This window comes from Lycorma delicatula, chromosome 1, assembly GCF_047948215.1.
Source record: "Lycorma delicatula isolate Av1 chromosome 1, ASM4794821v1, whole genome shotgun sequence".
Taxonomy (NCBI): Eukaryota; Metazoa; Arthropoda; class Insecta; order Hemiptera; family Fulgoridae; genus Lycorma; species Lycorma delicatula.
This window is the reverse complement of record NC_134455.1, coordinates 388,431,367-388,575,545: the sequence shown is the minus strand read 5'-3', so window position 1 is coordinate 388,575,545 and position 144,179 is coordinate 388,431,367. Positions and strand designations below refer to the sequence as shown.

General features: G+C 31.8%; 2 long non-coding RNA genes across 2 annotated transcripts; one reads left to right on the top strand and one right to left on the bottom strand.

The window, feature by feature from the left end:
- The first annotated feature begins 61,139 nt into the window (after window positions 1-61,139).
- On the top strand, window positions 61,140-121,341 carry LOC142318466 (uncharacterized). Its single transcript, XR_012754929.1, has 4 exons — window positions 61,140-61,329; window positions 118,541-118,692; window positions 120,208-120,335; window positions 121,148-121,341. It is a non-coding gene; the product is annotated as an uncharacterized LOC142318466 (long non-coding RNA).
- On the bottom strand, window positions 115,466-133,230 carry LOC142318467 (uncharacterized). The gene is made up of 3 exons (XR_012754930.1): window positions 133,035-133,230; window positions 122,932-123,076; window positions 115,466-115,552 (listed from the first exon to the last, which is right to left on the bottom strand). It is a non-coding gene; the product is annotated as an uncharacterized LOC142318467 (long non-coding RNA).
- Between the last annotated feature and the right edge of the window lie 10,949 nt (window positions 133,231-144,179).

Sequence of the window (144,179 nt, the reverse complement as noted above, 5' to 3'; positions counted from 1 at the left end):
AAAAAATAACCCTCGTATAATAATCGATGAAATTCTTTTCTTAAAACAGACAAAATTTTGGCTTTGTACATAAGATTTATCGTTAACATTACTTAATACTGGAACGTTATAATATAATAACATGCTAACGTACATTTTGTTGTCATTTTCTGTTGGATATATTTTCAAACAAAATTCAAGAAAATTAGTACAACAGAAAAATAATATAGATTTCTACATACCAGAACCATATGTCAAACTCAGAAGGTAGCAGTTTCTAGGCTTCTTTTGATTTTTTCTGACAAATTTTTGTAGATATATTTTAATTTTAAATAAAAATAAAATTATAAAAACGTTAAAATAAAATAATTAAAACTTTTCTTATACGTTAAAATTGAAAGATTTAAGAAAGCAATTTTTATCTCTAGTGTGTTTCTTTTGAAATCGGTTTCATTATTATTTTTCTTAAGTTTGTTTTATTTTGTTTTCGGCCACTCGACCGATCTATTAACAGTAAATAATGCGTTACTTTGACATTCTGATCTGACCTTCTAATTTCACCATTTTTATAGATTAACAACACAAAATTTGGCTTTGACTTTATAAACAAATCAAATTTATAAAATCCAGGACTTCCCTGCAGTCGAAATGTCCCGGAAATCAACACATATATCACGTTGGCTACAGTATTTTTGTAATGAAAATTATTTTTGTATAAATTAATTTCTACTAACCAACAATTTAAAAAGTATAAATCCTAGTAATTTCGGAGCTGTAACTCCATCTTCAGGTATGTTAATTTAAATTCAAATAATCCATAATCAAAATTATTATAGTCGGTCGTCAAGAATAAAATTAATTCGTGCGTCAATATGATAGTAACATCATGTTTGTAAGATGTTTCTGATTGATTATTATATATTAAAGCTATCAAATAGGATACAAAATTATAGACCAAGATATATATATATATATATATATATATATATATATATATATATATATATGAGAACAATTTAAGAAAAATGATAGAAAAGTATCATAACGAAGAGAAGTACTAAAGAATGACAAAGATAATCATAGGCTGTTAACAGTATAAAAAAATTAAAATATCTTTTTTCAGGGTCTTTTACAGAAAATATAATATAATTAAACAGGAAATTCTAATATTTACGTAAAAATTAAGAAAAAACGTAGTAAATAATATAAAAACAAATATATTACTGACCTTATAATAGCTAGTGGATGTTGATATACAGGCATCATAACATTTCTAATATAATTTCTAAAGAAATGTCCGAGGTCCCCCTTGGACCTCGGTGGTCCCCCTCGGTGTGTAAATATATCAATTCCATACCAGACTGCAATATCCTCATCTGAATTATTACATTGTAATAAAGCAATCGTTAAGATGAGTTAAATTACATTCTTTAAAAAACATATCTGAAAAAAAAAGATTATAATTCAGTTTGTTTGTAATATATTGTGAATTATAAGATTTAACACGCGCATTGTAATTATGCAATATTAAGGAGGTTTTTTTGTAGAAATTTTGTTAAAAAGACGGAATAATCCTCTGTTGAACTGAAGCATAATTAAATAAAATTTTTATCCTGATCGATTCATAACAACACATTATATAGATGATTTCATAAACGGTACTCGTATACTATTCCGTGTAAAAAGAAAAGGAACTGTGTCAGCCTTTGCCGGATGAATCGTAGAAAGCCAAGGTAAAACCATCCAGATTAGCGTCACAAAATAACCGTTTACATGTATTTATATTTTAAGTTTATTAATAAGAAAGTGGAGATTGAAATTCCTGGGTCGTGTGTACAGAATGGACGAACAACGACTAAATAAACAGATTTTCATTAAAATCTGTGAACAAAAGAGCGACTTTGGGACCTACAACGATGAAAAAAGAATTACAGAACTTAGGGATCCGTGAACAGGAAACGAAAGATAGAAAGCTAATCTGACAAAAAATACGTAAAATTGAGTTAAAAATGTGCGATGAAGGAAAAGACATACGAAAGTGAAACGGTCAAAAAAAATAAATGCCAAACATATATAAAGAACAAAAGAATGTTGAAGGAAATGAAAAAGAAAGCGGAAGAAATGACATTTGTGTGGTTTGTAGTCGGCCTAAATGCAAAAAATAAAAACATGAAATAATGTTATGGTATTTTAATGGAGATACAAAGTATAAAAAATAACTAACAATTTAGAAGGCATAATGAAAATTATTTTACTGCATATTTACGTACATATTAATAATAAGCTGAATAAGGTGCAGAAAATTCAGATTTTAAACATTTTCAATTATTATTTAGAATTTCATTTTCAGAAATAATATTATGTGTTAGTAAAACAAAATCTTTTAATTCTATTTAAAATAAATTGTCGGGAGAAGTTTTTAAACGATTTGGTAATCTATTAAAAATCGCAACAGAAGCATAAGGCCCTTTGCCGTAAGCCAAAGTATTGCGCTGAATTACATGAAACCGGTTCTAATATCGGCTATAGATCTGATTACGAGATCATGGATACCGTCGTTCTTTGGTGGTTGGGTTTCAATTAACACCGATCTCAGGAGCGGCTGACCAGAGACTTTAAAGACTTTAGTTCATTTACATTTATACACGTCATCCTCATTCATCCTCTGAAGTAATATTTGACGGTGGTTCTGGAGGGTAAACAGAAAAAGAAAGAAGTTCTTTATCGGCATTAACCGGTCGGGGTCTAGTGGTGAACTTATCATAGTGAATCATTTGATTTCGAAGTCAAGAGTTCTACGATTCAAACCCTAGTAAAGGCAGTTAGTTACTTTTATACGGATTTGAATACTAGATTGTGGATACCGTGTTCTTTGATGGTTGGGTTTCATTTAAACACACATCTCAGGAATAGTTGATGTGAGACTGTACAAGACTACACTTCATTTACATTCATACATATCATCCTCTGAAGTAATACCTTACAGTAGTTCCAGAAGCTAAACAGAAAAAGAGAGTTCTATTATCAGATTTGATAGCATGGATATTGTTATTTTTTTAAAAAGGGACTATTTTTGGAAAAGAATGCACATTCATAAATATAAACTCAAGGATAACTAAAAATATTTCATTTTCTAAATATCAATCTACACGATTCATATTTATCGTCGCCAAACAATTTTCTAACAGCCTATTTATGCATTTTGAAAATTTGTTTTAACTTTTTAGGGAAACCGTAAAGAGGTTTACTATACTTTAAAATTCAATATACATAAGTATAGTACATATTTAATAATTGTCAAGCGTAAAGTTTTATAAAATACTTCATACGTGTTTACTTTGCCGTTTTTAATAAGTTATCAAACGATTTAAAAAATCTTAGCGCCGATTTATTTAAAATACAGACGGTTCAAACAGCGACACAATCTCACGGAAGAATGTTTTATTCTTTAGTTGCAAGTTTAATCAGGTAAAACGGGTTACAAAATGCAGCAGAATATATTCGTCGCCTCCCGATACATTAGATGTGCCAGTTACGCCCAGACCCAGAACGCCTTCACAGAAAAGTAGTTCTCCATCAAGCGGCAGAATCAAGAGACAGGGAATGCGATAGACGCAGCCAAAAGCGCTCGACCGAAAACGGTAGCATCAGAAAAGTCGATCGACGTGCAAGCTTTATATTCTGTTAGTGCCAAGAAATCTGTGCTACGTCTATCTAACCGTTTTGATCTTTTTTGGTAACGCCCGCACGGCATCGAGCAAGCGTTTAAAGATGCGTTCACGCAGAATTGCTGTCGTTCACGAGTTGTTACCTGAAGACACTGGTAAAGGTGTAGCTTTCTGTCAGCGGTTCACGTCATAACTCGGACGGGGATGAATTGGACGATCGGTTTCGATCCGACGAGGCACGGTTCCAGCAATACGGAACTACCATGAACGCACAGAATTCACGCATCTCGCGTACGGAAATCCACATCGGTGCACAAGTCTCCTCTCCGCGGACAAAAAATGGGAGTTTCGCGTGCAATATCAGCAGTCGAAACTTCATACATTCTTTCCGGCACTGTGAACTATGAGCGCTACATACAGACAGAGCAACAATTTGTAAACACTATACCTGCAGACCGGATAGATTACACGTGGTTTTAATAGGACAATGCTACGGCTCATATAGCCGACTTTCTTGTATCGGTGTTTTCGTGGACAATAGATTTCGAAGGGATTGTGGCCCCCTCGGTCTCCTGATTTATCCTTTCCTGACTTTTTCTTGTGGGGGGATACCTTAAGGATGCCGCTTACAAAACTCATCCTCACACCGTTCCTGAATAGCAGAGCGAAATTAAACGATGTGTCGCGAAACACATCGTTTAAAACGATGTTTTAAACGAAAAATATCTATTTTTCGAAGCGAATGAATTATCAACCCCTCGAATTACAAAACGGTTTATTTCAGTATATTTTTCTTCAATCTAATGTTTTAAGTAGATTTCAAAAGATAGCTACGTATTGTAATGGATACAATGATTTGATTTCAGGAAAATTTCGACATATCTTGGCGTTTCACAGCCTCAGACCCCAAAACCAGCGTCAACTCAAAAGTTTATAATTTTTTTTTTTTGTCTTCAGTCATTTGACTGGTTTGTAGCAGCTCTCCAAGACTCCCTATCTAAGTGCTAGTCATTTCATTTCAGTATACCCTCTACATCCTACATCCCTAACAATTTATTTTACATATTCCAAACGTGGCCTGCCTACACAATTTTTTCCTTCTACCTGTCCTTCCAATATTAAAGCGACTATTCCAGGATGCCTTAGTATGTGGCCTATAAGTCTGTCTCTTCTTTTAATATATATATATATATATATATATATATTTTAATTTCTTGGGAACACGATAACTGCCGTAATTTTTCAAATTGTTCCTTAAAAATAACCCGTCAGAAAATCTCGGTCTAGTTCGTTAACGGCCAAAATCGGATCATGGGACTGGAAATGGGGGAGGGCCTTTCGAAAAAACAAAATATCGCTGTAACTGTCTTATTAAGTAAAATATCGAAAAGTTTTTACTATTCTTTGGATAAGGATTTTTTTTTAAACTTATCTAAGTAAAGCTTTATGATATTATTTAATTTTATATTATTTTAATTTTTTGCTGATGCCTTTCCCTCAAAAATTATTGCATACCAGCGCGAAGCCGACTAAACTATAGCTGATATTCAGCCCTGAAATTAGTCTTTTTACTCTGTTCATCGCATCGAACGGTTATATCGTGTCATAATAAACGTAAAGAAATCAACTTTATATGTTATCACTTATATATCTTGCACGACTTGTATAACACAGAAGTCACAGATCAGGAATTTATAATGTAATAACTTGTTCAAACGCTTCTTCATTCTGTTTAGCGCTGGTAAAGAAGCAATCGATGAAAGACACGATGATATCGTCGTTTCCAACTTGTAATTCTGTGTTTTGTAATTCATTTTTTGTGAGCAAGCGAACAGTGAAACTAAAATCGGTAGATGATAATCTCATGTTCATACTAATATTATGAGCGCGACATGACGCCAGAAAATCAGAGAGAAGTGAGCCGTACAGATTCAGATGATATTATTGAACTGAAAAACGATTGTCGCAACATTTTGGGAACAAAAGAATCTACTAACAGAATTGATGGAGCTTGGGACTGCAGCGATATCAGAATCTTATTATGAATTGAAGGATGCTAAACAAATCAAACGGCGCAGGCTGCTCTCGATGGCTGTTATTCGTCTGAATCAAAATGCATAATCTTACCCTGTAGGCCACTTAAAGACTTTAGTTGTCGGTTCAAGTTGGAGATTTTTATTGTCCGGACATGCTTGAGTACCTTAAGATAAAGATTTGTCTGTTAATCGGTATAATGAACTAACAAGGTGCTCAGAAATGGACGGGTGGTGGATTTCAAAATTCATTTCTACAAAAGTCGGTGTTGCGGTGCAACAAGACTCTCGGGTCCACCCGAGAGTGGAAAGCGACTAGACGAAAGTTTAGGGCAGATATGTTTGTAAGATATAGCGATCCAAATAACAAAATATTTAGACAACGTTTTTTTTTTTTTTATTACCAGAAATCATGAACATGCTACATTTGTCTATACATTGAGGAGAAAGGACTTTTCACGATAGCTTTAGATTTTTACTAAAGTAAAACTTGCCGGTTTTTATCCGTTTGTCCTAACATCGCATAAGAAGAGCCGAACAATTTTTTGTAATTAAGAATTGCATTAAACCCGATTGAAGTTTAGATATTTATTTTAAAACACGATAGATAATCGCAGTCGATACGATAATTTTTTTTAATTTCTAATTGCTTAAGAAGAAATTGTAGTTTGAAAAAAGTCAATAAAATATTTATAGACATTTATATATGTCCATTTGCTCATTTGCCGTAAACAAAGGATCGAATGCGACAAGATACGAGATACAAGTCCCGCAAAACGGCATTGCCGTTCTCAAGAAAAAAGCATTTCACGCCGGGCATAATAAGGAAAGCGAGGGCTGAAACGATTACCCGTTGTCTTCTACCCAGAGTAGGCCACCCCACTAAAGCGCAGGAAATCTTTCACCTGTACAAGCGACACCTTCACTCTGTTCAACACTGGGACCGGTCGCGTATGTAAATCAATATTCTTAATGAAAGCGAAAGCAATTTTATCTCTTGCATCTGTTGTGCTTTATATGCATCACCGCATTGTGATTGCGACAGATTATGTAATTAAACAACTTCTGCTAGGTCACAGATAACGAATCGCAAAACGTACCTCAGAGTCGCGAACAGTAACATCATGCGATGCATCGACTCCATGTACGAAATTTAAACCGTCACTTGACCTAAACATTCTCCCATCTAACAGCCAATCGTCAGTCACCAGATGCGTAACAACAGAAGAGTTTTTGTAAAGTTTTCATATATAGCTCTATCCTTTTTCACAAATAAGTCACACTGATATCTATGACTAGATGTCTAACAGAAATTAAATTTTAAATAATCTCAAAACTGTAACCGATTTGTATAACAAAAACAGTTTACCTCATTTTGTTCTAAGTTAGTAACCCACCGGGTCGGTCTAGTGGTGAACGAGTCTTCCCAAATCAGCTTATTTGGAAGTCAAGAGTTCCAGCGTTCAAGTCTTAGTAAAGTCAGTTACTGTTATACGGATTTAAATACTAGATCGTGGATATCGGTGTTCTTTGGCGGTTGGGTTTTTTCAATTAACCACACATCTCGGAAATAGCCGAATTGAGACTGTACAAGAATGCACTTCATTGAAACTCATAAGCAGCATCCTCATTCATCCTCCGAAGTATTATCTAAACGGTAATTACCGGATGCTAAACGGGAAAAAGAAAGTTAAAATGTCCTAAATAAGTAATCGTTTTCTGTATGTCTGTCCAAATACGAATCTGAACTAGAATAGTTAAGAGAACTTCCGAGAATTAATTATAATTTAGATTTGTCAAATGAAAATCCCAAAGGGTGTAGAATAAAGTTGCTCGCTTCCTTAGGTTTCTGGCCTCGCAGAGGATGGCTAAAGGAGTTTGTTGCTCTAATAGACAGAGTGAAATTCGGATGGCTAGGGGCCGGTTTGGGCGTTTACTTCACCAAGGTAGGCGTTTTGGCATCGAGCCACCGTTAGTTTAGTTATTCGTCTTCAATACAGAAGTAGAATAAGTTAGAAATTCGGTGATGGAGCTAAAGTGCGGGAGGGTGAAGGTTTCCTCGTTCCCAAAAACGAATCAGAACAGAGTAAGTTAGTGTTTGTTTCGTGTTAAGATTTCATAATTGTCTTTGACAGACTGAGATGGATTTGGATATATGTTGAACAAAACTGTCGTTGTTGCAATAATCATTTATTAAAGAAGTATAAGAATAAAAATTTAGATGTTTCTAGTAAACTCGAATGAAATCTTATATATTAGATAACGATGTCTAGTTTGAAACTGAGTTATGGAAACGGTTATTTTGTTACCTTCGGTCACAAAATAACCATTTTCCTGTTATATAATCAAAATTTCCCATAACTCAGTTAGGCGCGTGGATCACGCTTCCGCGAAACGGTTATTTAATTAGTTGACAGCTACAAATAAGAGTAGATGAGCAAAAATTTGGAAAAGCCAGTAACGAAAGGGATAGTAAAGTTGAATTAAAACACTGGAAATGTCTGCCCAGGAATTCGCATCGATGGTATCCCGACAGAGGCCAAACTAATACTGTGATACGTAATCAAAGTCAGAGGGTCTATAAGACGATCTCCGGTAAAGCCCATCAGGACTAGGAACGTAAGGGGTGTTATGGCGTCCGGGATCTTCCTCTACGAGGGTCAGGATGTACGTGAATGTATTTATGTATTTTCAACTTTTTCGAATGATAATAATTTTCGTCCATAATCCCTAATAAGAAAGTCGAGGAAATGGACTTTTACATTACGGTTTTACGTTACGGGTTTTTATCTTACTGAAAAATAAAACTTTTGTTTTATATGAATAAATATATTTGAGTCGACTACAAAAACCGTCTCACTGGCCTGTTACTTATGAAGATAGAAATAATTAATTTTGTATTATATTTTCAGAACGGATAGCTTTTTTTTAAAGTAACAATGCAAAAAGGAAAAGCTTAAGATTGTATTGTAAATATTAATTATGACAGTCGTGTAATCATTGACTTTTTTCTTAGAGAAAGTAATTTACTCGGCGTTTTAAAATATCACTGCACGAATAATAAACGGTTAAAACTTGTGATTATCTCGATTTAAGTTACTACTTAAAAAATTATGAAGTTATCCAAATAAATTTAAAATTAAGCAGTTTAGGTCGTAAAAAATACGTACTTACAGAACCATTTAGATCGTTTCAAATCATATAATTCACAACAAATATCGGTACAAATACACAGACATGTTTACATGTATATTAGGTACGACACAAAAATTTGATTGTAACTAGTTTTCTGTGAAAATATGAATTATCCTACTGTTATTTTTTACCGCTCTTATATTAACTCGCTCTTCGACTATACGTGAAATTCACGGTACGGAACCTTCCGATCGAATTTTGAAGCCCTTCCGCTTAACCATTCGCTCTGTAATTTTTCATACAGGTTTGCTCCTGATAATGACATATTTTAACAATATTTACAAGTCTCTAAGACGCCCCTAAGTTGCTAACTGAAAAAAAAATGCCTCTCGAACTTACGCAACCTCGTTTACATGCATATTTTCTTAGTGAAAGAATTTCGTGTTTAATTTATCCATTAAACCTGAATAATTCGTAACATGATATTGTCGTTTCAATCGATTAGATTGAATGAACGTATTTTTTCTACCGCCGAGAAAAAAAATTCAAATTTCATATAATCGCTCAAACCTGTGCGCTAGTGCAGCTGTAAAGTATAAACTTATGAAGACTAAGAAATAGAAATTAAAAAATATGTAAAAACAACTTTTTTAAAAAACAGTGTTATATTAAATGAACTAAAACATAGAAATTAAAAAAAAAATTAAACACATTACTCTTAAATTAAACGTGCTAAAAGGTAAAAAATCATTTTAGGACGATATCTCAGAATGGATTTGACAACAAGCTTTGATGATATGTAAGATTATGTGAAAGTCATAGCTTCAAGTTAAAAATTTGATGTTTTTGTCAATTTTTTCATACGCGTGATGAATGGCCCAAAGAGTGGGGTGCCCATGTTAAAGTACAAATCTTTGCATTATTAAGTAGTATACTAATTATTATAGTTTTTTTTTTTTTTAAATTAATATTGGTACCAATTTTAGGCAATTTTAAAAATGCTCAATACAAAAATCTATTTCAGTTAGATTTTATTTATCCTAGCTTTAAATTATTTACATTTTGTTACTAATAATAATATTTTACGTTCAATAAAATTTTTAACTAAAAAGAAATTATTCAGGATTATTATATATATATATATATATATATATATATATATATATATATATATATATATATTTTTTAATTAAAAAATTTCAGAGTATATGCATCCAGTTTAAACAGATCGAACCTCAAGTCCCATGCAAATACAATACAAGGAGAGAACGGCGTATAATAGGTATGTGAAATCAATAAAACCAGGCGTAAATGGAAATTCTTTGGAAATAACTAAAACCAACAATATATAATGAATAAAGAATAAAAATTTAATAACGATAATACTTGCCCGGTACTTGTACTTGTATTGTACAGTTTTACTTTATTCTAATTTACTTGTTAAGTTTGATATCGCTAAATAACAATCCTTCAATTCAATAGCAAACAATATATGGAACACTGAGGAAGTTATTTAAAGTGCAGAGTTTTAAATCTGTTTATTTACACCGATCACAACGAATGTGGACAGTTTTAAATTTGTTAATCGTATTTGATGCGTAACAACACATCAACTGTTCATTAATTATTTAAGAAAAATACTTAAAAATTGGCTTAATTTACAAACAGCAAATTTTGATCCTGACGAGCCATCTTGAAAACTTGTTTAGAATTGCAGATTCAATGACAAATATTGATAATTTTCTCAAATTTATTTTGATTAGGGTTTTGAAAAAGAATTTTTATTTTTATTATTAGAAACGAGTTGTTTTTAAAATCACTGAAACTTCGAGGTTTATGTAAGCTTCCGAAAAACAACGACAAATATTTAAATATATATACTTTTTCTTTTTAAGAAAGAACGAGTATAAACAGCTACGGTCATTAGCCCGGTGAAAATCGATAGCGTATGAAAAGTTACCGTAGCTGACCGGGATTCGAACCCAGAACCATCTCGCTATTTAAATATTGTTCTATTAAATTACGTGAAAAAAAGATTAATATGGCTCAATCTTTTAGTTAATTTTAATGAAAATATATTTGCAAATATACCGAACTAGATATTACATTTTATTATAAATTTAGATTTTTTTTAGATATAATTAACATAGCACAGTTCAAGAGAATTAATCTAAGTTATTTCAATTATGTCCATTTTATACACATCTTTTAATGGACTTCAGAAACCTATCGTACATACATTGCATTTTTTTTCTTTCACCTCTGGGACCACCGCTAGGTATTGCTTCAGAAGATGAGATGAATAATTTGTAGCGTGTGAAAATGCCATGTCTGACCGAGATTCGAACCCGGGACCTCCGGATGAAAGGCCGAGGACTACCTCTCGCGATACGGAGGCCGGCAAAAATTGAACTATTTAGATATCTCTATATGTTCTGCGAATATCTCGTCTGAAGCGTAGTAAAATAATCCTAAAATAAGATAGAGGCTGCCGATGCAACTTTTAGTATCTTTCGTAATTTTTTTAGGTTCAGTTCAAAATCATATTAAACTGCTATTCAAAAAATGAATTTTTCGATTATAAGCAGGCATTTTCAACAAAGTAAAAAATAAAAATAAAAAATGTACGTTTTTATTATTTATATACATAACGTTTTACATCCTCTGTATGTCCCGAAAGAGAAGTAATATTACATCGTATAAGTTAAACGAAATTTTAAGTTATCTCATTATATTAAACTACTAAATTTACTACGGGGTTTAACATTTAGGTCGCGTAAATGTTAGATACGGCGTTAAACTGATATTATGATTTTAAATGAAGGTATCGCAAGTTAAGAAAGGACGGAGTATGAAATTTTCCTATAGAAGTCGGGATGATGAGAGAGAAGAGAATGATGTAACGTGTGCGAAACAGAAAGATAGAGTGAGTGAGGAACAGGCATGAGACACGACTAAAATTAATGGAAGTAATGTTGCAGAATACTATAAAGTTATTGTAACTTCGTCTAGCCGAATAGCCGGACATGTCTTCCTGCCAACGATTCTCCATTACATCCAGCTAACTCAGCGATATACACGTGTTAACCTGTATATGTACCGACTTGTACATATGAATACACAAGTGGTATTGCAGTTGAATGTGCGTTTGTTCACACAATTATCTACAAGATAAAATTAAACGAAAGAAAGAACGAAATAGTAAGATTTGTGGAAGAAATTTACGTAAAAACTTATAGGCGTAAAATATTATAATATATTACTACGTTAATAATGAATCAAAATATTTGCATATATGTACAGTATAATAGAAGTTACAGAAACAATTAAGTTGCTATACTTAACGGCAATCGGATAAAGCTTACAAATTAGCATCTGAATAGTAAAGTTTTAAATAATACCAACATTTTAACTGATTTGTTAAGTAGTAAAATATTAGACTTATTCAACCGTACAAAGTACCAAGTTACCATAAATACAACCAAATTAATCTTAAAATTTACAGTTTTTTTTTTTTTTTGTTTTATTCTTAACTGATTATTTTTAAAATTTTTTTATTCAATTTAATTTTGATTAGTGAAATGAGTTAAATTAACATACATTACCTGAAGAGTTAAACTGTTGAGTTAATGCCAAGTAGTAATTGATTACATTCAGCCTTACAATTTGTGTCTATAGAAAATTACATTATTTCCAACGTTTATAAAACTTAATATTTTATATATTAAATTTTTAAAAAATAAACGAAACTAAACAATTTTCGACATCAACAACAACACACGTAAAACGAGAAAATACATTAAACTCTATTACATATTAAACATTACAAAAATTAAATCAGAAACACGTAACACTACACGCACGTCTCATTGTTTAATTCAACAGTATAATAAGAATCCGGTAGACAGCGCGCTTTCAGTCATTCCCCACCCCGTCGTTGTTCAGTCTAATGTTACGTTTTGTTCATAGACAACACATGATACCTACCTAACTTTTGTAACAAGTAACTAACTGTTCTTTGTAGTTGTATAACCGCACGTCAAGCAAATAAAATACGAATTACTTTGTTTTAACATTACTCCATCAGTTTGATGTTCATCTTTATATTAGTAAAAAAAAAAAAAATAAATGCCATAAATGAATTCGTAAAATAAATATAGTACATTAAATAATACTAGTGACATGTGCAAACATGTTAAGTTTAAGTGAGAGTTGTAATAAAGCTTTAATTTCTCTTTTTATATATATGTATATATCTACATAAAAGCGCAGGATGTAATCTTAAAGAAATAGAAAAATATATTAACTGCGTTCATGGCTTATTTGTTACCGTAGGAATACAAATGAAGGTTTATATAGTGTAATCACCCCTTAGTAAGACAATAACCGAAACATATAGTTACTATATTAAACGACTTAAGAATAATAAATTCTATATTTTTATTTATAACAATCGGTTCATACGATAATGAAAAAAATTTAATTTGTCTTTCACTACTCCTCAAAATCGTAATTAATGGCCCAAGTTTTTAATACGTGACCTGCAGATGAATTTCACAAAACTCTAACGCCAAAACCTTTTCGTTAATTTTTTATTTGAAGTACTGTCCATCGTCAGCTGTTTTATAATTATTGAATACTTCATGTAGAATTTGAATTTGTAGTTTCTACAAATTACAATTTCTACATGAAATATTTTTATATCAGGTGACATAATTAAATGAAACTTGTACTATTTTGGTCGGATAATATATAAACGAAATACAATTCCCAAAAATAGAATAGTTTTTTCTTGCGATACCCATAGGGTTGGTCTAGTGGTGAATGCGTCTTCCCAAGTCAGCTGATTTAATAACTATTGAATTTAATAATAATTAATTTTTTTCGGATAAATAATTATTTTTATTATATAATTTTTATAGGTATATAAAAAATTTAAAGCTTTTATAAAGAGATGATTCAATTGAAATCAAAAGGAGTTATTTTTAGTCGCCTACAGAAATATATGACTTTTAATTAACTTTTAAAAAAAGAAAGTTTGCCGTAAAAAAAATGTAACGTTTAACACAACTGTTATAATTATTATAGGCTTATATATATATATAGGGAATTTCCCACTGGGATTTCCTATTAAATTGCATATATAGATTTTTAAAAGTACATAAAATTTTATTTCATTATTAACTTTTTTTAAATTTTATTATTGACTTATTATTTATTGTTATTTTTTTTACAATCAGAGGTTAATAATTATTAAAAAATCAATATATTTAAATTGAAAGTAAAAGGAGATGAAGTCTGATTCGAACCGATATGCCTTCCTCTTGTAAGATCCAAATATTTCATTAATTAAAATTTTATTAAGCTATAACTCTGGAACCGATAAAAATAAGTACCGCTTATGATACATCGTTGAAAAGCTCTCGACGAAGGCTTACTTCGATTAAGAAAAAGTGAAAAATACTTATTTTTGATCGGTTCCAGAGTTATAGCCAAATAAAATTTTAATTAATGAAATATTTGGCGAGGGGGCGGAAAATCGCAATTTTTTTCGTTTTTAGGCCACATCTCTTGAACGGAGGGTCAAAACCTATGAAAAAAATCACATCGGCTAAAAAAGCTTAGATCGCCTTTAAACGCGTATATCCGACGTCTGGCGAAATTTTCGTTTGCGCGATCGACCGCAGACTCGGTGTGGTGAAAGTAGAGATCGGAAATTGGACTTAGCCCGTATCGGGAATACGAGTGCTGTTATCCCTTCCCTATCGGGGCTCGCTTGTCTGTATCGAGTTTGGTCCGAATCGGTTTGTCCGATCGCGAGTAAATGGGTTTTTTAATTTTTTTGAAATTGTATAACCTTTTTTTCGGACGAACCCTAAGGTTTACGCAATAATGTTACGGACAAATGTTTTTGGGCTTGCAAAAAGAAAATTTTTGGTTTTTTGTTTGATCGCGATCGGACGAGCGGTTGTCTAGATACGCGTTTCCGACCGTATTCGGGCAGGGGCCCGATTGTGGGGGGGATAATTTTGTTACCGATCGGAAGCCGAGTCGAATCGGAACGGCAGATTTTTTCACGTGTCGATAGGCCTAACGGTTGCCGAGTTATTGGCGGTGAATAATCGGCAAAAAAGCTCCCTTAGCCTAGAAAAACGCCCTTACCGCGTCGAAGCGATTTTTCCAAAATCGTTGTCGTCACAGTTAAAAAGTCGAAAAAAACCCAAAAAATACTAGATTTTCTGCTGAATTTTTTGACGGCAGGCACGTTTTTGTCGCGCGACGAGGGTTCGGGCAGTTAAGTTTTGAAAAACGGCCTTAAGGGCTGATTTATAAAAAAAATCGTAAACGAACGAACCGAGCGTCAGAGTAAGAAAAGGAAGCTACCCAGTAGGTAAAGTCGACTCGGAAATCCGATTTTTCAACTATAAATAGATTATCTCTAACCGTTATCGGTATAGAACAGTGCCGTTAACTGAACCGAAACCGATAGTAGGATCGAGTTGAAAATACGGTAGACTGTTGAAAGCGATCGGTCGGCCGGTTTTTCGGAAATTAAAGTACGAAATCCGATTTCACGTTGTCTCAGGCGAAATGCAAACTTACAGCGTTTCCGTATACCCGACTAAAAACGAGATTCGCCCAAGATAGGGTCAGGAATGATGAACTAAAAAAGAATTCTCAGCCGGCAAGACAGAATGCCTCGCTCTGTCCCTGTCTCTCGCTCTCTCAGAGAGAGAGAGAGCAAGTGTGTGTGTGTGTGTGTTGTGTTGTGTTGTGTGTGTACTTTAAATAGTCAATTGTCAATGTCTCTCTCTCACACTTTCTCGCTCTCTCTCTCTATCTGTGTCTATGCGTGCGCGTGTATGTGTATGTACACTATATATATATATATATATATATATATATATAGTGTACATATGTACTCTGTTGTCATATTCACTCTCTCTCTCTCTCTCTCTCTCTCTGTGTTTGTGTGCGCGCGTATTTCTATTGTAAATATGCTTACTGTAAACTAAGTAATCGGGAGTGTATGCGTTGGTGTGAGGTTGATGGATGTTGCCGGGCTAGACGCACATTTTTACTCTGTTATTATTGGCGTGGAGGGGATAACGTGATGCGCATTGCTGCTCTGCGCACCTCGCTGCAGACCGCTTAGCAACCGCAGCCGCTAACAACGCCTCTCCTTGTAATCTCCAGCTGTTCCATTGAAACGGCTTTTCTATAATTACCACCCTTTTCTGTTAATGTAATAAGATTAAATAATATTTAAATTAAATTATCATAATTCCCTATACGTATTCTACAGTATCTTATGATAATAAATAAATAAAAATATACATATAATCCTCATTCATCCTCTGAAGGTAATTACCGGAGGCTAAAACACGAAAAAGAAAGTATACATAATAACATATGTTTTGCATCAAAAATTACAGTTTATTATATATATATACTAGGACATCATCAGTCGTAATAAAATAAATATGTAAAAATAATAAATAAATAAAAACAGCATTATTTTATGTGAAATTGCAAAACCGGCAACGAGTTAAGTGTAATCTAAGATACTGAAGAGCGAATCTCTGTTATCATCGGCTTAATTTTTTATCGAATTTCCTATTCTGATTAGAAAGGTACTGAAGGAATTTGTGAGGGCGGTGTATAGTAACGCTTTACCGGACTATGACGGATGATAATTAGAGAAAACAAATTTAATTGACACACACACACACACAGTGTTAAGATTGTCGAATTATACTAATAAATTTCATTTTTCTCCCGCGCAACTTATATACAACATTTTTCACCAAGCACAGTGTGTAGTTGCTGTAGCCGAATGGTCTAAGTCGTCAGTCAACCCTATCTCACCAGAACATTGTTCGATACTTACTTGGTGAACTCTTTTTTTTTTTTCACTTTAAAATCATTTATTTTTTTAATTCAAACCAGCAGCTGCTCATCAGCGGTAACAAACTTTGAATTAATTATTATAAATAATATTTAAAACGAAAATATTACCCAAGTTGACGCCCCTGCGGAATTACAAACTCCCGCCAAGGGAATAGGGAATTTCCAACTGGTGATTTCCTAATAAATTACATATTTACATTTTTACGTTTTTAAAAGTACATAAAATTTTTTTCATTAATTTTTTTTTTTTAATTTTATTATCGACTTATTATTTATTGTTATTTTTTTACAATCAGAGGTTAATAATTATTAATAAATCAATATATTTAAATTTAAAAAAAAGGAGATGACGTCTGATTCGAACCGATATGCCTTCCTCTTGTAAGATCCAAATATTTTATTGAGTTATAACTCTGGAACCGATAAAAATAAGTACCGCTTATTATATATCGTCGAAAAGCTCTCAACGACGGCTTACTGCGATTAAGAAAAAGTCAAAAATACTTTTTGATCGGTTCCAATGTTATAGCCAAATAAAATATTAATTAATGAAATATTTGGATCTTACAAGGGGAAGGCACCTAGGTTCGAATCAGACTCAAAAAAAAATTATTAATAAAATAAAATTTGATGTACTTTTCAATTTAAAAAAAAGGATATATGTAATTTAATAGGCGTACAAGGAAGTCATGTGGTGTCCACATCAGATTTCTTAATTAAGTATTTCCAGCTGATTTGTTTATTATAATATATTTATTTATTTATTATAATAAATAAATAAAAATATATGGAAGTAAAACTTGGACGATCGGAGTATCTGAGAAGAAAAGATTAGAAGCTTTTCAAATGCGGTGCTATAGGAGAATGTTAAAAATCAGACGGGTGGATAAAGTGACAAATGAAGAGGTATTGCGGCAAATAGATGAAGAAAGAAGCGTTTCGAAAAATATAGTTAAAAGAAGAGACAGACTTATAGGCCACATACTAAGGCATCCTGGAATAGTCGCTTTAATATTGGAAGGACAGGTAGAAGGGAAAAATTGTGTAGGCAGGCCACGTTTGGAATATGTAAAACAAATTGTTAGGGATGTAGGATGTAGAGGGTATACTGAAATGAAACGACTAGCACTAGATAGGGAATCTTGGAGAGCTGCATCAAACCAGTCAATTGTCTGAAGACAAAAAAAAGAGAGTTCAAGTCGTTGTGCCGAATTCTTTTTACGCTACTTTGGAATAAATGAAGGGAGGCAGAACGCAAACATTATTTTTCTTTAAAAATCGTCAGGATTCCGCGGCTTAATCGTAATATATAAATAATTCTATCGATTAAATAACAAAGATAATAGATTCGCACCTACTAATACTTATTATAATTTTAACGATAAAATCAAACGTTTTCATATTTTATTTAAAAATTCAATATCCCAAATTAAATACGATAATTTTTACTTAAAAATTAAATATCTAATATTTTACTTCAAAATCTAATACAATTTGTTACACCACCCGCAAATAAAATTCTATTTGTCACGTTATTAATCGCTTTCAAATCTTTAAAACTTCTTTCGTTCAATCATCCTGCGAGTACGTAACCCACAAATTTAATTTTCAACTTTAAACGTACATTTTCCTATTTACGTTTCCAAAATTATTACCGTTAAGTAACGACGCTCAGATATATATACATATATAAAATAAATAAATAATAAATATATCTCAGAAATATATGTAAGACCTAATGGCTCTTTCAGTCATAACCTTTATGAATTATGTATTAATCGGCCAACAATTTTCTGAAACTTGAAATTATACGGTCAAAAATCATTTATTCTTCTTTTTTATAATTATCTGTTTTGTAAATCTCTCCGTTCTCAAACAAAGAAAGATCTGTAAGTGTCGTAGGTGACTACGTTTTGAGAATCTTAATACATTGAGAATGCAATTGTATAGTTTAGTTACAATTAAAGGGAATAAGAACGATGGCGTATATCATCATATCTACTCACAAATATTTGTAAAGTAACTTTTAAGTAACTCTTTAAATAAACAGTTTTTATTTAAAAACTAAATATCTCTAATTTAAACAAAAAATGGAATACCCGATATAATTTATTTAAAAATTAAATTCCCCGAATATTGTTTTTTATATTCGTATAAAGAATTTTATATGAAACCTCATTAATATTATCCGATTTTATTATACATTTAGAATATTATTAAAACGTTTACTGATATAAATTTAATATATAAATCGTTGTCTTTTTTTTTATCGTTTTCAGGCAAAGTAAGTTTTTTTAATATTCAAATATGAGTAAATGTAATACAGCGGCTGAAATTTTTACTACAGTATTAGCAATGGGTAACAGATTATTGATAAATGAGAAAACACCATTAAGGGGAAAAATTCTGTTAATATCGGCAATTATTTCATTATTTTGACGGAAGTTCCGTCAGCCTTCAAAAAAAGGGTTATAGTCATGATACCAAAGAAATCAGGAGCAGATAAATGTGAAGAATACCGAACAATTAGTTTAACTAGTCGTGCATCAAAATTCTTTAACTATAATTCTGTACAGAAGAATTGAGAGGAGAGTGGAAGAAGTGTTAACATAAGACCGATTTGGTTTCACGAAAAGTATAGGGACAAAGGAAGATATTTGAGACCTCAGATTAATAGTAGAAGGAAGATTAAAGAAAAAAAACAGACATACTTGGCATTTATAGACCTAGAAAAGGCATTCGATAACGTAGACTGGAATAAAATGTTCAGCGTTTTAAAAAAATTACGGTTCAAATACAGAGATAGAAGAACAATTGCTAACATTTACAGGAACCAAACAGCAACAGTAATAATCGAAGAACACAAGAAAGAAGTCGTAATAAGAAAGGGAATTCGACAAGGATGTTCCCTATCTCCGTTACTTTTTAATCTTTACATAGAACTAACAGTTAATGATGTTAAAGAACAATTTAGATCCGGAGTAACAGTACAAGGTGAAAATATAAAGATGCTACGATTTGCTGATGATAGTAATTCTAGCTCAGAATAAAAAGGATTTACAAGAAACAATGAACGGCACGGATGAAGTCCTACGCATGAACTATCGCGTGAAAATAAACAAGAACAAAACGAAAGTAATGAAATGTAGCAGAAATAACGAAGATGGACAACTGAATGTGAAAATAGGAGGAGAAAAGATTACGGAGGTAGAAGAATTTTGTTATTTGGGAAGTAGAATTACTAAAGATGGACGAAGCAGGAGCGACATAAAATGCCGAATAGTAAACGAGCCTTCAGTCAGAAATATAATTTGTTTACATTAAAAGTCAGGAAAGGACTTTTGAAAGTAACTGTTTGGAGTGTCGCTTTATATGGAAGTGAAACTTGGACGATCGGAGTATCTGAGAAGAAAATATTAGAAGCTTATGAAATGCGGTACTATAGGAGAATGTTAAAAATCAGGTGAGTGGATAAAGTGACAAATGAAGAGGTGTTGCGGCAAATCGAAGAAGAAAGAAGCATTTGGAAAAATATAGCTAAAATAAGAGACAGACTTATAGGCCACATATTAAGGCGTCCTGGAATAGTCGCCATAATATTGGAGGGACAGGTAGAACGAAAAAATTGTGCAGGCAGGCAACGTTTGGAGTATGTAAAACAAATTGTTAGGGATTTCGGATGTAGGGGGTATACCGAAATGAAACAACTAGTTCTAGATACGGAATGTCGGACAGCTGCATCAAACCAGTCAAATGACTGAAGGCAAAAAAAAATGCATTATTTTGTAGTATTATCAGTATTTATGTATATCGGAACGATTCAAAATACAGGCAAGCAATATTTGAAGATACTGTAACACTTTCCATAAATTCATTATTGTCGCACGATTTCATTTTTATGACAAATAAATGTAAAACAATAATCGGTTTAACGAAACGTTCTGCGTTTAAAAAATATAAATATATGACTGCGGCATAAGTAAGTCTTTACATTGAGTCACCGATTTCAGAAAATATTTCACGCAACGGTGAACCGGTTTTCTCATTCTGCAGCGAAGAATTCTGGCAATCTTGCTTAGATCCGCAATTTCGCTTCAGCTTTCAGTTGGTCACTCGTGATGGTGTTAACGTTTTGAATGTTATGTAATTAAGAAAATAAACTGTAAACTTAGTATTAGTACTTATACTTAAACAAATGTATTTTAAACGTAACCTAAACGGATTGTAATTAAACTTAACACGTGTATTTTAAACTGTAATTAAACGTTTTACGTTATCTCAAGCTTTTTGTTATATTAATAACGAACGTAAACCGCGGATCTTATTCCATATTACCAATTTACTAACATTTTTTGGTGACCCCGACGTGATACTTTTAAACGTTCAGTTTGATTATCAGTGACAATTAAACGTGACTATTGTAAAAAAAGGTCTTTTAAACTTAATTAATCCTGATAAGTGAATTAATTAAACAATATATTAAGCGTTAAACAAATCGAGTGAATTAGCGATTACTAAACGAAAGCTTCATCGTATGCAGCGAAACCTTATATTATGGAGCGATTTACAAATATTTTGTGACAAACTTATGACTGTGAGTATTGTACATTATTTTATTAAACATTTTAACACCGTAAACTTTAACGATCTACCAATTTAAACTAGCAATTATGCATATGAGATCGGCTGAAACCATCTGTATCGACTTTTAATACGCACGCATGAGATGGTCGTTTCAACATTTTACACGAGTGTCTTCCTGATTCGTCTGTGTCTTTTAGCGTCAACAACAGTTTCCTCGTTGGGATTCAGATATCATCTTTCCACAACGTATCCTTTATACTTTAGCTTTTAGTATTGTTAATAAACAGTTACACATTACCTTGTGGATCGAACATTAATAAAAATAAACTTTTTATATAACGATATTTACAACTAGTTAAACATATTTTCAGTAAATGTTCAGTTCGATTTCATTCTTATGTTTTGATTTTGTTAGAATTTAAATTCAAGGTTATGATCGAATCTTGTTATTACAGGCTATAGTAAATTTATTTTGCACTATCGTAGAGCTTATCGTATGTGTATTTTTAAAATAAGTTGTTTGGGTTTGTTTTCGATAACATTTTCTCTCGGCGCCAGCTTGTCTGACTGTTGCGTCATTTTTAATAGTGTCAGCGTATTTCTATCACGCGTTAATTATTGTTGTTTAATCTATGAAATTTGAGTTCTTGTATTTTTTTCTTTATAACGATAACGAATATTATTTATTATTTTATATTCCACTATTTAAAGTTAATTTGCTTATGTGTCTGAATTTTATCAAATTATTGATTAATTATTTGACTACTTTAAATTAGGACGATCTGCACGGACGCTGAATACGAAATTGAAGAAAACGATTTGGCATCTTTCGAAGATAATTACTATGAAATCGAATCTAAAATTAACAACGCATTACAGAAAACGTCTCTGGCTCTTACCACGACTAGTAATACTTGAGATGATAATTTGCACGATCTTCTTTCTTCATTCTGGAAAACCGAAGAGATTTCAAATAACGATGACAAATCCCTTGCCGAACAAGCATGCGACCAACACTATATATCAAACGTAAAACGCCAGACAGACGGCAAATTCGTTGTAAAATTACCTTTTTCGGATGATCCCACGAAATCATTAGGAAGGTCCAAGGAATATGCCGTTAAACGTTTTTTTATATCTTTGGTGGTCGGATTTAAATTAACCGCACATCTCGGGAACGGTCGAACTGAGACTGTTCCGAGACTACACTTCATTTACACGTTCATACATGTCATCCTCATTACCTTACGGTGGTTCCGAAGGCTAAACAGTAAAAGAGAGAGAGGTCGACCGTTCCTGAGATATGTGATTAATTGAAACCCAACCGCCAAAGGAAACTAGAATCCACGATCTATATAGTATTTAAAACTATATAAAAGTAACCTTTACTGTGATTTGAAACTTAGAATTTTCGACTTAGATATCAGCTGATTTGCCGTGACGAGTTCACCGCTACACCGATCCGGTGGGTCGATTCAAAGACGACATGCTAATATATAACAGTGTATTTGGTTAAATGAAGAAGACATAGGGAAATCGCTTCATTCGTTATCTTTATTAAGCCTGGCACGGGATGCTTATTATTTAAGAACGGTCATTTCATTTTTGTAGTATGCTTACGATTATTACAGTTACGACTTCTAACGTATGTGCAAGTAAAGCTTTTCCTTCGACTTCAGACTGTCTATCTGTATTCTATTTGTTCAAAACCAGAATATATACTTGCAAGTTGCAAAGAAAAAATGCAGTAATAATATTAATTATATAATAATAATAATTATTATGCGTTTCATATACGTATTCATATACGTTGCTCATTTGGTTGTAATTTTTATTTTATTATGTTTTTGAATTTGTATATATTTATATTGTATTAATTTCATTATATCTACCGATGATAATAGTTTAATAATCTGTTAAAAATCGATAATCCCTCCGACTATAAATATTATTTGATTACGTTTACCGTTCCCTGAGGTACAAATAGAGCTTAAAATGATTGCACTGCAAAATTTTCTAGCGATGCCAACTATTCGCCGGCTTTTTTATTACTTCCTTGTATGAAGTAAAGGACGTATTGTAATCGTGAAAAATGCGGTTTTCAGATTTCAACGGAAATATCCATTTTGGTCAACCGTGAAACCATTTTGAGTACGAATGTATGTACGTATGTAAGTACAAACATACCTCGTGTAACTTAAAAACGATTAGCCTTAGCGTGTTAAAATTTTGGATTTAGGACTGTTGTAACATGCAGTTGTGCTCCAATCCTTTTGATTGCAATCGACTTGACCCAAAAAAAGCGCAAAACGCAAGCAATTTGGATTTTGGACTTTTTCTTAACTGCAGTAATAACTGCTCATCGGGAGCTTTTCAAGGATATGTCATAAGTGGTACTTATGATATTTTTTAGCAAAATATTTCATTTTAGTTAATGAAATATTTTGATCTTACAAGGGTAATACACATCGGTTCGAATTTGACTTCGTTCCTTTTTTAACTTTTCTTTTTTAATTCAGATATATTCTTTTATTAATAATTATTAACAAAAGATTATTAGGAAAAAGATGTTTACAATAAATAATAATTCATTGTATAACAAAAAGCAATGTTCACAACACACGACAGAGAATACCACGCCCAACGCACACAGACAGCAGACTGGCGACCGCTGATGACGACATTCTTACACAGCGCAGAACAATAATAATAACCAACTTGGATTGATAAGCCCAGTCCTAATGCGAAATCAGCCAACACTGTGGTTTCTCTTAATAGTAAGTAATATTTTTAACTATTTCTCATACATTTATATAAAACAAAAAAAAATAGAATGCTTAAAAAAGCCTTTTTTTTACTTCAGTGCTGTAATATTGTAAAGAAATATTTTTTATTACGAGTATATTGTAATATACTCACGGGAAAATAATTTTATACAAAAATGTTTTACGTATTTTTTTGTTTGTTTTAAAAATTTAATAAAGTTTCTTACATTTCCAAATGTACACAAGGGGTTGTTTTTATTTATGTTGTAAAAAATAAGGTGACTTTACCAGCCATATGGTGACTCAACCGTAATTTTCCATCGGATTGTCTTTGATTAGAGGGATATTACTTCAAATTACATTCAACGTAACGTCACCATTTCTTATCTGTTAAATACACACACACAAATATATATATATATATAATATATATATATATATAGTACAGTATGTGGTTTTATTTATTTGTAACTGCTAATATAAAAAAAATGTTCAATACTACAAAAAAGGTAAAATATATTTTATAGGTATCCCGCTTTAACAAAAGCGGGATACAAAAGCGGGGTTTGCTATATTTTAAAAAAGGGCGTTATACATTATTTATATTTATTTTTTAGCCTGAGCGTGTAGTTTACATTCCTTTTTTTTTTTAAAATTACGTGCTTCTGGCATACATTAGTACATAGATAACAGGAAAGTCAGCCGGTAATAAAAGATCCCGCTAAATCTCTCTCGGCTAATCCAAGAAAATGAAAAAAAATATATATATATAAAAAGACAATATATCGAGTAATATAAAACGTTTTATATTACCCGACCGGGGGAAAAATATCACACAGACAAATCCCAAATATACGTGTGTTCATCGCATTATAAATTTTTGCGCAGTTTTTACTAATACGATAGTAAAATATGTGCCTGAATCTTAAAGATGTTACTAGGTAAACGTAAATTTGAAGATAAAAAATTACGAACCAATAATTCAGTTTATTTTCAAATTAAAAAAATCCGAATCGACGTTGTATAACTTTCTCGGCATCTTCATCGACAGCGTTTTATTTCAAATACGCTATTGCGTATTTACATATTAATGGCTGTTATTTATTCTTAAACTCGGTCTTTCTACCGTTTAAAAATGTTAGAAAGATTAGAAAAGACCGAATGACAAATTTTGAAGCAGGAGAAAACCTACGATGTAAAACGGAAATGGAAAAATGGAACTTGGCAAAGCAAGCAAACTTGAGTTTTTACAGACTACGTCGATGAAAAAGTAGCAAAAGAAATCTTTCATTTTAAATGTCGGATGAGCAACATAAAAAACCAATCGATCCGGATCGAAATACAGTCGTTCGTGTTAACTTTAACACCGCTACTGTTAGCGTCACTATTGGCGGGTACGTTACCGCTCTCGTCTATTATCTTCAGTGGTAAACTGTTAAAACGCCTTATTCGATCGAGGAAAGCGTTGCTATAGTGAAAATTTATGTGCGTTTTAGATCCTAAGCGGTCCCATGTTCAAAATCTAAATTTTTAAAGTACAAAAAAATGTTATTTCACTAATAACTTCTGATTTTTTCATATATACATTTTTTTAAATTTAACTGTTGTGTTGACCGTTTATCCTTTTTTGCTCTCTATTCAATACTTGTTGATTTATGTATATCTTGTAAAGGACTTTGCGTGAATTTTTAGCAAGCGTGCTTTCTAGAAATGTTTTTTTATAAATGAAACAGTATAACAAAAAAAATAATAAATATATATATATATAATAAAATATGACTTAGAAAATTACAATTTTTCAACTTTATTTCATAATTTAATTTTTATTAAATATTTGTTAATACCAAATCCTCGCCCGGAAGACCACAAACGCATGTAAAGTCATTAGAGCTAGGATGGACCGTATGAAATGAAATGAAATGAAAACAACCGTATTCCGCGCCAGACGGGATTCTTCACTCTAATGAATGTGTAAAAAAACTGAATCGCAGGCCCAGCGCTAATAGAAACTAGGGCGTGGCACTAGCTGGCTCAAACTAGAAACGGAATAATATTAAAAACATAATCTTTAATTTAAAAAAAAAAATATGTTTTTCTTAACACACACATATATATATATATAAAGGTTTTTTTTTAATATATATATAAAGGTTCCAAATTTAAATTACACACACACACACACACACACACACACACACACACACACACATATATATATATATATATATATATATATATATATATATAGAAAGATAACTGAGCTTCCATTATAAATTATCTTTGCAGTAAACGAGGCAGTAAAATGAACCGTGACTTTGTGCACATATAGTTTTAAAAGAGGTTACGTATAACATCGTTGCCAATGTTCTCTTAATACAGAAAAAAGTATCCTTCTTCTACCTTTTAACTTTTCCTAAAATATTTTTTTTTTTACCTAACTTTAGGTACTGTTCAAACCGTCTATCTCTCCCTAAAAGTATTCTTAATGTAAAGGTATATGATAATATTGCATAGGCAAATAAATGTAACCAAAAATTAATTTTGAATTTACAATTTTTACCGTCACGTTTAGATAATTACATGTTACTTACGATTTGTAAAGTAAATCTTAATGCGACTTCCGGTTTATAGATAAGTTACTTAGTATGGAATATCAAGATTTAAGAATATTTATATGAAAGTTTAACGCGTTTATTTTTTATTAAAAATAATAACAGATACTTTAGGTGGAAAACCAGAAACAATATTTGAAGAAATCTGGGTTACTGAGAAAATACCAGACGCCTGGAAAAATGCTCTGAGACATCGGCTTCATAAAAACGGCGATAAGGCAGATGTGAATAACTACACAGGGATTTCTCTTCTTTCAATACCGTTCAAAATTCTAAGCAAAGTTCTATTAAGCGGAATTAAAGTGATCCGTGAAAATTAATTAGTAGAATATCAGAACTGTTTTCGATCAGGAAGAAATTGTCCCGAACAAATTTTCAGTCTTAAAACAAATCTGCAGGGCAATAAATTTGAAATAAAAAATTTACGAGCAATTTTTGTCGACTTTAAAAAAAGTTTACGATTTAATTCACGGAGAATCGCTTTTCAAAATTCTCTAAGAATTTAAATTCGATCAAAAAAACCGTAAAGAAACGTTTAGAAGAACCTTTTTTCAAATAAAATTTCTAGGAGCGGTTTCTGATCCTTTTGAAATTACAACTGGTGTACGTTAGGGAAATGGTCTCTCCCCGATATTGTTTAATTGTACTTTGGAAAAGGTTATAAGAGAATGGATTAAGAATTAAGAAGCTCAAACAGTTAAACATCTATGATTCTGTAAAATTTGGTACTAAAAATAAATTTCTGTCGACCGATCATTTCGCTTTTGAGGATGATTTAGTAATCTTTGAAAACAACTCAAAAGAATGAAAAAATAAACTATTAGAATTATAAAAATGTGAAAGTAAAATAGAATAACTAATATCACATGAAAAAATGGAGTGGATTTCCAACAACAAAAGCTCAATCGGTATAATTAAATTATCTTCTAATAAAAATACTAAAACGTCTAAATTTAAATACCGTAGTGAAGTTTTTTTTTGTGTTCAGTCATTTGACTGGTTTGATGCATCTCTCCGAGATTCCCTATCTAGTGCTAGTCGTTTCATTTCAGTATACCCTCTACATCCTACATCCCTAACAATTTGTTTTACATCGTAGTGAAGTAATCGCTCTTAATTTTCTGGAAATAGAAAGCGTGTAAACAAGATTACCAAAAATTAAAAAATCAAATCGTGTAACGGCACAAATTTATAATAAAAAAAATATATCAAGTATTAGAATTAGGCTATATAAGACAGTAATTTTACCCGCATACCCTTCATATGCACACGAATGCTTGAATTTCTTTACAACCAACAAAAAAATTGGAAAAGTGGAAAGCAAAGATACTACGAAAAATTCAAGGTCCGATTCTAGAGAAAGAAATCCAGAATATATTTGACTTGGAAATCGATAGTCTTTTTTCGTAAGATATTAGTAACTCTGTATTACTTTCACGATTTTCAAATTCTACTAATTTAAATTCTAGAGGAAAAAGGGAAAAATCTTTGCAAAAACTAGGAGAGAATTGATCATCTTTTGAGGAAAAAAAGATTAAAATTATACATTCATCTTTATAGAATGGGAAAAAGTAAATTAACGACACAAATATTTAATTTTTTTGAAAACAGGAAAAATAAACCCTTACGGCAAGGAATGACCAAAATGTTACCGGTATTGTAAAAGATGAGGCTTGTCGTACGCTAAACATGTGAAACTTTTTTCTCATGCAACCGTTGTCGTATTGACTAAACTGAAGTTTTTCTTAACCTTAGGTTGAAATCTTTTTTATCCCTTACTTAGCACCTGTGAAATCTACCTCCGCCTTCCGGCGTGCCGAAAGGGATCTTTTTTAATTAACAAAGCCGTTAGGTTATAAAAACGATGGGGCATTACGTGATCATCTGGTTTCAGTTCCAGAATGATCCGAGATCTGTACGGATGGACGGTGAACTTCTTACGACAGCAACTCACACAGTTTCTTTACTGTCTGAGTGGAGGGTTTTTAAATCGATTTCCTCAAAATCGCTTATCCATATGTGTTAATTGCACGTACTGAAGGTACAAGATAGCGGTGTCGTAAATTAAACTGTCGTCAAAATTCTCTAGGAGTGCCTTCAAACCATTATTTTTACAAAAAGCTTTGATGGAATAATCACATCGCACACCGCTACAAGTATCCATGATACGTAAATAGCAAGATAGTTTAAGCCGGCTTATACATAAGTTATTCGGTGCTGACACTTTCCCGGGCATACAAACACAAATTTGAAAATTTCCCGTTTCCCTGAATCATTCTGTATTTCATATTCATAATAAATAAAGACAACTCCAAAAACGGGTTATTTAAAAATATATATATATACAAAACTGAACATGCATTTCAATTTTCAAATAATAATTATTATAGCTAACAAAAATAAATGTAAATTTCCAAAACAAAAAAATAATAACCTTACAAATACATTACGATAATTTGTATTTTTAAAATAAAAAAAATAAAACGAAAACTACGAAAATAATACAGTAAGCTGTGATCAGTTCAAGCTGAACGCAATTTGTTAATTTATAATATAGTTTATACTACAAACATTACATACATACTACCATACAGAGTTTAGACTGTTTAGTTAGAAGATAGTACAGACTGTATTATACAGAGTGATTTTTTAGTCCTGTTACCCAATTGTTAATGGCTGGAAATTTGTTTCTAAGAAAGGGAAACTTTGTTTTGCGACACGAAGTTGGTACCGATATAGATACGGCAGTGTGAGTTGATTCTCCTTGAGCTGTGTAAACTTTTGTACCGTTTCCGATCGTGTTACGAACAGAATGTCTTTTACCACAGAACAACGAGTTTTCATTCTCGAACGATATTTTGTTACGAAATCGTACGCGAGTGTAAAAGAATCATTTCAAATTAAATTTGTCGGTGTTCCTCCGCCAGAAAAAATGTCAATTTCTAGGCTAGCAAACCGATTTCGAGAGACAGGTAGTGTTTGCGACAGAAAACGTAGCGGTCGACCGACTCGCTTGACAGATGACGTTTTAGAGAAAGTGAAAACAAGATCGCTCAATTATCCACGGAAAAGTTTACGAAAACTTTCCACGCAAGTCGGTTTGTCATATTTGAGTGTTCATAAAGCCGCTAAAAAATTGAAATTGTATCCGTATCGCGTACGATTAGTCCAAGATTTTCAGCCTCCAGATTTTAAGCGATTGCAATATTGCCGTCGGTTTAGGTCTCTCGTAAACGATAACGGAATCGAATTTTTAAACGCAGTGTTCTTTAGCGATGAAGCTTGGATCCACCTCGACGGTTATGCGAACAGTCAAAACTGTCAAATTTGGGCGGTTGAAAATCCTAACGCTTTACAAGACAAATCTTTGCATCCTGAAAAAATTGGTGTGTGGTGTGCGATATCTCGTCATCGTATAGTCGGGCCCGTATTCTTCGAACAGACAGTAAACGGTGAAGTATACAGGAATATTGTGCGCCAATTTTTGTCCCTCCTGGAACCTCAAGAACGGTATTGCTGGTTTCAGCAAGACGGCGCTACATGCCACACGTCCGAGAAACCGTGGGTTTTCTGCAAGAGTTCTTTGATGATCGAATAATAAGCATGGACTTATGGCCTCCAAGGTCTCCAGACTTCACATCTGACTACTTTTTGTGGGGCTATATTAAGTCCGAGGCCTTCAAAAACAATCCTCACACTATCGATGAACTTAAAGTCAATATTACAAACTTAATCACGAATATTTCCGAATATGCTGAAAAGAGTCCGTGCGTGTATAACCGCAAGTGGTGGGCATTTTGAGCATATTCTTTAACGATTATGTAAGTAATAGCTTTTTATTAAATCTCTTTTGTAAGTTACAAATACATTTTTTATTCCACCTAAATTTCCCTTTCTTAAATTACATTTAAAATCGGGTAACAGGACCAAAAAATCCCTCTGTACTATACACTCATATATGCGTATATATATATTCTCACTCTATGCCTTTTTCTCTTTCATATATATGCGCTTAGCGTTTTTAATTACGTTACAGATTTTGATTACGAATCACCGATTTTTTTTCCACGTTCCCCTGTAAATCGTATGTACAAAAAAGTCTGACCCAACGCGCCTAAAGAAGTTTTCACTTCAGAAATTTCAACATCCTACGGCTAATCGTTTTTGAGTTATGCGGGATACATATATGTACGTACAGACGTCATGCTGAAACTAGTCAAAATGGTTTCAGAGATGGTCAAAACTGATATTATCGTCGAAATCTGAAAACCGAAATTTTTCGCGATCACAATACTTCCTTTACTTCGTATAAGGAAGTAGTAATGTTAAATTTTTTATTAAATGTTTGTTCGAAATATCCTTATTTAAATTTTATGAATTCTATAAAAAATTTTTTACAAATATTGCAGCAATAAAGTATATAACATAAAAATTTATTTTAAGTATATTTTTTTATTGTCACCGTATTATCTTTCATTTTAATGAAACTACGGAAATAAATTATTAAAACTACCTGTAAAATATTACGGTTTTTGATTTATAAAATATGACTTTATTACAGAAATAGTAGAAATAAATTCAAAAATTTTCAAATTACAGTCGACAGAGATAAATTAACACGCATTAATTTCATGTATTAATGAAACTAATGCTTTTATTTACATATTATATATGCATTATACAGTGCGATTATTTTATCGCACAAACATCTAACGGGATGGGTATACTGGGTAATGTGTTATTTTAGTAATACAGCATATTTTCACTTAAGCGGTTACATCAGTAGTCAGTACAACAGATATTGGTCAACGTCAATTAATTTAATGCAATCTGAATTTGAGCCGACGTTTCGTCAGCTACACTGTGTCTAGGTAACGAAAGAAGAACCCACCGGGTCGGTCTAGTGGTGAACCCCTCTTCCCAAATCAGTTGATTTGGAAGCCGAGAGTTCTAGCGTTCAACTCCTAGTAAAGGCAACTACTTTTATATGGATTTGAACACTAGATCGTGGATACCGGTGTCCCTTGGTGGTCGGGTTTCAATTAACCACACATCTCAGGAACGGTCGAACTGAGACTGTACAAGATTACACTTCATTTACACTCATACATATCATCCTCATTCATCCTCTGAAGTAATACCTGAACGGAAATTACAGAAAATTAAACAGGAAATAGAAAGAAAGAAATAATAAATATTTGCAGTAATTACTGAATTTATTATATATATACTCAAAAATTACTGTGTTAATTAGTTAAGGTTAACGAGCAAAGCGAGCTTAGGTAAAGTTTGGTTAAATTATATTTATAAAATAAATAAAATACGGTCGAACTGAGACTGTACAAGATTACACTTCATTTACACTCATACATATTATTCTCATTCATCCTCTGAATTAATAACTGAACGGTAATTCCCAGAGGCAAACAGGAAAAAGAAAGAAAGTTAACGAATTAATACCCCTAAACTGCTATAATTCTACTAATTCTTTTATCTTCGTGTAATTTTAAACTAGATTTTTTTTTTAATACTTTTCCACAATTATTTGATCATTTGGTTCTAATTTGACACAAACCAATTTTTTTTTTTAATTTTATTGCAAAACTAACAATACCGTTTAAAAAATCATTTTGATATTTACTCGAGATGAAAATATCTCTGTTTTAAAAAATCCCAGTATTACCGAAATAATTAACAAAATGACGGAAAATCCCATGTGGATACAGATAAAAATCTACATCTTAACATACTTCTTTTTTTAAATTTAACATGTTTATTTTGTTACCCACCGGATTAGTCTACTTGTGAACTAGTTCTCGCAAATCACTTGATTTCCAAGAAGAGAGTTCTGAGGTTCAAATGTTAGTAAAGGCAGTTACTTTTATACGGTTTAAATATTAGATTGTGGATACCCGTATTGTTCGGCGGTTGGGTTTCAATTAACTACACATCTCAGGAACGATCGACCTGAGACTGTACAAGATTACACTTCATTTACACTCATGCATATCATCCTCATTCATAATCTGAAGTAATACCTTACGGTGGTTCCGGAGGTAAAACAAGGAAAGAGCAACATATTTATTTTGTTGAAGTTATAGAGGTAAAAAAATTCATGTATCCGGAAAAGAGCGTAAATCTAGGTTTTCTAAACATTTAACCGACATTTTTCTTAGAGTTTTAAAAAGTACTTATTCTATTTCAGAAAAACCCCTGAAACCTAATGATAATCTTTTTTAATTATAGAGTTTCGTAGATATGAAATGAAAATTCCAAAAAAACAACGTGGTTACGGGATCCGGATTTATTTGACGGGGACTTTAGCGTTTAAATTTGCTGTAGAGTAAGCAGACAAGAAACGGAAGAAGGAGAAGATGAAGATGAAGAAGAAGGAAGACCAGCCACTCGTCTCAACATCACGGACTGGAGTCCGGAACAGAGCCCAGCAGAGATGCGTCCTGAAGGGCAGCCATACCAGAAGCGGATGAAGAGCTTCTAAACATCCTCTCCTTTTTAAAAAACTTACAGTAAGACAAAATAACCCAGCAATCGCGACTCCTCCGGAAAAGGGGACGCATTGCTCCCTCCTTATAGCTAGTGCCCCGTTATGGCGTATTCCTGCTAGCCTATTAACAGTTAGCACCGAAAGGACTTCAGTGGACGGTCTGAAGGGGAATTACGTCGGGAGGACAGGCTTTATAAGCCTAGCCTTCCGCGGTCGGCCCATGAAATGGATTCGATAACGCTGGTTTAACAACGGATTGGAATGCAATTAAATCCGTCCTTAAAACACTAAATAATAATAAACAAAACTTGGAAAAAATTAGACCCGCTATTTAAAATTAACCCTTTTAAAAAACAAGCCCGATTAGAATGATCCAGCAGCAAGGGACTCTGTCCAGGTTCTGCGATGGAGTAGGGAGTAATAAACTCCTGCCAACTTTGCATTCCATTCCATTCCACAAGAAACGGAATCTTTGTAAAACCTCCCGAACAGATTTCAAGAATCCGTTAGACTTTCAGATTTCGATGTACTCATTTCATTATAAAGAATCTAATCGGTTCAAAACAAACGTAGAATCGATAATGAGAAAGAAGGGATTAAGAGTAAAAAAAAAACTGTGATGGGTAGCGAGGAAAAAACAATCGAACCTAAGAGAAACCACAATAAAAAAAAGCCAACTACTCGGAGTAATGTTCAAGGTTTTGCTCAGGTTGCAGACACCCATTTCGTTAATTATTACTTTGAATATTGAAGAACTTCTTCCGAGACGGTTTGATTTTGCGTCGACCGGTTGAAACGCACGCTACAGGAAAATATTATAATCCAGGATATAAACCGTTCTTTATGATAAACGATAACATCTACTGTAAGCCGGTACTCTATTCTCCATAATTTTTATATATGATTTTGATTATAATCTGGATCTAATAAATATACTATATTTCACTCAAAATTACTGAATAAACTAGGACAGTGGTTCCCAAACTTTTCGAAGTCGCGGCACCCTTTTTCGATTAACATTTTTCCACGATGCCCTACCCCTAAGTAAAAGTACGACTACTCGTAAGTAAGGGATAAAAATAAATAAAACTTCTGAATTTTCATTATTTTTTTACCTTATTAACATTAAATTAATAATTTTAAATGTCTCGATTCAATTAATTATGAAGCCTTTACAATATTTCGCGGCGCCCCTTTTAAGAGGCCGTGGCTCCTCGGAGCGTCGCGGCGCACAGTTTGGCAATCACCGAACTAGGATATTATGGTATAAGGATATTAAGGTCGCATATCTTAAAAATAAATTCCGATTCCGTTAACATGTAGTTAAATTATATTACGATTTACCACAGGGAACTGTACTGTCACTTATTTTCTTCAAAATATATGTAAACGATCTTCTAAATCTTGATGTATAAAACGGTATAATTATTTCGTTTTGATTTAATTAATTATATTAATTATTTAATTTCAATTTTACTAATTGTAATACTTAAAACGATAGTTTCATTAAAAAAAAAAAACAAAAAACTAAGTGCAATAAAACCCAGAAAAGATTCACTGCAGGATTAACAAAAACATTATAGTAATTTTTAAACTTAGAGTTCAATAATAATTAAAAATCACCATATACGAAATTACAATTTCTATCAGATTAAACAAACTTTTATCGATGTTTAAGATTGTACAAGGTGACTGAAATAAAAAAACATATATACTTTCAATATAATGGTGTTTAGTTTAGTTATAAATAGTAAACTGTAGACGGCAATAAAATTTACTCCGATTGTGTCTAGAACCGTAAGAGAGCGTTTGTTAACAAATAAATGCTTTCTTCGGTTATTGAACTTTGTCCTTGAGCTCACTGAAAATGCTTAGCTCGAAACACCCTAAAATAAATAAACTCTATATTCAATATCGATGTTATTTAAAATATTAACATATAATTTACAATTATCGTGAAGTTTTTCTGGTACTTACGTATTAGCGCCACCGCAGCTTCAGCTTTAATTAAAAACAAAGAAGTCGATCGGATTTCGGTGGAAAATGGGCCGATATAGAGTTTAACGTAGATTCAAAACAGTCTCTTTATTAATTTTAATATATTTAGTTTATAAATATTATTTAACCAAACTTAACCTACGCTCGATTCGCTCGCTAACCTTGACTAATTAACACCGTAAGTTTTTGAGTATTTATTTAATAAATTCAGTAATTATTGCAATTATTTATTATTTAAATAATCAAAACACTCCTGTTAATTAGTCAAGGTTGGTAAGCGAAGCGAGCGTAGGTTAAGTTTGGTTAAATTATATTTATAATATAAATAACCATTTCTTAAAATTAATAGACAATAAAATAAATAGTAAATTTTAAATAAAGCTGTAGCTGCGGTGTCGTTAATACGTAAGTACCGTTTTTCTTATCGTTAATTAAAAAGGCGAATTACTTATGCGAAAGGATACCAGAGTTTTGAATTCTGGATAACATGAAAACGGACTTTTACAGCCTGAAGGATTCGATTTTAATCGGAAAATCTTGAGGAAATCTGGAAATTTAAAAATGTAAAGTAAATCTTAACCAGAATCGCGTTTAATAAACCGATTCACATAGATCACCGAAGTTAAATCGGGTGAGTTCTACTTCACGGTAATGTCATTTATTACCACGAGCAGAATAATCGATGCGATTTAAAGATTATTAAAAAAAAAAAATTAACCGTAGTCTTAATCGGTATTTACTCCTAAATCTGACCTACCTGTACCGGTAGGTAGGTACTGACCTACCTGATTTGAGGCGCAGGAATGAAACGGTTGTGGCTTCCATTAGTCCAGATATGTCGGTTAAAGTATGACGAACTGCCCTATAAGTCGGTCGAGTGCCGCGTAACGGAAGTTGTTCACATTGAATATTGTAGGAAAAAGTGTAAGAGTTACTCCTTCGTTTTATCGGTTATTCATAACCGAAAGTCAAAGTTAAGAGATATTAAATAGTTTTAAAACTATAATATTTTTTTTTTTGTACACCTGCGTTTTTACTGCCGAGTTTTATAAATTCACTTTATTTCATAATAATTGTAAAATATCAAGAGCGGATTACTTTATTTATCATACACACACACGCACGCGTGTTAAAATATCGGGTACTTTTTTGTTTTATGTTACCCAAAAATTCTTGCCGATATCAACTCAAAATTTTATAAGCGTTATTGCTTTTAATTATAGATATAAATTAACAAAAGTTAACCTACGCTCGCTCACCTCGACTAATTAACAGTAATGTTTTAATTATTTAAATAATTACTGAATTTATTATGTAAATACTCTAACATTACTGTGTTAATTAGTCAAGGTTAGCGAGCGAAGCGAGCGTAGGTTAAGTTTGGTTAAATTATATTTATAAAATAAATAAATGTAAATGGTTATATCAAACGAGTACATCTAATGACATTGAATTTAAACGGACGTGATAGGTGGCTATGCAAAAAATGAACTTGTCGATCAGAACTTGGTTTACGCAATAATACATTGGTTATAAGATACGCAATTATCATTTGATACTAATATTATGTTTTTTTACTACTGCTCAAAGGAATATACAAAAAAATAATTATTATATTTCTTTGATTTAGTAAAAAAACTGAAAAAAAATTGTTTGATAAAAAAAGGTATTTTTACCTTTTTTGCCTAAAAGTGTTTTTTTTTTCAATATAATAATTATTTTTGCGTGTTTTTGAGTTGATTTGGGCAAGAATTTTTGGGTGGCATAAAACGAAAAAGTACCAAATATTGAAAATTTGATTAAACATTTATAATGAGAATTTGTAAACAAATTAACCTGACTACTGATTTATTGTAAGTACAGTATATTTCACACTAAGTATTATAACAAGTATAGAATGTGTACAAACTTGTTTTAAATTGATGTAAAAAATTATATTTGAAATTATTAGAAAGAAATCATTTAAGAATTGCATTATAATAGGAATATACTTCAAAAAAAGTGTTATAGTCATGATACCAAAGAAAGCAGGGGCAGATAAATGTGAAGAATACAGAACAATTAGTTTAACTAGTCGTGCATCAAAAATCTTAACTAGAATTCTATACAGAAGAATTGAGAGGAGAGTGGAAGAAGTGTTAGGAGAAGAGCAATTTGGTTTCAGGAAAAGTATAGGGACAAGGTAAGCGATTTTAGGCCTCAGATTAATAGTAGAAAGAAGATTAAAGAAAAACAAACCGACATACTTGGCGTTTATAGACCTAGAAAAGGCATTCGATAACGTAGACTGGAATAAAATGTTCAGCATTTAAAAAAAATTATGGTTCAAATACAGAGATAGAAGAACAATTGCTAACATGTACAGGAACCAAACAGCAACACTAACAATTGAAGAACATAAGAAAGAAGCCGTAATAAGAAAGGGAGTCCGACAAAGATGTTCCCTATCTCCGTTACTTTTTAATCTTTACATGGAACTAGCGGTTAATGATGTTAAAGAACAATTTAGATTCGGAGTAACTGTACAAGGTGAAAAGATAAAGATGCTACGATTTGCTGATGATATAGTAATTCTAGCCGAGAGTAAAAAGGATTTAGAAGAAACAATGAACGGCATAGATGAAGTCCTACGCAAGAACTATCGCGTGAAAATAAACAAGAAAAAAACAAAAGTAATGAAATGTAGTAGAAATAACAAAGATGGACCGCTGAATGTGAAAATAGGCGGAGAAAAGATTACGGAGGTAGAAGAATTTTGTTATTTGGGAAGTAGAATTACTAAAGATGGACGAAGCAGGAGCGATATAAAATGCCGAATAGCACAAGCTAAACGAGCCTTCAGTGAGAAATATAATTTGTTTACATCAAAAATTAATTTAAATGTCAGGAAAAGATTTTTTAAAGTGTACGTTTGGAGTGTCGCTTTATATGGAAGTGAAACTTGGACGATCGGAGTATCTCAGAAGAAAAGATTAGAAGCTTTTGAAATGCGGTGCTATAGGAGAATGTTAAAAATCAGACGGGTGGATAAAGTGACAAATGAAGAGGTAATGCGGCAAATAGATGATGAAAGAATTATTTGGAAAAATATAGTAAAAAGAACAGACAGACTTATAGGGCACATACTAATTCATCCTGGAATAGTCGCTTTAATATTGGAAGGACAGGTAGAAGGAAAAAATTGTGTAGGCAGGCCACGTTTGGAGTATGTAAAACAAATTGTTAGGGATGTAGGATGTAGAGAGTATACTGAAATGAAGCGACTAGCACTAGATAAGGAATCTTGAACAGCTGCATCAAACCAGTCAAATGACTGAAGACAAAAAAAAAGGAATATATAGGATACATATTACTATATTTATATTTATATGTATAATATAGTATAATTATATGTATATTTATATTTAAAGTAGTAGTTGAAAAAATATATATATATATATTAAAAGCTCTATACAGAATTCATTAACATGAAAACTAAAATATTTCTTAAATTTACTCGTAAAAGTATAAATAAATATTTTATAAGTGCGACTTATAAAATAACATAAAAATTAAATATAAATAATTATTTATTTAAATCATAAATTTTGAACAAATTTATTTTTTTTATTTTTTTTTATTGTAACGACACAGCAACTTAACAATTTGTTCAGCAAGATAATTGAACAATAAGTAAAAATATCTATTTGAACTAACATTAAGTAGCCACAGACCCAGCGGCTTGTGACTTAATAACGAAATAGAAGAGCACTCCGTAGGGCCAGACCATAAAATCACCTAATTGAAATAAGGCAAACCAAGAATATTGTTCCTCAGTAATCTTGAAAAATCACACCGATCGTGTTATCTAATAAACTGACCGCCAAATAATTCGGGTGACGATCTAAACGATTTTGATACCGTACGCTGATATGAGAGATTTCCTGCCGAACGGTTTGCAACTTAACAACTATTGTTTATGTACCAGTGTATATTGAGAATTTTCCGCAGCGTTTTTGTCCGGTAGCGTTCAAGTATATCAGTACTGGAATTACAATTCCAGTAAAAAACAAAAATAAATTTAAAATGTGAAATCCGTTGTCATAAAATAAAATGTTTTGATTAAAGAATATAATTGTTACAAATCGTTTTTAATGTTAAATAAATTTGATTTTGGTTTCTACGGTAATTTGACTAACATAAAAAATGTACAAGGATATGTTGAGCATTTTCGGCAGCGTTTTTGTCCGGTAGCGTTCAAGTTCGTCAATACCGGAATCGCATGCCGTACCCCACAATTCAAGCCCGTAAGTCCAAACGGATTTATAAATCGATACTTTACTTTCTGTTGAAAGCAGAGATCTACGTGTTATCAGCCAGAACATGTATTTAAACTTCAGATCCAACCGTTTCCGTTTAGATGCGATACGCTAAGCTTTAGTAAGTCGTCGATCAAGTTGAAAACCCAAATATTTACGGTCTTGAGATCTCGGAATCGGAACATCGATGATAAAAACAGGACAGTGTTCTTTACGAAGGGTGAACATGACGCGCTTTGATTTTGTTTCGTTTATTTCTATTTACCAACATGTAAGCCAGAATTCGAGAAGAGAAGTATAATCTTGAATAAAACGAGACGCAAAAATAAATACGTTTAATTATCTGTCTTTAATGTAAAACAGAGTGGTCTCGACCTTTCATCCGGAGGTCCCGGATTTGAATCCCGGTCAGGCATGGCATTTTCACACACGCTACAAATCATTAATTTCATCCTCTGAAACAATACCTAACGGTAGATCCGACGGTTAAACAAAAAAAAAAAAAAAAAAATGTAAAACAGACAAGAATCGTAATTTCAATTTCATCTGAACCTTTCCGAAGAATTTTTTTTTTTTTTGTTTGTGAGCGAAAACGCCTGGGCGTTATCATCGCCCGGTAGATATTAGTAAAAGGGTAAAATAACTCCGAAATAATAAACTATACAAGGTGTAAACATAATAATATTAATCGTATAATAAAAATTTACTAAAACAAGCCAAGAAGGCAAAATAAAACTCAAAACCAATACTACAGACAAAGTTGATAAAATATAAAAGTTAAAATAATAGATTAAAGAAAGTATATAAAACTTACCTAACTCCGATGGGTTGTGCAAAAATCCTCTCCCCGGATAGTAAAATTAAATATATAGAACCAAAAACCAAATTGAAAATAAAGGTTAAAATTATTAAAAAAACTCTCCTTACAGAAAAACATATATGAGCATATTAAATCCTTTGCAGTAACCCGGTACTACGCAAAAAGAGAAAAACTCGTTCCAAAATCCCGCTATCGATGCACAAGATGTTTCTGGGTATATTACACTGACGACGCAACGTCGCATAACATACGCAGTCCAGCAGAATGCGGTGCAAAGAATCGATTACATTCGTAATCGACTGTGCTATTTTTTCTAATCGAAAATCTTGGTTCTTTTAATAAACCAAAGGTTTATTATACGTGAAACTATAGTTTTTGACCTATCGATCTAAAAACTATATTGTCATCGTGTGTCACACGGGGTCAAACGGTCGATCCCGTGTGTCACACGAAGATGTGGAATGCATCCGTCAGAGTTTCCACGTAGCTCCTGAAAATCAACTCGCCGTGCCGATAGAGAACTAAACATTTCCATAATGTTTATCTGACGTGTTTTGCGTCGACATTCGCTTATGAAACCGTACAGGATTCGGTTACTGCAAGCTCTTTATGAGTATGACAAACAACGACGTGTGGAGTTTTCTGCTTAACAGGATGACATCAGAAGACAATTTTGTAGAATTTAATTTTGTTAGGATTTGGGGTTCCGAGAAGTCGCATGAATTTATACAACATGAGAGACTCTCCCAAACTTAATTTTTTTGTACAATTTCTCGGGAAAAGGTATAAGGTCCCTTTTTTTCTTAGAGAACACTGTTACGGGAACAATGTATCTCGATTTGCTTGAAAACTGGCTTTTCAGAGAACGATTCGGAAGATTTCATTTTTCAGCAGGATGGAGAAACATCTCACCGGTGTCTATACGTTCGACAATTTTTGAATAATAGTATTCCTCAACTACGAATCGGCCGTATGGATATTAACGATTCAGCTTCCAAGATCGTCAGACCTCACCGTGTGCGATTTTTACTTGTGGGCTTTTGCAAAAGATTCCGTCTATGTGTCTCCCCTTCCAGCTGCAGCGATCTAATTACGGAACCGCATAGCAGCAGCCGCGGCACCAGCGAATAAAGAAACGCTTGCTTATCGGGACGAATTCGATTACCCTGTGGACGTATGACGTGTATCCCAAGGGAGGCAGGCATATTTAGCATCTATGACTTGGTATGTAAAAAAAAACTTGTTGAATAAATAATTAATACAAAATTAATAAGCGTTTATATTCAATATTTTTCAAAATATATAAATACTTTAAATCGGATGATTGTTTTTGAGACACGCTGTTAAGTAAATCGGGCAGGTATACCCTATGATAAATCATTAAACTTAATTTTCTCTGAAAATTAAAATGTATTACGATATCTTCTTAATAGGTAAATAATTTTCAGGGCTGATTTATGTCACATATCACGTCACCTGCAATCGTTTGATTATCGCACCTAGAATTCACGTAATTAAATGAAAAATAAAACCGAGTAAACAAATTCTAATGAAAAATCGATACGAAAAACATCAAATACAGTTAAATTTTTTGTTTCTAATTAAAATTATTTTCAATCGTATTAAAAGTTATAATTTGGTAATAATGATTATAAATTCGACATTATATAATAATTAAAAATTAAAAAATTAAAAATAAAGGAGTTAATATATGTAGTAAAAATTCTTTAGTGAATTTTTTATTCTATAATTAACTTATGTAATCTATAAATAATAACAGCTGTATTTATTCATTCGTGTGTTTGAATATGCAAAAATAAAACACCAACCGTACCAAAACATAAAGTACATGACGTTAATTTTAATCCTCAATATTTAATAAATTAATGCACGTAACTATATTGAGGGATTATTTTATATTGAAGCACCTCTTACAAACTAAACAGAACAAGTACGCATGCGCACGCCCACAGACCCACACATATGCATTTTTCCAAATTTCTGCCACTGTTTGCTCTTCTCCGCTCGCTTTATTATTTTTAACTTCTTTAAGTGCATTTTCTACTTCTTTATAAGTCGGCGGTTTTCTTTTGATTCTGGCGTTTTAATTTCTGTATTAACACTTATTTCTAGTAAATCTTTCGGTTCTTCGCAGTTCAAAAGCTTCTGCAAGGATTTACGCGTTTTCTTTATTGTTATGTGCAATTTTACCAGATTTATCCTTAAGCGTTAATATTGGAGCTTCGTATTTTTGTAACCGATTATAAAACAGTTTATAGTAACTTTTAAAATTATTTAAGTCCTGTTCGATTCGATTAATTTAATTATTTTGATTTTCTCTCTTTACATTACATATATATAAATGTATATTATAATATTATATAATCGATTATGTGTAATAAAATATTTATAATATTTTACGTTAATAGTTGAGATTACGACAAAATATAATTATAAAAATACAATAATTATTATTTTTTATTTTAAATAAATCGATAAATTATAAAGAATTATGGATTCGCCTCCGATTTTGATGAAATTTAGAATATACCTTATTTTTGACGTAAGTTACTCGTTAAAATTGTAATTATGCGTCGAAAAGCCCTTTCACTCGAATTATGGCTCTCAAAATTTACATAATACGCTGGTAAAAACTTTCGTAATTTAGTACGGGTAAAATATAAATTATTTCACAGGGGAAGTGTCATATTCGATTTAAATTAGCTAGGTACGATGATATAATGGTACGTGTAATTCTGAAAAGAAGGTATTGAGGAAACCGCTTCGCTACTCTTTTTTTTAACAAGTAAGCCTTTTTTGTATTTTTATAATGGTTTTGACGTTTTGGGAATTTGTATTTTTTTTTTTATAAACGGGGGGATGAGTACTGACATTAAGCTTAAGGATTATATATTGTAAAAGTATAAAGAAAAAATTAAAGAAAAAAAGGACTCGTTATATTAAGTATTAATGATAATGACAAATGGAAATAGGGAGTTCTGCAGTTCCACAGTGCCTATACGCGAGCCTCCGCTGCTTAGGTGCCTAACAAATAAAACAATCGTTGAAGGCGTGTTGTTAATATGTGAATTTATATTATACAAATAACCGCCGTTTTATAGAATCATTTTTACTTTAAAATGACTAGACATCGTTTTGATATAACGTAATAAAAATCTTTGCTGATGATAAATTTTAAATCTACATGTATAAATGTTATTTTAAAAGTTTCTTCAAAACAGAAGACGGCATTTGTAATTTTTGAACGGGTGTTATTAACGTTATATCGAAATAAATATTCTACTCGAAGATGATTTTTAAAATAAAAATTTCAAAAGTTAAGAAATTAAATAAATAAGACAAAGAAAGATACGTAATTATTTAAAATTTTTTCATGTAATTTAATATGGCTAAACGTCTACTAAATTGCCCCCTATTCTTTATAGTTTAATATAGAATATAAGAAAACTCATACGACGAATTAAACAGAAATGTACGATTACAAATAAAGCGTATTTAATCTATCTATTATCGATAAATAAATAAATTTTATTTAACAAATATAAAATAAATATATACTTACAATATAATTGATTCATAACGCGTCTGTTCATATCAAAACAGAAACACATTAATAATAACCGACTACAATCACCAAGAGTTGAAATTAAAACGTACGCAGTACTAGACGTCTACCGACCCGAAAATTGCCGAGTAATCACGAAAACAACCGATCGTTTATTTTGAATAAATCTTTATCGTTGTATTTTTTACAACTGACGTATTTAGAATAAAAAAAATTATTTTATATTCTAAATATCTTTTGCCGATCTCCGTAGCGGTGCGGTACGGTTACAAGCTTTCACTCGGAAGTCCCAGGTTTGAATCGAATCCCGGTCGGGAACAGTATTTTTCATACTCTACAATATTCCGTTTTCATAGGACAAAATGATCAAAGCAGTCGGTGCCCGTCATCTCAAAAAAGAAAAATTATATATATTACCGTAATAATTTTTTATTTTGTATTTACTCGCCTATATTTTTATTTAAAAATTCGTTTTAGATATTCAGAAAAAGGTTTTCACAAAGTCGTGTGACTGAAACAGAGTTTTGGCGTTAACAGTCGGATCGATTTTGATATTTTTTATATATTTATACAATATTTTGGCGTTTTTGACGCGAAACATCTTTAAAATCACACCGAAACATACGGGTACCAGAACAGAAATTTGTAGCGTAACGAAAAGGTCTGCATCGTCCAGCCTTAAGAACTCCCTGACTATTAGTCTCGTGCGGTGTCATTTTATAACTTACACGGTCAGCTCGCCGATAGGAATTTGAGTTTGCGTCACTGAGTTTGAGTTGATTTTGAGTTGAGTTCATTTGAGTTTGAGTTTGAGTTGGCGGGAAGGGAGAACAGCACAGATCGACCAAAACTGGCGCTCTCGCCCAATTCCATTCGGTGTAGCTGACGATTTAGATGTTATAGCGCGGAGATTCGTGTGTCTGCGTTTAGAGTTTTTCGAGATAGATCGATTTATGTAATAATAAGTGTATTTTGGACAATATTAACGTGTAAAAAGTACAAAAATTCAATATGTCAGCCTCAGCCCGCGCAAAAGCCAGTCGGAAATATAAATTACGCATATCGTCGGAAAGGTACCGCGCACAGGTACCCCAGTGTCCGGTACTGAGAAAGCTAAACTGTTTCGGGAACGTCGCAAAGCCGACACGGCGCGCTCAGTGAACGACGCCGACGGCGCGAGCACCTCTACCGCTGCTTATTATACGTTATGCTTCTTACTTCTCATATCACACACCGATGTTGAACAAAATTGTCGTCGAATATTAATCGAAATAAATATCGTGTAACATTTAGCGTCTGTTTCATGTTAAAATTCAATTTAGTACGCAATCGATGTCTCCTCGTTTTTGTTTCGATCCGATATACTAAAAGCGACTCGCTGACATACAGACCGACTAATTTATCTGTAGAGTCGGCCAAACGAAGGGACTAAAATTTTCCATCGGAGTCTTTCAGTTTTATTCAAAAGATACGACGGCGGCTCTCCTATCGGTCGGTCTGTAACTCGGAGGAACTTCATCCAAGGTCTGTAATGTTTCACATTAAACCAACAGCCGTACGCCCCGACTCAGCTCCACCCGATTTTTTTTAAAGACTTTATATCTAGGGTGAGTTTATCCCCTTCCTAAAAAAAAATATAAAAAATTAATTTTTTTTTCAAAATTTTTCTTTGGATATTTGACGTACATTACGATGATGATAAAATATAGATGCTAGCATAACTGACGTAACCGGTGAAATTCGTCGCGTCTCACCGCACTTAAAACATTTTTCACGATTTTCAGCTTAGGAATACATCTTATAAGATATTTTTTATAATAATAATTAAATTACATTATAAATATAACTTTAATTTTTGTACTTTTTTACGCGGTACCGTTACGAGAAAATTAAAATGTAAAAAAAGAGAAAAAGTATTTAATAAATAAATAATTTACATTTTATGCCAAAGTATAAACTCGGCATTTGGCAAAGTACAAACTTGTTGCAAACTTTCTCGCGACATTTTTATCGGAATAAAAAACATCATATCGCATATATATATATCAGGGAAATTACGAGGGAGCTGGGGAGAAAAAAGTGAATCTGTTAAAATAACGTAGTCCATTATGTCCAAAACAAAAACAAAGAGGTACAATGAAATGTAACAATTGATATTCACATTAATAAATATCATATACATCTTACAATCTTGTTTAATCGGCTGTTATTTAATCCCTCTCAGCTTTCTTGTAAGAATACACTTTTATTACAGCATATTAAAATGATTATACGGCTGTTATAAAAATACTAATAAAAAGAAATTAACTATGAATAATCGTATTAAAAAATTTCTAAAATATTAATCTAAATAAAAAAATTGTTTAATGGAAAACCGAATAGTTAAATCGATTTTTAACGTTTATAACTTATTTTAAGATTATTTCTTATTACAGGTAAGAAAAAAGTACCCACCGGGTCGGTCTAGTGGTGAACGCGTCTTCCCAAATCAGCTGATTTGGAAGTCGAGAGTTCCAGCGTTCAAGTCCCAGTAAAGCCAGTTATTTTTACACGGATTTGAATACTAGATCGTAGATACCGGTGTTCTTTGGCGGTCGGGTTTCAAAATTAACCACACATCTCAGGAATAGTCGAACTGAGAATGTACAAGACTTACACTTCCTTTACACTCGTACATATTATCCTGATTCATCCTCTGAAGAATTATCTAAACGGTAGTTACCGGAGGCTAAACAGGAAAAAGAAAGAAAGGTAAGAAAAAAGTACGTAAGACCGGTTTAAAACTTATATATTACAGGTAATAAGTTTTCTTATTAAAGGTTTTTAACATTCGTAATTTATTTTAGTTTTATCGTATAATTACTACAAAATTTAGTTTCATTTTCTCTCTTTTTATAGATCGATTGCTACTAAAATATTGTTACAGTACTAAAATTTTGGTCAACGAAGCAAAGAAGTGGGCTTTAAATGTATCATCAGATGTTATGCGACAAGTATACCGTAATTTCTGACTCGTCAGACACAAAATGTACAGAAAACGTTTTACAACTTTAATCGGCGTGATTATACATTTACGCCGATTAAATATACTTTGCCGCGATTATTAATTACTACTTATTTGGTTATTATACAGTAATATTTTACAATAAAATTAAAATAAATTATAAACGTTAAAAACTCTTAACAACTGTAAAAATTAATTTTCTAATTTTTTTTTAATTTTATTTAATTTACTCGACCGGTTGTTTACGAAGCAAATTTTTATTAATTATTTTTATTTAAATCAAATTTTCTTTTTTACTTTTACCGATATTACTTAAAATTCAGAGAATATAGGATAGAACAGTTTTTGTATACGCTATACGATTTTGTCAAAGTATTAATTAAATAGTTCAAACCGGTACTCATCTCTTTAACGCTGTCTCCTCGTGAAACCGTTACTTTAAATGTATAATGTACTAAATTCTGTTTTCCAATTATAAATATCCCCAGAAGTTTAAAATTTATAGTACGCGCGAAAAATGTAGTTCCTGAACGCTAGAAGTTTAATTTATTTTTCGCATATATGCGAGCGTGCCTATGAATCTTAGTTTTCGTACTTGTCTTATTCAGTACTAAATGCAGGTAGTATACAGAGCGTTAATAAAAAAACGAAAATAAATGAAATGAAGAAAGAAACTTTATACTTGCACATGTCAAAACACGTTTAGTTTACAGGCTATCCTTTTTGTATTTTTAACTTAAAATTTTTTTCAGGTACGGGTAGTCATATCGCGATGATGTTTTTTGTACTGCTGGGGTACTTAGAGGTTTAAATTTACAAAAATAAAAACGTAATCTCTCAATCCATCGCAAAATGGTGGTATTGTAATTATTTTTATCGTTAATATCTTTGTGACGGCTGTTTTATTTAAACGTTGTAACAAAGAAAGTTAAGGGTATTGCGAAGAAAATGACATCTTATTTATTCAAATCCATTTTACGATGACAAAGTTACGGCAAATATTCTTGAAGTAACTCGCACTACAAATAAAAAACGGTTTTCATTTTCTCCCAAAGAAAATAAAATAACTTGACGTGATCCCAACCGGAATAATTTTATTAATGTTACTTTGTAATAGATTAATAATTATGAAAATATTACTTAATATTTATCGGATTTGTTAAACATATCAGATTGTTATAGCACATCTAGAAGTTATTCAAAAGGCGTATAATGTAACGCGACTTTTTATAAACTACTTTTCAAGTTTTTCTGATAATCGGTTTTATTTATTATTATATCACGACCGTATAGCATCGTTTCAAAATAATTTAACGCTGTAAAATTCTCATTCATCCGATTCAACACCTACCGACGACATAATTAGGAAAAAGACAAAACCGCAACACTTATTACGATTTCCCTATCGAATATACATAATGTATTTTTCACAGCGACAAAAAGAATTTCATTAATTTATTAATATATTGCATCTGTCTCGGTCTTTATTATGTCAGCGACACGTGTAAAATACTTGACGTACAAAAGGTACCGGTCAGATTTACTTTTCTGAACGCAAGTTCCCGAGTTTCTTTGATAAACAGATTAAAATTATCAACCTGTAACGGAATAGGATCGATATTCTGATGGAGAATAGTACATTTGACTTGGAAAATAATGTATCGCTTCTCTTTTTCTAGTAAGCCTGGCATAACCCCCCCCCCCGGGTCGGTCAAGTGGTGAACTCGTCATCCCAAATCAGATTTCGAAGTCGAGAGTTCTAAGGTTCAAATCCTAGTAAAGACACTTATTTTACACGGATTTGAATACTATACTAATCGTACATCGATACCGGTGTTCTTTGGCGATCGGATTTCAATTAACTATACGTCTCAGGAACGGTCGACCTGAGACTGTACAACACGACATTTCATTTACATTCATACATATCGTCCTCATTCGTTCTCGGAAGTAATACCTGACTCTGGTGGTTCCAGAGGCTAAACAAAAAAAAGAAAAAAGCAGATCCCAAAGTAAGTACTGTTATCGTGAAAAATTTCGGTTTTCAGATTTCAACAGAAATATCCATTTTGACCACCCATTTTGATTAGTTTCGGCACGACATCTGCACGTACATATGTACTTATCTCGCAAAACTCAAAAACGATTAGCCGCAGGATGTTGAAATTTTTGATTTAGGACTGTTGAAACAAAAGCGTCAAAAAAAGCCAATAATCCAAAAAAATGGATTTTGGATCTTTTTTTAACTGTAGTAATAAGCCCTCATCGAGAGCTTTTCAACTATAAATGTAGTTATTATCATTTTCAGCGGTACTTATTTTCATCGGTTCCAGAGTTATAGCCAAATAAAATTTTAATTAACGATATACTTGGATATTACAAGAGGAAGGCACATCGGTTCGAATCAGACTTCATCTGGTTTTTTTAACTTTTTTTTTAAATTTAAATATATCGATTTATTAATAATTATTAATCCCTAATTGTAAAAAAATGTTTACGATAAATAATAATTCAAAAATAATAAAAAAAGAATATAAAAAATTATTAGTAAAATAAATAATGTAATAAATAATAAAATAACATAATGGAGTAAGGCATACAGTAATAACTATTCGGCCATTGCATATGGAAAAATGAAATTTTTATAAATGCTACAATTCATAACAATCTATTTTTTTATATGAGGCCACCATACTCAAACCCCCGTGGTTGGGACACTAAAAAGTTTAAATGGAAAGGGTAAGATTACAGGTCATTTTTAAAAAACATAGTAAAACATTTCAAAATACAAAAGATACTGATAAATCGTATTTTATCTTTTATAAAACAGACAGACTGAAAATATTTGCAGGCGCTTACAAATAATCTATATTTAACTTATTTTGAATTTTCAGAACCGTTAAAATCAAACATAAGGTAATGAGGCTTTTGACACTTTTAATCGTATAAAGAATACAATTAAAAGATGGTAATCGTAAAAGCACGGAGGAAAACATTGATACCTGGATAAGTTTCTAATTAAAATCATTCTCTCAAATTTTAATTAAAATATTGGTAAAAGAATTGTTCAGATCACGTCAGTGGTTGTTGAGTTAGGATAATCTGCACACGCGCGTGCCCACACACACATGTATATATATATATATGGTTTGTTACCGATTTAACAAAGTTATTAGGAAGAAATATGGCCGGTTTATGTACATTAGCAAAGATATGAAGCAACTATAAAAAAAAAAACTGTAACCGGAAGAGAGAAATAAAAGCAATGTATCTATCTCTTTTTATAGTAGACAAAACAATGACTGCTGTCCAGTGTAATATTAAAAAAAGTCAAGGTTAAAAGTTTCTATCTAATGTTGTATGACACACGAGTGCGTGTAGAAAGAGAGAGAATGGTAGTGAGTGCGCAGCTGTGCAATATAAAGTAATTATTATGAACAACTAACAAATCTGTCGTATTTTATTCTTTTGGTTTTTTGTCTATGCGATCTCAATACATACACACATATAGGCAAAGCAAATAAGATGTTTAGACTGAAGTTAAAGGAAAGAACTATCATAATTTTAATATTACATTTTCTATACGAATATAATTTTGTGTCCTTGATTAAATATTTTGCATTTCCAAGCGTAGAACGTAGAAGGGACACGAGAGCAAATCTGATAATTTTTATTAATTTACTATTATTAATAATTTTCATTACATTTATTGGAGGAAACAGAAACAGACAAATCAGCTTGCATTACGGGTCAAAAACGTACTGCCGGGTTAATTGTCCGCAATAACTCGATTGTTTGTGTCAACGCAGTTTTACAAGTAAAGTGTCATTTTGTTCAGCATAAAATGCTTAATCAATTTTGTAATAAGTAAAAATTTTATCAAACAATTAATTACAAAGATATGGAAGAATAAAAAATTAAGATGGCCCCATTTTGAAATCTTAGAAGTTGACGTTTTCAAAATTTTTTATTTTGTATAATAAAAAATTAAATTTTCCAAATTTAATTATTGTAGGTTTACCCGTTCCTGAGAAGTGATTTTTTTTTGTTGAAAATCACAAAATTGCGTCCAGAAGGAAAACAAAGCAAAGCAAGACTTGGTTTGAACGTTTTTGCACCTTTTGGTGTCCTGAATCAGTTTCTGGAGTTCGGCGAATACGTCCCGCAACACTCTGTACGTATGTTCTAATTATAAATATATTAAAATTATAGAGAGCTGTATGTTTGATATTTCAGTCGCTGGTAAAAAATGAACTAATCTTTGCACAACAATGAAATATGAATTTTTATATTCCATTGAATATTTTACGTTCAATTTATACCGACGTGAATATATTTTTCAAATAAAATACATTTAACTAATTCGTCAATCGATCTTAAAATTAAAAATAAAAGGATCGGATAAAATAATTAATAATGAATCTTAATTCTAATATATATTTAAATTAAACGTAATGTTTATAAAATATAATTTGAAGACAAAAATTATTAAAAAAAAAAAACGATATAACAAATAAACCGTTTTTAGAATCATTTACAGAATTGTTGAAAATGAAATAATATAAATAAATATATATATATATATATTCCGACACATTAGGAAAAAAATAATTACCTACTTTGAAGTAAAATATCAAGGAAATTTTTAAATAAATAGCAAAAAATTAAAATTCTTTACTGTTGAAAAATATAAATAAAAGAAAAAAAAAATAACCACAATTCTATTATATTGACGGCATTTTTTTCGTTAGTTCCCGATAACCGCAAAATTACTGAACCGGAATAAAAAAATTTTACCTTAACTTTCTTATGACACCTGGAAAGTTAACCGCAGTTAAAATCTCATCTATCTCACTACTATGTAAATCGTAAAATAAAAAAGCTTATAAATAAAAATGTCGTTGTCTATGTTAATATCGACTTCGTCAGAAAACAATTATGTTTTTTACTAAATTTAATTCATCGTCTATAAAATATTATTTTATATCGATATCATAATATAGGTAAAAATAAATTAATTTAAAATAAAATTATAGGAAATGACGACTGTGACCGTTTACAAATTTACGACTGTACAGAGTAAGACTGAATATTTTTAGTTCCTGAACTAAAAATTTATATCAGGGTAAGCCATACCCGTAATCGACATAGATTCGACTTTCAATAACGCCTACGTCACAAATAGAAAAAAACTTGTAGGGCTACTAAAATTTAAAATCGCAGGCAACGTAAAATCTACGCAAGAACGTTCTCAAAGACATGAAATGCAACGCGTACGCTCGGCTCAAAATCAAATGCAAGCTTTGAGAAATATATTAAGTTTAAATCGGTTTTTGAGTTCTTGAATCACTTCAACGTCGTTCAGAACGCATTAAAAATTTGAATTCGGGAATCTGAATCTTACCTAACATTTTACTTTATCAGGAAATTTGAACGGCGATAAATCATGAGATCAACAGCCCACACATAATTACTAAGAAACTATTCCAAATTTTTCAAGTTCTCTACGCATACAAATAAAATTTGAACATGATGAATCTTTTAAAGAAACAGTAATACTTATAAAATATTCTGACGAAGCAGATACGTCCGTGAAAATACTAACATCGAAGAAAAAAAGGAAATTTGAATACTTTTAACTTCGGAGTCAAGAAATACGAGAAAAAAGTACGGGATGGTGGCTAGCTACTAAAATAATATTACATTTCAGATATATATTTGAATATTTGAGTCGAGCCAATATTTTTCTTTAATATATATATCTCAGTTCAGTTAAACGTATCGTTAATTTTAAAGTTATTTTTGCTGTTGATTAGCAAAAAGGGAATTCAGTAACTTTTACAGGCACTTAAATTATGAATTTCTTTTTTTCTTTTTTCCTGTTTAGCCTCCGGTAACTACCGTTTAGATAATTCTTCAGAGGATGAATGAGGATGATATGCATGAGTGTAAATGAAGTGTAATCTTGTACAATCTCAGTTCGACCGTTCCTGAGATGTGTGGTTAATTGAAACCCAACCGTCAAAGAACACCGGTATCCACGATCTAGTATTCAAATCCGTATATAAGTAACCGCCTTTACCAAGACTTGAACGCTGGAACTCTCGACTTCCACGCAGGTAAGAGTCCGCAGACGACGAAGTCGACGAACTACGTTTACGGTTCTAAACGTGACCTGACCTAAAAGCGAAGTAAAAACGGGGGGGGGGGGAAAATTAAAAAATAAGCACGAAAACATTATATTTCAGTTCGATTAGATTTATAACAAAGAATACTTTCAAAATGTACCTCGAATTTTGTCAGACAATTTATTTTTTCATTTGACAACCGCCGCGGGACTCGATATGTCATTTTTTTCATTTTTTAAGGTGACTTTACAATCGCGCCGTTATATAGCAGTACTTGATAGTACTAGATAGCGTACAAAAACTTGACAATGTACTGGAAAAAATAAAATTTAAAAGAAAATATACTACAGCTTGTTTTAATAGTAAATGCTGTTACTTTAATGAAAGTACTGAAGGTGAAACAATTTTTTATAATTCCAATCGCTTCTTTAAAAAAAAAGTATAAGTTTACAAGAGATTATACAAATTTTATTAAAAAAGGAAAAATACGGTATGAAGTGTCAACAAAAAAAATTGGCCGAGAAAATCAATAAATGTATATTGTTCTAGAAAGGCGATCAATTTTAATAATGAACCCGTTAGATAATAATAGTAATTCGTAAAAATAATAAAAGAATAATCTTAACAAAACGCAGTGATATCCCAAAAAAATTACAATTTTATTGTAAACCGTACGGTAAGAGTCTCGCAGATACCATTTCTTCCGCTCAAAAAAGAAAAATTTCTGTAATATAAATAAAACTGTTTTTAACAAAACGATACCGATATCAGAAAAGGTAAGACGCTACATTTATATTATCAAAATCTGTTATTAATTTAGAATTTTGTTTTAAAAAAAGTTAAATATTTGTAATAGACAACAGATATACACAATAGATAACAAACAATGTTTAAGCGTTCTATATAATAAGCAAAAAATAGAACAGTTTGTTAGAAAACTCTTACCGGCCCGATTTTATTTATTAAACAACGAATAATACATATCACATTTAGAGAAATTATACAATCAATATCGGTATCGTTTTGTTAAAAACAATTTTATTTATATTTCAGAAATTTTTGTTTTTTTAGGCGGAAGAAATGGTATCTCCGAGACTCTTACCGTACGGTTTATAATTTAATTGTTTTTTTTTTTTCGTATTTTGCTTTTACTCAGGTTTCATTAAAGCTATTTATTTTTGTATTTTGTTGTACAATTTAATATTTTTATTTTGTACTTTTGTAGACCTACAAAGCTCAAAAGAATATTAGGTTTTTGGAATAGGAAATTAAAAAAAAAAACACTTAACCTATATAAACGAGAAAAAAAAATCGTACACACCTCTAATATGAACAGAAATAAACATTTCGTCATAAAAATATTTACTTTAAAACAAAAGAAATTTCATTGTCATATGACATTAAAACTCTTACGTAAAATTAATTACGATTAAAATCCTTTAATTCAAGGATTAAAATCCTTAAAATCACGAGAACTATGGCTGTCAATTTCATCTACATTCGATATAAAAGGTTGTACATCACTCAGTAACGACATATTCGTCAAGTGCTGCTCGTGGAGTTTTTCGGCACGATTAATATACTTTTTCCAGCCTCAAACGGTAATATTTTTTTAACGCGTTAATACCGATTCTTTTACGTCTTTAACCGTAAACCTTTTTACGTTTGATGCCACCTTATCTCTTTCTTTCTTTTTCCTGTTTAGCCTCCGGTAACTACCGTTTAGATAATACTTCAGAGGGTGATATGTATGAGTGTGAATGAAGTGTAGTCTTGTACATTCTCAGTTCGACTGTTCCTGAGATGTGTGGTTAATTGAAACCCGACCGCCAAAGAACACCGGTATCTACGATCTACTGTTCAAATCCGTATAAAAATAACTGGCTTTACTAGGACTTGAACGCTGGAACTATCGACTTCGAATTTTGTAATCTTGCCGGTTTTTTCCTAGGTCGATAATAAAAACAACTCGTTAACTAGTGTTAACTACTGTTTGTAAATCTGAATAAAAAACGGAAAACTCTATAGCATGTGAAATATACTGTATTTAATCAGGATTTGAATCAGGGACGTCCCAGGGTCCTGCCGTGAATATCATCGGTTTGGTATTTGCTTCATGTATTCTGGTCGTGCGATCGTCTAAGGTTTTTACCTTCGATATTTACTTACAATATAAATTACCGATTCTGGGAACCTTAAACGGAAAGTCGACCGTTTTTGCTCAAAAATTACTATCGGCTTCTTTCATCTTCGATTTATTTTATATCGCTTTCTTTCGCATTTAGTCGAACCGGTTAATTTTCAATTCATTTTCTAACACAATTTAAAAACGATATTTTTGGCTTACTTGCTTTCTTATTGTCAATGTTTGTGCCCACGCCACCTTACATCCTTTCACCGGTTGAAATTTTACTGTCCAAATAATATATATATATATAAAATGAGTGTTTTATTATTTTTTTTATAAAAGTACTGGAGATGGACACTGCATTCTCGTCTCGCTTCTTAACTGTTTTGCAGATTTTCTTTTCGGTCTTTTATTTTAAACCCAAGCTACCTGAGTTTTGTTCAGATTATAAATAATTTTAAATTCTCTATATTTTAACTTTATATTCTTTACAAGTTTTTCAGTCTTCTTCCAAGGGATATTTCCAAATACCTACTTAACAAATTCCATGTACGTTGCTTTACTTATATTTATTCTTCTTTACTAGATAGATTTCAATAATTAAAATCGTCTTTCTCTTTTTTCAAACTAAATAAATTTTCATCAAACATCGCATCGATTGTAAATATTTGACGTCTGCTTTAAGTAAATATAAAGTATAAAATAATAAATATTATCAGAAATGTATACGCGATTTTACGTGAAATAAAAATCATCGCTGAAACAATCGTTATCAAGATAATAAGGTGTGAAGTAGTTTCCGGTTGCTTTATCGAATAGAAAAAAAAGCCTTTACCTGCAGTCCTCAGACTCAGACTTTTCGTGTTGTGGCACTTACCACGCTACATGTTCCCCCTTCCGTTATAACTTATCCGAATCGACCTCTAGTAGAGGGAAAAGTCGGTTTTCAAGCGTATCGAGACACGTTGTTCCCACAAAAGTGTTCTCTAAGAAAAAAATATTGACCGTACACCTTTTCCCCCGAAACCGCACAAAAAATATAACTTTGGAAGAGTCTCTCTCATGCTGTCCAAATTCACGCGGCATCTTTCCGTACCCCGTCATTCTAATATCGATCGTAGCGGTTCACCTTCCCGCTTAAATGAAAAGTAGCATCGTCATTAAACACTAAGCGCGTTACAAAATAGTCATCTTCTTCCTCCGCCTTATTAAGGACGAATTCACAAAATTCCACTCACAAAATTCGGTGTTTTTGGTGTCACCTTCATAAAGAGATTGCGCTAACCGAATCGTGTACGGTTTCGTAAGCAAACGACACACAAAACAAACCGGATAGACTTTCTGAGAACGTTTACTTTTCTACCGGCACGGCGAGTTTATTTTCGGGGGCTGCTTGAGAAAGTCAGACGGATTCGTTCCATATCGTGGTCTGACACACGGGGTAGTCCGCTTGATTTCCCTTACGTAGACAACCCGTGTCTTTAAATCGTCTATACGAGCCTAATTCTCTTAGCGGAAGGACGTTCAGCGCCGTACTCGCCATGGAAATCACACCGAACAGTAAATACGAACTCACGCTGTGCGAGAACAAGCGTGATTTCTGTCGTGAAGTCGCCATTTTTTCTAACGTTGAAGCGAACGAAGTTCTGGAGCTACCCGGCGGCAACCTCGTGAAATTCGAGAGTTCCCGCTTTTTGTAACGGTACTTTGCTCGATCAAAACGGACTAAAAGCTAAATAGTTATGAAATTTCAAAATCGGATGATCTTTTAGAAACACGCATATTATTTAACAGAAACTGTACTTACGTAAGAAGATATTACAGTTATAGAAGCATCATATGTAAAGTTATGTTTGGAGTATGCGTAAGTACGGATGAAACACCGAGACTAAGAAAAAAAAAGAGGCTTAGGAGATTTCAAATGTGAAATTGAAGAAAAAGACAAATTAACAACGAATCTGAAATCTTTAGATCTGCTGTCTGATGAAATAAGATAACAAAATGCGTCTCAAACTTGACTTCCGTAACAGAAAGATTTAATGAATATCTCAGCTTTTCGTTTGGAAAGTACTGAATTCAAATTCCGGTCAGGATCGATTTTTTTTTCGTATAAAATTTCAATCGTTTATTTTCACGCTTATATAGCTAATTAATTTATCGACTAAAAAAATAATAAAATCTTGAAAGTAGAATCGAGAGTAGTATCGACGTGGTAAATTCACCAGAATAATAAGTACAAAACAAATAGCGCAATAATCTTCTTATCGACATAGGTAACAAATTTTTCAAAATTTGGGAGATATAGGAGACGGGTCTTTTAGTTTAATGAAATATAATCGAAAAAATAATCGGTCACGATTTATTTAATGTAGAAATGAATTTACAAATAATCTACATAGATAATCTATATTATTTAATCTATAGTATTTAATTTCCGATGAAATATAGCATCTTTCATCAGAAATTCCAGTACCTCTGTTTTGACGCGCTTCATTTCACACAGAAGAAATTTATAAATTGAAATCGCTAGAAATTAACTTGAAGTTTGCAATTAGTTATCATTTTTTATTTTAGCTAGTATTTAACGAAGAATTCGCTAATTAACTAAATTACATTAAAGCGGTTGTTTTTGAGAAAAAAATTACAGCATATATTTAGCATAACACCGATTATGTAAAATCAAAGAGTGCGCCTAAGAAGTTCTGTTCCTATCCCGATGTAATTAAGTATAAAGTTGTTTTCGTCTAGACGGTAAAATTATTTCAGACGGTGACAGGACAACAGACCTGTATTAAATCTATAAATATTTTGCACTGATAATGGATTATACAATTAATATCAAGAAAGGTTAAGGATGGAAATACATCGATAAAAAAATAACTCTTATAATACCGGATAAATCAAAGAAAATAGAGGTAAAACTTTAATTAGAGCGACAAATAAAATAAAATCGGATGCGGTGAGTCTATATTAGTTCTTAGAAATATTAAATATCTGCATCGATGATCGGTAGATTAAATAAAATTCAAAAAAATAAACAGCTAAAAGGCATTGAGCGCATATTACACAGCGATGAAAAAAACGAATTAAAAAATCATTGAAAACGGAATATTATTTTTTTCTGTAAAAGAGAATATTTTAATTAAATTAACGGTGAAAAAGATTTAACTAGATCTTATTAAGAACAACAGCAGAAAAATAATTAACTCCTTTCTTGTACTCCAAAGAACAAGTAAACTGTTCTATAGCCCGATTCGATAAAATACAGGTAATTTTTTTTTTTTTTTTCTTTAGAATAAGTGACTACCGAATAGTGTGATGTTAAATAAAAATACAAGGATAAATTAGAATTGATCGTACAACGGTAAAGATGTTTGTTACTTACGAGCGCAAAATAAAGAGCACACGGGATACATTTGTTTCTTGAAAGTCTTTCATTTTGATGAAAAAGGAATGAAATAAATTTTAATCGATACATTTAGGTGATTTTTCTTACTCGTCAGATTATTTTTTTTACAGAAAATTCTGCGAAGAGGGTTAAAATTAACGATAACATTTTGAGGCAGATTATTAATAGGCGGTTAAGAAAAGCAAAAGAACTAAGGGGGTTTCCTACGTTCTATAATTTGGAGTGGGGACTACATTTCTATGGATGTTATAACAGAGAAATAAAGAATATCTGATGTCAGTAATGTGTGACCGTAATCGGTTTTAAGTAATTCCTTTATTATCGTAATAGCTATGACGATTTAACAATAAGTCATAAATCTTCGGTAGAGGGACGGCCGAGAAGGTTAATCTTAACACAAATTTCGAGTTAGGAGTTTACCTCCTTTATAACTAATTACCTAAAAGGAGGAGAAAATACACCTCGTATTGTTTGCTTTCATAAGACTATATTTACATTAAATATATTTCCTAGATAGGCTTGACGTTAAGATTAATTATAATTTTTACGTTCGAAGAACCAGACATGGACACTAACATCACAACGCAGTGATGTTTACTAACCCACCGAATCGGTCTAGTGGTGAACGCGTCTTCCTAAATCAGCCGATTTGGAAGTCGAGAGTTCCAGCGTTCTAGTAAAATCAGTTACTTTTATACGGATTTGAATACTAGATCGTGGATACCGGTGTTCTTTGGCGGTTGAATTTCAATTAACCACGCATCTCAGGAACGGTCGAATTGAGACTGTACAAATACCTCATTTACAGATACATATCTCTCTGAAGTAATGCCTGGACGGTAATTCCCGGAGGCTAAACAGGAAAAAGAAAGAAAAAGATGGGTTACCCGAAAATGTTCGGTATTTATAACGAATCCTACGATTAGCCGTAGGATGTTGAAATTTTAGATTAGGGCTGTTGTAACATTAATTGTGGACCACACTTTTCGATTGCGATCGAAATTAAAATATTATTTTAATTTATGAAATGTTTGGATCTTAAAGGGAAGGCTCATCGATTCCAATCACACTTCATAACGTTTTTTTTATTTTAATTTTTTATTTATTTTTTTAACTTTCATTTTTTTATTTTAAATATATTGCTTTAATATTTACCCATTATTTAAAAAAAAAAAAAATTACAATAACAAATACAATAAATTACAATTCAATAATATATATATATGAAAAAAAATCAGAAGTTATTAGTGAAATAAAATTTTATGGAATTTTAAAAACGTGTATATCTAATAGATTTGGTGAAGTGTCTGATTATTTAATATTAATTGAAAATTATAATTTATAATCGTATTATTTTTGGATTTTCTACTTTAATTTCTGTTTAATTTTATCTACATTAAAGTTAATTACAGACTGACTGAAAAATAGACCCTCATAAGAACAACAACATATACACTGAGACATGCATGCCCGATCTTTAATAAGGTGCAAAAAATTTGTATCTTTTAGTTCATTACTCTTCTGATATTGTCGCACAATATTCTTGCCAAGTCGGAGCTGATCGTCATTTCGTTTATTTGTTTTTTGTTGGCGATCGTTTAATCGCTCTTTGATTTCATATAATTCGTTATATTATACTTAAAAATTTACGGGCGATGTACTGTATATAGATATTATGAAATAAAATTAATAGAAAAATGAAGAACGGCAAAGTTAAGATCGTCCAAGGTGAAACGATAATCGACAGAAAAATATCATTATCGGCCATAATGATGTACCGCAACGAAAACTAACAGAAAATTTTGAAGAAATGAAGCTTCAGTACATCGGTAACAAACACGCGGATGAAAAATCGCTCGATCAGGAGAGAGAGTTAATAGATACTAGGTCGATAAGGGGAAAAGCACAGATCAGGAATATTCTAACATCAGGGTATGGAGTAGGGAAAATTAATAATCTCAGTTAGTTTTTAAAATTTCAAAATACGATTTTGAGTTCTAAAAATTCAAAAAATAAACGATATATGGGATGTATCTTATTTAGAAAAAGGAGGGCTAAGAGAGTAGGATAATCGACTGTATGAATAATATGTAACTGATATTTTATGCGACTGGAATAGTATCGACAAAAATTAGAATAAGGAAAAACAAGTTTTTTTTGTCTTCAGTCATTTGACGGGTTTGATGCTCTCCAAGATTCCCTATCTAGTCTAGTGCTAACAAAAAGTAATGGAAATATTTATGTTCATTTGAAATAATATCGATCGGGAAATAAATTGTGAAGATTTTATTATTTAATCTAGCGATACAAATAAGAATTGTAAATATGTTTCTTTAGATGTTAATGAAAATTTAATTAAACAGATATAACAGAGATGCAGTATTTTTTGTCAAGTGTGCCGCAAAAGGAAAAAATAAAAATTATTAGGTATGTGGTCAAGGTCGCAGACAGCAACGTCGCCAGCAGTTTTGTCGATTTCGCAATACCGGCTAGAATTTGTCAACAAATGTGAACTTACCAACGAATTACACACGCAAGACTATTATTAATAGTAATAATTGGTGGGGAAGACGATGTTACCAATCTATCGGACATTTCTGTTCGTGAGGCGAGTACATAAACATCGGTTGTGGAGTGTAAATCTTTTGTTATCGATAAATCATCGCGCTAAGCTCTTTACAAGATTTACGTTATATAAATATTTTATTTAATTCTTACTTACGGTTCGCGGCTGTTTCTGGATTGCCGGAATATAATAAAAAAAAGGTAAAATTAGATTTTATTATTTTTGTATTTTTGAATGTAATGTGTATTCGATGCAGAGTGTAATATTTTCTGTTTAGTCTTCTGTTCTTGTAGCGTAAATGTTATTTACCGTATTGTTTTCCTTTATTATAGTTGACGCGTAAACTCTTCTTGCGATTCTGGTATATAATTATAAATTTAACAAACTTTAAATAGCGTTTATGCGATTTATTATGTTTTTCTTTTATCTTACGTAACCGCTACCCGATCAGACCATCAGGAAACGATAACGAAAAGACTTTAAGGAATAGGAACGTATCTCATCGACCCCAATAATAGTAAAATTTTATATAGAAATAACCCACTACTGTACGCAAGAAAGAGTTGCAGGAATCCAGATTTTTAGACGTTAGCGAATTAAATTTTTATAAGGCTCGTATTTATGTATTGTATTGTAATCAGCAGCTCCCGGGTATTTTTGGGTGAAGGAGGAGTTAGTATTTAGCATATGCAAGCGTATTCCTGGAATAGTAGTAATTCTAACAGATATTACGTTAAAGTCTAGGTTTTTTATTTTTATATAATTCTTGCACTAACTACATAGCAGTGACTGAGATGCGCAGAGCAGCATGGCGCATCACGTGTCCCCTCTGCACCAATAGCAACAGAGTAGGGAAGCGCAGCTGGCCTGGCAGCACACACACACACACACACACACACTTAACGAGAAAGATGGCGTCATCGAAGTAGCTATACGTCATTTATTATAAACATTTAAATGGCTATTAAAAATTAATATTAAAATTAAAAACCGTAAAATTCTACAATAAATCACAGAATCGTCCTAAAATTGATCAAATCACTTGAAAATGTTCACAGAAATATACTCTATGTCCTAATACTAATCGAGTAAATATTTAATTAATAAATATTTAATAAAAACAGAAAACTGAGGGACGCGAAAACACGTGGTTTTAATACGGCCCTCTTACCTAAAATATATCCTTCTTTACACGTGAAAAAGATATTGTTTTAAACGGTTAATTACTTAAGAGTTAAAAACTACATGAAGTCAATAAACGAACCCGTAATTTAAATGTAAATCAGAAAAACAAATAAAATAAATTCGCGTGATGTACACATTATTAAATATATAATCAACTTTTTAATGTAACCCTTAACTGGGCCCGCAAAGGGTAATCTTATCCACGAGTGCGTGGGGTCGCTTTCTTTCATTAATTAAAATTTTATTGGGGGCTATAACTCTGGAACCGATGAAAACAAGTACCGCTTACGATATATCGTAGAAAACCTCTCGATCAGAGCTTATTACTGCAGTTAAGAAAAAGTCCAAAATCCAATTTTTTTAAATTTTGGCTTTTTTGGACGCTTTTGGTTCATCCGATTGTAATCAAAAGGGGAGGTGCACAACTAGATGTGTTACAACTGTTTTAAATCCAAAATTCCAACATTCTACGGCCAATCGTTTTTGAGCTACGCGAGGTAATTACGTACGCACATACATATGTACAGACGTCACGCAAAAACAAGTGAAAATGGATATTTCCGTTGAAATCTGAAAACCGAAATTATTCGCGATTACAATACTTCCTTTTACGTAAAAATAAAAGTTGTAAATTATAAGTAAAAAATAACTAAAACCTTTAAGGAATATATCTTATCGATCCTAATAACGGTAAAATTATATAAATAAATAACCCACAGTATGCGATAAAAGTCGCGGGCATCCAAAATTATATAATGAACTAAGTTTTGATTAGTCTCGACGCACAGAATTTTATATAAGTTTAAAAACATTAGATTTAGATAAAATTAATTTGTCACCTGTTAAAAAGAAAAAAAAAATTATTACTAGTGAAATATCTATTAGAATTTTGTTATCGCTTGTAATTTTAGTAATCGTTAATTGTGTAATGTAATGTAGAATATTTAAATAAAGATCACTCGCTACCAGAAGAACGTTTATTATTATTTAAAAAAAATGTATTTTCAACGGAAAATGTTAACACACTTAAAAAGCGCGTAACATTTTTTAATAATAAATAATAGAATCCGTATTTATAATTTTTCAGATTTTTCTTTCAGCGGTAAATCTATTGGTTCTCTGATGTGTGTAATTTTCACGGGAATAAATAACAACAGACTTCGATTTTTCAAAAGGGGTGAAGGAAGGTAAAAAAAAAAAAAAATTGCCCCTGCCTCCGGTTAATTTACTAAAAAAACATAAATAAAAATAAAAAATTTAACGAGATACGATGTACTGCCACCTCCAAGATTAAAAGAACCGAGCCAGGTTGAAACATAAAGTTCGATTGTTTTATAAATATTTCCGTTTGATATGCAGATTTCTTTAATTTCTAAGGCGCTATAAACATTTTATAAAAACTCGGAATTCGCAAGCAAAGAAATCTACTTTTTTGCACCGCTCAAATTTATTCGTTATTACGGGCAATTTTTCTTGAAATAGATAAAAACAAATTACGCCTTCCAAAAATTTACTAAGCATTTTTCAAAAAATAACATTTCAATGGATATAACATTTATTTTATTACGCAAAAATAACAAAAAAACTTAAAATATGAATCCGATTTACCTATCTTAAAATAATAATCGCAATCTTGACGGGTAATTTACAAATAATATCTAATTTTTCATCTAAACTATTACTTACAACCAGCTCGAACAATATTTATCGTTAAAATTACGGCTTGTAAACATTACAATTACTTTCTATTTTAACTTTAACTTCATTGTAATTACGGCAGCTATCCTATTAATTTTGTCCGTAATTCAAACCTAATTTTTTTCTTCCGAATTTAGAAATAATTGCAAATAAAATTACTCTTTACTCGCAGACGATAATAAACCGATGAAAACGTTACTAATATGACAGGATGGTGGATAAATTGAGAAAATGAAGACGGAAATGATCATAATTTTATAAGGAATACGTTTCCGTTCGTAATTTCAAAGAAAAATCTGTTGTTTAACTGAAATCCATCCAAATCGTTTTCGGTAAACCGACCGGGTGTTGCGTGCTGAACGGATTTTGATGTCGGTTTTGCTTGCATTGTTTTATAAAGGTGTGATATTTGTTTGATACGTTTACGACCGTCGCCTATCAGTTTTACGTACCTGTAGTTTACAGAAATAAAAACTCCATTAACTCAAAGATGGACTACTTCTTTTAATTTACGGTTATTATCAAAACGATATCCACCTTTCCTTTTCCTGATTACGATGAGTTAATCGATATCGATACTGATGTATTATGGATTTATTCTACCGAATGTTTTTTAAATCCCGTTAAAAAACGTAATAAATCTTTTAAAATGTTTAAACTTTCTACATCCGTTTATTAAATATAACGGAATAATTAACGAAACGTTAATTGTGTTTTAAGCACGATCTGAAGCAGAGTTCCAAAAATTTTGAGAAACTACGTTAACCGAATATATTATCGTAAAATACGGTAAAAAATAAGAAATTATGTATTACTCGTATCTTAAAAGTTATTATGCGTATAATTTCTTAAAAATGTCGTGTTGCCTTTCTAGTATTATTATGGGGCTTAAAAATTCCACAGTAGGAATAAATGTACATTTTTAACGTGGATAACCTATATATATATGTCTGATACGAGATAGTAATAGCGTATATAAGTAATTTAAGTGTTTATTCTGGCAATTTTGAAACCGGGATAAAGATGTACATATTTATTATGCAGCATTTGTATGCTTTTTATATTTACCAGATGTAAAAATATATTGTGTTCTTCTGAAATAGTTTTCTCATTTTCGAGGTTTATTTATTAAACCGCTCGCTAATTTACGTAATTTATATTGGATTTTACTATAAGTTTCATTAATTTTTTATACTGTATTCACTTCTCTGTACAGCGTTTAAAAACAGCTGTCAAAAATGGGAAAATAGAATACGGGTAGAGTTGAAATTTAATAAAAATAAAATGTTGATACCAGTATTTTTAATAATATTCATTTTTTTTTCTCTTTCCGTAGGGGGAGGAAAAAGCTCTGCCAGCCGCCGTCAGGCCAGCACTAATGGCAGTGCGGGGTTCTCCCCCGCTAAAAAAACCTGCCCCCCTATCGTGCAGGGTCCGGATCTAAGCCATATGATATGTACAGTCCCTGCATGATCACACAGGCACTCTACTATCCGAATCCGTATGACCGGAAGGAGTACCCAGGGGGCGATCGAGGAGCGACGACTCCCGAAAACATCTATGTCCAGACAGGAGCCGGGTAAATTCGTAACCTGTGTTACCGTGCTTTCGCTCCGCCCAGTTCCTGACGTCGCTTAATAATATTCATTGTATGTACTGTTTAGATACGGCGTAAACAGTTTAACAAATATGTAACGTTAGAATTATAAGTAAATATGAAAAATTAGTAATTTCAGCGATTAACATTTCTCGACCGATAACGCAAAAGTATATTTCGTCGAAATAAAGTTCAAATATAATTTAGGCAACAGGTCCTTTCGCCAACCGCGCGAGAAACCGAAAAAAGGATATTTTTATCCCTTTATAAGGGATTGAATAATACCGGAAAATATGTTCGCTAGGAAACATTTCTGCCGTTTGAATAAAATTTTGAGATACGGGATCCTTAAGGTCCACATCACCTTGCCTCCTTTGTCACCTATCGTGACAAATTAATCGCCGTCACGTACAAAAAATCATCGTGCCGATTTCATCCAAATCGGTCCATCCGATCGAGAGATACCCGGTTTCTGGAATTCTTCATCGCTGAAATCGTGTCGTTTGGTTAGAAACAAGACACGAACGGTAGCGGTTCGTAGCTAGCATTAACGAGGTTGATTTTCTTAGCCTTTTCAAGGCTGCGGTTAAAGTTTTCTGTAAAATAAAAGAACCGAAAATAAGAATGAATCGATAGCAGAAAGCAGGATAATAATCTAATTCTACATTTTATTATATTCAAGAATACGGCACACCGTTTCTAAGTACATTACGCTTAAAGGCGTATTCGGTTTAATCGAATAAATAATAAAATGTCAACAGGTAATATTTTTTAGTAATATTAGGCGATAAAATGTCCGCTTAAAAACACTATACTCCAACGGCGGTTTATTTCAATTTCTATGTACGCAGAAACAAATACGTGATTAGTTTTTACTAATTATGTTCTCTTTTGCCCTTCTGATTTGGCGATCAAAGAGCCCTTGCTTTCCGCCGTCTTCTGATCGCTACTGAAAAGACAAATAAACACTTTAGAATTCCTTCCGCGGATGATCGAATTAGAGAAGCGAACGAAAAAGGAAGTTTCCGTAAACACGTGGCGTAAAAAAAACTATCTTCCGCCGACACGCCAGGATGGGCTCTGCGGGAACGACAGTGCTTTCTCTTCCTGTCAGTTTCCTATGTGCGCATGCGCACAACAGCTAAACACCACGCCGCTGGAACTGTGAAGCGCACAATTCCGTACAAAGATTTTCGTATCTTTTTCATAAACTGGGGGATGGCTACTGACATTAAGCTTAAGGATTATTATATATTGTACAAGTATAAAGAAAGAATTTAAGAAAAAAGGACTCGTTATATCTAAATTTTATCGATAATATTAAGCGAAAACAGGTGGTGCTGGAGTCCACAGTGCCTATACGCGAGCCGCTGCTGGTCATAAAACACAAAGAATTTCAAAAATCCAGACACGCAAAATATGAGCCGTATTATTAAGTTTTTATATTTAAAAAAAAGTCAAGGAAATTATATTCATTATTTATGAATATTTTCTTAAAAAATAAATCGCAATAGACGTAAGATTTAAATCGTAATGCGTTTCTGAAATACGATAATCAGAAGGACAAGGATTTTTTTGTCTTGAAATATCAATTCCCGGGCGTTTAACTTTAATATGACGAGATAGATAACTAGTCGTCGCACCAGCATAAGGTATTGATATACGGCAAAGATTACACAAGGCTTTTCCAGGGCTTGCTTCAGAAATGCAAGTCCAGATGCGACTTCTTTTTCTGCAGCTAACATTTATAACTTTAAAAACAAATTATTCTTTTATAAAAATACTTATATTATATCTACTTATGTACGATTTAAAAAAATAGAATACCGATAAATCATTTAGGAAAAATCGGCTTCTGAATATATAAACTGAAAAAAATATATATATATTTTAGTTTTAGTACGTCGATGACAAAACCGTTTAAACTACCTTTTGTTTCCATTTTAAACTATAAAGCCTTTTTTTCTTAATATTAGTACTTCATTAAAAATAATACTTCATTTTCGGATCAAGTTACGAGAATACATCCGATAAATAGATATATAAACACATAAAAACAAGTTGTAATCTTAAACGTATTTCCATCTGTCCTTAAATAAGAAAAATAAATTTGTTGAAATTTTTTCTCTCAGGATGTAAGCTTTTTAATACACAAACAAAGAAAAAATCTTTATCTTTTACTAAATATATTGTAATGTAAATCGAAACTAATAATTTTTATTTTCCAAAGCTGTACGTAGAACAATCCAAAAAATCAGTTTAAATATCTCTTTTAACCGTTATCTTTTATTTATTTAACTTATAGCTTTTTTAAAGCAGAATAAATAGCAAGCTCGTTAAAAGAGCTTAATTTCACAAGGGTTATTATTAAATTGATACGACGTAAAGTAGCAGCAAACGAAAAATCTGTCACAATAGAATGAAGTTAAGTCAGACTATTCTCATGAGATATTTATTAAGGGGCTGATTGAGGCCGCTGAAGGAAAAATATTTAACGATTATAATAGACTACGTATAATATAATCTCTTCTTTTTCTTTTTTACAATCTTTTATAATCTTTGCTGATGATATAATTAACGGTAACTCCGGTAAAGATTCGTCGATACTAATTATAATACCGTTACGTGTAACAAATTTCAAACTTAATTGACCCACCGGGTTGGTCTAGTGGTGAACGCGTCTTCCCAAATCAGCTGATTTGGAAATCGAGAGTTCCAGCGTTCAGTTATTTTTACACGGATTTGAATACTAGATCGTGGATACCGGTGTTCTTTGGTGGTGGTTGGGTTTCAATTAACCACACATCTCAGGTATAGTCGAACTGAGAATGTACAAGACTAACACTTCATTTACACTCATACATATCATCCTCATTCATCCTCTGAAGTATTATCTAAACGGTAGTTACCGGAGGCTAAACAGGAAAAAGAAAGGATTCAAACTTAATTAAACGGTCAGTAAGCGAAGTGATATTCGGGGCGATAGAATGATAAAGATACATACTCGTGGAAAAATTTGCTAAATTTGTATATCTTAAGTGCAACAACATATGTTTTAATAAACCGGGAATCTTCGGCTGAAATTAAGATTTGAACCGAATTTCCTAAGGATGAAAACACTTATGCGGTCATTATCTTGAACCGTTACCGTCGAATACGAACGGTTCGTCTTCTTGGTTTACAGTGCTGTTATGTCACAGAGATACGGACGGTCAAAACGCTTAAATATTGAACAATTTTAAATGTAGGTCGGCAAACGATTATGATATGATATTTGCAAAATTTTACATCTCATATTACACGACAAAATCTTTGATAAATATGGTCTTGATGAATAATTTTTCTGACTTAAAAATTCGAGAAAATTTTCGTCTTGTTTAGAGGTTTTATTCTAGAGGCGGTATCGATGACAGCCATTGTATGATTTTTAATTATCATAAGAAAAAAGTAATTTAAAAGAAATAATGTGTATAAATGCACTCCATTTAGAAATACGTTTAAAACAATATGTTTAATGATGGATAAACGTAATAAAATATTTTTTTATAGTAAGAAATGTTTTAATAAATAAAAAAATGGTTCAATCGACAATTATAAATATGATAAATAATAAAAATGTATCGGTCAAACGCTGACGGAGGACTACTTTGCAAAGAGTAATTTTAGAGATAATTATTTTTTCGTTTAATTTTTTTTTTAGTAGCTGGACGCATGAAGTAAAAGATTGTGTGACGGTGTGAGGGGGTAGGAAAAAACCCAGATGGCTTCCTTCGCTCTGATTGGCTACCGTAGGACAGTACTATATCACGTGATGGTTCGATTCAAATACAACCGTACACTTGTAACGGTCAATATTGCTATACGAGTTACAATGTTAATAAACCTATTTCTTATATACACATCCGGTATATTTAAATTAATTTAAGATTAGTCGATTATTTTATATCGATTACATTTTATAAAAATAATAATTAATCTCCTTTAATTTTAATAAATATATTAAAATATTACGATAGTTTATCGATTTTGTAAGGTAAAATTTTAATATTAAATAATAACAGATCAAATTTTTCCGATTTTATTTACAATACGACCTCGTACTATCCTACACGTATATTTTAAGGAATATGAGGTAAATGAAATTAACGATTTAAAAAAAAAACCAAATTCTTGCCTAGAATCAAACACGGGACCAGCAGATTTAGAAGGTAAGAACTATGTCGACTGATCGGCCGGTTTTTAATACGACAGAATGTTTAATTTATAAAACGAAATAAAACATTAAAGAATAAAACAAAGTAATCGGTAAAACTTGTAATTAACTCGATTAAATTTAAGGTTCTAATAAATAAAACTGTCGGCCAGATACATACAACAACGTTGCGTTAGACTCTAAAAACAACCTACATACCTACATTTATGTAATCCTTTTATGTTTATAAGTACAGAAAACATAATGTTATTTAATACATCAACTAAACAGTTTGCCGACCGACCTCGTAGGTAGGATCTAAGGATCTAATGTGTGGACGCGCGCAAATTGTGAGGGTCGACAGTTCATTTAATTCCTTACCAAAAATGCACTGCAGCAATAATATAGTTGTCGGACCTCCAGTATAATCATGCCTCATCATAGTTCTGTTAAATATTATAAGGAATAAATATAGCCGAATCAAACTTAATTTTAATCTGACGTATTTTTTATGTACCGTGTACCGATTGTTTGAAATTATTTCGTAAAATAAAAAAATTACATTACTTACTGTGACAGGAGAGCGATCCCATCTATATATTTTTAAACGTTAATAATTCAAATGGAAGTGAATATATCTTTAAAGAAATGTTATTCTATTTATTAGAAAGAATATAACTGATTTAAGATAGAAAAGAAACATTAAAGTAAAGAATTAGTATAATAATTTTATGTGTCTTTCATTAAATATTATTGAAATATTTTACATTTCCAAGCACACAACGTAGAAGGGATAAAATATTAAAAGCTAATAATTTTTCTTAATTTACTGTTATTTATTATATTTAATGGAAGAAATAGAACTACGTTGACAAACAAAACTCGATTGTTTGTCGACGTAGTTTTACGAGGTGTCATTTTATTCAAAATAAAATTCTTAATAAATTTTGTAATTGGTAAAAATTTTATCAAATAAACAATCACAAAGATATTGAAGAATAAAAAATTAAGATGACTCCATTTTGAAATCTTTGAAGTTGATGTTTTCAATTTTTTTTATTTTGTAGAATAAAAAATTAAATTTTCCAAATTTAATTAATAACCCGTTTCTGAGAAATAATTTTTTTGTTGAAAATCACAAAATTGCGTCCAGAAGGAAAACAAAGCAAAGCAGGACTTATGTTGATATGAACGTTTTTACTCATTTTGGTGTCCTGAATCGGTTTCTGGAGTTCGGCGAATACGTCCCGCAACACTCTGTACGTATGTTCTAATTATAAATATATTAAAATTATACATCAAACTGTATGTTTGATGTTTACAATCGCTGATAAAAAATGAACTCTAATCTGTGCTCATCACTGAAATATGAATTTTTGTATTCCACTGAATATTTTACATTCAATTTATTCCGACGTAAATAAATTTTTGAAATAAAATACATTTAACTAATCGGTCAATCGATCTTAAAATTAAAAATAAAAGGATCGGATAAAATAATTAATAATGAATCTTAATTCTAATATATATTTAAATTAAACGTAATGTTTATAAAATATAATTTGAAGATAAAAATTATTTTTAAAAACGATATAACAAATAAATCGCTATCAGAATCATTTACACAGAAGTGTATTTAAATGTAATCCATAAATAGATTTTTTTATGACACATTAGGAAAACATAATCACATAGTTTGTAGTAAAATATCGAGAATATATTTTAAATTAACGGCAAAAAATTTAAATACTTTACTGTTGAAAAATATACGTTAACAGCAAAAAAAAAAATAATTAACCTCAATCTATACATATATTGACGGAGTGCTTTTCGTTTGTTCCCGATAACCGCAAAAACTACTGAATCAGTCAATACGAAATTTTACCTGTAACTTTCTTATGACACCTGGAAATTTAACCGCAGTTTAAATCTCATCAATCTCACTGCTATGTAAATCATTAAATAAATACCTTATAGATAAAAATCTATAACTTCCTTTACCAAGATTTAATGTCGTCTATGTTAATATCGACTTCAAACAGTAATTATTTGATTTACTAAATTTAATTCGTCGTCTATAAAATATCAGTTTGTATTAGCGCCATAATATACGTAAAAATAAATTAATTTGATAATAAAATTATAGGAAATACCGACAGTTTACAAATTTACGGCTGTACAGAGTAACATTCTGTATATTTTTAGTTCCCGAACTAAGAATTTACATCATCAGGGTAAGCCATTCTCGTAATCGGCATAGATTCGACATTCGATTCGGTAGTAATATTTTCATATGCCAAATTATGCATATAACGCGGACGAGGGATCCTAGTGATAAAATAAAATTTGACGATGAATTAAGGAAACAATATTACTTACAAAATGTCCTGATGCAGCAGAGACGTCAGTGAAAATAGTAACGTCGAAGAATAAAAAATAAATTTTAGTCGAGAAATGCGAGTAAAAAATACGGGATGTGTCATTTTTTTACTGATAAGAGAAGTACTTTCCTTCAGTTGTAGATTTAACAATAAGTAAAATAAGATTGCTGCAACTACTTACAAAACCCGACCGACTAAATCTATACCACATGTAAAGCGACTGAAATAATATTAGATTTCAGATATATATTTGAGTCAAGCCAATATTTTCCTTTTATATATATCTCAGTTCAGTTAAAAATTACGCTAATTTTAAAGTTATTTTAGCTGTAGATCAGCGGAAACGGAATTCAGTAACTTTTCTAGGTATCTAATTTATGAGTTTACTTAATTTTCCTTTACGGAAAGGATCCAAAACTTTCTTCAAAACTTAACGAAGAATTTACTATTCTGTTTAAAAATGAATAAGATGAAACGGGAAATTCGTTACAAAGAAAAACCTAGATTGTCACTGCCAAATTCAGTTCTCTTATCAAAATGATATTTTATTTAAATTTTATAATAAAATAATATACTGTTAACTCATAAGAAAAAACAGTTATACAAATGAAATTCTATTAAAAAAAAACAAACAAAAAACAGTACACGCGCGCTAGTAGATATAAAATGTTTAAAGCGTGAAAAATCAGTAATAAAACATAGGTTAAATGTATCATTAAATATTTTATTAGTTATCTGTTTGAGAATAGCTTTGTAATTACGTAAATCTTCAAAGAATCAGTCTTCTATCTCGCCTTAGAAGATCCCCCTTATCAGGAATCGATCCCAGGACTTTTAGTAAAAATGTTAAAAACTAAACCGTTCATCTAACGTGTACTTTTTAACGACAGTCAATGAAAGAAAACAGTAACGTATACACTTTTATAACATCAACAGGATATCAATAAATGCTACACAAAGCTTAGACAATATTAAAACGGTGTCCTCAGTCGAGATTTTGGTTACAAATATAATAGTGAATAATTATTAATAACGTTTGTTTTACATAGACCAAAATATTGTAATTTAAACTCATTTCAACTACATCTTATCTTACCTTAAGTCAGGGTTGAAACTATTCAAATTTTGTAAATTTTGACTACAGACTCATTAAACCTTGAATATTATTTATATTATTATCTTTTATTTAAGAAAATAAACAAGTAGCATATGTTCAGAGCCGGGCGCTAGTTTCTACTTATCGTTAAAAAAATTGAATACAACTAATATAGACGACAATATTTAGAGATATATTTTTCACTTCGATATTTCATTAGTTTATTAAAATCATACATAGTCTGATAATTTGGTACAATAAAATTCAGTCTAACTATAGTACTGCAACTATCAATTTTATTATACAAATAACCTTTTCGCTGTCTTCTAATTAAGACAAATTGGAAAATTAGTGCGAAAAGTACGGTCATTTTAACTTCATAGCAGAGTTAATTTCTCGAATTTTCGTTATTGTATATCGCTAAAATTTTATTAATACGCTGTTTTAACTAAATTTTATTTAAGGATTCTATTTCATTTCTTTTTAATGAAATAGGTTTTTCCACAAAAGTAAATCAAATTTTAACTGCAATTTTTTTTTTCTTTAAATAAACTAACAAGAGTAGAATTTTCTGAATTACAAACAATTAAATTAATAAACAATACGGTTTTGTTTTTTTTTTAGTTGCCGACCTAAATTTTAAGATTAGAAATATATAATTAAATAGTTCCCAGACATAAATATGAATAAATAAAAAAAATTGTTAACCGATTAAAATTATGACTAATTAACGAAATTTATGTAGTATAATTTAAAAATATGATGTTTACTTAAGGTTAAAACACAAATTAAAAAATGAATTCAAATATGAAAAACATAACGGCTGGCGATGAAAATTTACTTGATTTTTCACACGACGTATTAACGTCTCCTCTTTCTCGTCGAACTTTCGAAGGGATGATATCGTCATTGTAGATATTACGTAAAAATTACTAGGAATTAAGATAAAATTCTTCGCTTTTAAAAACAATACACAATTTTTAAAAGTATTTTCAATCAGTTGTTCAGTTTTAGTGTAAGACAGACGAGTCTAGTGATTTCTAGTGAAAATTTATCTTATACCGAATATCACTAGGAATTATATTGTAGACTATATTATCTATATATTATATTGTTTATTATTATCTTAGTACTGTCTCAAGAAGGAATATTTTTATTCGGTGTCGTTTTTAAATAAGCGACATAACCATCTATTGAGCGTTGCTACGGACCGTCTACAAGCTGTTATTCCTAGCAACAGCGAATCATCGCATGTAAACAATAACCTACTATCTCGTGTAAACCCTAATCTACAAGGTAATAGAATACGCGGCTTCTAAAGTGTTCTGATAGGGACCCCTCAATAACCGCGGTGTAATTTAATTAGAAACGATATTATCGATAACACGAGTGACTTTTCAGGAGCAGAGAGTGAAAGCGATATTACGGATTTTAGTGCAAACCCTTCCTGACAAGCAATACTAATATTGCGCATGCAAAACGAAAATGTTAGTCGGCAGAAGGATGAAATTCCAGCGGCAAAAAAAAAACGCCAACGTACAAATTATACTGAACCTCTAATCTGTTGTTGTATTATAGTTTACATTATTACTTCTTTTTTCGTAATTTATTGTAACTCAAATTTTTCATTAGCACGATACGGGTACAATAGTTAAAATCAGTGTTTGTTAATTAATTCTTATAGGATGTTAGTATATTTTTTCCTAATCTATAATTGAATATTTTTTATTAAAATAGGAATGCAAGATGCATTTTTATTGCTAAATCTAACCTTTATTTAAAATAAAGTTAATTAACTTTTTTATTTTACTTTATTTTCTACCGTAATAAAACACTTGTTTTGAAAATAGTGCATTACACACGGGTTCGTTCTTACTGAACTGTGAATTTAAGAGAAAAAATAAATAAAAATTGCAGTTAAACGTTAAATTTACTCCATATATAAACATAAACGATTTTTAAAATCGTTATATTCATTTTAACTGTGTAAAATCCATTTTGATCAAAACACAAAAACATTTCATAAATTTAATCGTAATAAAAAAAATATAAAAATATTCAAAGTCGATAAATTAAAAACTTTAGTTAAAAAAATTTAGCGACGTAATTCAGATTCTTTTGTTACTTTATTTTAAATATATAAACTGATTTCAACGATTATAAACGCTTTTTCAAATAAAACAAAAACAAATATTAATTTTAAAATAAATGATTTATCGTTAACGATGACCAGTTCTTTTTATTCTCTCTCTTGCCGACACGAACAGTGGTCAGTACAACAAGCCTTTCTGTTACATAGTTTTTTACATACTTGTCCTTGAATTGGTTACATACAATAGCGTTTGCGTCTTTGTTTTAACTACTGTCAGTTTTAACTGATTTTTTTGTTTAGCACAAGCGGCAGTGTAATTATAAAAAGAATTTTAGACTACATATATCTTACAGTTCTATACTTGTTCATCAATAATTTTATGTACATACAAAACTCTTGACCGAACAAATACAAAAAAAATTTCAATAAAAAATCCTTTTTTCAGCTTAACTAGGGAATATAGAATAAGAAATGAATTAGTTTCCTGTCTTCACAAAAGACGAATATATATTTTAAATATCGATATACCGATTCAAAATGTTCATTTCGATCGCTAAATGGATTGTCTAATTAATAAACATCATTACTTTTATAGAAAATATTATCTTTTTTATAATCTTTATAAAACAAATATTTTAGAAAAATTTCATTTGTACTGTAAGTCGTTACACCTATTAAAAAAATCCCGAAAACTGCTTTTTTCGATATGTATCTGAAGGAGTATTTGGAAGCCTCAATCTCGTTTAACATTGTCGGAAATGGGGAAAATTTGCAAGGAATGTTCAAATAGTATACATTTCATTTACAAAATTCTGTGTGTAACATAACATATTATGTTTAAAGAAAATTATAATACTATTTAGTAAGCTAATATCCACTACATGTAAAGAAAATTTCTTAGTCCTTATAAGTTGGCCGAGTGATATGACCTTATAGCATCTCAGAGCCCAACGGTTATTTGTAAGTACCAGGCTTAAATTTCAGCTAATTTGTTAAAATTCTTAATATAAGTCATATCCCTGCTTAAATTAGGTCCATCTAAAGAGATATTCATCAGTAAAATTAAAAAAAAAGTTATTTCATATCACGGTCAGCTAATGGTTAATATACAATTTATATTGCTTAACAAACCAATTTGTTATTTTGTAAAAAAAATAAATAAATAAAAATAGTATTTTTATATAGTATATTATAAAATGAAACACAGTTAAATGTTTTGTACTATGTTAAAATAGCTCATTACTATGTAAGAACGAAGTATAACTTAAAATCTGAACAAACAGAATAAATTTCATACATTACTTTTTGATAGTATCAATAAAAAAAAATTTCATATGAATAACAAAGGCAATTTATCTTTCTAAAATAGATAGCTAATTTATTAATCACCAAATGTAGACACAGGCAAAAGGTTTTGTTATTAACGTAAATCTAAACAAAAAAACAGAACTTCAAGAGACTATTGATACCCGAAATAATTAAGTAAAGCACATTTAAATAGAAATAATACGTAAATAAAACGTTTAGTCTACAAAAGATTCAATAACCCCTTATCTAGTGTATCGGTACTTACTTGAAATCAAATTATTTTAGTTACATATTTTTATAAAGTAATTTGTACTTAATTTTAATTAAAATAACAAGAATAAAAATATATGTGGCTAACCTAAAAATAATGATTTTGGCAAATTATGAAACGTTAGTTCATTAAATTCCCATAATTTCTGCCGAAAGTTGTTAACCAGTAATCACATTATTTGTGTACTATTTTTCTTATTACAAATACTATTATTTGAAAGAACTTACCTAGTTTACACGTAGAATTATTTTCTAAACGGTTTTCTAGATTCACGTAAAATACATCTAATATACTGAATACGATAAATACAAATAATCAAATAAACAAAATTTGATACGATTTTTAAAACAATGCTTAAAGAAAAAAACATTACTTACTGTATGACAACGTTATTCGTTAATAACACTTTTAATAGATTAATAAATTATCAGAAAGAAAATGTAAGCTAATATTATTGTTATGTAAGATTTGTTTATTTTTTCTACATCGTTGAATATAATGGATACAGCTAATAATATTATAAACAAATACATTTTTCATCAACGTAACACACATTTTGACATACGCAGTTGTTTGATGAATTTCGACACAAACCAGATTCTCTCTGTACTCTCCCCCCTCTCTCAGTCACCAATACGTACAAACTTATACAGTTGTAATATTTTTACTACTGTTTTTAAAAAGAAGCCATCTTTTTTTTTATACTGTTAGGTTTTTTTTTACTATTAAGTTCTTATTAATCTGCATTAATTAATTTTAATTTTCGAATTAATAGTTTTTTAAAAATATATTTTTATTATCTAGTAAAATTTGATACAGCAAAGGTTTTGTTATAACAGATTTTGACTGAGAAAAAAATTATATTTATATAGAAAAGTATATTTCAGTATTTGTATATAATTAAAATTGAAAATTATGCGCGCGTGTGTGAGTATACAAATAAATAATTTAATATATTATTTATTAAGAGATAATAATATTTACTGAAACTGAAAATTACTTAAAAATTATTTAAGACACCCGTTTGCGTCGGTTAATATACGGAGAATCTTAATATTAATCTTTGGAGCTTGTATAACAAATAGATCTAACATAGTTATTGACACAGGTACGATGTTGTCATTTAACCTGACTTTTACTCCCCCCTTGGCCCTTGGCCCGCTAAGTTTGGCATCAGGTAACGTTGTGTTTTCTACTTATAACACATTTGCATAGAATAAACCTTCCAAGCTATGAATACTGCCGGTAAGGGAGATGAAAAAAAAAAATTTTAATTTTTACGGTAAATTTTTTTTATTTATTTTTTTTAATTTTATTAATGAATCAGTATATTATAATTTTACTATTATTTATATAAAAAAAAAAAAAAATTTCTAAAATATTTGAAATCGATGTTATATTCTCCATTATATTCTCAAGCGGTGACAAATCTGAGAGAAAAGTAATTATTAAAATGCTGAAAAAAATCGCGTTTAACGAAGACTCAGATTTGAACTTATTAAAAAAAATTTACATTAGAAAAATTGAACTTTGTAGCGACCAAAACGAGTCGCTACATTAGTAGTAGCTACTAATGTAGTATTATCTCTAACTACTAAATTTATTATCTCTATTGTTATTGCCCTTACATCTCTAATGTTATAATACATCTCTATTGTATTATAGATGTGCTGGGTTGTACTGTGAAATACGGTGGTCGACTTATGAGGTAAATTTGGAATAATAGTTTTATATCATAATCCCCTTATGTACTATTCATTAATATTTTTTATCATCTGTATTAAAGCAAATGATCCGGTTGTGTTTTTCTAATTAGTTACTAAAGAGGATACGGGTCTAAGTGCAATTATAAAGTACGCGTGAGTAAATTATATTAGGTAAAAAAAAATAATTGAAAACCTTCCTACCGTTTGGATTCCTTGGTTATGTTCCTTTGTTAACGTGTATATATACACTAAAACGTATATATACGTTTTAAAATTTGGTTTCAATTATTTGTTATAATTATAAGTTATCAAATGTTTAAAAAAATTAATATTAAATTAATATAACTGTACGTGTCGGTCGGTCGCTTGTTATGCGAGATGAAACAGTGCTGTGTATTTTTAGTGCACAGTTTAGACGGTGTGCTATTTTCATAATTTTGCTATGACGGTGGAAGAATTTTTTTTTTATCGTGAAGTTACAGTTGTTGCAGGGGTGGGGGTGACAGAGAAATTACGTATGTGACGGTATGGAATCCAGCGGTCATCTCGGGTTGATTGCCAGTTCAGTTTGGATCCTCATGTCTGTGTTCACTCATGTTTAACTACTGTTATTATTATATTTATACATTGCTTATTTTAAACAAATGATCCTCGTTGTTGATCGAGGTAAGGATTTCTTATATATATTATTTTAATGCAGTTTAAAATAAATGTCATTATTTTTGTTTGCTTGTTGTATCCAAACTTATCACGTAATGAATTTTAAAATACAATTTGCACTCTCTTATGAAACAACTTTTATCAAATTCTTTGGTTTCAACATATGTCTTCTACTCATTAACAATAAACAGAAATTAAATTTACAAATACCTTTTTATGATGAAATATTATTTTTGAGTTCTAGTATATTTACAATATAACAAATATGTAAGGTTTTTATTTAATTTACAATTTTGTTTCATTCACCATCATTTTCAACCGGTTATGAAGAACGGTAGAAACATAAAAGAAAATAATTTTTCATCAAATAATTCCGTGAAAAACTTAGTCATTTTTGTTATTTTAATTATTTTTAAACGCATTAAAATACAATGGACTGCAAATATTGTTCTTTTTAATTAGTCTTACATTCCTGAAACGTGTTAGATGTTTCTGTTGTATCTCACAAAAATTAGTTTGTGAATATTTTGCGAGGTTTAAGATTTTTTATTTTACATTTTTACAAGATTTTTAAAAATCTGTTAGATTTTGAAGCATCATTGTTTTTTGCCTTGAACACTCAGATGAAGATAGAATTAACAGGTATTTAAAGATTACTGTGGGTATCATAAAGGAATATAACTATACAATAATAACTATTATTAAAGTAAACATTACTTCGAACAAATAATTTAATAGAATTTTCCAAACTGTTTTAATTACAAAACTCCACCTGTGTTTTTTTATTTATCTATACAGGTGTTGTAATTAAATATAATATTTTTCTAAAATATCAACTTATTTAATAATTTTTATATTATCCTCAATGCTAATAATTTGTTATCCTCATGGAGTGTTAATCTGTTTATCATTTTTGAAAAAAAAATTATGAACGATGTGTAACATTAGAAAATTTGATAACATTTTAATAATTATTAAATTATTCTGAAAACTGCCTTTTATCTTAAAAGAACCAGATTTCTAGTGATTATATTCACTGTTTCAATCATTATTCGTAATTTTTAAATTTCACATAAATTAATTTCATTATTTGTTGTCTATCGCTTTGTAAAATGGTACTATTACATTTACAAGGTACAGTATTCCCTTCAAAGTGGAATCGCTGTATTCAATATAAAACATTGTTCTCACAAAAGAGGTGTGTTAATTCATGATCTATCTGTACAACTGAAGTACAAGTAGTAGTAATCAAAGTTGCTCTCTCTGAAAGTAATAATTATAAAGCCGGTCCTTGTGGTGAACAAAATGAAAGCATCATCGGTAGGGCTGAATATCAATTGCATTCCAATGGCTTTGGCGTCCTGATAAGCAGTGTTATATTTGGCTTACTAAAAAAGACAGTAAGAAACTAGTTCACTCCTCATTTTCCTTAGTAAGCCTGCAAAGGGCAACTGTTATTCTGAAAATGACTGTATCATTTTAGGGTGTTTTGTTTTACATCACCTACAATCACGTGGTTATGGCACCTAAGACACAAGCACACACACACACACACACACCTCACACTTACTCACTCACTCACAAGCTATAGTTGATTTATTTTTAACCAAAACATTCTAGTATGTTTTCTACAGTGTTATTTTTATTTTGATATTTATATGCAAATATTTGTATTATAGTTTGCTCATAATTTTTCTTTTGTTTATAATTCATCTTAAAAATTATTATTAGAATTGTCTAAATGTAAACTTTTCTAAATTAATTAGTTTAATTTTTAAGTCCAATTTTATTAACATTTGTGTAAATTAATCCTCCATGTATTCTTTCTACCCGTTGCGTCTTCTCTCCTTAATTATTTCCATTATTAAGGTTATATATTAATATTTTTATAGTAATTCCTTCTGTAGTAATTTCTATCGTTTCTGTGATTTATTCAGATTTTGTCTGTACATAGTTCTCTTTTTATTTATCTATGTCCCATCTCTTTGGTCATAGTTTCTACTTGCATTTCTTTAATATTAATCTATTTATAATCATAATTAAATTATAATTAGGATCCATGTCTGTCACTAGATACAATTATCACTCCATTTCCTGATTCTGAGATCTATCTAAATGTTCTTTACATCCTTTTCTCACTTATATATTATTATCATTTTTCATAATTTTTTAAAATGGTATTTTGCAGTTACCGGTTTATGTTTTTTACAGAACTGAAAAAACCTTTATAGTTTCCTTTGCAGTTTCTCGGTCGATCAACTTTCCTTACCTTCTTTGATTAATATAGTAGTTGAGTTTTTTATTATTATTATGTCAGTATTATTATTAACCTGTTATTATTAAAACAGTATAATAAGGTGGCACAGTCTCAACGCTTGCCTTTCAGTAAAAAACAGAAGTAAACAGATAAAGGTCCAGTGAGGTTTGTAAATTTTAATATATCTCAGATAGTGTCTTCTGGCCACAATTCTGTCATCGGTTTTTAATCTCACTTCTTGGTCTCACAATCCAGAGATATAAATCCAAATGATTAAAAATTGACACGGCTGAATTGATGCTACCAAACTCATGAGAGACCAAATAAGGTGTATTGAAATATTCAAGTACACCAAAATAAGGAAACCAATTTTCTGTATGTTATGGGGTAATTAAACGATTCGACTCATCAAATCTCTGGGTAGGAAAGAGTACTACAAAATACTGTCCGCATTCAATGGATTGGAAATTATTTCCAATAAGTGAAGTGAGTTCCTCTTTTAACTCAACCTTATGGCATTTCATCTGTTTAGGTATTTGTGATGCTATTTTGGCTAAACACATTTTCTGATTATTGTGAAATTTTACAGCAATGTTCCTTACTACTACGCAGACTGATTTATGTATAACAATTCTTCTTAATTTTTTTTTGTTCCAAAATAGTGACTGTTAAAAATTATAAAAAATAAAAATAACACGCATGTTACAGTTTTTATTTTCTACACAAGATATATAATAACATATTATTATACGTTATATGTTATCATTTATATGTTAATTTAATTATTAAAATATAAAGTTAACTTACTATTAGAAAGAAAGAATAAAACATTGGTGTCCTGACTTGACCGACATAGTAGAAAAATACTGGAAACTGCATGAGATAGAATGTGTATGAAAGTCTTGTGCAAACTAAAAATCCTTTCCAAAAGAAACTTTTACACAAGAAACCTGAAAACAATCATCACATTAATGCTACACAAACTATTTAAGCTGAACGAAGCTTTCAAAATTAAAATCAAAAACCTACCTTTCAGATTTAAATCAAGTAGGAGCAGGAAGTTCCCTTGGGTACTATAGCCAAAAGGACTGAATGACCATTCCTCCTTCACTCAACCCAGTACTAAGTCTCAGCTACTGATCCGCTAACTAAACTGGAGTTAGTAGGGTGGAGACCAATCAACTTGTAGAGGACACTCCCAAAGATTTTCATCTCTCATCTCCAATAATAATAATAATAAAGCAGTTGATCTTATTGTTCTTAGTTTTTAGGTTACAACAGTTCTCTAACTTTTTCTATCCTCTCTGCTATATTTTACATTTATTCAGATCAATACAACCTGACCATTCTTTATTGATTTTCTTACAGTATTTTACTTTTTAGAGTTTTTGGAGAATCGGCTAAGGTACCCTGTTCAGTTGTAGGTTGTTATCTGCAACAGATACACATGTCTAGAAACATGTGGTTTGAAGATGGGATGTACATATGAAGTTTTGGATTGTTTGAATTAATATTAAGGATTCTGTAATATTTCTGTAAATAATCTAAGTTTGTTGTGTGGATATAACGTCCAGCATATTCATAATTAAAAGAAAGCCTGCCGCTGGCTTGAGACTCTGTATTTATCATTATTATCTATTGTACCTAAAAATGTTCCTATCTGGAATATAACAATTCTTAGTTATCTCACGAAAAGATAGAATGAATTTCAAGAGTCAGATTGCTGTTTGGTACCCGTAAAACATAAGTCATTTTGCCAGATGTTTAATAAGTTAAAAATTCTAATTTTTCATTATATTTATAATTATTTAAGTGTTACCTTTACTAAAACAAAAACAAAGCATAAATCACAATTAATTTTGAAAAAAAAAGAATAACTGCAACTGTTAAAGCGAACAAAAAAATATTGTCACATGTTCGCAGTTGGACAAGGATACTGAGAGACTAACAAACATAGAAATTTCTTATAAATACAATTTAATTTTTGCAAGTATTATTTCTTTTATTGTTTATAAAAGAAATAATACACTTTATGAATAAATATAATACTGTCACTTCAACTACCGTTTACTAACTCACCGAACAACTTTGTGTATTCACCCACTGTCCACACAGGAACACTTGTGATGTACGCCTCACTCGTTGTTGCCATACACTTACTGATATCACTGTTATCACAACCAAGTCGAACTCAGGCTTGTAAAACTACTCACTGTTATCACAATTGCACTGAACATGGCCTCGCAAAACCTTTGACTATTCCAACCGGTCCCTGTTAGTATTCATATCCCTGGCCTGCAGAACCAGTATCTGACTTGTTTCTTTAATTACTGAAGTGTAATAATTTTCATTGTCTGCACTCTTATGTTTTTCTATAATTCTTAGTGCCATTGTTTGTATTATAAAGAACAAATTGTTAAACGAACCCATTATTCTATGAAAAGAATCCTCTTTGGTTTTTTCTATATTCTTCTTTATTTTTTCTTTCTTCTTAATCGGAAGAAACCTTGATCCATTACACTGGTGCTATTAGAATATTTTCATGTAACACAGCTCAAAATCTTGGCTTCTAAGAATTGTAATGCCTTCAGTTACCATTTTTAACAAATTACACAACCGTCTAAAAGAAATTCCCACCAATACAAAAACTGAATTTAAATAATTATTCTTTCCCAAAACCAATACACCCAATCAACTCTATTGAAGAGCTAATAAGTGTAAAATTAATACTAATATTTAAAAATAATGCATCTTTGTTTAACATATACTAGTACAATTGTTTCAATTAATGACTTGAAAATTGTAATTATATTTTTTAGTGATAATCACACAGGGAAAGTGCATAGTGATTCAAGCACCTACAGAGTAATTCAGTGTTAAAAGATGTACATGGTATGTTCAATCATAATATGATGAATGAGCAGACCATACATTAGTATTAAAATAAAGGTTTAAAACAATACTAACTAGCCAGTTGATTTCAATCTTGAAAAGGTGTATTTCTTATGTCAATGTCCGTCTACTGCCCTAACCAAACACTTTACAACACCATAACTCCATAGAAATAAACAAATTAGTTGATCCATCTTGCTGGATTCAATGGTAATTGAACAAGTATCATTTTCAAATACTATATACTTTCGGCCAGCATTCTATCGTATGCGATATCCCTATCGCAACCTTCATAAATCGCTGTTCTCATCTCTGCCAGCAGTGATGCGGGAGACATTATAACAATGACTTGTAATGCATCGTTCGAGACTGATCTGTAGCACATCGATATCCTCAGCGCCATCTTGCGCTGTACATGTTCAAGCAATCGTCTACTTCTGGCTGACTGCAATGCTCTTCCCCACGCCGGTACAGCGTACAATAAACAGCAGTTTGTCACATAACCGTATAACGAGCGAGACCCTCCGACATTGCGAATAAGTCGAGTCAGTTTGTTCGCCAGTATTTCAGTTTTATGGGAAATCGCCTTAACGTGACGGGTAAAGGCCCGTCTCCTATCCAACCGGACCCCTAGATATAAGGCCTGGTCCTTTGTCTGTACCTCTGTATCCCCTACCCTACAAAAACTATTTACGGTCTTGTAATTAAACGCGTCCTTAAAGCTTATATGCTAGTATTTGTTTTTAAAGTTCATAAATGATACGTGACGATATAAAAATAGTTGAGCCGATAAACAACTGTAAAATTTATAGCAAATCGAATGGAATTATCTTTTTATCTTGATTGTTTTTTAGTAAAATGCCTCTCGGGTGTGTTTCTAAAAATTATTTTCGGTAAGACTAATTTTTAAATTCAGACAGAGCTCAGACTTCAGATAGAGTTAAGAAAATTCAACCGATTATATTAAAGTCTGTTTAAATATACTTCCGTTGTAAATTAAAAAAATATAAATTTTAAAAATTAGTAGATAAATCGAATAAATTAGCTAAATTAATTTTTTTTTCAAACGCAAAAAATCGTGACAAAATCATAAATAATTTTTTTTTTTCTTAACGGTACACTATAATATTATAATATAAATCTCTTCAATATAAGGCAAATTGTAAATATAAAAACATAGATTATAAGATAAATAAGAGATTAAAGTCCAGATTAATTATTTAAATTATTTATTATTTTGAGCCCATATTTACGTACACGCTCAACAGATGCGGATAAATCGAGTTTTTTTCTTTTTGATTAAAATTACTTAAAAATTCATCGACAGAAAATATTGTTTCAGTAAAAGTTTTTTTTTTAATTGTATTTTAAATAACTGGTGTGTAATATTTATGAAAAAGGGGAATTTCCGTCAGACTTCAAAAAAAGTGTTATAGTAATGATACCAAAGAAAGCAGGGGCAGATAAATGTGAAGAATACAGAACAATTAGTTTAACTAGTCACGCATCAAAAATCTTAACTAGAATTCTATACAGAAGAATTAAGAGGAGAGTGGAGGAAGTGTTAGGAGAAGAGCGATTTGGTTTCAGGAAAAGTATAGGGACAAGGGAAGCAATTTTAGGCTTCAGATTAATAGTGGAAGGAAGATTAAAGAAAAACAAACCGACATACTTGGCGTTTATAGACCTAGAAAAGGCATTCGATAACGTAGACTGGAATAAAATGTTCAGCATTTTAAAAAAACTAGGGTTCAAATACAGAGATAGAAGAACAATTGCTAACATTACAGGAACCTAACAGCAACAGTAACAATTGAAGAACATAAGAAAGAAGCCGTAATAAGAAAGGGAGTCCGACAAGGATGTTCCCTATCTCCGTTACTTTTTAATCTTTACATGGAACTAGCAGTCAATGATGTTAAAGAACAATTTAGATTCGGAGTAACAGTACAAGGTGAAAAGATAAAGATGCTACGATTTGCTGATGATATAGTAATTCTAGCTGACAGTAAAAAAAATTTAGAAGAAACAATGAACGGCATAGATGAAGTCCTACGTAAGAACTATCGCGTGAAAATAAACAAGAACAAAACTAAAGTAATGAAATGTAGTAGAAATAACAAAGATGAACCGCTGAATGTGAAAATAGGAGGAGAAAAGATTATGGAGGTAGAAGAATTTTGTTATTTGGGAAGTAGAATTACTAAAGATGGACGAAGCAGGAGCGATATAAAATGCCGAATAGCACAAGCGAAACGAGCCTTCAGTAAGAAATATAATTTGTTTACATCAAAAATTAATTTAAATGTCAGGAAAAGATTTTTGAAAGTATATGTTTGAAGTGTAGCTTTATATGGAAGTGAAACTTGGACGATCGGAGTATCTGAGAAGAAAAGATTAGAAGCTTTTGAAATGCGGTGCTATAGGAGAATGTTAAAAATCAGATGGGTGGATAAAGTGACAAATGAAGAAGTATTGCGGCAAATAGATGAAGAAAGAAGCGTTTGGAAAAATATAGTTAAAAGAAGAGACAGACTTATAGGCCACATACTAAGGCATCTTGGAATAGTCGCTTTAATATTGGAAGGACAGGTAGAAGGGAAAAATTGTGTAGGCGGGCCACGTTTGGAATATGTAAAATAAATTGTTAGGGATGTAGGATGTAGAGGGTATACTGAAATGAAACGACTAGCACTAGATAGGGAATCTTGGAGAGCTGCATGAAACCAGTCAAATGACTGAAGACAAAAAAAAAAGTTAAATAAAGTAATGGGTCGGGTAATTTATTAAAAATGGCAACGAAAGCATAATAATGCCCTTTATTGTAACCCGAAATGTTGTGTTGAATTATACAAAAATAGTTTCGTTGTCTAGTTTGGAAAAGATGGATGTTTTTTTTTTTTTAAGAATAACTGACCATTCTTTTAGCAAAGATTGCACATTAATAGAAATAAATACACGGATAAACCTACATATTTGTTTTTATAAATGTAGTTATACACAACTCATACCAGATAATGAGCTGACAGCCCATTTTTTGATATTTAAAACACGTTCTCACTTTTTGTAAAAGCGCTTAAAAGTGACATTATATATATATATATATATATATATATATATATATATATATATATATATATACGGATGATCATTTGAAAAATTACCACATTTACTATTCAACACCTATCCGTCCCATCGTATTTTTGTTTGCAGACATGTATACCATTCGCAGGGGAATCTTTTTAAAATTATTTTCAAAGGGGAGGAATCCACCCTCTCCGCTACATCTACCCCAACTCAAAAATCTTAAACGGCAATGGTACATTTATTTACGCTAATTGACAACCTGAAAAAATAATGATTTTTGGTGAAAAGTATATTAAAAACAGCCACCCCTTCGCTCGGCAAGAGTGAAAATCCATTTGAGGTTATACTTTTTTTAAACTTCAATCCAACAAAAATAACTATAAAATTACGTGTTATAATTTCTAAAACCATTGGAAATAATCATAATCTGTGGATTAAAACTGTGAGAACTAATTTTTAAATTTCCAACACAAAATTTCGCCCTTAAAAGTTTTCTAAATTTTCAAGGTTGAAAACTTACTTTTTTAAATAAAAATTAAAAAAAACTACAACTCCAAATAGTTTTTTATCTTTTATAAATGGTTTTATATATATATATATATATATAGAAGTCATATAAAGAAATTATTTAATAATGAATGAAATAAAATTTAATAATGAATGAAAACCTTAGGGTTTATTAAGACGCTTCAGCGCAAAATAGTAAATTACTAATTAAATGAATTTGAACATCCCAAGAGAACTTGTCATATAATAAAACAACCGAAATTTCGCTTTGCGGGCTACAGAAATAGTATCGTTATTATTAGTGCAATCAAGAACAATCCGTACAATCAAGAATGTTACGTCTACCTGAGAAGTAAAATGCAACTATTTTTCCATATTTAAAGTTATACGTAGTTCGGAACGAAGTAAAAATAAATTTGGGAAAATGACTTGTATACAGAGACTCCCACGACGAAACGGAGAAACTATCAGGCCATGTTTAACCGGTGAAAATAATGAAAAAAGTTCTGTAAACAAAACGCGCTTTGTTTTCGTGTTACGGCTAGCGAAAGATTTCGCCCGGATTTCAACACTTCTAATAAAAAGAATCCCTACTGTAATTATTGGGACCCAAAATAAGGAGTAAAGTTTGTGGTTTTTTTGTAATTTGAGCTGGAAAATAGGATAAAATAGGTCCCAGAACTGTAACTCGAGTAGATTTTAAGATATCCGACGTAAAACATAAAATTCGGTATCGAAAAACAATTTTTTTTAGATTTGTAATGTAATGGTTTTGTGAAATCCCTAATAAATGCGGGAGATTTAGTAACAAAACTTGTAGGAAATTTAATTCTGAGAAATTTAGTGTAAATACAGCCAACAAAAAATAAATAAAAACTTTTAAAAATCTGTTTTTTTTAAGAAAAAGAGACGAAAAATAATCAGAAAAGTACTTAATAAAGATTATTCTTAATATAGCAAAACAAAAAAAAAATACATGAAAGGATAAACGGTTACATAATAACAAACAACAAACCTCAGTTACAGTAATTGTTGGAAAGTCCCTCATCAAAATGTACATAGCACAGAACTCTGCCCGACGGAAATTATTTCCGGTGCTTTCCGTATCATCTCATGATCGTTTCGTATAAATTTTCCCAAAAGCCGGCAAATTATTTTTCAAGAAATATTATTATTTTTCCTTCTACCTGTCCTTCCAATATTAAAGCGTCTATTCCAGGATGCCTTAGTATGTGGCCTATAAGTCTGTCTCTTCCTTTAACTATATTTTTCCAAATGCTTCTTTCTTCATCTATTTGCCGCAATACCTCTTCATTTATCACTTTATCCGCCCGTCTGATTTTTAACATTCTCCTATAGCACCGCATTTCAAAAGCTTCTAATCTTTTCTTCTCAGATACTCCGATCGTCCAAGTTTCACTTTCATATAAAGCGACACTCCAAACATACACTTTCAAAAATCTTTTCCTGACGTTTAAATTAATTTTTGATGTAAACAAATTATATTTCTTACTGAAGGCTCGTTTAGCTTGTGCTATTCGGCATTTTATATCGCTCCTGCTTCGTCCATCTTTAGTAATTCTACTTCCCAAATAACCAAATTCTTGTACCTCCGTAATCTTTTCTCCTCCTATATAGGGAACATCCTTGTCGGACTCCCTTTCTTATTACGGCTTCTTTCTTATGTTCTTCAATTGTTACTGTTGCTGTTTGGTTCCTGTACATGTTAGCAATTGTTCTTCTATCTCTGTATTTGAACCCTAATTTTTTTAAAATGCTGAACATTTTATTCCAGTCTACGTTATCGAATGCCTTTTCTAGATCTATAAACGCCAAGTATGTCGGTTTGTTTTTCTTTAATCTTCCTTCTACTATTAATCTGAGGCCTAAAATTGCCTCCCTTGTCCCTATACTTTTCCTGAAACCAAATCGGTCTTCTCCTAACACTTCTTCCACTCTCCTCTCAATTCTTCTGTATAGAATTCTAGTTAAGATTTTTGATGCGTGACTAGTTAAACTAATTGTTCTGTATTCTTCACATTTATCTGCCCCTGCTTTCTTTGGTATCATCTGTAACACTTTTTTTGAAGTCTGACGGAACTTCCTCTCTTTCATAAATATTACACACCAGCTTGTATAATCTATCAATCGCTTCCTCACCTGCACTGCGCAGTAATTCTACAGGTATTCCGTCTATTGCAGGAGCCTTTCTGCCATTTAAATCTTTTAATGCCCTCTTAAATTCAGATCTCAGTATTGTTTCTCCCATTTCATCCTCCTCAACTTCCTCTTCTTCCTCTATAACACCATTTTCTAATTCATTTCCTCCGTATAACTCTTCAATATATTCCACCCATCTATCGACTTTACCTTTCGTATTATATATTGGTGTACCATCTTTGTTTAACACATTATTAGATTTTAATTTATGTGCCCCAAAAATTTTCATTAACTTTCCTGTATGCTCCGTCTATTTTACCAATGTTCATTTCTCTTTCCGCTTCTGAACACTTTTCTTTAATCCACTCTTGTTTCGCTAGTTTGCACTTCCTGTTTATAGCATTTCTTAATTGTAGGTAGTTTCTTTTACTTTCTTCATCACTAGCATTCTTATATTTTCTACGTTCATCCATGAGCTGCAATATATCGTCTGAAACCCAAGTTTTTCTACCAGTTCTCTTTGTTCCACCTATGTTCGCTTTTGCTGATTTAATAATTTCCTTTTTAACATTCTCCCATTCTTCTTTTACATTTTCTACCTTATCTTTTTTACTCAGACCTCTGAGTATGTCCTGAAAAATATTCTTTATCTCCTCTTTTTTCTTCAGGTTTTTAAATCCCAATTTACATTTCATTATCAACAAATTACGGTCGCTATCAATGTCTGCTCCAGGGTAAGTTTTGCAGTCAACGAGTCGATTCCTAAATCTTTGCTTAACCGTGATATAATCTATCTGATACCTTACAGTATCGCCTGGCTTTTTCCAAGTGTATATTTTTCTATTATGATTTTCGATCGATCTAACAATCAGATTATCCCGGTGAGGTGGTTGTAAAACTCTTTACCCGAAACGAAAAGGTTGCATTTTGTTTTTATCCGGTATAGGTTTAAGGGCTTTAGCGATTTCCGTACCGGTTTTACCGCTACACCGAACGTCAATTTACCATCGTCAATAACTTATATTGTACCTAGCGCACGGTACATCTCGAACAGTATGTATTCAAAGGCCGACCGAGGCAACGTCTTCTAAGCGGTTAAAAATGGTACGTAAACAAATATCGCCTTGCTAGAGATGGTTTCTGTTCAAACCTAAGTAATTTTCACTAACGATGAAGCTATTATCTCTTTTACACTCGTTCCGTGAGGAAGGAAAAGTAATACGAGGAGAATTATTTACAATGCTACGATCGATTGAAGCTCCTGTTAATTTCCATGCCGATTGTGTTTTTTTTTTCGCGAGGATGGGAATGTAAGACGAAAAGGATTTTTTTGGGGAGGGAGTTGACTAAAATCGACCGATGGAAGTTAATCTAATCTAATTGATAATCGATTCTGGGAAAAAAAGAATCGTTTGAAAATTAAGAAAATTTAGTAAAATCCACAAGGCGTGAAAAATAAAATACTATTTTATATTACTAAGCGTTTATTAGAGGAAGCGCACGTAGAAGTCTATTACATTATGTTTTATTATCGCGAATTGAAGTAGGTATTCATAGCATTATATGGAAAACATATAAAGTATAAATGTAATATACATAAAGTTTTATTATTAAGCGAGTTGTAGTATAGTATTATGTTAACGAAAACAAGATATAAGTCCTACTCACACAATTCTTAGTTCTTTGTTACTTAATAAGTTTTAGTAAAGGTGAAGGTCATCTTCGAGTCGTAAGAAGATACCTAGCACACGAAAATTTATCTTCAAAACCGAAACGAAAAGTCAACGCTGTCGTGCACGTAGTGAGTAAAAGAAATACTAATTAGTCGATTCTGTATAATTTTGTTTAAAGAATGAATAATTTTACCTGCGGTCCTTCAATTTGATATTCTGTTATTAGATATATTTCACGTAAATTTGTATCTTGTCAATTCAGAGCGTATCTTCTTTTAATACTTTGCTGTAATCGTTATGATTCTGTCTTATATGTTTGCGACCGGTGATATTAAAACCGTCGTGTTAGATAAATAAACTTATTTTATGTTCGTTTTAATAATTTTTAGTTCGTGACAACACAATCTATGTAAGTTCATTAGTTCTTTATAAATTTGAGTATTGTTCGTAACGTAAAAACTAATATTTGCCGGTGTCACTATAGGTTGTAAATACTAGGATTCGTTAAATTTAGTTCCGGACAAAATCTTTTTCTTTGATTATTGATCGAAGTAATTTTGTTTATTAAATCTATTTTTTACGCGTGTCTACTTCTAGTAATGAATTAGAATTAGTATGACCGTAAAATATTTCAAACGGTGTTAATTTAGTGAAGAATGAATATTATTGCTGTGTATTTTTACTTTCTATTTTTTTGTTTGTTTTTAAATTCTTGCCTGTTATTAAATATCCTTTTTTATACGGTTTCCTTTCCTGAGTACAGAATGATGCCGTGGAAATACAAACGATGCGATATATCGGAACGAACAAAAACTTCTATCGGTTAAATTAAATTCGATTATATATTTAATAGTCTGTACATCAGACGAAATTATTTTTTTTGTTTTTGGACCGTTTTAACTTAAACATTTCAATCTCGGGTTCATTTATTTAGTTCTGTAGTTAATTTACATAGTTTTAAGTAAAATAGTATCTTGTTCGTGTGTATAGAAAGAATTTTACATTTCAGGCAAGACGGTCGTATTAAAACCCCGTGTTTTCGCTTCCTCGGGTTTCTGTTTTTTATTAATTAAAAATTTACTCGATTAATATTACGTCAGAGTGTATATTTTTTTGAACATTTTGAAGCGATTAGATCAGTTTTAGGACGATTCTAAGATTTATTATAGATTTTTATAGTTTTTAAATGTAATATTAATTTTGCGAATAGACATCTTTCTTCACCGTTGAGAGCGCGTGTGTTGTGAGGTTGTGTACGTCGCCGGGCCAGCTGTACTTCCTTACTCTGTTGCTATTGGCGCAGACGGGATCACGTGATGCGCGCTGCTGCTCTGCGCACCTGGCTGAATACGGCTAAGCAACCCTTGCCGCTAACAAGCGCCTCTGCATTTATTCACCAGCTGATCTATCGTAACGGGTTTTCTATTACAGTAATTATCCTTTCAGTTAATGTACTAATTTTATTAATTAATATTTAAATTAAATTATCGTAATTCCCTATAAGTAAACTACAGTATCTTATTATAATAAATAAATAAAAATATACATTTCATATCCTCTTCAGTATTACTTGAACTATATTTACCGAAGGCTAAAACAGGAAAAGAAAGTATACATAATAATTAAAACTACGGTTGGCTGAGCCACGGCTTAGTCACAGATTGGCAACATATATTTTATTGAGAAAGATAAAATGTTTAAAATGATTGGTGAAAAATATGGAACACTTGTCACGGATTAAATCTAAGTCCAGATGACTTAGTAGCCTATATATATATATATATATATACAAACACACCGAGTTGTTGGCGATGAAAAATCGGCAAAAAAGCTCCCTTAGCCTTGAAATCCGCCCTTACCGCGTCGAAGCGATTTTTCCAAAATCGTTGTTGTCACAGTTAAAAAGTCGAAAAAAAAACCCAAAAATACTAGATTTTCTGCTGAATTTTTTGACAAGCACGTTTTTGTTGCGCGACGCGGGTCCGGGCAGTTAAGTTTTGAAATTCGGCCTTAAGGGTTGATTTATAAAAAAATCGTAAACGAACGAACCAAGCATCAGAGTAAGAAAAGGAAGCTACCCAATACGTAAAATCGGCTCGGAAAACCGATTTTTCAACTATAAATGGATTATCTCCAACCGTTATCGGTATAGAACAGTACCGTTAATTGAACCGAAACGAAAGTAGGATCGAGTTGAAAATACGGTAGACTGTTAATTTGACGACCTCCAACAAGGCGGTGAAATTTGAAAGCGATCGGTCGGCCGGTTTTTCGCAAATTCAAGTATGAAATCCGGTTTCACGTTTTCTCAGGCGAAATGCAAACTTACAGCATTTCCGTATACCCGATATCTGCATTATGACGGAGAGAAACCGTTCACGATTAAAAATGAGATTCGCCCAAGATAGGGTCAGGAAAGATGAACTAAAAAAGAATTCTCAGCCAGTAAGACGGACAGCAAGCCAGACGGACAGCCAGCCAGCCAGCCAGGAGGACGGACAGACAGACAGACAGACAGACGGACGGACGGACGGACGGAGAGCCAGCCAGCCAGACGGACAGATAGAGAGACAATCAGACGGACGGAGAGCTAGCCAGCCAGCCAGCCAGCCAGCCAGGTTTTTAATTTTAATTGACCTCGATCTTTAACAATTAAATGTCTTCATTGCTAAAACTTTTATTAATTTAAGAACTTTAATTTTTTAATTTTCTTCTAAGAAATACAATTTTATTTTTATTCTATAGTCGGGTTTTTAATTTTAAATGATGTCAGCCAGTTAGACGAACAGCCAGCCAGAAGGACAACCAACCACACGTTACTGGAAAATCCTACAACTACGTTGTCAGCGTTGATTTGTGGTAGGCGTTCAATTTTCATTAAAATTGACAGGAGGGAGAGAGCGAAAGAGTATCAGAGAAAGATATAGGGTGAGTAAGAGAGAGAATAAGAGAGAGAGAGAGAGAGAGAGAGAGAGAGAGCGAGAGAGTAGACAAATAAACAGAGAGAGAGTGAGAGGCAGACAGACAGATAGAGAGAGAGAGAGAGAGAGAGAGAGAGTAAGAGAGAGAAACTGAGAGAGTTTATTTATTAAATTGTCATCAAAAGCATCTCTTGTAAATTCTGATGCATATCCAAGAAACGCGACGATAATATTCAGTAGCAACACGCGACTCTTGCATAGGCAATGTCCATAGCTCACATTACACTTGTACGGTCGGCAGACTGGTGTAGCCGCGAGACTTAACTTACAATGTACCTAGTCAGAGGAGTAGTAGAGGTAGCATCGGCAGTCGGGCCAAACTAAAGTACTGTAATTTCACAACTAACTTAGAAAAAATTTCACTTGTATTGTAGGTAGACTGGTGTAGCCGCGAGAATTCACGCACCAGGTTCCTAGTCAGAGGTTCCGTACTAGCGTCGAAAGTCCGGCCTAATCAAACCCTTCTAATTTCACTATTTACAAAGAACAAATTTCACTTGTTTGGTCAGAAGACTGAGGTAACCGCGAGACTTAACGCACCAGGTACCTAGTCAAATGTATAGCAGTGACAGAGTCGACAGTCAGGCTTAACTAATGTATTGTAATTTCACAACTTACATATAACAAATTACACTTGAATTGTCGGCAGATTGGTGTAGTCGCGGGACTTAACGCACTAAGTACCTAGTCAAAGGTGTTGCAGTACAGGCGGCGACAGTTGGCCCTAAATACAGTATTGTAATTTCACAACTTACATAATCATATATCACATGTACAACCGGGATACTGGTGTAGCCGCAAGGCTTAACGCACCAGGTTCCTAGTCGAAGTTTTTGCAGTGCTACCGTGGACAGTCGAACCTATTTAATATATTGTAATTTCACGACTTACATAGAACTAATTTCACTTGCATGTTCGGCAGTCTGGTGTAACCGCGAGATATAACGCACCAGGCTCTACTCAGAGGTATAGCGGTGCTAGATTTGATAGTCGTGCCTAATTAAAGTATTGTAATTTCACAACCCTAATAGAACAAAGTTCACTTCTATGCTCGGCAGCTGGTGTAGCTTCGTGGTTTAACTCTCCAGGTACCTAGTGAAAGGAGTGGAAATCACTAGTGTAGCCGCGAGGCTTAACGCAGTAGGAACCGAGTCAGAAGTCTAACAGTGGTAAATTATCGTAAATTCCCTACTTACATAGAATAAATTTTACTTTTATTGTCGGCAGACTGGTGTAGCCGCAAGACTTAACTCACCAGGAACCGAGTCAGAGGTTTTGCCGTGTTAGCTTTGAATTTCGGGCTAATTAAACTATTGCAATTTCACAGCTTAAAAAGAATAATTTCACTTGTATGTTCGGCGGACCGGTGTAGCCGCGAGGGTTAACGCTCAAGGAACCTAGTCAGACGTGTAGCAGTGGTAGCATCTCCAGTCTGGCTTAACTAAACTATTACAGTTTTATTATTGTTTCATGACTTACATAGAACAAATTTCACTTGTATAATCGGCAGAACGGTAAAGCCGCAAGACTTAACGCACAAGGCACACAGTCAAATGATGTGTAGTAGTACAACCGTCGACAGTAGATCCTAACTAAAATATTGTAAGTTCAGAACATCCATAGGTAATATTTCACTTGTACGGTCGGCAGCTAGTGTAGCCGCGAGACTTAACGCATCATGTACCTAGTCAGAGGAGTAGCAGTAGTTTTTTTTTTTTTTTTTTTTTTTTAGGGCGAAAAACGGTTGAACGTTATCATCGCCCGGAAAATAAATAAATAAAAGTAATTAAAGTTGCTAGATAAAATTAAAACTTAAATCTACTATCACAAAAACAAAATCCGGAATGGGTGTAAAAGGCCCATTCTCGGATAACAAAAACCCTAATATGTAACTTAAAACTACGTTAAAAACTATCACATTAAAAATAAATAAAACTTAAAACTAAAAAAGGAGATAAAACTTAAAACTATTACGTTTAAAGTCTTACAACTAATATCACAAAAATCTTACAACTAATATCACAGACGAATTTAAAAAACAAACAAAAAAACAAAAAAAAAAAACAATAAAAACAAAATTCCGATAGGGAGTGTAAAAGGCTCGTTACTCGGATAACAAAAACAATACATAGGACAATACATACAATTACAAAAGAATACATACTTATTAAATTTTTTGCAGTAACCCAATACTACGTAAAAACATAAACATCCGGTTTAAAACCTCCTTATCGTCACGCAAGATACCACGGATGTTACTAGGAATTTTAAATTTACGACGCAATGCCGCATAACATATGCAGTCCACGAGTATGTGGCGCACAGTCATGCGGCAGTTGCATCTTGCGCATAGAGGTGGTTGTCCTCTTGTAAACAGGTACTCGTGTGTCCTATCCGCAATCGACAGAGAACTACTTCCTCACGCCGGGGTTTTCTGTATGAGGAGTTCCATGGTAATACAGAATCTTTAATCTGACGGAGTTTATTATCGACGGTAGCTGTCCAATCACCTTGCCACCTTGTTCTTAATAATTGTTTTACATAGTTAATGAAGTCAGAAGTAGCAACTCGGGTGGTGAAAGGAGGCTGGTTACATGCTTCTTTGGCAGCGGAATCTGCATGTTCATTACCTGGAATCCCTACGTGGCTAGGGACCCGGCAAAAACTTAATTCTGTGTTGCGATTATTCAACTCAGCGATTGCGTTGTAAATTTCAATGACAATAGGATGTTTGGAATAAAAGTTTTTTAAGGCTTGGAGAGCGCTACACGAGTCACTGCAAATAAGAATTTTTCTATATATAGGGTTAATGATGTTTAGAGCCTTATTTGTATCGTATAGTTCAGCGGTAAACACACTCGTAATACCGGGTAGACCAAACATATAAGTTCTCTCATTAACAACAAATGCACACCCAACTGTATCGTTTTGTTTCGATCCATCAGTGTATACAACCGCGTCTGGTTTCATCTTGGAGAGAACACACTGAAACATTTGCTGAAAGACAATAGATGGTGTTGATTGTTTATTGTATGTGGTCAGGTCAAAATTAAAATTTATAAGGTTTATTCTCCACGGAGGATATGAGCAAGGATATATAGGAAAGAATGACGGTTTGTCAACATTTATATGCTGCAGCAGACGCCAGGTACGGATACCTACCGGTGCAGTACGACGTGGATGGTCCTCATACTTTCCTAGATTAGGATTTCTAAAGACCGACTCAAGAGCCGGGTGATTTGGTTGTTCTCTGTGACGAGCAAAATACGATAATAAAAGCTGGTCTCGTCTATCCCAAAGTGATGGTTCACCACAGTCTACAAGTAAGCTTGCGACAGGACTTGATCTAAACGCGCCTGTGGCAAGCCGAAGGAAAGCATGATGTACACTATCCAGCATTTTAAGCACGGTTTGACGAGCTGAAGAGTAGGCTACACAACCGTAATCTAAACGGGAGCGAACAAAGGAATAGTAAAAACGTATCATACATGATCTATCGGCTCCCCAGTTGGTGTTAGTAAGGACTCGCATCATATCTAGAATTTTGGAACATTTTGTTTTCAATTCTTTTAAATGTTTGACCCAAGTAAGACGGCTATCAAAAAATAAACCTAAAAACTTGACGTAAGTAGAGATAGTAATAGTCTCACCGTTGAGAAAAATTTGCGGAATAGAAGGGTTTCGTAGCCGAGAAAAACTACACATTTTGTTTTTTCGGATGAAAATGTGAAACCAGTAATCCTGGACCAAGCTTCAAGGTGAGATATAGTGTTCAGCAGTAGTCTCTCTGCTGTAGGTGCTGAACGGCTTGCAATGTAGATAACAAAGTCGTCAGCAAATAGAGAGCATGAGACAGGAGCCTGAACACATTTGGTAATATCGTTTATGGCTACAGAAAATAAGGTGGCACTTAATACACTACCTTGGGGCACTCCATTCTCCAAGATGACACTATCTGAGAGCGAATCATCCACACGAACACGAGCCGTTCGGTGATTTAAGAATCCCCGGATAAAAGCAAGCATATTGCCCTTGATTCCCCATTTTTTTAGAGTGTTAAGTATACCAGGCTGTGTCGTACGCCTTTTTTTATATCGAAGAAGATGGCGACGAGGTGCTGCCGATTTAGGAAAGCGTTTTGTATGGCTGTTTCCAGTGACACTAAATGGTCAATAGAAGATCGTCCTTGTCGAAAACCACACTGTTTTGGAGATAGAAAGCCATGTTTCTCCAGGTACCATGTAAGTCTGCGGTTTACCATTCTCTCCATTATTTTACACAAAACGCTTGTTAATGAAATAGGGCGGTAGCTTGAGGGGTTTGTTTGGTCTTTACCAGGTTTTAGTACTGGTATAATAAATGCTTCAGACCAGCCGGGTGGTTAGACTTGTTCGGAGAATAAACCGTTGAAAATATTCAAAAGTTGTTGTAGTGCCGAATTAGGAAGGTGTGAAAGCATGGAAAGGCGAATGTTGTCCGGTCCAGGGGAAGTGTCCCGTGAATTTTTAAGTGCATGCAACAATTCTTTAAATACGAATGGAGTGTTTAATTCACCAACCGAATCACCAATGTTTAACGATAATACTTCTATTTGTATCTTGTACCGTTGAAAATCGTTATTATATGATGAGGTGAGAGACACCTAGCGGAAAGATTTTGCTAGACTATTTGCCACTTCCGAGGATGATGAAAGGAGTTCTCCTTCATCAATAAGACCAAGAATAGATTGTTTCGGTGATCCGAAGATTGCACGAATTTTCTTCCATACAGTAGACGTGGAAGTAGTGCGTGAGATAGTGCTCACGTATTTCGTCCATGAATTCCTCTTAGCGTCCAAGAATACTCGACGGCACACCGCTCTAGCCCTGCGGTATAAATTTAGATGTTCTGTTGTAGGCCTACGATTAAATTTACGTAGTGCCTGCCGTCGATTCCTAATAACATTTTTGCAATCATCGTTCCACCATGGAACGAAAGGACGTCTAGGATTACCCGATGTTTGTGGGATATATCTGTTGGCATTCTCAAGTATCATGAACGTAAAACAAGAATATTGGTCGAGGATGTTCGCTCCATCGTCATACTGAGATTGGAATGCTTTATGGTATCCGTTCCAATCTGCCTTTTCAACAATCCATCTCCGTGGCCTTCTTTTAATCTCGCAGTCTACACCGAAACTAATAATAATTGGTCTATGATCACTGCCGTGAAAGTCATCACAAACCGACCAATTAAAATGAGGGAGTACATTCGGTGAGCATATGGAAAGATCAAGGTTAGATACAGTACCAGTTGATAAGGACATGAATGTGTGTGATCCATTATTCAGTAGGCAAAGGTCAAAATCTTGTCTCAATCTGTTTATCATATTTCCTCGAGTGGAGCAGAAGGTTGAGCCCCAGGAAATATGATGGGCATTGAAGTCTCCTACTATTAACGATGGAGATGGTATTTGTGTGAGGAGATTTGAGACATCTAAAGCACTGAACTCAGTGTTCGGTGAGAGATACAGATTGCAGATATGCAATTTGAAGGGAGTAGAGACCTTTACTGCAATAGCAGGAATGACAGTGGTTAGTTGAATTCTTGTAGCTGACACCCCATTCTTCATGAAAATCGCTACTCCACCACTCTCCCTACTGTCTACTAGGCAGTCGTATCTCTCGCAGAAGTATCCTCTAAGTGTAATTCGGTCATGTTGTAGAAGGTGAGTTTCTTGGAAACACATGATTAGTGGATCATGTGTGTGCGCTAGTACTCTAATATCTTCAATGCGGGACCGAATACCTCTAACATTCCACTGAATAATGTTCATAAGTGTAAAAAATAAATAAAAAAATAAATTTCGGAAATTATATAAAAATTAGTTGTACGTGATTCGGTTTTTCTTTTTTGTATTTTTTATTTTAAAGAACTCCGATGCCCTAGTGTCTGGTGGTTCTTCAACCATATCCTCCAGTATATGAGGTGATGGTGGAGGAGATTTATTTGAATGGGATGCTGTAGTTGACATCCCAGAAGAGGTAGTTATGTGGGTTCCCTTTATGGGGAGCTTATTAGGTGGCTTACTGCCAGCTGTGATAGTCGCTATTCGTGGCGGTACGACTTTGGGAATAGGAACTTTCGTGTGTATCATACTGTTTGATTCACTAGCTGCGACGGAGGACTTTTTATTCATTTTTGTCAGCTCTGAGATAGTGGCTGTAAGTGAAGCTACTTGATCAGATAGCATCTGAACAAGTTTTTTAAGCTCATTGCAGGATCCGCACTGCTGATTATTAGCATTTGTAGGAATTTGTTTAGATGTAGCGGTGGCAAAAGATACGTCTGGTTTAACCAGGTTCCGTGAATTGTTTATCTTTTTATATTCTCTACGTGCAGCCGGAAAAGATGGTTTTTGCTCCGTACAGATTTGTAGAGTTGCCTTTTCTTCTTTAAAAGTTGGGCAATCTCGGGAGCGGGCTGTATGTGGACCACTGCAGTTTGCGCATTTTTCACTTTCTTCGCAGTTAGTGTCATTGCGACCTTCTTTAGCACATCGAGCACAGATCTCGGTTTTTGTACAAGATGTTGTAGTATGACCAAAACCTTGGCATCTGAAACATCGCCGTGGGTTGGGTATGAATGGTCGTACCCGAACCGAGAGGTAACCCACTTTAATCTTCTCTGGTGGAACAGGGAGATTGAATGTTAATATAAGAGACGGTGTCGGTTCTTCTGTTCCGTTCTGCCGTTTCATTATACGTTTCACTTCGACAACATCTTGGTGGCAAAGCTCATCAACTATTTCCGAGATATCTATATCTAGAAGGTCTCTACAAAAAATTACACCCCGGCTCGTATTTAACGTTTTGTGGCATTCTGCACTTATATTTATACCACCCATATTACGGAGACGTAAGATAGATCGACTCTGTTCATCGTTGAATGTTTCAACCAGAATCGATCCGTCGCGTAATTTCCTGATATTCTTTGGGGAGCCACTTGCACCTGTTATGGTTTTGTTAATTAAGAAAGGTGAAACCTTTTGAAGGGAGCCACCTTCCTGACTATTTCTGAGAACAATGAATCTAATATTTTTATATTTCGATTCTAAGAAATTCTCTTCAGTAGGACTTTTATCCTCGTCAGACGAAGCTGATCGAGGTCTCTTCGCAAGACTTAATTTGGTGGTTTTTTCAGATGGACCACCAACCATCATTGTGTTTGTTGTTGGAACTGAAATTTTGGTCCCACGAGTACCGGCGAAAAATGGACCACTCCAGCAGAGCGCACGCGTACTGGAGCTAGAGCTAAGTACAACTGGGTTCGCCCTGGTGCCCAGAGGACATCGTTCAAGACTCACTACGTAGAGCCATTCACCCATCGGCACGATTTGTTCCCACCTTGGGTTACGGTTGCGTTTCGTAAGATGTTGCAACACCACCGAGTGTTAATGTAAGAAATATCAGTGTAGGATGTTGTTGTGTAATTGTGTGAGTGTGTATGTTGTAATTTATGTAGTGTTCTTGGTGTAGTATATGTGTATAATGTAAAGTGTTCTGCAGCTCACTGTATAGTAAGAAGAATAGCTGCAGAGGCTAGGCCCGTGGGGACGCCAATCCCCAAAGTCTTAAAGAATAAGACTCCCCATCGGGGTGAGTAGCAGTAGTGGCGTCGGAAGTCGGGCCTAGCTAAAGTATTGTAATTTCAGAAATTGCTTAGATCAAGTTTCACTTGTATTGTCGGCAGACTGGTGTAGCCGCGAGATTTAACGCACCAGGTATCTAGTCAGTTGAATAGTGGTGCTAGTGTCGACAGTTGTGCCTAACTAAACTATTGTAATATCACAACTTACATAGAAAAAAATTCCACTGTATGGTTGGCAGACCAGTGTGGCCGAGAAATAACGCACCAGATACCTAGTCAAACATTGCTTTGGTCGCCATTCTTCATCAAAACGGTTTTTAAGCACATTGTGCTTAAAACCGTCAATCGATAATTGAGCGATAATAACCATAGATTGATTTGAGGAAATATATTAGTAGTAAATTTGTTGAACTCATTTTCATCCATTTACACCACCGGGATAGACTAGTGGTTATATCGACATCGAAAATCAACTGATTTCGAAATCAAGGGAGTATAAAGTTTCAATACAAGTAAAGGTAGATAATGGAGGTATAATAATCGCAGATGGGTGTGAGAAAATGCTTCAGCAGTAAATTTGTTTTAATCATTTTTTTGGCTAGAAAAATATTTTTTGGAGCAGCACCACCGCTAGTTTTGTCTACAAGCCTTGATTGCTTTTTTCTATTCTTCTGAAGGAAATGAGATCTTTTGTGTGATTCAACAGAAATATAAGAACACGAAAGATTTTTTATAATATTGTTTTAAACTAATCGTAAATGATATAGCGGAACCAGAATAGGAGATCCTAATCTTATTGGGAGTAAATAATATCGTGTGTTTGAGATTCGACAAGGATATTAAGAGAAGACAGAGAAAGACATACACACACACACACACAGATAGAGAGAGAGAGAGAGAGAGAGAGGCATACACACACACACAGCGAGAGAGAGAGAGGACTTACACACACACAGACAGAGGAAGAGAGAGAGAATTGGTCAAAATGGTGTCTCTGAACATAATGTGTGGTGTTGGAAGATAAAACTTTTCTGGTTTTACTAATGCCTGCCTAACAACATTCTTCTCTCCTACAGTTAGTGCCTCTCTCTTTGACACTGCTCTTTTATATAATGGTTTTTCCTATTATCCCTGCTATCCCACTCACACAAAAAGCAACAGAACTTAGTGTATCCAAGTTGCAGTACAAGTAAAAGCACAATTGCTTCCAGATCTCTACAAATATGCCATAAATATTTGTTTGAATCTTGCTCATACAAGTTTCATATTTTCATAAGACTCCATGTGAACAGCATGCTAATGGTATTGATGGGTATTTATTTCTAATATGAAGTAGAACAGTTTTCAAACTAAGCTTTGATGAGTCAATAAAAAGTCGCCATTTGTCAGGATGGTGCATATGTTCCAAAGCTTCCAGTAAAGAATCCATATCATTACAGTATACTAAGTTTTCATACTAAGAAAGGAAATGTTCAAATTCTGATTCTCATAGAAATCACTTATTTTAGTGTTTGGTTGTAAAAAATGTCATCCTTTCAGTCTTGGTGATATTGGTCTTGGTGGTATTCTTGCTTGATTATTTGTTAAATTTAAATCACGAACCAGATTATTTAATTCTGACTGATTAATTAAATGGGATTCAGTAAATCTGTTTTCTAAAAATTTTGGATCTCTTTCTTCATCGCCTGATAAGTCAACACAAGATTCAACATTTTCATCTTCATCTAAGTTCCATGTTTCTGAAATTGAAAGCTCTTGGCTATGACCGCATGGCAGAGGGAATATCAGGATATTAAACAGTACATCTAATTTTAGCTGTTATTCCAGATATCTTTATTTCATAAACATAACAGTCTATGGTGTGATCCTTTAGTTCTCTCCAAACCACTGGAATTGTAAACGGTACATGATGAAATCCATTTGGCCAATCAGTCAACAATATTACACAAGAAGCGCAGCAAATCTGAGGAGCCCAAGATTGGTCCTGATCACTTAATTTACATCCAAAATACAGTTCATATGACATTTTTATTAGTGAAGTTATATTTCTTTTCTGAGAGGGGAGTTATATTTCTGTTTAATTTTATAAACATTAACGTTAACTACAGAGTAACTGAAAAATAGACCCTCACAAGAACAACATATACACTAATCCATACATGCACGATCCTTAATAAACTGCAAAAAGTTCATTACTCCTCTGATATTGTTGGACAATGTTCTCCCTAATTCGGGGTTTATCATCGTTTCGTTTATTTGTATTTGGTTTTGATCTTAATTTGTGTACATGTTCTCTAGTTTTCAAATTTTCTCTGTCTTTATAATCATCATCCTGTCTTAATCTTTTTATTCTTTTCTTGGTCTTAACAATTTCTTCCTCTTTATAATTATCATATTCTCTTAATGTTTTTATTCTTTCTTTGGTCTTAATGTTTTTTCCTCTTTATATTTATCGTCTTCTCTTAATTTTTTATTCTTCCCTTGCTCTTAACAATTTCTTCCACTAATCGGACCACTAATAACAAAAGTTATGAGTGATCCGATGTTTGAATGACTTGTAGGATGCTGCATGAAAATCATTTCAAAATGTGGTAAACAACTTCCTTGGAAACCAGAAAGCCAGTAACTACAGATAACTTGTGAGTGAACTCCTTCAAAACTACAAAGAACTTTGGTGTAACATGTTACTCAAAATCCATTTCTTACATTCACATTTGGATTTTTTCCCCTAAAAATGTCAGCGCCGTCGGTGATGAACACTGAGAACGCTTTCACCGGGACATATCTACAATGGAAACACAACAACAGGGAAATTGGAACCCAAAAATGTTAGCTCATTATTACTGGAATCAAAAGAGGGATCTACCTACAGCAAATTACAGCAGAAAATCCAAAAGAAGTAGATATTAAGTGAGTACAAAATGCATGTAATGTATTGTCATATTACGTTCATCATACATTTTTTGTTTCAAAAGAAATTTCAGTTACAAAAAACTGAGCCCGATAGAAAAAAATCTTACGTATGTGAAATTAGCATTAAAAAAATACTATAAGAATCAGCCTCTTGCTCTCATTTAACAAACAAAAAATTAAATTTTGTTGACCACTGTAATTAAAGTGATGGAGAGGATTTGATAAGAATATTTAAAATTAAATGTAATGAATGTGATAAAATTTTATTGGTAAAACTAACATCTTTTAAAAAGAGATTTATGGAACATTACAATCCTTACACAAACGGAGAGGTATGTTTATTACTGCCGACCATTTATTGTGTAGGTATAGTATTACTGATTATAAAAACCATTTAGAAATGTTGGAAATTTGCAACAACAGTAATACAATGGGTATACTTGAAAAATATTGTATTTATAAATTTAAACAAAAGTACGAAATGATTAATCAACAGATAGTTTTTGAAGATGATTTAAGGACATGGTTGTAGCAGTTGGTTACAGTATTTACAAATGTAGGCCTGATGTTTTAAATTTGTTTCAAGTTTTGTGGTTATAAGGGTTTATATTTTGTAAATTTCTATTTTTGCTTGTAGTAAATTAGGAAAAATTTGTAATTTTGTACCGACTGATGATGCGGAATTCCGCGAAAGTCGACTTTTGGTATTAATTTTTTAGGTTCTGTTACTGTGTTTGATGGTTATTTTGTTATTTGAGGTTATTTGGCACAGTGGTTAGTTATGTTGATGAATTATTTAAATTTGCACTAAGATTATTTATTATAGTTAAATATATTCCAATCTGAAGGATAATATCACCTTTTGGAGCTTGTCTTACATTTTGTACTTTTATAAAAACAATTGTACAAAAAATTCTAATAGTTAAAACAATATTATACATCATTTAAACAACTTTCGGCATTCTACTTCTAAAATTGTAATATTGTGTAACAGACAAACGGTACGTAGTAAATAAGAATCAGTATGCAGCAACTGCTACAATGTTGTTAATGTTTTGTAAAAGTGAGGTTAGTTTTGTGGTACGTGATTGAATTTACCATCTTATTTGAACTAAAAGGTGTTTATTTTGTGAAAAAATATGATCATCTTTTATTAATTTTTTTGATAATCGTAAACATTTAAGTGATGATATTTTGGATGAGCTAATTAATACAAATTTTGAAATGACCGGTAGACAGTGACTATAATTAGATTTGCGAAACAACTTCTGTTTCGGTAAGTAAACTTTGAGAGTATTAAGACACTGTAATAGTCAAAGTGAGGTAACACCTAGATTTAGTAATGTGAATTTACCAGACGTTTTCGAAGATAAAAATAATGAGGTTAAGTTTGAGAATCAAAGTAGAACCACAGTTAGACAGTTAGGTATTAAATTTCAGAGGATGATATGCATGATTGTAAATGAAGTGTACTCTTGTACAGTCTCGAGTCCACCATTCCTGAGATGTGTGGTTAATTAAAACCCAACCACCAAAGCACACAGATATCCACGATTTAATTCTCAAATCCTTATAAAACTACCTTTATTAGGATTTGAACCTTAGAACTCTTGATAGGTTAGACCTATCTGGAAAAACCAAAGTATTTGAGGCACTGACCGACATTGATTTTTCTGGTAGCTCATACTTATCTGATTTTAATGATTTACATACTTTATCAAGCCAAAATTAATTTTTTTTTAAAAAATTTTAATTTTGGCTTCTAATAACATCTGATGGGTCTGGTGATAAAAATCCCATATTTGTACAACTTGCAGTGTTTTTGTAGATGTTTATGGCAAATAAAAACTTTTCTTGTGTATTTTACTAATAAAAAAGTTATAACCTCTTAATAATAATTAAAAACCTGTTAAAAGTGATACCATTTTGACTCACTAAATAAGGGGGTTTCATGTCTTCTTTGCACTTCACATTTTTTTATATATTTTTTTATATTTAGCCCCTATGTTGATGATGTTGACGCTTTCAGTATTTTTAAAATAGTTCTTTTTAAAATTATTAATGATAGATTGAAGTAATTTAATAACTTAACCAATACCAGTAACATAACAATTTTGATTCAAACGTGCTTGTAAAACTTACCCAAACTGAGATTTCAATGAGTAGCCTACATCTTTTTTCAAGAATTCATTTTTATTTTTATGTTAGTTTATTTTTGTAAACACTATAGAAGAAAAAATAAATTGGAATTTTAATTATTCTTCAATTAAATAGCCAGATTTTGTGGCAATGAAAGTTCATTATTTAGTGTGGTTAACCAACAGCTGTGATATCTCTTCTGATAATTCTCTTAAACTTGTGTGAGAACGACCCATCACTGTAGTTAGTTCAAGTGGTTAGTTCAAGTTCTCAGGACTTTGCAGATCGGTACCCAAACTTTGTCTTGTTGAGATTTTTGAAGTGATGATGATGATGATGGTCCAGCTGGGTGTAAAAAATGAACCTGCGCATCATCATTTTCGAAGCTAATATCTACCATTGCTCCTACCCACCACTGATCATCATACACATAAGAAATAGAGTCTTTTTCCTTAAGTGAAAGTGATACAATACTTGACACAGGATGGTCTTCATATTCCTTGGAATCTGAAGTAAAGTAACATCTTACAATGCCTTCTGACACAGGAACGTACTTTTGGTAGCATCTAGTACCAACAACTCTTTCACAGCAGTCAAAACAGTTTTTTAGAGTTTCTGAATCTTAGTTATCTCATCTGATTTAATCAAAAAATACTTTGTTTTTCAGCTTGTGACTACAAAATGAATACATTTCATCAACGTGGCCTTTGCCACCTCTTTTTGTTGTTCCTTCCACACCATTCCAGGTATTTTTCCCATGGGATGATCCAAAGAAGTGCCATTCGATTTCAAGGTCAAAGTCTTTTTTGTGACTGTACAAATAAGCAAAATTCTTTTTACTTTTATACTGACTTGAAGCACCATCAATAAAACAGATGAGTTTTTTAATGTTCTGATGTACTTCGTTGATATGGTCTGTTAAAAGTTTTTGAAAGCAATAAAATGTTAGTGCATCTTGCTTCAAGTGATAACTTAAAATACTAACACTTTTGTGTTTTAATACATTATTTTCCTTGAAATAGAACACAAAAGGGTTGAACTATGACTTGGCTGTTGACCCAGTGGAAGCTTTGTATCTCATCTTGAACAAGAATGAAAGGTTTTCTGTGAAGTCTGCCAACACCAAACATTTTTCTTCAGCTAGTTATGATTTTTTTTTTTTGTTGAAAAATTGAGCTTGAGATTTTGACATGAAATGGTAAGTTTTCAGCTTTTCCAATTTTTCCACTAATGATTCGAAAACTCATCTTTGGTCTGAAGAACAGTAATCATCTCTGCCCTATCAGCTGTTACCCACTGTTTGTACATTATTTTATCTGGCAACACATCATACTCTTCGGAAAAGTTGAGCATGTCAAACACTGCCTGCTTACCTTGACATTTGGTGCACACATTCATCATACAGCTGTAGTTTTCCTTGTCACAAACAAAGATGTCTATTAAGTCCTTGTAATCAAAATTAAGTTTGGGACCGTCAATCATGAGTTTGATGTTCTGGTGACAGACACAAACTGTATGAGTACCAGATGAACCAGCCAAGATATATCATTTTGGACAGAGTTTGCAGCACATTGATCTTCCAATTTTTCCTCATGGTTTACACTTTTAAACGAGACATACAATTCATTTAAGTTTATCAGAACAAGGCACTTTTACTTATGCACTTTGACACCATCACACGTGCTAACACAGTCCTTTTTATTAGGACATAGCCTGCTATTTTGTCATCTTCATAAATAACAATTTTTTTAATTGTGTTGATACTAATTCCTGTTTTATATCTTTTACCTCAGTAGAATGCTGTGTTCATTAACTAATTCTCTAGTAAGTCTAACCAAACACTCAGATATATTGAACTTTAATATTATTTTAGATATGGTCCAAGATTTTTGTCTCACGATTACCAACAGGTATACTTAATGCAGTTTTTTTTATCCTATTTTCAAATGTATTCGGAATTTCTGCATCACCTACAGATTTTTTGTTATTTTAATTTTTTAGAAATATTTTAAAACATTTTTTCATCCATTTTTCCATTGTCCAGTAAAAGCTCCTAGAGTATTATAAATATGATGGAATCCAATGAGCTAACTCTAAAGGTAGCGTTGCTATTGTTGTGCAGGTTCAGACATGTGTAGACATGGACATATATTCATCAGAACGATGCAAGTTGTGAGATAGTAGTGAACCACTAAACACGTCCTTGTGAATGCTTTGTGTGTCTGAATTATTGTGTATTACATATTTTACAACTTTATTTCTTTTAATTAGTCGTTAGTTACAAAATGCGTACAGTTGTTTAAATCATCGTAACAATTTTTGTTATGTATCTATTGAAGTGACGCTCAAGTCCCAAAGGCAAAACCTTACTCCATTAGTAATAAAGTATTATGAACTTTATTTTGGGTGTAAAGTTTGGGGACTATGATTTGCGGGAAACCCAAAGATCACTCTTCTGACTGTTATTTCTGCTTAACAAACATTAAAGGGATTACATCAAAATCAAAACATACAGTGGTGTACTATAACTTAAAATCTGCAATGAGACCAGTTCCACACTGTGAACAGTTGCCTGAATATGTGACATTAGACGAAGAGAGCTCAGAGTATGATTGAACTAAGGAAGAAAGAGAAACAAATTGTGGACACAATTATTGAACAAAACAGTTCATCAGAGCCTCATTTACCACTCAAGAAAATCTTAACGATCTCATACGAAATTTAAAGTTATCCAAAAAACTGTCAGAAATGTTTGCTTCCCGGCTAAAACGAAGCCGGGATTCACATTCATATAGTTCTTTGTTCTGCTTAGAAAAAATACTTTTAAAACTACACGAAGATACTTTGCAGGAACTAAATTTAAATTTGGAAAAATGTGTTCTTTAAGAATTGTCTCTAATGTTATATGTCAAAGTTTTTCTTAACTGTTTTTTTGAGTTCTCTAAGGATCACAACAGAACTGTCTATACAGGTGATATTTATAAGCACTAGTGACATCTGAATTAACACATAAAAATATTAGTTGTTTTTCATCACTAAATTCACAAATTTTAATAAGTTCTGTTGGCACTGTTCTACACAATGTTTCTTATTCTTCACTCACATAAATTCCTATGGAACATTATTCTTTCATTGTTTTGTGTGAAATTACTTGAAAATAATGTAAAAATTTAACTGATTTTAAGATTTGCAGTTATAATATTACTAAGTAAAACTTATTTATTTAATAAACACTTCCAAACACAGAATGAAATTTGAGACACTCTGTAAAAATGTGAACAGGTCACTGACTAATGTCAGACTGACCAGTCTGTAAGTGTAAAGCTAAATGATGCAACAAACATAAATGAACATCCTGCAACATGAATTTTCCTACTGGAAATGATTTCAAGCGCCTGTTATAACATGGACACTGCAATTGAATTGTTCAAACAAGTCTATTTCGACTATAGTAAGAAGTTTAAAAATATTAAAATGCCAAGACAAGAAACTCCTGTGGAGCACTTATTCGGTGAGTCAAAATGAGTTAAAATTATTAAATAAATTAATTAAAAATCCTAACTTGATTGTAATTAATGTATAAATGAAATCCATTGAGCTTATATTCATGTAATATATTTTACAGACCTTGACAATTTCTTTTTTTATGTAACACCTCTTAAATTGTTTTTAAACTATGTGCTTACAACTTATAATTGCATAAGAAAGTATATTCATATTTTTGTAGCCGATCAATTCATTACATATTGTCAAACAAACTTTCAGCCTGATTAGGAAAAAACTACAATTTCCCAGTTGTTAGAAAGTATTTTAAATTCTGTAGTTAGTGAAAAGATTATAATTTTTTGCCATCTTATTAGAGGAACTGCTTACATTTGGTTAAAATTATACCTTTCTAATTGTAAACAGGTAGTGAAATTTAATCTTTTTATAAGAAAACATGTGTAAAAAGTACATTGTCACTTCAAGATGACAATGTAATAAAAATCCTAAATCGATTATATGTAAGCTAGCTGGTTCTAATTTCAATGGCTTTTGTGTGCCAATTGATAATATTCTTATACCCTGTTTGAACTATAATGGTTTATTCTCCCATGAACACGAACAAACTGCTTTCTATAAATCTTCACTCTACCGTACAATTTCAGGTTAAAAAAGTCATAATTAAAATAATTTTAATTCTTTTCTAATGATATGTAATTAATTGAAATTAAAAACAGATGATCTTAACATTAATACAATATAATTCAAATCTGAGTTTAATTGTATAAATTTACAGTTTAATTTATTTCTCATTCACATCAGGTTACAACACTTCCAAAAAAAAAATTTCAACATATCTCCTGATTATAATTTATTACCTTAATTGCAATATAAATATCAAATATATTTTCTTTATAAAAATCAAATTTTATAGTTAATAATTTATTTATAATCGATAACATGATACAAACTGAATCATCAGGAACTCATGCTCTATAGCGTAAGATAAAGGTAGCAAAATATAATTTAAGTCAATAATCAGGCATTTCTAGATTACGTAGATGTAATAATGAGAATAGATAACCTGTTTTTCTATAATTGATTGTTCTGGTATTAAGAAATATTTACAATAATCATCCGACATTCATGTATTGCCAAGTTATTAATGATGCAACCAAAATGGATAATCATGAATTATATGTAGAGGATCACATTATATAGGTTTGAGAGTAAGAAAGCCTGCAAAATTTATAAAATCTGGAGGAGAATTCTCAAAATATAAACCATAACTATGCTAAATCTTTTCACAGCAGTAATAAAGATTTACATTTCATCATTCAGATGATAGAAGAATTTGTAATGGGAGATGTTTTAATGAAATGTAATCTTAGTTTTATAAGCAGAAAGAATCATATTTTGATAGAGACTATTAAAATATATTATTTAATGACCCGTTGAAGTGAAATGTTCTTTATTATCCTTTTACTCTCTGTTATGCCATTTTCCAGTGGAATCGGTTTCAGATTCATTCTACTTCAAAATACTTGACAGACAGGATGATCTAAGTGAGAATATTTACACGATGAAAATATTCCCAAAATGGCCTGCTCATATCCCAAATGGTACTTCAATATAATACGTCTAGAAATATATGGGAAAATGTATTTTAGGAGTAGACAACTCTCCACAGAACTTTAATCGGCTTTAGATATCTTGCTAGGTTTATTGAATCAGATGACTGAAAGAATTAATGAGGGACATTCAATAATTAACGAGACAAATTGATGTAGAGAAAAAACAGTTCATTCGATGACAATGAAACTTTTTGAGAGTCAAGTTGGCAATCATGGGAACTTATTTAATCTTAACATATCTGTTTTTGTTGATTTCAGAATGTCAGCTCTGCTTGAAACATGTACGCTGGAAGAGCAACATTCAGTGATAAGATTTTTGCTATCAGAAGATGTGAAACCGGCGAAAATTTACTCAAGAATGTTGAAACAGTACGGTTGAAAGTATTTAAACCGCAATAATGTGTATAAGTGGGTAGAACAATTTAATTTGGGTAAAACAAGTATGACTGATCTCCATCGCTCTAGAAGACCAGTATAAGCATCGACTATTGCAATGCAAAATTGTACAAATGATCTTATTCACGAAGACAGGCGAGTCAAAATTTCTTAAATTGCTAGTTTGTGTAATATGAGTGTTGGATCTGCACATTCAATCATTCATGATGTGCTGAATTATTGTAAAACGTGTTATTTGCATTTGTCTTGAGCTAAAAGAATAGTTTGAAGCAGAAGGTAATCAATTTCTAGATCATATAATAACCTTTGATGAAATGTGGATACACCATTTCGAGCCCAAATCCAAACGGCAAACTCTTGTGTGGAAACATCCGAATTCACCCACCATGCAGTCAACAAAAATGTTTTAATGTAACTCCACACAATACATTGTCCTACAAGAAAGAGCTTTATTATGCTTCTGTTGCTATTTTTAAGAAATTATGAAACTATTTAAAAAGTTTTCTTCCAAATTTATTTAAAATACACTTAAAAGATTTTATTCTACAAAACCAATTCTATGATTTTTTTTAAATTATACTAATTATACAATTTTTAAAAAGTTCTGAATCTCCTGTATCCAATTCAACTGTTACTTAAATTATGTACACAAATTTAATTAATGCCTACTGAATTGTGAATTACTTGGTTATATATTTTTTTTATCTTCATGTATTTACCTTAAGATTATTTTATGTGACCATATTTTACATAATTAATATGTATTTTAATCATATCTCTTTCTATCTTATCTTATCAGACAAATGCTCGGGAAGTTCCTTTTTTTATCTGGTGAGTACCATATCCCTTCTCATCATTAATTATAAAATGTATTACTATGTACTGATTTGTTTTATTTTGCTTGATAAATTAATTCACCGCAGACACTTTGTACGTGGGAATATGAAAATCAAATTTTTTAGCTTATGAAAAATGCTATGCCTTTCCACAATTCAAACCCAGAATACCCAAATGAAAAGTCGAGACATTACCGCTCATGGAGATCACCAAATGAATAGAATTATTAGAACCTTGTGTTTTTATAAGACTATTATAATAAGTTAATATTTTCATAATTACAAATAACAGATGAAAAAAGAACAGTGAATTAATAATAAGAATGTTCATTAAGCTGCTGATGATCTTGGCTGCCTGTAAACAGGAGTATAGTTGCTTCACTTAAATGTAAAATGGAGTACACATTTTGTACTTAAGCCTAAGTACAAATATCTAGCGGTTTGCTGTACCTGAATTTCTTCATCGTGATTGAGTACAATAAATACTTGTCTGCTGAATAGCACTGTGAAGTGACAGTACAATTTCTTAACCAACACCCAAGATTCTTAGCACTTGCTACAAAATTTCACGTACTTACAAAAAATAAGTTAGAAGAGTAAAACAGAAAAAAAGAAAGTTTAATGCGATATATAAATTAAAGTTTTTCCATCAAGTAGTTTGTTATTTATAACTAATCGGAAGGCACACTTTTCTTTCTTCTAGATTAATTATAGCTGAATGTTCTGTGATATTCTTACGTTTTTTATTTATTATTTAAAAAAAAACCTTCTGAAAAATATTTCCTCTCTGTTAGTGGTTTCAAGTTTTAATCGTTTTGATTGTTATTATGGAAAGCTTTTTTAAAATGCATCCTTAAGAAGTTTATCACAAAATCCTGTTGCCATTCTTTGAAATTTAAAATTATTAATATTGCCTTAATTATTGTCTCGAGTTATTTTGTTTCTTTCTTTTTAATAAAATTAAAGTACTTGAGTGAACAGCATGGTAGTGTGCAACTTTTAAATTCAAAATAATTATTTTTATAAAAGTAATTTAATATTCTTTAAACTGTGGACAAGATCGATAAATTTTTTATACAAAGACAACCTATTATTATTTCATTCACAAGATAAGTTCATAGTTCACCCTGTATGTATCATTAAAAGAGATCAGCCTTAAAGACTTTCCCGTACTTAAATATATTTACTATTAACCCGACATATTATTAGAGAGATTTTGGAGGAATTAAGCATGTAATTTCCTAAAAATGTAAGAAGGATGCATTTTGTTTAACAGAACCACTTTTTCTTTTGGTAACGTAGTATAATGTACAGCTTATAACAACAATGAACTAAACATTACCTTACCTGTCTTTCACTTGTAACTAAAATAATCAAATTACAATTCAAAATAAGTTCCATTATTAACAAACAGTAGTACTACCTGTAACGTAATTTATTGAAAATTTATAGGTCAAAGATTTTTTTTTTATAAATGTATAGCCAGGAATTGAGAAAATAACTAAATTTTATATTTATAGCTGTTATGTCTGTAAAATTTATTCTTACCTTGTTGAATAAAAATTGTCCCATAACACAAGTCATACCGTAAGAATTTAAACTAGCACAGTATGCTCCAATGTACTTCCCATTTCCAGAAAATTCATTATTCTGAAAGTAAAAGATATTATGATATGTAACGTGATAATTTCAAAATTATTATTATCGTAATAATTATGTAATAACAATTTTTATTACTGAATAAAAAGTACAGGTAGTTAATTTATATTTTCAGTTTATACAAAAAATTTGCCTTTTATTTTGTACAACTACAAAAAAAGGATTAAGAAGAAACAGGAAAATAAGGGATTCTTTGTCAAAAACAAAGTTCTGACAATGTTTATATTGTTTTTTTTTCACAGGACTGAAAACGAATCCTGTTTACCCTGTATTTGTATTTTCAATACTTATATTATTTTGTTCATATGTTTTTATTTTTGGTTAATGGCTGAAGTATACTGAAAAGGTAGAGAATCAAATAAAATCTGTAATGTATAATATAATTTTATTATTAGAATTTGTATAGTGGATTGTGCTAGTATATTAGATATCGGAATTTTCATTGCTGTGAAAACTCACACAAATACTTAGTAAGCTATCTTTGGAACATTTTTATTTATTAATCACTTTTTCAAAATCTCATCAATCCATAATGTTACACTTAAAAACTAATGTTCAAAATAACATGATTAATTTAAAGAAAAAAATATTTATTAAAAAACAATTTATTAAAAAAAAAAGTTATAGAAATTTTCATAAAAATGTATGTGCATGTGTTGGCCAGTATTTTGATTAATCTCCCTGAACTGGCTTAAAATAAATGCTTTAAAAATAGCTTTAAAAGGATATATATATAGAGAGCATCCTTGTCCTGTACCGTACAGGATAAGGATGCCACTGACCGAGTAATTATTACTTCTTGGTCACCCGTGCTATATGGTTACTTGTGTTTCATGTCGTGGTCAATTTTTTTTTAAATTTTAATCAAATAACTGGAAGGAGTTGCAGTCAGTCTTGTTGCACATACAGTAATAGTGACGATGACTGTGTTGGTTGAACCACAATGTCATACACCATTGCACCCCTTAAAAAATTGGAATTCAATCAAACAATACCGAAAATGGTATTTTTATATTTATCCAAAAAATATTTTCAAGCCTAAATTTACTAAATGTGCGTTTGGTATAATTGGAAGTGGGAAAAATTTTCAATCGTTCAAATTTTTTTATTTTTCTCATACCTTTCAAGGTTGAATTTAAAAAAATCTAGAAATTGGCTTTTAGATATTCACATGAATTTTACACATACCAAAACTAAAGTTGTCATGTTTATTTGTTACTAAGAAATAAAAAAAGTAATAAATTCATTGTTGTTCCACTTAAACGCTTTAAACTTGTAATTCAAAAAATCCTTTCTTAAAGTGCTCTTACACTGTAAAATGTATACAAATTTTCATCAGTTGATCTTGATTAGTTTTTACTGGGTGTTGATTATAAACACCGTTCATATGTACAGTCTTATAAATATAAAATAATACATTACACATATATATATATATATAGTCTTTTTATGTAACATTGCAACATATTGGACCAAATTATTAAAGTAAATAATTACTCTGATAAGCTTTTAAACCCTAAAAAGAAATCGATTGAATGGATTGCATTTAATATATCATTTTTTGTTTAATTTAATTTTGAAGACTGAAAATTCAAATATATTTAATATTAATGTAGATAACATAGGAAATTTTACTTAAAAAAAAGGAATCCCATTGTCCCAATTTAGAAATTTTAAAAAGTTTTTGGATTTTCTATAATTTCTGATACATACTTTATCTGTTTTTCAAGTTGCTGGCTGTTATTAAAAATGTTACATGAGGTAGCTGTCGAGCAGGCAGATAAATGGGATTCAGAATTACATTAAATATTTGATTTTTTTATAGCAAATATACACATCTCAATCTTGGTATGATTTTTGAACTTATCGGACAAGAAGCTCAGTATACCTTTTTTTTTAATTATAATTTTTTTTATTGAATAACATTGCACCAAATTGAACCGACTTATTAAACTTACTTAAGTAAATTTTTAAACCTGGATATAAAATTTCAATTCTTTAAACTAATTCTCAAGATTGAAAATCCAACCGCATCTAGTTTTAAGGTAGACATAATGGGAAATTTTCTTAAAAAAAAGGTTCCATTGGGTCCGACTTCAAAATTTTTGAATGTTTTATTATTTATGATCTTTATGTCTTTCTAGTTGTGGCTGTTATTAAAAATGTTATATGCAGGTTGCTGCCAATCAAGAGTTTCAAGTAGTACTCTAATGTTTTTCTAAAATTTTTATTTTTTTAAAAATTATACTCTAAATAAGTATGATTTTGGTGTTAAAATGATCATTTGGTCAAGAGGGACTCTTGAGTCAGTCACTGGAATTCAAAATTCTTTACTAAGAATTTTTATTTTTTTTTATTTTTTTATTTTTAATACTGAATAATTGTTACGGTTAAAAGTTATTTGATCAAAAGTATATCAGACCCAAATGTTTTACTAAGAATTTTGATCTTTTTGCAGTTGAGCTGTTAATATTGCATAATTAGTTACTAACATTAAAAAATTCTATGGAATATTTGAAATAAAAAATCTGCTGAGGGCAAAGCCGGTTAAGAAAAGGTAACGGAATCTTAAAATTCTATTATTCTAGAAACAGTTGTAAAACAATACTTTTTTATGTGTAATTTTGAATACCAAATTCTTACAGTTTTTCTTCGAATAAGTTGAAATCCTAAAACAGAACGCAAAATAAAAAGTTGTAATAAAGCTATTTTTCATTTGATCGGTTTATTTTTTAAAGCTTTTAAAAGGATCTTTTTTATGATGTATACAGTAGATTAATTTTAGGGTTGAAAATGAAATGATTCTTAAAAATTACAAATATTTTTAAGTATTATTAACTTGTTTATATTTAGGGGAGGAATTGGTTTTGATATAAATTATATAAAATAATACAGCGGAATAACTTGTTTGAAAAGCTATTTGTACGTTTATTCACCTTAGTGAGTTATAAGTTTTTTAACACGTGTAAATTGTTACAGGATGATTCACCATTAGCCAGTCTACCGTTGCTCGGTTATTCGATATCTACCCCGACTGAAAAAGATGGGATACATAAGGATTATGTATTCAAATTACAATTTAAAAATTGTGTATTTTTCTTCAGGGCAGAAAGTGAATACACGTTTAGTCGGTAGGTATAAAGAGCTCATATGATTTACGTAAACCCTTTACATGGTAACAGTTTCAATAGCGTATTTGAAATCAACACCAAAATTAAGTAAGAAAAGTTGTGTAACATGTTAAATACAAATTTTGTATAGACTAATATAATGAATACATAGTATTATCAACAATATTCATCTTCAGATAATTTGTGATGATATGTATCATCGCAAATGTGCAGTCAAATAAAATTCTATTATAACTTATAATATTTAGCCGTTGGCATGCATTTATTTACCATATAGTATCAGTTCATAAAAGCCACTGTACAGTTTCTATAGACTAAAGAGATTTAATACCGATTACTTGTATACAACCCTAATAAATTTTCTAAATGAATTCAGCTTTCTGGTGGAAACCGCTTACAAAAGAGATTAAAATGTTAATTTTTTAATCTAAATTTATCCCTAAATGCTGTTGTGTATGAACATTTATAATGTTTTGATTTTATGATTTATTAATAGATTACTTGCATTGACTTAAACAGCTTGTAACAACATCGTTACAATTTTTATGATATTAAATCCCAGTTTATATGGTAAAGAACCATTCATTTGCAGTCTTGAAGGCCTCTTTTATCTGACATTAATTCCATCATAGAATCACACTGAGTCAGATTATTATGGGCAGATTGTTCCCTTAGCGTATATCCTGCTTTTTTATTTTTCATCTCTTCTTCCTTAGGGAGATAATATTACATTTCAGGATGAATTGAAGGCTCGTGAGATACTTTTAATTAGCTATTTGCAACCCCTGTCTAGAAAATGAAGAAGACAATCATCTTTCAGGTTGAGTTATCAATATATCATTCCCGATTAGCCCCAGTAAGAAATTAGCTGCTCATATGGCTGGGAAAAGGATGTCTCAGATAAAACCAGAATAGTGGTTGGCCTAATTTCCATCATATCTATTCAAGGAGAAAAGGATGAAGAATACGGAACGGGAAGTGAGTGTGAGGATGATGATCAACACTGGATTTTCTCTGATCCAGCTAGGTGAAATGGCATGTAGAGTATTTCTTGGATAAATGTCAGCTGCAGCTGCAGCTTCATTTGTTGGAAATTCTAATAGTTAAGCGGACAACTGCTTCTTTATTGGGATTTGATAGATCAGCGACTCTTGCTTGCTTGCTACACTGTTTCAGGATTCTGTTAAAGCATAACACATTTTGATTAATGACTAACATTCCTGGTAGTTAAAAGCTGGCCTTTAGTTTGTTATTAAAATTTATATCTAATATCATCTTGTTAAAAATAATTTATCTTATAATCTTCTCATCGAGCCAATCATTATTACGCATAGACAAATGAGTTTTCTTATACCGAGTGACTGTGTTTGTTTCTATAGATATATTTCTGTTAGGCGTGTGGAAGGAGATTACAGTATAGAAGTATATTTACATTATAAAATGTTAGTTTTTATATTATGCGATTTAAAATAAAATAAGTCGTTATAATATTTTCCACAATTTTTTATTTTTTAGATGGATGGAAGTGATAAGTAGTGCTACACAGCATTCAAATAATAATCGAAGCAGATTATTATGCAATTTGGACAGCTCTTATATGAATGATGAAAGCCATGCATGACAGTGTATATTGATACGTCATTGTGAGTAGTTACAAACAATTAAGAATAAAGATTACAGTATGAGAGAGTGTAATATATATCCATAGGTGATTCCAAGGTTATTGGCGAATAATTCACTATTGACATAAGCTCCAGCCAGATAAGCCAATAACAGACACTTGTACCATATAATTCCTATTTTTTATCCATAAATCTTTTTGATATCATCTATAATCATGGAAGAGTTACAGATATAAAATTTATTATTAGCTTTTAATAAAATATAATAATAATTATGTAATTTTAACCGCTGATCAGTACAATTAGTTTCCAATTTAACTGGTCTTGTCCAATTTCTAATGGAACCCAGTAAAATGGTAAGAACTGCTAGCTATAAATAGAGGAGGTTTTATCTCTGACAGTTGTTACTTAATGAAATATTTTTTAAATTATGATGTGTTTTTAATAGTTTTTTGATGATATTAATGTAATGCATAAAAGAAAATTACTGTAATATTTGGTATTAATTAAACCATTTATATTTTCTGTCTTGATTGTTTAGTATTCATAATAGTAAATTATGAATATTTACTATTAGGGAAAGGGAAAAAATTTCCCTTTTTCTCAGCAAATTGATAATTATATAAAAACTATTGATACAAGAGTTATTGTGTTTCACAGCATCAGATTAAAATTATATATACATAAATTCATGGTATGTTATGTTGAAAATATTTTTTTTCATAATATCGGTCGACACCAAAGATTTGAGTTAACATAAAAATTAATGATTGTACAACAAAAAAAAAAGAAAGAAATTAATCTAATAAATTATTATTTTTTTTTTGTTTCAGTTGAAGATTTGAAGATTGTTCTATTGACTGAACATGTACCTGTGAATCAGATTATTATATATATATATATTTTTTTTTACTATTTGCATATAGTATTTTATACTACCACTTTTAACTATTAATAATTTTAATAAAATATTTTTAGTATTATAATACTATTTAAAAAAAAATATATATATGTATTTAAAAAATACGGTGAATAATTTTTTATTAAAAAAAGTAATAAGGTTACATAGAATTCGATTTAATCTCCTACAAAGTCCTGTCCTTGGCTAGCAATGCACTTAACGTTGACTCCATGACTGGAGGCATTTCTGGAAGGCGTCTTTCAGAAGGGCTTTCAGCTGCTCGGTCGTGGCCCTCTCAATGTCAGCAATGGTGTCAAAACGTTTTCCTTTAAGCACAGTTTTAATTTTTGGGAAGAGCCAAAAGTCGCATGGTGCTAAATCCTGTGAGTATGGCGGATGTGGACAGACAGGAACACTTTTTTCGGCCAAAAACTTGCGAATGAGAAGCGAGGTGTGACACGGCTTGTTGTCGTGGTAAAGAAGGAAGCCATCGGTCCATTTTTCTGGTCGCTTTCTTCGTACATCGTTTCGCAAATGTTGCAGTACACCCTTATAAAATTCAGAGTTTACAGTTGTTCTCCTTGGAACGATCTCTGATCGCGCATTATGCCCTCACTATCGAAAAAAACAACGAGCATGACCTTGATGTTGGATTTTGACTGACTTGCCTTTTTAGGGCAAGGAGATGAACTGGTTTTCCATTGGGAACTCTGAATTTTGGTCTCAGGGTCATAGCCATAGACCCGAATTTCATCTCCAGTTACAATTTTGGCCATGAAGTCCGGATCTGCATGAAGACGACTCTTCAACTCCGTGCAAATTAACACACGATTTTGCTTTTGTTCATCACTCAAAAGTCTGGGAACAAATTTTGCATTCGTCTCATTTGCAATTCATTAGTTAAAATGCTTTGAATGGATCTGTACAAGATGTTAAGGTCTTCCGATAGCTCCAGAATAGTCATTCACCTGTTTGAACGAACCATTGTTTCCACTTTTTGCACATTTTCAACTGTTTTTGAGGTTACTGGACGTCCCGCATGCTGCTCGTCTTCAACAGACTCATTTCCGTTTTTAAATCGGTCATACCACTTGTACACAGTCTTCAAAGTTACCGCATTATCGCCGTACACCGATTCTATTATTTCGTGAGCTTCTTTAGCATTCTTTTCAACTTAAAACAAAACTTAATGGTAATGCGTTGTTCAAAATCCATGTTGCGCGACAGACACGATAAACACAACCTCACTCTAGCGGCTCTAGCAGCTGATTGGCAAGCTCGAACATGTTACAACTTGTCCCTGCCTTCTTCTTTCTTTCTTTTCCTGTTTAGCCTCCGGTAACTACCTTTTAGATAATACTTCAGAGGATGAATGAGGATGATATGTTTGAGTGTAAATGAAGTGTAGTCTTGTACATTCTCAGTTCGACCATTCGTGAGATGTATGGTTAATTGAAACCCAACCCACCAAAGAACACCAGTATCCACGATCTAGTATTCAAATCCGTGTAAAAATAACCGGCTTTACTAGGACTTGAACGCTGGAACTCTCGCCTTCCAAATCAGCTGATTTGGGTAGACGCGTTCACCACTAGACCAACCCGGTGGGTTAACTTGTCTCTGCCTGTCTATATAAGTTAATAGAATATAACAGAATTTTATAAAAATAAAATAATTATTTTATAAAATAAAATCATTGTGTAATTAAATACTCACCTCTGTAATTAAATTTTTAGCAAACACTGATTGAGTACATGAATCTAGCTTTTCTTTACAATCAGCAGTTTTTTCTACCATTTTTGAGACAATATCATTTTGTCTTGTTTCTATAGACCTTGCTTCATTCTCCAGTTCTACCAATCTGGTTTCAACAGCCAGTAAACAAAGAAACCCAAATATAAAACAGTTTATTCTTGCAACAAAACAAGTGACAACAAATATCCCTAATAAGTAATATACTGGCTCAGATATGTTGATAACAATTTTATTGTACTGATATAATGCAAGCTAATGTGATCAGTTATTAACATGTATCAAACAAAATTCACTCTTTCAAAATGCCTCGAACTACATAATCTTACAACTATCATTTTACCTGAACAACACTTGGAAGTATTTAAATAAAATGAAGTACTTAGCATACATAAAAATACACAACGCCACGTTTTTTTAATCAGTCTAATCAAAATAATTAAAAATAATAAATAAATGTATCTAATATGCGAGAAAAGGTTGTATAAAATATAATCTTAAAACAAGAATCAAAAACCACAAATATAATAGTCCTTTCCTTTCTTTTTTCTTGTTTAGCCTCCGGTAACTACCGTTTAGATAATTCTTCAGAGGATGAATGAGGATGATATGTATGAGTGTAAATGAAGTGTAGTCTTGTACATTCTCAGTTCGACCGTTCCTGAGATGTATGGTTAATTGAAACCCAACCACCAAAAAACACCGGTATCCACAATCTAGTATTCAAATCCGTGTAAAAATAACTGGCTTTACTAGGACTTGAATGCTGTAACCCTCGACTTCCAAATCAGCTGATTTGGAAAGACGCGTTAACCACTAGACCAACCCAGTGGATTAAATATAATGGCCCTGGAATATATAAACTAAACTGAACATCTATCTTGTTCCACATAAGATACATTATTTAAAAAAAAAGGAATTCAGGAATATTGCCTTCATTTGTGATAGTGATTTCTGAACTGTTTTTTTTTTTTTTTTTTTGTATTAAAAGTTACATAGAATCCATCCTTTTCTTAAATTATTATCTATTTTACTGAGTTTTTGCTTATTGTGTTACAGTGATGTATTTATTATTTTTGTTTTTATTTTTATTTACCACTGTACTGTCGCCCTCCATGATGGGAATTGTAGCATCTCTACCTTTTATCCAGAAGGTTCTGGATTCAAATCCAGTTAGACTTGACATTTTTCATACAAGTTGTTTCACATTAACTTCTTCATAGACTAAATATAAGGTTGTACACATGCATGCAAAGCCAACCAAAATTCTGGTGATACACAGTCTTACAAATGATGCTTTCAGTCTGTTCATCATAGGGAATAGCAGTATACTGAAAAATATTACTCAGAGAAAAGCAACTCTGATCAGTGATTCTAGAAGCAACCTGCGCGCACTCACATGCAAATATACATCTACACCCACACACACTAGATTATGATAATGACTATAACAGAGAATGTAAAGCAATAAAAATTAACATACTTTTTTTGTTGTGAAATTATTATATCCAATACTTAATGTTTTTAACTCGGAGCAGGTGACTCTTGAGGTAGCTCAAAGTAGTGAGGACCAAAATTTTTTTAAATATAAAAAAAAATACTCCAGTAAATTGAAAATTTAAAAAGCACTGTACTTAAAAAACAATTCTGTTTAATTTTGTCAGTAATAATTATTAGTTTTGTATAAATTAAATTTTGCTGTTAGTTTGAAAAAAATATTAAACAGGTTGATATATGGGAATGAGCAATTTTGATCATTTAGCTAAGCCATAGTTTGAATTGGCAGATCTGTTGAGTATATTTTGTTTCCCAGTCACACAAGTCAGTCAAGAAGTTGAAAACTTAACTGTTTTAGCAGTCTGAAGAAATCAAAAACTTCCTGCAAAATATTTGAATGATAAAGTCAATTTTCATCTAAATGATATTCAAGAATACTTTCATACTGCTGGGCAGTATACTATCATTGACTTTACACCAGCAATCATTACAAAATGAAAATTATCAACAGAAGGAACTGTTAGGTTTTTAAAATATCTGCATGTCTTCAGTAAAATCAATAATTATCAAGTGGACATTATCTTATGATGAAGTCAAGACTTATAGATAAGCCCAAGAATATCAATTTACAAGATATTTTCTGTAACCGCATCTTGTCAATAGCAATATAATGTTGCCTGTGAGATCAGATATTTTGGTGATTTTTTTTACGGAGATCTTTAAAAATCCAAATGTTCTCTAATCATCCATGTAGCATTCATGAAAGAACTAAATGACAATCATTAAGATGTTACAGCTAATTGCAATGATTCTGCATGAATACTGGTAAAACCAGTAAACCCTTTTTGAGTAAGTAATCAAAAAGTTTTACCGTTAATGTTAGGAAGACGTTTCGGTAAACAATAGTGACATAGTTTTAGCCTTTCAAAAACCATTTCTTAGCAACACCCTTTCAATGATTTGAATATCTGATCATTATACAACTTATACAGAACTTTGTATTACAGTAGAGATAAATTATTCAAATCTACAAATCTAATAGAATTTTAATCTAAAGATACAGAAGTTAAATCTAAAAAAAATGATCTCAATATACTTTCTCATTTATTAAACTTTTATAAGTTAGCGGTATGATAATTTACCTCTTTGAAAAAAATACATGTTTTTAGTGTTCAGTAGCATAATAGTTTACAAATGCCTGCACAACAAAATTTACATTGTGGAGTATTGGTAGTACCGTACCCGCTTCCAAAGAGAAATAACAAACCTCTGAGGCAGGAAAACAGCTATCTCAAAGTGGCTGAATAATTTACCAGTATAGGTAGTGTTTTTTACAGTAGAATTGGTTTGTCGTTTTGCTTAAGTCTCTTTGCTTTAAAAAAATATCGTTTTTGTTTTAGCAGTATTAGATCAAATGCAATTGAGTTTCTCCTACTTTAATTTTTTTAAATAGTTTGTAGTAGTGTTTCACTGTACTTACCAAAGTATTACTAGTGACATCAAAGCAGTTGATGTATTTGAAAAAAATACCAGGATATTTTTTCAAATACTAAAAGATTTTCTTTTTTATGTAAAAACATCTGCAATGAATGATGAGATTACTTTTTTAGAAAATATTACGGTTGATCGCCTGTAGACTGATGTAGGAGGAGATCTAAGTAGATCAAATACTACAATAAATTCTGTAGGTAGTCTTACACTAGAATTCTCAAATATATAGGTTGCTGATTCATCAAGTTATTCGCTTTGTTCAAACAGGACATGTAAGAAGCATATAAATGTACAGTTAGAAAATGGTTCTGAAAACTAGGATTTCATTGATTTTAAAGAGACTCATGGTTTAGATGCTGACAGAGTATCAGCCAGAAACACCTAATACTTCTGACCAATTAGCCACCCCATATCTGACAACAGATAAACCAGATGAAATAAGTGATAGTGATCGGTGACTGACTGGTCAAAATCAAACAGGCCACCTGCTGTATTTAATGTAATATCAAAGGTAAGACTGTACCTACCATACTGTGCAAATCTATATACAGTTTTGTTAATATCTAGCAATTAATATTTTCTCCTTTATTCTTAATCACTTCACATATACGATTTGGCATCGACTCAACATATTTACTACACTTTGTTTTAATTTCTTCATCGTGAAACCATACAGGATATTATTATCTAATGAGGTCAATTTTTGTGATACAATTTCCAGAGTTGTTTTTTGACTATTGACGAGAGATTCTCAATCGGGTTTAAGTCTGGGGGCCTACCCATGAAAGCACTTAAATATTTCATGCTTTAAAAACTTTTCCCACTTTTTTGGCAGTTTGGCATAGTGCCAAATCTTGTTAGAAACATCCCCAAAACATTTTAACTGATTGTTAGGTATGAGCCGGTATATATTTTCATCTGATGTATTTCTAATAAATGGAATCCTTTCCTCCTGAACATAAAAATGTGACTTGTCAGAAAACATAACATTTTTCCAGTCTAGTATTTAGGTCCAATTAGCATGTGCTTTGGCCCACAAGAGCCGTTGGTGTTAAATTGTTGGTGTTAAAAGCTGCTTTTTAGTTGTCTGAAGAGGTTTCTGTCCAACTGCAAGAAGTTTTGCATCTAACAGTTGTCATACGTAAATCTGGTCTACTAGCTGCCATTCTGCTGTGGACAGCAGATAATTTTGGATCAAGGTTACTTTTTCTCACCAATAACCAACACAGAATTGGACTCTAATTTTTCTTTTATGGCCACATTTGTCTTTCTCTTTTGAAGTGAAAAGGAACCGGTTTTTTAAATAGTTTTAAAATAGCACTCACTGACCCTAGCCCAACTCCACGCTCGGAAACTATTTGTAATTGTGTCATACTGGTATGCTCAGAAAGAGAAAAAATGTTCAAATGTTTTCTTGGAGTTTTGTTCACTATTATTTATTCAAGACACAAACAAAAAAGTAGTAAAATTATTTTGTAATAAAAAATGAAAAACTTTCAACAAAAAACTGTAACATGCAAATTACTAAATAACCAAAGAACAGTAACCTCACATTATATAGTCAACTTAAAGAGTGGGTGTGGTCAAGCAATGTAGCTACAACATAGAAAAAAACAAAAGTTCCCTGTGCCCAAGATTAATTTTCACACAACTGTAATTGAAAATCTAATCTTTTTGAAATCGTTTCACTAATTTTTTCTATAATATTTGCCAATTATATTATTCAGAAGAAAAAGTCAAAATGTATAAACTTAAATTTTTCTACTGATGAATGTAATGTGTTTATTGGCATGTTAATAATCACGGGTACTTCCGTGTTTAAGAATGTATTGGAGTTTAAAATGAGTTTGTTAGGAACAACAGTAAGATAACTAGTTTATTGACACTATGATTATTTTTAATAATTACAATTCTTGTATCTGAATGCCAATTCACAGATGCCAGCAATGACCCAATCAATTTTGACAGACTACAAAAATAAGGCCGTGATAACTATTTAAACATAAAACTGGTAAACAATTTTATCCATCTCTCTTAGACAAGAACATGATTACCTTCAACGACTGTTCAACATTGAAACATATGCTCCTAAAACCCATCAAAGTGATTTTAAAATCTGGACAATAGCATGTGCTATAAGGAGATATTTAGTGGCATTTAAAATATATACTGGAAAAACCCAACAGGCGATACAAAAAAATCAGAACAGACTAGAGATGATATCCGAAAAAGAATTAATGAATTCAAAAAATGAAAACAATGAATGAAGAGAAACAAGAATGTATATTCTTTCACCATTGCAATACGGGAGTACAGCTAATTTCAGGATATTCAAACAGAAAAGAAAATATAAGTGAATCCAAGAAAACTACTAAAAATTGTAAATATTGGGATTCATATTCTAGTGGTGGTATCTTTCAGGGAGTGCGCCTACTGTAACAACACTAAAGATGCACAAACGCATTCAAAATCCTTTTACGTAACCATTGTAATGGCTTTGTGCAAAATGTGTTTTGCTCCTTACCATAAAAATTAATGAATAATTGTTATTTACTTTTTTTAACATTAGGCAAAGACATGCCATAACAGTATTTTTTTACTTGAAATATACATTCCTGTGTAGTGTAAAATAATCTATTATTTTTACAACACCAATTTTATATATATATATATATATCTGTCTCGTGTCCAACACTTTGTTCCATATATAAGTGCGGGTCTAACCACTGTAGTATACATTCGGCCCTTAAGTTTTGGATGCATACGCTTGTCACAAAGAACAGCCGGTGATTCGATTATTCACATGTTGCTCACAGCCGCCTCTTTGATTCAATATAGATCCAAGATACTTAAAACTTGTACACTTCGGCATAACTCGACCATCGATCATAACGCCAGGCGATGGTGCTTGTACATCGCTGAACGGCAAGAACATATATTATGTTTTGGATTCACTGATCTTCAGACCGTGACTTTCAAGTCCACATTTCCAGCGACTAAAAACACTCTGTAGCACCGCAACACTTTCACTCGTGAGACCCACATCGTCAGCAAAAAGTACGCTCAGCAGCAATTCATCCACGATGTGCGATGTCAGATAATTAATAACAATGTTAAAGACCAGTGGGCTCAGCATGCTGCCTTGGTGTACCCCCATGCTCACATGAAAAGCGTTGATGTTCCTGCCATGCAGCTCACCTTTGTGGTCGCATCGCGATACATGTCCACAATGATTTCAATCTATCGTTCTGGAACACCGTGACTTCTCAATGCCGTCCATATCAAATCTTGCGGCACTCGATCGAAAGCTTTCTCAAGGTCTATGAATATCATATGCAAATTCCTAGCAGCGTCTCTAAACATTTCCAACAGTAATTCAAGCACAGCTTGAATTGCATTCACTGTTGATCTGCCAGACACGAAACCACATTGATTAACTTGAATTTTTGACAGTACAATTTTCATCAGGCGGTTGTTAATGACTCTTTCCCAAAGCTTCATAGTATGTGACAGTAGTTTTATACCTCTGTAATTGCCGCATTTTCTGGAGTCTCCTTTGCCTTTGAAGAACGGCAAGAGGAAGCTTTGACGAAAAGCCGCAGGCATCGAACTTCCGTTTTTAATTTTGTTGAACAAAATACAGAGAAAGAGGATGCCGATCGCTCCATCAGACTTCCACAGCTCTATGGGCACTTTGTTCGGTCCCACTGCTTTACCTCTTTTCATTTCTTTAAGTGCAGCTTCGACCTCCAATTCGGTTATGTCTTCCACTTCTTCGCCTAAGACGGGTTCACATGATGGGTATTCGGTTCGTGGGAGCTCCTCGTTCAACAGATTATCAAAGTAGTCTCTCCATCCCCGCGTTATGTCGTGGTCGTCAGTAAGCAGCCTGCCATTTGCATCCACAATAGACTTAGGTGAAGTTATTGCTTTTGTATTTTTTCGACGCTGTGCCGCCACTTTAAAGATCATCCCATCGCTGTCCGGAGATTCGAGATCTTCATAAAACTTTTGACACGCAACAGCTTTGGCTTTAGTATTTCTTTTGCCGCGGCTTTCTTCGTTTCAACTTTTTGTTGTCGGAGTCGCTCTTTTTCTGTTGTTAGTAGTGGATCACATTTCGACCATGCCTTGAATGCTCCTCTCGTGGCTGCCACTGCCTTCTTGACAGTCACCTTTCCAAAACCAGGCTTCTCTTCCGTTTTTCAATCGACCTTTCGACACTCCAAGCAGTTCTTTAGCTTTCAACAAACAGACATCTTGGAAAGCCTGCCACATCTCGTCAGCATCCAGTTCAGCCTCTGCTTCAACAACATCATGAATCCAGTCTTGCAATTCTGTCAGAAGCTGCGTCTGCAGAACAGGGCGTCTGTTCAGTACCCAGTCTTTGCCATCGAATCTTTTCCACTTTAACCGACTTGTCTTTAGTTCAAGAGACGGCCGGAAGGCGCACTTCAGTCAGTAACAAACGATGTTGATCCACAACGTTCTCTCCCAAGATGACCTTACAATCCCTCACAAGCTTTCTCAAGTCGGCAGTGCACAGATGGTAATCGATCTGGGTCGTACGACCCCCGCTGCTGTAAGTGATCAGGTGACGGGGCTGTTTTCTGAAGAACGTGTTCAGTATCGCTAACTCATGAGCCTTGGCAAGTCGAAATATCTCATTTCCCTGCTCACTTCTGCAGCCATATCCGTAACCACCTTTTATCGCCTTGATTTTGTGTGCCGACATGTACATTGAGATCCGCACCCAGAAACACCTTCTCGTTCTTGGGGAGTTTTTTAAGTAAGTTCTCCAGTTCAAGCCAAAAAGCCTCTTTCTCTGCTGCTGGACACCCTATTTGAGGTGCATAGGCACTGATGTTCCAAATTCCCCTGTCGATCATCAACTTAATGCTCATCAGGCGGTCACTGACTTTTTCAATATCGACAATGTTGTTTTGTAGCTCTTGACATAGTATTATGGCGACTCCATTTCGATGATTCTCGAGCCCGTGATAGTGTAGTTTAAATATCTTTGTGTTCGTATCCAAAAAACTGGTCTTGTTTGCTTAGTTACGCCACTTTGTTTCTTGGACACACAGAACATCCAATCTCCATCTCTTCATCACATCCTCCAGTTGGTAGCTCTTTCCGTTCATGCTACCTACGTTCCATGAGCCAATGCGCAAAATCCTGGGTCCAATTGGATGCTTCATTTTGCTCGCCCCCGAAACGTCTCGAGCTCTGATCCGTCCACGAATGGACGTGCCGGAATCACGAACCCGAAGGCTAGTGCCCGGCGGGGTAGTGTTATTTATTTCAACCATCATTTCCATAAAGCATGAATCCATTCTTTTGAACCTGTCTGGGTTTAAAAGGTTTTGTTTGTTTGACGTCTTCATGTTGCCTATAATCAAATTCGACCTTTCTTTTCTTTCCACCGGTGGTCTACAGTCGTGGTAACCCAAGGCCTCGTGACACTGTTGGGATCAGTGCTTAAGGTGTTAATGACGTCGCAGCCTCATCTTACGGTGTTCACTTTGTAGCTGAATTTTATTCAAAAAAGGTCATTAGACATGACCCCCACCCTTCTCTGTCTGCCGTGCCACCTGGTAGGTCTTGCGTTGCCCGGATCACACCACGGGAAGGTAGAGAATCGGATAGTTGACCGGTCTGGAGCTATGTCGTTTTCTTAATAAACGATGTTGGGTACTTAGCCCTGCACTCCGTTTCAACCGGCCATTTCGTGTTGGACACGATACGAGCAGTTTGATCGAGATCTCACGACCGCAGAGATGAAAACGTGTCGAATGTCTCTTGGTGTGACTAAGTTGGACCACATCAGAAGCGAACGAATACGAGGCTCCCTTGAAATAAAAGAGTCAGTGGCGGAGAAAATCTCTCGAGAGCGAAACGATTGGTTCGAAAAGATTGATTCTCAGCACCCTACAATGTTACAAAAAAGATAATGGCTCTTGATATCCCGCCAGTCAAGAAACGAGGAAGACCGAAAAATAGTTGGTGTAGGCAGTTGGAAGATCGACGATTGAAACATGGCAAGAGAAGGACGATAGAATAAACTCCAGAATGACTCTCCGTTCAATGAGACCAAATTGAATTGAAATTTTACTGTTTTACTCCTTACCCTGTAGACTTTGTCTCACAACAGATATTATATATGTAATATTAGTCATTATGTATATTAATAAAGCAAGGAAGAAGATATATCTGTCTGTCTCTGTCTCTGTCTGTCTGTCTGTCTGTCTGTGTGTGTGCTTTTTACTTTTTGTTATAAAATTACCTTATTTTAAAATTAAAATAAGATTAAGCGTAACATTTTCTTATTATCTGTTGACATTATTTGCTTCTAATATTTTAAGCATGATAAAATATGCATTTGTAATATGTGCAACATCAAAAATACTTTGCTGATTAAAATTAATTTTTAATAATATAAATTCATTTTATAAATGAATTTATTATTAATTACCACACAAAATTTATAGTGGTAAATTATTTTAACAGTTTATCTTTAGGATAACTTTGTTAAAGTCAGATTTAAAAAAAAAAAACATTGGTATAATAATCTACCATCCACCGTAAAGTATAATATTATATTATCAGTTGAAAAGATTAGAGATCATAATTATTTGATGGTAAATGCTCTCATAGAAAGTCAATAAGTATTTGAAAACAAAATATTAAATTATAAATGTGGATGGATTGCTTATGTCCTATAAAGAGTTAAATTTACTTTATCAGATCAATTAGATCTAGTCTAGAATAACAATGGACTGAAATTCAAACCATATCAATCCAGATGCAATGGTACTGTATTGCAATAATTTATATTCTATATTTTATACACTTACAAATGTGTGTGATTTAAGCCTTTTCTGATAGTACTTTTTCCCCTGAATTCAAAGGTGAAACCGATTTTTCCCCATCATGCAAGGGTCTTTTCGAGAAACTGACATTTGTAATTTCAAATATTTTAATTATACTTCCTGCATAAATAGATGCAGAAAGTATTAACAGTATTAGCAGAAAGTATTAAAGTATGAAAAATACACAATATTCAAATATTTGCTCACCTATAAAGTAAGAAATGAAGATTTTTTGCTGTATTTCACCTGTGGAGCATCCTTCTTGATGGTCCAAGCATATTAAGATTACATTTGTCTTGATACATCTATTCCACACCTGAAATCTCCTGATGAAAGTGTTCCCAGTGCTCCCCCACTGCGCAAAGATTTTCCAGGAAGAAATCTTGGTGCACGTGCAGGAAGTGTACTTCTAAGGACATATTACAACCCAAATTTTTATAAGATCATTGACAATATCACAGAAATTTTTTTGCCTTTAGATTTCCCAAATAACTCATTCATTTTTGAATGCTTGCCAAACAACTTTTTCCAGTGGATTCAATAGTTCCTCAGACTTTTCATCATGCATTAGTAATCGTATTTGTGACCTACAGATTTTCCTTCATTATATTTGCATCACTAATTTTAGGAAACTTTTGTTTTAGGTGCATAACACCAGGGGTATTGTCCATGACCTTGACAAAATTCTTCATTAAACCTAGTTTAATATGTAACAGAGGTAGATGATACACATTTTAGGATTACACAATGGGTCATGCTTAACATTTTTCTGTTCATGAATGAGCGATTCTCGCGTAGGCTATTCTTTCCTAATGAAATGGTTTTTTTTCTGTCCCTACTATTCCCATTCACACAAAAAACTAATAGTACTTTGTGTAACCAAGCTGCAGATCAAATATAAGTCCAATTACCTTCAAATCACCACAAATATTTCATTCATATTGAAGTTTTCATTTGTTTCTTTCATACTAGCAGAGTGAGCCAAAGGTGCTGATGGGAATTTTATTGACATTATGCAGAAGCAGAGCTTTTAAACTAATTTTAGAGCAATCAATGAACAAGCGCCATTCTGTTGGGTTATGTTCATTACAAAGTGTCTCCATAAGAGAAGAATAGTAATTACAAGATACTAAGCTATTTTTTTTTTGTCTTCAGTCATTTGACTGGTTTGATGCAGCTCTCCAAGATTCCCTATCTAGTGCTAGTCGTTTCATTTCGGTATACCCCCTACATCCTACATCCCTAACAATTTGTTTTACATATTCCAAATGTGGCCTGCCTACACAATTTTTTCCTTTTACCTGTCCTTCCAATATTAAAGTGACTATTCCAGGGTGCCTTAGTAGTGGCCTATAAGTCTGTCTCTTCTTTTAACTATATTTTTCCAAACGCTTCTTTCTTCATCTATTTGCCGCAATACCTCTTCATTTGTCACAGACTTATAGGCCATATACTAAGGCATCCTGGAATAGTCGCTTTAATATTGGAAGGACAGGTAGAAGGAAAAAATTGTGTAGGCAGGCCACGTTTGAAATATGTAAAACAAATTGTTAGGGATGTAGGATGAAGTGGGTATACTGAAATGAAATGACTAGAACTAGATAGGGAATCTTGGAGAGCTGCATCAAACCAGTCAAATGACTGAAGATAAAAAAAAAAACATATAAGACATGTTACATAAAATACAGAAAAAAAATTACTAACATACATTTAGTCAAAATCAAACAATATTTCTAACATTTTCAGGAAAAAAAGGTTACTTATATTGTTTTCAGAACTACACAAAAGATATTTAAGATGTTGCACGAAACAGGGCAATCCAGAAGTAAAAGGATTAAATTCATTTTCTGCACCAAGTACTGTACCAGACAAACTGGATGTAATTCGCCTGTAAACATCAAGAAACATGCAAAAAATCAATCTTTCTAAATAACTTTGTAGAAACAGAATATACATATAAAGACAATAACCACATCATGAAAATTTTACATGAATGTTAACCTGCTGGGTTAGTCTAGTGGGTAAACTAGACATCACAAAATCAGGTGATTTTCAGGTGATATAAAAGGGTGTTGTTTTTATATGGATTTTAATGCTAGACTGTGGATACAGGTGATTTTTGTTGGTTGGGTTTCAGTTAACCACACATTTAAGGAGTGGTTTGATCCGAGTCTGTTCAAAATTACACTTTACTGGTATATTTACATTTACAAGGTGCTATATCTGCAGCTACATCAGGCCTGGCAAGACAGCAGTGCTGATTGCAGACTTGACAAGAGCTGGAAAATATTTTTATGTTGCACACAAAAACAACATCGACATTTTTAAAAATTTACTCAATTCTAACCAAACCCATATAAAATGAACAACAATATATTTGCAGTTCAAATGCATTTATCAGATATATATTTTATTGCCAAACTAAAGAATAAAGAGTAATTAAATTTCTTGATTACACAATTTAAATTTATACTGGCCCATGTAGAAAAGATGACAAAATTATTCTAGAAATGATTTCTTTTGAAGTCCATAACATAATCAGGATAGTAATTTCCATTAAGTAGGTAAAACAGCAGAAATTTAAATTTGAAAATGAATATGTAATACATATACAGTTTCACAAAAAAACTGTTCTACAAGTAAATATAGAATTTTTAAAAAATTTTTAACGTGGGTCCAAAAACATTTTCAAGTTAAAGCTTGCAAAAAATTTCATTCAGATTCTTGTTGCCAGGATAAATGAAACCATACAGAAATTCTTATGGTTTTTGGCTTTTAAAAGGAAATAAAAATTTCCCAGAACATTTCCTAATTTTCTAAAAACTATAATTTTAATTTTAAAAAAATTATAATTTTCTCAATTATGTTATTGAAAAACAAAAAATTGATGTCGCAAAACATAATTTTTTAAGTTTGATAAGTGAACAAATACAATTTTGAAACAAAATTTAATTCACAGTATTTAATTTTGTGAAAATTTATTTAAATAGTCAACCAGAGATTAAAAAAATAATAAAAAATTGATTAATTAGAAACAGATTGAAACCTGATAGAAAAATACTGTAAAATTTATTACTGAAACAAGAATAATTTTAGGATTAAAAAATATTCAAAATCAATTATTAAAAATACATAAAATAATTCAATATATCCTTTAGTATTTTACACAATATTTTAATTTAAATTCCTTAGATGGCTTTTTGACCCATCTTCAGGTTTTTTTCTGTATAATTTCAAAAGTTCTTGTGACTACTAGTTTTACTTCCTACTCGTAAAATTTCTTTAGACCCCACACAGACAGTAAAAGTCTATTGTTATTAGCTCAGGTGACTTAGGAGTTTTTTTTATTTTTTATAGTATTGGAATGACTCTTGTTTAAATTTAATATTATAACACAGTATTTATTTCACATTTTACAGTACTTTATTTTTAATAAGTCAGATTTTTTAAATTCTTCTTAAGGACAGATGATGCAACTTAGAACAGACTTTCTCACAATTAAATTTTCAAATTAAAAAAATTTATTTTGCAGTAGTAATGATTTTAATTCCTGAAGTTCTAGGTTCCATTTTATTCAATCTTTCAAGCCAAAAATCACCAAATTGATCCCTTAATTTTAGTTCCAAAATTGCAGTATAATTTCATTTTACTCTAAAAGTAGAAATGAGGGTGAATTTTTTCCAAAGCTAAAGGGAGTCATGTTTATATGAACAAAATTCCTTATGAGACACTGTACATGTATTAAAGTATTAAAGTAGTAAAGTAAATGTATTAAAGTATAGTACTAAAGTAACTGTAAAAGTCAGATTTTGTGTAGCAAGACAGACTTATAGCAGTATAGCAAAAGTAGGAATGCAGTCCAGATATATATTTATGAGTAACTATAGTGTGTACAAGGTACTACAAAAAAGTATTATCACATTTGTGTAATTTTTTTCCATGCATTCAATTCCTAGATGCATTTTTCTCTGTATTTAACAGAGAAATTTACGCATTTCAAAAACTTTTTGTGTTTTCAAAAATCTATGAGAGGGGGATGTTAAAAATCTGGAGTTAAGCTTCCCTCATCGCCCCTAACGCATGGACAAAAGATACAATACAGCCTATTTTGATGACAAATTGCCTGTACTACCCAGTAAAATAAAGATCGATAAAAAAATTCCTGTTGAATCAAAGCTTTTCTTTGAATAGTGTTTAAATTTTCCAATTAATGTACTATTTTTTCTTTAAATTGCCTAGTTAGTTTTAATTAACTAGGCATAATTAATATCAGTCCATTTAGTTTGACATCTGGAAAATTGGCGCCCCACTGTATTATCTTTTCATTATACCTAATATGTCTTTTGACCTTACATGTATATTTTTTGATTACATACAGTTCATTTCTTAACTCATATATATATAGCCCACCAGATTGGTGTAGTGGTTAACTTGTGAAAAATCAGTTGCTTAACTGCTGCTGTTGAAGGTTCTCAGGTTCAAATTCTAGTAAAAAGTTAGTTGCTTTTATATGGATTTAAAAGTTAACCTCTGGATACTGATGTACTTTGGCGGTTGAGGTTTAATTTACTATATATCTCAGGATGGTAGGCCTGAGTGTACAAGACTACTGTTTATATATCATTCTGATCTCATTCGGGCATGGTGGGATTTCTTTACTGTTCAGTTGTCAAACAAATTGCAACATACACTTTGAGAAAATAAAGTGTATAATATATATATAACCATTGTAATATTCTATTAATAGTAAATTCATATAAAAATAAAATTAAAACAATTTTCTTCTTTTTTAGCTAATTTTGTCATAATACTGGATTTTTCTAAAATTTTTAGCAAGACAGTTTTTAATGGTATTTACTACCAAAAATATTTATTTTTATGATATGTGATCTGTATATAAGTGTTACTAATTAGTAACTGTATAACTAAGTTACTAAGTTCCAGTCAGAATAAAAAAAAAAAAAACATTTATTGAAAATTAATTAGTTTCTAATGTGTTTTCTTTATCTTTTTTTTTTAAGGAATCTGAGATCTTACTGAATGATGATGTTTCACCACAGGTTAATCTTAATATGAAAAGCAATGAACTTCAAATAAATGATTTTCGCACAGTGAAGACAAAAAATGGGATGGTATTTTATCCATGTCATATAAGTATTAGCCATTGGCTATTTTAACAAACATGATTTGTCTCTTGTTAATTTCATTACTGTGTATATATTTCAATGTGTTTACCCGGGCCTTTTGATTCTGTGTAAAAAAAATTATGTTGGATTCTGTTACCAGAATAATGCATGGAACCATGTGTGATTTTTTTTAGAATAAACTTTACTTGGCATTCATCTTAAAGGAATTATTTAGGAAAAAAATCTTAAAATGGCAATTTGAGTCAAAATGATAAAAATCTTGATGTCAAAAATTCTATTACATTTTAAAACCAAATTATCCATTCTTACGTAAATGGGTATAAATAAAACATCAGATGTATAACAAACTGGGGATCTTTCCACAACCCAGAATAAAATAAAATTGCACGTAAAGTGCCATTTCAAATTGTGATAAACTATTTCAATAGTACTTTCGTGTTTTTATTTTGGTTCTATTTAAAAAAGTTAACAGCAAATTGGGTTCTGCCTCCTGTATGCAGAATTACTTTGTTTTTGGTCAATAATTTTAAACTGCAGTAATGGTGTTCAAAAATACTGACAATCACCCTTCCATAATCATCAAAACTCATTTATTTTTCATCTGTTTTTGGATGAAGTTTTGTTCAAAGGGAATTTCTACCATCTGCTATGTGAAACAAAAGTGGAAGGTTTACTGAAAGTTGAATAAAAGTTTTTTCCATCTCACCTTGAACATCAGTGAGTTTTGAAAAAATGTGTAGATGAACTTTTCTAAGAATGCATTTATACAACATTACTTGTATACTATTGCTTGTCAATAACATTAGCAGGCTCCTAACTCAAAATTTAAAACACAAAATAAAAATACTTTAGGAGCTTTGCAATAAATATAACAAAAACTTACAAACCATATCATATACACATAATGAAATAATTATCTTTTCATACATATTTTTATAAACTGACTGGATACAAAAATACTATATTTATAACATTAATGCTCAATATTTCTTCATTTATTGTTGATGTATTAAATTCATTGCGACTAATTAAATAATGTATAACCATACAAAACTGTTTTTATCCAGGCAGGGCGCTGCAATGGTTATGCTTATATTGTGGCAGAGAGAGAGAGAGAGACAGTCTTATAAAGAATGGTTCAGTGACTTTTACTGGATTTATATGACTAGGTGATGTCTTATACACACTGACTAACAAAATTATGGCAAGAAATATCTTTATTTGTCACATAAAATTAATTTATACTCGATATTGATGTTATTTTTTTTTTAGTTGAATTTAAAGGTTAATATACTATGAATTGCTACTATTTCATAATAATGAAGTCCATATTATGTATATTTAACAATTTTAAAACAATACAAGTGTTAATTATTAACACATGTTTAAATAATTAGTCAAATTAAATGTAATATAATTAATATGTAATATTCCTGGAAATAATAATAAATATTGCATAACAAATAATTAAATTAGAAATTACAGAATAGTTTTGAAAGATTATCATTAACATTTTAGTGTCTGTGTAACACTAGTATATGTAGTACAGTATTATTGATGACATAAGTTTAAAAAAAGCAAACCACCAGTTTTGCTATTATAACTAAAATAACTGCCACTAACTATAAATAACTGTGTTCTAATTAATAAGTAAACATCGAGAATAAATCAGTTGTTGGTTTTAATAAACTTAGGTACTAGTACACTGACAGATGTGTTTATTGGTAAATAGTGAATCACATGCTTTTCAGTAGATATTATCCTAACTTTCTATTCTCTGGTCCTAACTATTTTTTTTCTAGTCTGTGTGCATTCTAAGAACAGTTCTGTACATTTTATATGGAGATGTAAATTAAATTTCAAGATTTTACTACCTGACTGTCCTCAACAATAGTGTTTGTTGGAAAATCTATCTATTCCATTTCAAACCTTTGTGGGTGAATTTTATAGCAATTCTCGATACTTTAAAAAACCTTCCTTGCTAATTGTCAGGTGTTTGGATTTACAGTACTGGTGATATTGAGGTATGTGATTATAAGTGTGTGAGGACTTTGAGGACTTAGACGCATGTTAGTAAAAAAATTATTCCATTTTTGTTTTATATTATGGCCAAACAGTTGAACTTTTTATCATTATGATGAAAAATTTGAAACAAAAATATAATAAATACAATATTTTAAACATTTCTATCAAAATATTTTCATTAGTTTTTATGGCCATTTGTCTGTTCTTACCCTAGTGTCACTTGATTTTATTTGGTTTTTCATAGTTGCACATCCATGTATTTAAAATGTAGAAAAGAAGTGTGTCAGATTTGAATTATGTCTGCTTTAATAAATCATTTTTCGGTGTTAATATTTCATAAATTTTGAGTTACTAAGACTTGAATATAAGTTTTTTGTAGTGTCAGCAAATTTCTTCATTCTGCACATAAACAGAAAGAATCAAATCCTAACACGCTCAAACATTATAAATTACTTAAATATATAAAATCACATAACAATGTAACAGAGATGTACTTAATGAAGAGACAATTCATTTCCAACATACTATCTGCTTCATTCAAAATACGTATCTGTCCCTAATTAAAAAAATCATCCGCAATAACATCCAGTTGATACCAGGGTGAAAACAGCAAACCAGTCACTTAAATGGACATAAGAGTGACTGAAAATATATTAAGTTTTTAAAAATGTTATATTTACTAAATTTGGTGTGACTTGTCACTTCAAAACTTTATAATTTTTAATAACTTTCACTACCTTTTGTATAAAATAATTTTCCAACCGGTCAAAAACAGAAAAAATACATTGGTTGTTTATTTATATTAGTTCACATCCAATTTGTCTTTCGTTAATTAATTTGGCCAGTATCACAGGAAACAATATATGCTAAATTTGTCAATTTATGGGTTTTTGAGACAAAATATAATTGAGATATGCTGAAATACAGGTGTTTATATTATTACTTGTTAGAATATTACTTAATTGTTGAACTCAATTATATTTCTTGGTTTAACTATACTAGCTAAATGATAATATATTATGAAGCGATATTTATAATGAATGATATAAGATGTACAGAAAGATAATGTGCTTTAAGCTAGTTAGCTTATACAATTGTAATTTAAACAGTTGTTTAATTTAAATTATTTATGACAATAATAAATAGAATTGCACTGTAATTATTATTTATAAGGAATATTAATATGTATAATTATTGTTTAGTGTATATATTTTGCAATGTTTTATTTTTAACAAGTTATTTTTTACTGTAGTTTAGTTTTAAAACATCTTAATTTAATTAATAAATTGTACAGTTATGATTTATAATTTTACGTTTAAAATATAGATAAATTTATAAAATTAATAAAATTTTCTTTACTAATTTACCTTTCTTGCATTAATTCATTCTTCTTGTCAAACATTTTTGTTAATTTGAAGCTACTTGTATTGCAACATTTACAAGGGTTGGTGCTAAAATATAACACAAAGTAACAGTATTGTTTTCTTGTAGTTTCATTTCTCTACTACTATGTTCTGAAACTCGTTGACCCATTCTCTCTTTATTACATGTGTCACCATGTTATGAAGCACGGCTGCTATGTTATCACATCTAAAAGAGCGTGCAGTGATTGAATTTTTAACAGCTGCAAAATTGAATCCTAGTGATGTTCGTTGTCATCTAAAAGGCATTTGTGATGATGAAATTATTAGTTGAAATAGTGTGATTTTCATTTTCTGATTTTTCATCAGAAAATTTAAAATTGTAAAGGGAATATTGAGGATGAAAACTTCAGTAGTCAACCGGTTTCTGTAACTGGTGAGAAGGACCAAAAGGAAGTGGATGAATTGATTCAAAATGACCTCCACATCATACAATAATATATAATATTTTATTTATATGAACGTTTTATAATTTATGACACCTGCCGAATCTACCGGCGACTCTTCCCCTTTGTAAAAAGATCTCCCACTCGGTAACACGTACATGTACAATTGATTGATGGGTATCTGGCTCTCTTCTCCATTTGTGTAATATAGTGAATGGCTGTGGTATTGTTTTTAAGGCTGTTATTAACCTTCAGGACCACTGTTAGATACTGCTTCAGAGGATGAGATGGACGTCAGTGTATCATGGGAAAATGCCATGCCTGACCGGGATTTGAACCCAGGATCTCCAGATAAAAGGCCTAGACACTACCGCATGTGTCACAGAGGCCGACGATATCTAGTCAGGGTTTGCAGAAGTTCCCTAAAATCATGTTTAATCTTTAACAGACTTCATGTTTTCAAATGACATAATTAACAGCGTACGTTTGAGAGATACTGTTATGTAATTTGGGTATAATTGAAGTCCATATTAATTATTTCTCTTTTTTTTTAAAATGAAAAGAACATAAAATTCTATTTCATTAATAACTTAATTATATATTGTAATTTTTTACAATTAGAGGTTGATGATTATTAATAAATCATTATTTAAGACACCGTTGTGTCTTCCCCTTGTAAGATCCAAATATTTTGTTAATTAAAATCTTATTTGGCTATAACTCTGGAACTACTGAAAATAAGTATCGCTTACGATATATCGCTGAAAAACTCTTAATGAGAGCTAATTACATAAGTCCAAAATCTTTATGGATTTTGGGCTTTTTTGAATACTTTTGGTCCAGTCAACTGGAATCAAAAGGGGAGGTGCACTACTAGACATTACAACAGTCCTAAATCCAAAATTTCACCATCCTGCGGCTAATTGTTTTTGAGTTAATGCGAGATACATGACGTACAGACATGACGAAACTAGTCAAAATGGATTCAGGGATAGTCAAAATGGATATTTCCGATGAAATCTGAAACCAAAATTTTTCACGATCACAACACTTCCTTTACTTTGTACAAGGAAGTAAAAATCATATGAGGGACAAAATTGTAATTTCCTTTTCAAGCAATTTCCTTCATAGATTTAATTTCAAATTCACATACAAAAACATTAAAATTTAACACTCAGTATTTACTCATCCAATTATCTGGTAAATCAATTAGTTTATTGTATACAGTAATTCTGACTAATTCTTTAATGATTACTAACAGAGTCAGGTAATAAAAGAATTTCTATTATGAGTCTTCAAACACGTGATGTGATGTGTTTCCTGGTTGATCAGTGATTTGGTATATGATCAGTGGTTTAGCATTTGTTATTTTTTTCGTGTAATTCTCACATCAATATTGATAGTAAATAAATAAATAAATTGGCTTTTTATTACATGTTTGTCCTCAAATCTTGCATCCTTAATTTAACATACTTCCTGACATTGCCTATTGATGAAATTTTGCACAGTTACTAAGGTCAGACTAAACGCTTTATTAAAGAACCTAAAAATAAAGATATATTTCTTTTTATTTATTACACATAAAGTGTATGTTACTTTGTTATATTTACTATATCAAACAGATATTCTATATATAATAAAGGCATATACATGCTATTTATTTCTTGATCGAATACCGATTGGAGCTAGAATTTGTCTATTAAATAATTTCAATAAAATGTGAATATATATTGGGGCTTCCTAGTTAATTATCCCTAAAAAGATGAAACTGAATAAACGTGGATTATTAAATCTGTGGTTATATTTAACATGTTGAATAAAAAATACCTACACAGATTCTACTTTCATAATTCTGAGAAAATATATCTTGAGTGGCATGTTTAAAGTAAACTTCAAGGAAAGAAAACGGATATCTAGTTTATTTACCAAAAGTGTTAAATCATTTAGCAAAAGGAAAACCTTAATACCAGATAGTCATTTATGCAGTTCCATTTACAGATCAAATTCCAAATTCACAAAGTACATATTGATTTGCAGGGATGATATGTTTTCTTGAGCTCCAAAGAGAAAAACATACACGGGGTGAGCTTAAGAAGTCAATATTTTACCCGTTCTATGATCTGGAACTTATGTATGATTGTCAATTAATTTCATTAACACCAGCAGGTGTAGCCTGCTGATTTTAGGGTTGTTAGATGAATTAAATTTTTAGCGATCAAAAATTTTTATAATTAATTTTCCTGTAATTTAAGACTAACTTTTTTAATATGACAACACATAATAACAATGCGTTAATTTAACAAAAGACGGCTTGGAAATATTATGCGCTTGTGTTTTTAAATACATATTTATATAAAGCGGGTGCCGTGTTTA